The following is a 144,179-nucleotide window of genomic DNA, read 5'->3' as shown; positions in this document are numbered from 1 at the left end:
TACGGTCCTGTGTTTGCATTCAGCAAACATGGCTTCCAGGTGGGACTGTTGGAGTAGCCATTTTTACAGCTTAGACTAAGAAGCGGCTAGAGAATGAAAAACCAGTAACAGGACTCAGTGCTGAATAACTGAAAATTTCAAAAATGTATCACTAGGCCAACTCACCACACGAAATTCCAAAGGCCAGTTATTTCTTCTGTGATGAAGTGCATAAAAACCCCAACCAACCAACCAACCAACCCACCCATCCCCATCCAAAAAAACTACCAGAACCCAATCCAACCCAACTCAACCCAAAACCCTACAAATAACAAAACTGCCAAACAACCAAAGCAAACAACACCTGCCCCAAAACCCCAACAATGTTGTTGGTTTTGTTGTTGTTGTTCTTGCTGCTACTACTATATTATTATCATCATAATTATCATTATCATTGTCAATGTTGTTGGTATTAGTACAACAACCAACAATAGAAACTTGCATCATCGGCCACTGCACATGAAACAGACGGGAAACACACTTTTTAAAGAAGAGCCCCGTGTTCTCTGAGTGTGGGTGTGTACACCCAGTGAATACTGACGGGAGCTACGCGTGCCCACGGTGGGCGAATGAACCCCTGGGTCCGTAGGAAGAGGAGCTCTGCAGGAATCACCCGGGCCGGTGGGAGGTGGCTCTGCAGGATGCACCCGGCGGTCTCCGGTCCCGGGCTGTGCCCGCGGCCCCCACTGGGTGGTGGTAAAACGCTGCAGATGATCGCTCTGCAGTCAGCGAGGCGCGGGTGTCTGCACAAAAAGCAGTTCACGAGCAAAAAACCTTTCAGGCTTTTTCAAATTCTGAAGGATCGGTACGTCTTTACTGCCTGCAGTAATAGCCTTAATCTGCTTATCTCCCTCTTGACTGAAGGACCTTGATGTCTACAATAGCAGTCCACGCTGTACCCAGAGAAAGCCTGGTGGTGGACACTTTCTGGATGCATACACACTGTTCCACAGAATCACAGTATAGCCTGGATTGGAAGCGACCTTAAAGGTCGCCTAGTTCCAAATCCCCTGCCGTGGATAGGCATACCTTCCACTAGACCAGGTTGCTCAGAGCCTCATCGAATCTGACCTTTAATACTTCCAGTGATGGGGCATCCACAACTTCTCTGGGCATCCTGTTCCAGAGCCTGATTACCCTCACAGTCAAGAATTTCTTCCTACTGTCTAGTCTCAACCTCCGGTCTTTCATCCTGAAGCCTTTCCCTGAATGCAGCACTCCAAGTGGGGTCTCATCAGAGCAGAGCAGAGGAGTCCTGCCGGCCGCACTGCTTTGGATACCGCCCAGGATACAATGCGCTTTCTGGGCTGCAGGTGCACATTGCCTCCAACTCCAAGTCCCTGGCGAAGACAGAGAATTGCCTGTGCAAAAGGGATGTCCAGCCATGGAAGGGTATGGCAGCCCTTCCTGTGGCAGGAAACAGCCCTTTTGTTATGCCGAGGGCACTGCTATCCTGCCACTGGAGACAGACACCCCTGGACAGCGTGTGCATGCAGAAACAGTGCAGCATTTGAAATGCTGCCTTGCAGAGGGGTATACGGTCTATCGCCTCTATAGTCAAAGGACTGGATGAAATAACTTGTGGACACATAGTAACAAATTATTTAAATGCACAGTTTTAATCAAACTCTTTAACTTTCAGGCCTGAAAATAGAAACATGAATGAAAGTTTCCTGAATTTTGAGAGAGATAGAAGGAGGATTATCTACACCCAGCTCAAACCACACAAATACCTTCTAACCTGTACTTCACTTGACAAGATGGGAGTTTCCTAGCAATATTAATCAAAACCTTAAGCCTAAAGATGAGCAAAACATACTTCTGCTTTATCCTTCCTTACCTGTTTCCCAAATTTCCTGGATTCCTCATATCTTCCTGAGAATGTGAGCTTTCATACCATGTGTGTAATAAATGCAAACGTTCCTGTGCAAATGTGTCAAACCAAAATAGCACAACAATAGTAGTACTGCCTCTCTGAACATTATCATTTGTCTTAAGAAATAATGTTAAAAGCATGCAACATGTGAATGTACAGACACAGAAGAGAACAGTGAATGTGTGGTCAACATTTACGTTACACATAAATTTTCTTATGAACCACAAAGTACTTGTACTGAATTTTCTGGGAAATGCACTAAGGTTTTTGTGCCTGGAATTTTACTGGTTTAGCTGTAGATGTTCAGAAGGTCACAATTTATTCCCACTTGCAAGTTGTAGTGTAGCTGAACACTGACGGCAAAATTTGTTAGCAGCCTGATTTTTTCCTGTCTTGTAGCTGATAAGTTATTTGCCAAATAAGCACTTTTAAATTACCATATCTATGGATTCAGTTGGGCCCCAAAGCCAGATTTTTTTCTTCCCTTAGTCAAGGTAACACAGTATTGTGAGGTAACAGAAAAGCATGTTTTCTAACAGCTACATCTGTTCAAGAGTGGCCTTCACCTTAAGTAAGAGTACAAGGTCAGTACTGAAACCTACACGATCTAAGTACCAGAAGACTGAAGAAGAACGTAAGAAGGACAATATCTCGGTGTCAGGGCATGCTCTTGGTCCCTGTGACCTAGACCAGATGTTAAAAACTAAGCTTGTAAATATGAAGCTGGTTCTAGACCAAGAGCACTCTCTTCTCCATATGCTCAGATTGTTATTTATATCCCTGGGATAAAACAGCTTGTCCCCCTGTGGTAACTGACACTTCCAGATCAATAGCACAGACTGAACTGTTGCTGTCTGAAAGCAGAGGGGCCTGTGCCGTTAGAGAGGACAGGCCATGTCCTTGTTAACACCTCAGGAAGTGCAATCCCATCTGGCACTGTTTAGCTAAAGCTTTACAGGAAAGAAACTGCCTTCTGGAGTTTGTCCTTTTAAAACAAGACTGAGGAAATACTGAAGACAACTTTGTCTAGCATTTTCAATTTTATCCTCTTGTTGCATAAGGAGAAACTTTCCTTCTTCTAGGCTGTTGAAGAACTAGGACATACCATGCACTTCAGCCTGAAAAAGAGATGAGTGGGGATGCTATTGATAGGGTCTGTATTCTTGTGAGGGATATGAAAGGCAGGTATCTACATCTCTTCTGTCAAAAGAAGATGTGAAACAGAAAGCATAAAGCTAAAACCTCACCAATTTTTTTACCTCTCCCATGAATAAAGCTGTGGAGCTCACAGCCATGAGACAATTTTAATGGGCTTAGGGGAAGAGTACAGAAGTTCATGAAAAACAAAATCATCAAGACCCTTAAATGGAAGGGGAATAAAAAGAACATGTCCTTGAGCCTGAAAACACTGCTGTCTGGGAGAGCATACTGGGAAAGTGCTGCTGCGAGCTGGCTCTTCCTCAGGCAGCACTCTTCAGCTGCTGGTTTCAATGAAACCTTGATCTTTCACACTGAGGTGGTTGTTTTCTTCCTGTGTCATGAGGGAATTTACTTTGGACTGTCTTTGCAGACTTCTCAGTTGCCTCTCTGGCAAATTGTCACGATTATTAATCTTACTATATTCTGTTAACAACTTTCTTGCATTTGTTGTCATTGGTGAAAGGCAGGAATACTTGGTAAGGTTTCTGAAGCTTGAAAGAGTAGGAAAAGAGTGAGACAAAATGGAATGAGCTTCATCAGGCTAGCCTAAGGTGCTGAATAAGATATAGAAGATGGAGTCTCTGTAGCATTCATAATAGTTTAAAAGCTTAGATGCAGTGTATGTCACCCTCAATCATGTCTTTGCGGTATTACTTATTAACAATGATCATAAAAAAGTAATTGGCAAAATTTAAAGCATCATGTTTCTTACTGGTGGAAAAGAACTAGACCTTCTGAGCTCATCTTCTGAGCATTGCAAAATGCTTTTTCTGCCAGTGCTCTGCTGGCAAACTTTGAAGAGGCACAGGCTGGAACTATCAACATCCCACCTGCAAATATTTAACCTACTTGCATTTCTACAAGGATTTTGGGTCAGTTGGGGAAAAAATATACTAAAGAATACCTGTATTTTTCTGCATTTCTTTAATCTTATGATTTTGGAAGCCATTTGTGTATTTTGGATTTTTACCTCAAAACTGTGCTCAGTGGTCACATTGGCCAAAAGTCATATGTCTTCACTGTACCTGTTCTTCATATTTCCTCTACAGTGAAAAGCTGCATGCCTTATAAAAATGTTAAATATACATTTGCTGTTAGCTCTAGAGGCTTGAAGAGAGTTGAGCTGGTCTGACACAATTCTTTAGCTGTCACTGACACAAGATTTTTCTGCACTGATTATATCAGTCCCAGGAGTCAGAACCTCAGTGTAATAGGTCATGGGCTCCTGTAATTTTGCTTTCAGTAACTGATTTATCTACTGATTAAGTGTTCTGCAAGTTTACATGGCTGTGTTACAGAGCAGAGCTCCATTTTCTCTTGTCCTGGTGTTCAGAGGTAAGTGGCTGAAATGCTCTGTCAAGGAACTAGGATGGACTTTCACACTCAAGGTACACGCCAGGTTAGACCAGAGTCTTCTTGATCTTTGTTGTCTTTTACATCTTACATCTTAATGTTTCCTTGTTCTGCTAGGGTTGTTTTACTCTGTGATTGCCACTAAGCCAGCCCTCAACAAATTGAAGGGAAAGGCTGATTCCAAGGAGACTTTTCCAAAGGAAATAAGTCATTTATTGGTTCCCCAAGCATAAGTATTACCTCCGGAGAACTGATCAGCTGGAAGTAGGCTCTTGTGACAATGCTTGTGCTATCTTTCACCTGTATAGGTATGCTGCAGAAATATGGCAAATCATATAGCAGCCTCCATTCCCTCAGATGTGTGAAGGCCTTCATCAGTTGATTAATTAATTAACTTCTTAATCAAGACATTAGTAAACAGATGATGACGTGTGTTGGAGAGTGGACACTTTAATCAGAAATTGTCCACACAAGGAACTGCCTGGCGCAAAGGAGGTAAATTTCTTGCTGCTGTGATAATCACCTCCCACGACTCACAGATGCACTTAAGAATCCTAACTTCCTCCACTACCTCAGCTGTGAGAATGCAGATGCCACTTGAGTGAGAAAGAAAGCAGTTAAATATACAGCTGCAGCATGAAATAATTGCTTCTCCAGTTCTCTTCTCCATACTCCCAGAGGATATTCCAAGAAAGTAGACCAAACCCATTTTTAGCTCAGTCTTGAATTATTGAACATACTATATACCAGGCTATTAACCAAGGGAAAAAGTGGTTAAGAAAAAGACTTGCATGCACAGAAGAACAGGATATTTATTAGAAAAAAACAAAGTATTTTTTTCTTGGGTTTTTTTGTGTGTGTGTATAAAGCAGGTAAATCATCATTTTAAAACTAAAAGCTTTTTCATTCTATGATGATCCAGTTCTCATTATGGGTAGAATAATTATGTAGATGGAAAATGCTGTGAATTTTTTTTTTTTTTTTTTTTTTTTTTTTTTTGGTTAACATCTCTTTATCCCAAGTGGATCTTCCAAAATGTGATGTTAATTCATGCAGTGTATGGCATGCTAACAACCCTAATACCTCTCCCAGTAGAGGTATGTCTGCGGTGCAGATCCGAGGCATGACTGCTGTTCACAGAAGTATCCATCTCACAGGTAAAGCAGTAAAGCTACAACAGAGCAAGTTAAGATGCATCCAGTGAGTGCCCAGGGGTTGAGATGTGTGGTACCATAACTCTGCTGCTAGTGGTCTGCAAAACATTCTGTAAATCCACATCTAGATAAACTGCAAAAACATCTCTGTACATGCTGTCTCTAGTGGTGTTAGTGAGCTACTGATCTTAAATCATACTGGACTAAGAGGAGGGAAAACAGACTGAAACATATGCCCATGAGTGTACTCCATGGCACAACTGGTACCAGTGTACCCACAGCATAGTGCCACACTAACTCACACTCTGGCATCTGCTCTGCTCTTCCTCTTGCCCACTCTGCCTGCTCCATGATTCTTTTGAGAGCCCCAGCGGCGACTCTTCAAGGAGAACGGCAGGAGGCGGTGGGGCACTGGAAGAGAGGTACCTCCACTTGAAGGTAAAGACTGAAACATCGCTTTAAAAGCAATTCAAACACCTTCAATGGACATCTTTCTAAATGGTTACCATTCAGCTAACAGCAGCAAAAAGAGCAATGAAGCAGCAAAGCAGGACCTTAAAAAGCACAGCTATTTCCCACCACTGCTTGCTGTGCTGATCTGCAACCGGGTGAAGATTACTGCCAGCTCAAAATCCAGCCTGACCACCTGGACAATTAATTCACAGTAACTTCCACACCACTTGCAAAAATGCCACATCATGTCAGTGCTGTTGGAACTATGCATATGAGAGGACGAATAAATTATACAGGGCTCTTTGAATGCATCTGTGCAATCAGTGAGGAGAAGTTACATAAGGCTGCTCTTCCTGGTGAAGGGGAAAGTGCCTTTCTTCAGCACAGTTCATCCAGGGACAGGTTCCACATAGAAGACTACTGACAGACTCTCTTAGAAAAGACACAGAAAACAAGGTGACAGTTTTTTCTACAATTCTCAGGAATTTCTCAGAAGAGCCAAATCCTAGACCCTAACGAAAGCTGGAGCAAAACAGCTTTTAGGCCAAGGATCTCAGTAGGCACAGGCAAAGCTTCGAAAGCATTGCAGCTGCAGGTCTCCTGCAGGTTGTGCAGTCCCTAGACCCTTTTGCAAAGAAGAAAGCCTAAAAAATAGACACACATACTTACAGAGCCCCAATCCCATATTTACATAATTTCCACTCTGGCAGGCAATGTCCAGCCCTTTCTGGGAAGCAGGAGTGGTAAGACATGGCTCCTATATCAAGCAATCTTCCCGACAACCATTTTGGTAGAGCTGCCCACAGAGCTTCCCGCATTCACAAATGAAACAAAACTTGTCTAATGGCTTGCAGACACACGAGGGTAACCTTAAAGAGCACCTACAGTTTGAGAGTTTCAGTGACTAGTTCACAGCGCACAGTGTACAGAGCAGTTACTGATACCTCGTGGGTAGTAGCAGAGAGAGACTTTTTTTCCCAATTGCTTTAAGAAGCCATGAACAGATGGACAGAGAACTGGGAGACGTCTCTTGAGACTTCTGCTTAGTATTTGGAGAAGAGGGGGAAGATGCCTCTCTCGGAGATGCCAGTGGGAGCAGTTTTATCTCTAGGTGAAGAAGAGTAGCTAAATAAATTCCTGTGCACACACTGAACTGCAATAACTACCTGCTGTTTATCAGAAAGAAATGCACTGTAAAGCATGCTACCCCAGTGGAAGGCACTTTTCCCCTCACCTCTGCAGTTGATTATGAGTACCAACACAGGGACCTACCATAACTCAGCTACTTCTGATGGCTTGATTTAGGAAATAACTTTGTGTTTCCCAAAGCTAATCTGCAGTAAAAAAGTACTTTCTTCTTGTGTGTGTGTGCATGCATGTGTGTGTGTGTGTAGAATTACACACCTTTTGTGATACCTGTGTGACAAAAGCAATCATGACCCCTAAGTGTTCTGGGTACTAATTATAACTTCCCTACACAAAACCTCTGTGATTGCCACTGCTTTTTCTGATTAAGACCCTTTGTTCTGACCCCATTGTATAGCTGAATGCCTGGTTTAACCTGCTGTAACTCTTCTACTATTTTCTGAATCAAGCTGGCAAGAAACCAGATGTCAATGTTTATTTCCAGTGCTATTTAAAAATAAGAGATTCACTAGAGACATCTCTGCTGCTTGTTTCTTGTTGCAGATGGACTCCAGCCACTGATCAGAAGCCAGCGAAGCAGCAGATGTGGATTGTAAAGAAGTCTGTTCATATTTCATACCTGGGAAGATGCATCTTTCCTTCTATGTGTTTGTAACTTAGAAAGAAAGAGCCAACAACAGCAGTAACAGTAATAAAAATAACCTAGTATGGACAAGAGGCCTATTTAAAAAAAAAAAGTGTTACGTCATCTCTGTACCTCTGTCTCACACTTCTGTTTCTGTCTTGAATTCCTTGGGGTTTTTTTATCTTTGTCTTAGTAGCTTGACAATCATTATCAAAATACAATATCAGAATACAATAAGAAGCTATCTTCAGCAGGAGCAATAAGAATCCTGCCACTACTAGGCATTTTATTGATTGTTTTACAAATTTGTCATTCTCTGGATGGAATGGAGAAACATTTCTGTGTTGCTCCTCTTCATTCTCAGTTTTACTCATTGACCCAGAGGATTCTAATCTGCAGAGCTTTCTGCCCACTGCAGTGCTGACAGACTTAGAATCAGCAGAGTGCTCTCACCACAGTTACTGCTTGCACAGCAAGGGGTTTCTGCTGCTCGCCCTTGAGGAGGCGGCACCCCCCAGGGTAGGCACAAGGCTGAGTACCCAAGGCACAGCTCAGTGTGAAAAAACACAGCTGTCAATGATGAAATACAATTTTGAAGAGGGCGTCCGGAATAACAAGCAACTGTTACAAGCTCTAAGCTTCTGAAAGGGTCAGAGACAAACCAGATCTTTGGATAGTAATTGTAAGCTGTAGCTTACACCCCACCACTCCACAGCAGATATGCTGAGGCTGGACAGCTGCTAGTAGTTAAGCAGGAGCTCTCTTGTCATAAAATTGCAAGGCAGCGTGGCTGAAGCCTGTTGAAAAAGAGATCAGACAAGCATATGAGCAGACAGGTAGATGAGATGAAAAATACTGTCTTGGGTGACTGTCTTCAGAGATAGGAGGATAAGAAAATTCTTTTAATGTACTAGGTTGATGGGACAAATGGGAAACCATATTCTTGTTTACAGATATCAAACCTATTTTATTTTTCCAGTCAATTTAGCAATTCTATCTGTCTCTGTGTTGCTTTTTCAACAGTAATATATTTCTCAAAGCTGCTAACACTGTAAACTGGCTAACAAATTTGCATGAGCCAAGACATCCTCATTAAAACAAGGGGAAGAGATATGTTAGTGAAATTAGTAGCACTGAAGGACTTGAACACATAGCAGGCCTGGTATTTTCTTATGCCTAATCTTCTAGGAAAGTTACAAGACCTTACTGAAGAGATAAACATATGGAAAATTCTGTAAGAGTAACGGAACATGCAAGGAAAGGACAAAGAAAAAGACAAGCGAAGGGGGAACAAAAAGGAAAGGGAAAGGAAAACAATGAAAAGGAGAAAAAAGAATTCCAAGCATGGAATTTATACCTGTGCAGGTAGTAATAAAAGTAGTAATAAAATTAGTATTGCTAAAATATGAAGTAGGTTTGAACTTTCAAAGGAAATTAAATTTTTTTGTCACCAGTCCTATATTTAGAAATATAACAAAAGACATGGTACGTCTCTCTGCAAAGCTGAAGTAAAGATTAAGGTGATTCTATATGTGTTCCAAAATAAAATTAATATATTTTTTAGAAGATTATGATGTTGGACATAGAAACAGAGAATGCAAATAAAAATATGGAAATGAAAGCTATAGCCCAAGTATTAAGATTAGAGTTAATTATGGAGTATTTAATAAATATAATTTTGAAGGTATCTATTATTTATTTACAAAGCATGCTTTTTGTGGTTTATACTATGAAAATAGAAAATAGTATAAATAGTACCTATATTGAAAAAAAAAGGAAAATGCAGATTCAGACACTAGGCTGAAGTTCTATGATGATTAAGGTCACATTTGCACAACAGCAGATCATCTGGTAGAGGAAAGCTGAGCTAGACCAGGGGGAAGGCATGATTCCCATTTCTGTTGAATTAGCTAGCATATGTGACACTGTGTTATGTCACCTACACTGCCTGTAGAAGACAGCTCTGGTGGAGAGACCAATTCAGTGCTTTCCTTTATGTGGATAAGGTTTAGGACCAATCCTTTGAAACTGGATTTACTGTAACATGACCACTGCCTAAAAAAACCATAATATCACAAGTTTAAAAGAGATAATAGTTAAAAACTTGGTTGCAAATGGGACCAAACAAAGGCCAGCTGTACAGCATGCAAATGAAATGAAAACTCAATATCTTTATTTAATAATGTACCTGAATTTTTGTGTTTCTCAAGTGAGTAAAATCTCACCGAGTTCTCTGAGTGAACTTTTAATAAGCTTTTAATATGCTGCCCTTTTAATATACTGCCATATGCAAAATTAGGTGATAATGCAGGGTATTGTACTGAAGGTTATCTACACTCATATGTAACAGGTTTTGCAGCAATGAAAATATAAATGATAATCAGATGATGAGTGTCTGCTTGAGTGAGTTTCTGCTGAAAATCATGATGAATCTACTGAGTTTTTAAAAAGTGTCATCCCTTATACAGTTTATGTCTTTTACTGATGGTATTGTGAAGTTTTTACACACTCTAAACACTTAGTCCTTTGCAGGTCCCACCCGAGCTTTTTGTCCTCACCCTTTCTTAGTACCTACAGGAAGTAAATTTTCTTCCTTAAGGAACAGTAAAATATTTGATAGAGAGAGGGGAACTTACTACAAACTGTATGCCTTTCAGCACAGTTTAGCAGTGCAGTGGTTGCTATAATTTCTCATTTGCACCGCAGTACAAGGAAGTTTTACTTTGTCCCTCTATCACTACCCACAATGCATCATTGGAAGCCCTGGTAGATGGCAATTTATGTACACCTGATTACTTATTAAGTCTGATCTCAGTAAGGTCAAGGCTAATCTGTTCTAACATCCAGACCTTCTGCTTTTGTTTAATATAGCCCACTGAGATTAAAATAGGATTAGAGCTCATCTGATGGGGGGAATAACCTCTCCAGATGAAATCTTCTACTGTTCTTGTAAAAAAATCACAACAGCATCTTGCAATGGCCATGGTTTCTGTATGCCAATACACATAAGACATTTGGTTGTTTTTTTGTTTGTCCCTGTGATGGTTTTGAAACCAGACTTATTATTTCCTGGGGTCAGACCTAATTGTTACTATACACATGGAATACATGATTATGGACATCAGAATGGGCCATTTTCTCACTCATCTCAATGTGTTTTCAGTCCACTAGAACAATAGAACTAAAACAAATTTAAGTGAATTAATGGAAACTGTCAAGAGGTACGTTTAATAAAGTTTAAATTTTCACCTGTTTTATTACCAAGTTTGCATTTCAAATGTTTTTTTTTTACTTTAAACACATGCAAGTGCTATTTGTGCAGAACCAAGATGTATTCATCTTGGTTCAACATCTACATTATATATAAGCATAGAAAAAAGTAGGTCTATGTTATCCAAAAGATATGACTCAAACTTAATTTGTGATGAAGACAAGCATAAGGATTGCCAAAATATTTAAACTAATAATACTTTTTTGTGGGATTTTTCCCCCCTAGTATGTCCAGTAAAGGCATTCTTCTGCAGTATTTTCAATCTTGACACAGTAAATTTTACATTACAGAATAAGGCTTTGATGTGAGCCTAAAAGTACAGTAAAGCAAAAGAAAAAAGACAAAAATTATTCGGTCAGTGTGTTCTCATTATTCAGATCCTAAGAAATGCAAAATAATATAACTGTCATTGATTAGGATTATGTAAAATATCACAGGTAGCACGCAGTGAAAAGATCAGCAGGGAGAGAATTCCAAAAATGTTATTTTTGCACAGACAGGCTGCTTGGCTGCTGTCCTAGATTTCAGCCTGTTCTAGGTGGAGGTCATGCTGTGGCTAAAGTAATTAGCAAGGTCAATCTGACCAGCTCAGTATAAACCTGGAATAACTCTACTGAAGTGTAGAACAAGAACAACTGAGAAGAAAACACAGTATTTTTGTCCTGGTTGCAGTACTACCCATACTAGCAATGATACTAGTAGAATTCAGGATTTTTTGTCTTTGGGATGATCCTTGGCCATTTTACTCCACTGATGCAGGGTATTGTCTCTTGGGTGATGTTACTTCTTAACAGCAGTCTGAGAATCATTCAGCCATCAAGGTTTCATCCTTACTTTCTCTAGCAGTTAAGGTTTGGTCCTGTTTGGGTATTTGAGTGAAGGAAAACCCTCTTAAAAGACAAAAGTGCATGCTAAAGAGTTGTTTGAATTTTAAAAGATTTCTCAGTGGGACCAACAGAAGATATCTTTAATGATATGCATAATTATATTTTCTTAACTGTACAGGATGAGCCCCCATATGCTTTTTATTTCAAGAGACACAGCAGCAATTGAAAGCATCATGTCTCTCACTAAATGAGAATGTGTGACGACATCAGTATCATTCCGCAAGGGTACATACTTTTAATCTGATCAGCAAATTCGTAGTTTATAATGTAAGAGTATACAACTGTGTGAAAACATGAAGATAAAAAGCAGCATTATTGCAGATCTGAAAAATGGAGCTCAGACCGCTACATGATTGTTTATCAAAGTCTTTCTTGCCAGACACTCTTCAACTCATCTTCCTGTTGTCTGTGTTTCTCATGTAGGAATAAGTTTGATTTCTTAATTATGAAGCCAGAAGAGCACATGAGCATTGAACCTGCATGTGTGTGTAAGGAAAATAATATTTTAAGAGCCAAAGCAGTAATCACCTCTATAATCAGGAGCTGAAGATGCATTCTGTGTTGTACATTGCCTCTGAAATTATTTCTTAAGCAATCTTTCTCGGTTGCTTCCTGTATGCTAGGGAAAACAATGCAGTTTTGTTTGCTAGGCAGAAAACATGAACTTCCCACTCTTCTAATTCAGGTCTTTTTAAATTTCGTACTCACAGAAGGAAGAATTTATTTTGTAAAAGCAAGAATTGCCATGCAGATCATGTTGCATAATTACAACTAAAGTGAAAGTCTCATCCGCAACTCTGTTTTCAATAAAAAAAGTTAAAATTTGTCCGTGTGTCAGAGGTTCAGGTCAAGCCAGTACCAAAAATACTTACATTGCATATCAGGAAAAATTTGGTCCCTTTACAAAACCTGGGTATTGCTGACTGGGAATCACATTATTATTCTAACACCTCAGAAAAAACTTTTTTGGAAAACAGGTCACAGACCACTATGTGATTGTTTACCAAAATTTTTCTTGCCTGATGATGTCTGACAGTGGAATGTTGTATAATAGTCATCAGTTTAAATAATTGCTGGGAAAGTAGATTTCATAATTGACAGACCCTGCTGAAACTGGTTCCAAAAGTTGGTGGAAAGTCATACAGGAATAATAAATCAGCCAGCTTAAATGGCATTTGATGTGAGAGTTTGAAGGTAGTTAGCACTGTTGAATGGCAAGACAACACCACTAAATCACAGTTTGCCACCACAGAGGTTTTTGGTAACATCAATTTGAAAATGGGAATATGTTGATAAACTGAGGTCTGGAATCTGACAATTAGAAGAATTATTATGAAATGGGCAAAGCTGCACCCAAGAAAACACAACTATTTGAAATTATGGGGGCTGCCACATGTTTATAAATTTGTGGTGGAATTTAACTATTGGAAATCATAGGAGTGTCATATAGACTTACTGAAAGAATAGCTAATACCTTTTTCTTCAGAAGAAAGAAGGAGAAGAAATGAGCTGTAGCACCTGGGAGATCCAAATTTGGCAACACTCACATCAACATAACTCAGGATATCAACTGTTGTAGGAAAAGACTAAATTACTACCTCCTGAAAGTCCCAGCTACAGGATGAGATACTTAAGAGACCAAATACAAAGAGTTAGAAAGCTTAATTGTATTTGACAGTGCGTATTATAAAATGTTAAAGTAGCAATATGCTTTGGAAAAAATGGGTATGCTATTGGAGCTGAAGCTTTAGGAAAATTTGGAAATCTCATGGAGGTGTGCTGTAGTGGTTGAACTACTGCACAGAAAAGCGTGCATTCTTCCAGAGCTTTGGGACCTGCAACAATCTGGTTGCTGGTGGTTGCAAACATGCAGCCCTCCTCTGGGAATTCACAGCAGCCCGAGGAATGCTGAGAGCTGGTTCCCTCTGCCTTTGGTGGTTTCCAACATACTGTGCTGCACCCATGGGCCAGGACATCTGTGAGGAGCAACAGGGAAGCAGGGCTGGTCCCTGCCTGATGCCTCCCCTCTGCAGAACCTGTGCCTGCAGACAGCTCTTACCTGCCCATGGATCCTCAGGACTGCCCCAGAAGCAGTCCCAATACCAGCTGTGCAACACCACTTGGCAGCTCAGGCTAATCTTCTATGGGACATTTCCTTCGTACATCTCCATTTCATTGTTCATATACACATTCGTAGAGCATGTGGTACTGCGTGAAAGCAGAAGCACCCTGGTCCTCACCTCTCTCCCTGCAGCCCCTTTCTCAAATTTGTGCCTTTTACTCCCCCCTGAAACTCATGGCACATGTGTTCTGCTTATTTGTGGGAAATGTAAGTTTCTGGAGAGCAGAGAGATACTATTTGGCTCTAAGGTATGTTAATTTATTAAGAGAAAGCATTAATTTCTGTTCCAAGTAAAGTTTCAGCAAATTAACTTTATAGAATCTGAGTTTAGTATGCCTACATATGAAGAGTGTATCATGTCTGCATATTCAATTTTGGCTTTTAAAATGTATTAGTCAGCAGTTCAACAAAATGACTGACAGAATGTAACTGATGAGAAAACAAATCCAATAAATAATTACACTTCCAGTTTCTGTTGCCAGCAAAATCCTTTGTTTCGAAGCAGCCAAATTTTTCCCTCTCACTCCCCCAGAATAAAACATCAAGCTGGGATAAAACTGAGTAACAACTAGATTGGCAGGAGTTAAGCACCACCCTGGCCGTTCAGGTAAATCCCCCAACTGATTCATCCATTTTGAAATCTTGGACTAGCTAGGCCACAGATTAAATAAAACAAAACGTAGTTCCCAGGCCCTTTAGAAGGGACAGAAATTACTCACAGATGGAACAACTTTGCAGAAGTAGATTTGGCTCTTACAGTTTGCAGGCAAGCCCACACAAGCCACAGAATGGAGCTAGTTCCGCTCTGAAGGCACCTAAACAACAAATCCTTTATTTACATTATAAACTCTTACACTGACCCCAGTGACTTTCAACCCTGTGTGTGTCCATTCCAAGCTTACTTCCCACATGCAAAATGTCCCTCCAGCAAGGTGCAGTCCCTGCCACACTGTGTTTTTGCCTGTCCCAAACCTTTTCACATTGGTTCATCTGTAATTGGGTACAATAAAGCAAACAGCCCGTATGCAAAGGATAAGATTTGAAATAGTAAATTTCCGTGGAAACCATGAAGCATCAATGGTCATGCTAGCAAAGGCCACACAGACCTCTCATACACATGTAGGGCATCTACAAGTAATGACAGACCCAGCCCTTTGTTCCTGAACACCACTGTTGGTGCTGCTTGACCCTACAAGTTCTTACTACACATGAGGTATGAGAAAGTCCCCTTAAAGGACAAAAAGAAAAAATTGTCCCCAAAAAGTGGATTAGCAATTTGGCCTTCTTTTTGCCAGGAGGACTTTCCAATCTTTCACTTGAGCACACACAAAATCTCAGCACACAGCACACCCTTTTCCCCAAATCACGCAAAATTGCCATGTAACATGTTCACATTGTCATTTAACAAATTCACTATTCTTCCAAGAAGGTCTGACAATAAACTAATTGCTGAAAAAAAAATCATACTAGCATAGGCTGGCCTGCTGTGTTCAGTAGATGCATGGAAATCAGCTACACTCTTCTGAAATAGCTGATTATCACCACACTGATTTCCAGGCCTGTTCTTCCTAAAGAAATGGCAGAAGTGTGCATTACAAAAGGTGGGAAAACTTCAGTAAAGAGCTACAGCTTTTATCTCAAGACATCCTGCAGTAGATCTGAACATGTTCTTTCAGGTTTTAGGTTGTTTTTCTCTTGCTCTATGCCAGCAAGATGACTCGAAAAATCTTAGGTCAGCAAGGGGTGTCAATAATTTGCTCTACATGTTTAGGGAGGGAGGACAAGTTTAATGGATTGTCATTACCCGGGCTCTGCCGGAGCAGTTCCCAGGTGCATGGAGAGTACTCCAATGTGCCACTTCCCTTTCTTGCCTCCCAGTTGCCCTACAGGCACAGTATGCAGAAGCAGACTTTTTATCCTTTTAAAAGTGAAGAGAATGCCCTTAGCACTAAGCATTTGTGTCTCAAGCTGTCTGTACAGCCCATACTGAGGAAAGCTGCTGTATCAAATCCTAAGCCAGAGCCTGTGTGCAAAAAGTTGCCAGTTGGTTTGTGAGGAGTACCATTTCTCTTAATTAGTTGAAAACCTTGCCCGTGTAGCATCAGCTGCATTACCATCACTGACAAAAAGTCTGTAAAGTCACTCTCCTTTTACCCACTCTGGAGTAGTTCACCTTAGATCAGCAACAGCATTGATTAGACCCACTTTCATTTTCTCAGAACATTTACAAGTTTAGCTAAACTGATGGATCTACTGCTGTTATCATCCAATGTTGAGCTTATAACTGTTCACTTACCTGCTGAAACATTGAGTCAGACTTCCACGCCACAAGAATATTTTTAGTTTACTTTCTTTAGCTGGTGCTGAGAAATACAAATCTGGAGCACCAAGATTAAAAGGGAGCCAACGTGCATTTTACACTGCACTTACAATACTTGGTTTAATTTTAACTGTGTGTGCTAGTGTTAGGTCTTCTTTGACCTGGGGCATGGTGCATACTATTTACTGTTAAATGACAAGAGATTATAAAAAGGCTACTCTTTCCCAGTGATTAGAGAAATCGGTAAAGATCTTTACTCATTCTTGACATGAAAATGGAGCTAAATTGAATAAATTTTGCACTTATATGTTAATTTAATGTCTTTTAAACACAGGCAAGGAGACAAACCAAGATACCACAAGCCAGTGAACGTCAGTGAGAGAATCCAAAACTACCTGAAAGCAGTAGTAAAACAAGTTTGGAGCAGCACCTTCCCAGATCTTTTGGTGGCAAATACTTATCACTGGAGATTACATTCAAGGTAGAACTGGCCATTTGGTACTTGGAGGGAGACTTCTGGGTACTGCAGGAACTGATGCTGGTGGTCCAGCTGCAGAGAGTTGCAAAAGTCAACATCTCTTAAATCCGACATAGAGCAGATGTTCTTAGAACTAAAGATCACATATATGGGGAAAAAAATCCCCAACAAACACAGATCAAGTAATTGCATCTGTCTTCTTAAATTGTTCTTAATGTAATGAACATATTACAGTGACCTTTAGAATGTCTAATGGGTGATGCATTTAAGCTTTTTGAATATTTCAGCCACCTACAAATTATGTTTCACTTGTTTATTTCTACCTTAGCCTGTGCACTGAACTGCATCATAATCAAGATGGATTAAAAAATAACCCGACCACTACATATGGATAGTTCCAGATCTTGTGTTTGTATTTTATCTTAAATCTCAACCATACAAATAATTCTCAGCTGTTTCTCTTGAACTACTATTTGGTCTGCTTGTTATTCTAATTCTTAAAAATCAAAAAGATCACTGCTCTTTATTTGTGATCAAAATAATTCTACAGAATACAGGTTTGTAAGCTTCAGAAATTCGAATACATTTTGGGGTGTATTTCTGTAAAAAGCTCTTAATGAATGCAGGAAGATTACACACACTTGAATTACTTAACTCACGACAGAGAGTCTTCCAGTTAAAACAAAAAAAGTGTGTCTTGTCTTCTGAAAGCTTCTTAAATCATCAGTTTATTTTGGTTCCAACTTCTATTTTATACTCTGGTTCCAGATCCCATTGTCAGTTTGAGAAGTCTGGTTTTTTTCTTTTCATTGGGCTAATTTTTTAGTGCTGCTTTAAATTACTCTTTCACCTTACTCTAAAATTCAACATAGCACAACTCAGTGCTTTGACCACTACCAAACACAAAGTCCAGTATGTCAGCTGTTCTTTCAAAGATTTTGTTCCTATTGCAACCACTGTGAATTTTGAAATTCTGCTGATAGATGGAGTCTCTTGTCTACTGACCTGGGCATGTTTTAGTCCATGATATAAGCACTTTCAGTGCACGTGTGCAGGACTCTTTAACTGAGCAAGGCTAATTGGTACTACGCACGCAAGGACCTAGCAATATAAGAGGGAAATGACTCATGAACTTCCTTTCTTTTCACTGGCAGTGTCAAGGTGTTAGCATTGACTTCAGTCATAAAAAGATTTTCTTATCTCTTTCATTTTGCCTCCTCTGTACACCACCTCTGTGCATAGTTGAGCACAGTTCACAAATTCTCACTGTTTCAAACCTCACTATTTGAGGACAATTTTTGCTTCATATTTATTTCCCTGAAATAAATCCAAAAGAGTGTAAGAATTTACCTGAAAACTAGATTACTGCAGAAATGAAGACAAATAACTTGTAATTCACTGAGTGCAAGGATTATGAGAACATAAGGATAGAGAAATGGTAGAAAAAGCTAATTGCTGTGTGATGGTATAGCAACAAAGACAATTTAGTTTGTGAGAAGAGCATGATCAGTGGGAGACATTCCTTTCCAGCTCTTTCTGGACAATGTCCTAGTCACAGATAAATTGTGTAAGAAACCAAGAGCTGTAACTCAAGTTTGACCTCTGCCCCTGAGGCACTCCTCAGTACTACAAGTCACTGGGAGCAGAGGCCTTCAAGCTGAGGCTTCAAGCAATGTGACATGTGGAACTGCTGGGCAATTAGCAAGGATGCTGGAGTTCATCTACCAAACCAGCAACTGCTCCTAACTCTACTGACTTGCCAGCTTGCAGGTGTTCTTATAAATGGGGCTGGAAGGCCACAGATTGTAGTGAAAGAAACATTCTTGTTGATTTCAGGGAAGATCTGTGGGGTTACATCAGATATGAAAAGCTTCAGAGGAGCAACTTATGCCATCTGAAAGAGAATACAATGTGAAAGGTAAAGACATGTTGCTCCATACTGATAGGTTTTTTGGAACTACCCTGTAAGTAAAAATAATGATCTGTGTATAACATACCCAGATTTTTTAGCGGATTTCAACAATGATATTCCACAGAGTATTTTCTTCTGTCATAGCACTAAATGTTAGACTGTTGTAGCTCTGCTCTGATATGGTCCTCTCAAGCCCAGATGAAGAGAAGGAAGATTTTTACTTTCATTTAATTAGACTGTCCTTTAAGGAGACTGGCATGTTATAATGACAACATTTACAATTGCCTTATGTCTAATTAATATTTTAAATATTACATTAGAAAAACATGTTATTTAGTGTTCTGCAAACATGGCCAATAAAGCTTTTGTGTTCAAAGTTATATTCAGTTTATATTTTCCTATCACATTATTCACTAGCAGGAACTGGAATTTAAAAAATGCAGTTAGCTTTAGCCTCCTTAATAAAGTTGTTCATGGTGCTGATTGTAACTATGCAGTACACAGGTACAGACCCCAGATTTCTCATCTTATTTATTTCTAAAAACAAACAAATAAAATAGACAAAGTTTTAAAAAACCCTCAAAAGCTCTCAAAGCCTTTAAAATAAATTAATTACAAAACATAAGTTTTCATTACAACTGATCATGATATATAATAATAGTACCAAGACTGTTTCAAAAGGCATGTGTTAGTAAGTAATATTTGACCCACTGCAAGATAAACAGAAATGTCAGATGGTCCTTGAGGTTTAATAGTAAGCAAATACTTACAATTGAAGGTAAAGTACACCCTTTGCATCTTTTACAGCTAAATCCCACAGCCAGGGTAGTTGATGGTATGACAGCAAACTATAATAGTTTCACAGTGATACTGGTCTACATGCCATTTTAGCTTGTGGTTTTGACTTTAGTGAAGAATGTGTACCATTGTGTATATGTTCATGTTTTGTTTCCCAATATATGGAGTGCCAATAACTAACATTCCTATCTGAAGGCACTCATAGGATTTACTCATCACTGAGAATTCTAGTTACTGAATATTAAGTTTAGGTGTCCCCTTTAATGAGGGCTACTGGAAACTTGTTATGGTAGTTAATTTAAAGAAGTCTGATTAATTTTGCTCAATATATTCCTCAAGAATGTATTACTCAGGTGATGTAAACAGGTTTTGCTCTATAAACACTATGGTTTATATGCAATGTGTTTGCTTATTATTACTAACAACTAAATTATTCAACATACTTTAATTATAAAGACCATATCCATGTTGTTCCTGTTTTGTCTGGGATAGAGTTATGTATAAGGACTAAGGGCTATCTTCTGCATTTGTGTTGGAAACAGTGTTGATGACACAGGGATGCTTTCATTACTGCTAAGCAGGGCTTACACAGTGTCAGGGCCATTTCTGCTCCTCACAGCACCCTGCCAGGGAGTGCGCTGGGGATGCACAAGGAGCTGGGAGAGGACACAGCCAAGACAACTGACCCCAGCTGACCAAAGGGATATTCCAGTCCATATAGCATCATGCTCAGGATATAGATCTGGGGGAAGGAGAAGGAAGGGCTCCTCACCCACAGCTACAGTCCCTTCAGGAGCAAACCTGCTCCAGCAAAGCCTTACCCATGGCTGTAGTCCCTCATGGGGCATACCTGCTCTGCCATGGGCTTCTCCCTTGCTACACACACTGAGGTGCTCCAGCAGGACCTCATGCATGCTTCAAGGTGTTCTTGCTGCAGCATGGATTTATGCCTGGGCCACAGCCCTCTCAGAGGTGTACCTGCAGTGGTACAAGCATAACATGGCCACAGATACTTCAAGATGTACATACTCTGGCACAGGCATATCCATGGCCACAGACACTTTGGGGTGCCATGCTCATTCCTGTGTATACTTATTCACAGGTTACAGTGCCTTTCAGTTGATTTCACAGTGGAGTTCCAGCCTGCCCAGTAGTGCAGCACAGAATCAGCAGTGATGCCCTGGCCATCTGCCAGCCCAAACGCATCACCACGGCTGTTATCAGAATGTTCCCGGGCCAGCAGAATAACATGATCAGCAGCACAGCCCTATGGCAAGCAGTGAAAGTGAAAAGCAGTCACTAACGAGCACTAGACTCTAATATACAGCTGGGCAAGTGAGCCCCATGGCAAGCACAGGAGCCTGTTGATTAATAGCTAAGCAGCATAATTGCTATAAATTCAATCTAGCACATCCCAATCAAACATTATCTTGCACCCTTTGAGAGTCATGTTGGGTGACAAAAAAGACTGTTGTGGTTTAACCCCAGCCATCAACTAGGCCCCACACAGCTACTGGCTCACTACCACACATCAGGGTAGCGGGAAGAATCGGAATGATAAAAGTGAGAAAACTCGTTTGCAATAACGATGATTTAAAAAGTGAAGCAGAAGATGCACACGCAAGCAAAGCAAAACAAGGAATTCAATCATCATTTCCCATGGGTAGGAAAGAGCTCGTCCATCTCCAAGAAAGCAGGCCTCCATCATATGTGGTGGTGGCTTGGGAAAACAAAGACAATCACTAAGAGCATTTCTTGTTCCTTCTTCCTAGCTCTATATGCCGAGCATGACACTATATGATCTGGGATATCTCTTGGGTCAATTGGGTTCAGCTGTCTGGCTGTTTTCCCTTTCAGCTCCTTGTGCACCCTCAGCCGTCTTGCTGGTGGGGTGGGGTGAGGAACAATAAAGGCTGTGTAATAAAACCAGTAATAAAGCATCCTTGACTGAACAACACTGTTCCCATCACAAATCCAAAATATAACCCCACAGTGGCTGCTACAAAGAAAATTAACTGTATCTCAGCTGAAACCAGAACCAGTGTTTTAATTTAACTCTATGTTGTCACCTTTTCCATCCTATTTCACTTGTTACAAATTGCAAAGTGTGAAATAATTTTGATATTTCAAATGTCACCTGTTCCCAACTGCAATTAGCATTTAAAAGCTTAACATCCATTTTCATTCAAATATGCCGCCTCTGTAGTCATGGTAACCTCCTCATCAGCTTTATCTTCCAGCTTTAGAAGGTACTGCTGGGGTACTTAGACATGTTTTTATTTAGGGTTTTTCATTTGACTCCCTCCTCCTTCCCTCTCAAGCACAAAAACCACCTCTGTGCTTGCTTTTACCAAGTTGAAGGTTTACAACAGCAAGGAAATAGATAAAATGAAAATACTGTTTAAAAAAAAGAAAAGGTTTTACTTCTTAGAGCTTCCTGAAAACAGGAATTGGTGACGAAGAGTGGCTTACGAATTCAGATGACTCCTCACATATGATGCAGTAAACTACAGATAAGGTATTCAAAACTACATATTCAGCATAAATATAAATAAATATAAATAAAAATGAAAACCTAGTCTATATACAAATATGTGTGTGTAGAATCCAAATACTTAGCAGAGGTGCCCTCTCTCCTCTCTTTAAAGGACAAATATTGAACCAGCTGTGAGGCAAATATTGTTTCATTCAAATAATTTAATTATTCTGTATATAACCAGGATATACTCTGGTGTTTAAGTTTGGGGGGGGGGGGAGGGGATTTCTTTTATTGTTATTATCCTTCTTTACCCATTTAACAGTGCTGATTTATTTTTCTCCTAATTATTAGGCAGCATTTATATGAGAATGGGTCACCTGATTCCAAATACTTAAGTCATTGGTAAAGATACCCATCTGTGAGCCACATAATTTTTGTTACAGATATTATTGTCCCTGGCTTGCAACACATATTTATTGTTGGGAGAAAAATCATTGCAAGCACAGAGAAACAGATGGATATTAGAATTCAGATACATGGACTTTTGGGTAGTAAATAATATAACGATAGGGAATATAACAGCATAATTATAGTGTATTTTCTACATATTCTCCCTGTGGTCATTTGTAAAAGTCACCTGCTTCCACTTTTAATTTAGAAATTGATAGAAATTGGGGTACTACGCACATATCTCCGCCTGCCTCTGGGCCATATGTGAAGCTGTGAAACCATTTTAGGTATTTTTTCAAGTGGCCACTTCTCACAGACTGCAAGCCAACAATTCAGCAGTCACAAGATACTGTATAAGCATGCCTACCCTTAATCCCTGTCACCACTCTATAGGAGGCACACGTTGATTGTTTGAGATGTAGCTACTTCATTTAAGACTTGCATACATAGATACAGAAGTAAATCCTTATTTTAATTAATTCTTATCTATGTGGGGTCTCTAGAAGCACAGTTAAAAGCAATCTTCACTTGTCTCCTTGCATCATCTTGAGGCTGAACAAACCAAGTTGTAATAGTCAACAGGCCCCCTCTGTCAACTGTCAGCCACTAATGACCACCTCCCAATATGTAACATGAAATAAATGTACACTGCACATGCAGACTCTGGCCTTAAAGAGCACTTTGTGTGTGCGTGACTCAGCTATGGCTCTCACTAGAAACTATTGAAATTTTGGAAATATCTTTGTAACCTCTCACGTCTCTTTCATGGCCACATAGTTTCTAAGATGCCCGCTGTACTTTGGTGTATCTGGTTTTGCCATCTCCTAAGCCTTTAGAACTTACAGGTTTCCCATCAATGCCAAGGGCAACCCAAACAGCCCAGAGTTCAAAATGAAGAAGGTAGAAAAAGGAAATTGTAAAAGGTTATTCTTTACCCCAAAGAGACTGAGAGTTCACATCTTACAGTAGGGTTTTTCAGGATGTGCAAAGGATCTCACTGAAAGCAGAGAAGTGTCACTGAGCTGTTCACCAAACTCTTCCCAGATCTCAGCCTCTGTCCTACCCAACCCATCTGAATATCCTTGCTCTTGTCTGGGCTCTGCATTTTTCAAGGACTTCCACATGAAGTTCTTCTGTGACTGCCCCGAACCCATCAGGGTCTTTCTGGGCTGTTGGCCCGCCTACACTGGATTACTTTGGTTTATCCATGGATTACCATGAAGGTTTTTCTAACAATGGCATAGAGGAGGAGTGCAACTGGTATTTCAAAAGAGCATCACCTGCGTACTCTAATTGATCTCCAGCACATGTCACAGGAAATTAGCTAGGGCAGAGCTGCGTTGTAACTGTTTCAATGTACGTGAATTTTGAAGCAATTACTTAATGAAGCTCAGCTTATTGGGGAAATACTAATGTTAAAAGCAGAAGATCAGAATAGTAGGGGACTCTTCTGGCTAAGCAATTCTCACGTTTTCTTGTGTGTTCAGTGCACCTTTATTGTTCTCTGTGGCAACTTTGAAATGTAGTTTGAAGAAATTTCTGTTCAGAAGAAATTAATCATGATGAGTAACTTAATCGTGGATATATCATCTTCTCTAAAATCAAAACCAAAATGAAAGGTCCTTTTCTTTCATTTCCCGATTTCCCTTCATTTGGCATAAAGGATATTTTGATCAGGAGGCCTCACCTTTTTAAAATAACCCCACTCTTTGAGGCTTATTACCTTTGCTAGGAAGCGCTGGATTTTACCTCGCTGAAACAGCGCCAGCTAACCCAGGACGAAGGGGAAAAGAAAAAATATTAAATTCCTTGCCCCCGTCGCTTGGCCGGTGACCCAAGTCCCGTGGGAGCGCGGCGGGCGGGGGCGGGGCCCTGTCTGCCCCGCCTTTGCGGGGCGGATCCCGCTGCCACCGCCCGCCGCAGTCGGTGCCGCGCGGGGCTGAGCAGGGGCCGCCGTCCCTGTCCCCATCCCGCTCGCTCCCGCGCCCCTGCCGAGCGTCCGCGGGCCGGCGCGCAGCGCAGCGCAGCTCCGGGTGAGCGCCGGCGGCGTGCGGGCGGGGGTTGGGCTGCGGCGGTGCGGGGACTCCCATCCGCAGATTCCCGCCCCCATGGGCGGTACTGGCTGCCGAGGGGGGACCGGTGCCCCGAGCCCCCGGCCGGTGCCTCCGCGGCTCTCCGCGCTTGGGGCTGGACCCGCTCCCCTTTCGGAGGTGGAAAAAGTTTGTGCGGCGTGGGGCGCAGCGCGGCGGAGCGGTGCGAACTTGGGCTGAGTTAGGCGAGGCTCTGCGGCATCTCCGCGGGGGGACGGGGAAGAAGGCGGGGCGGCGGGGGACTGCGCTGCGCTCCATCGAGGTCTGGGGTCCTCCGTGTCGGGAGCGGTCTGGCTGGGCTCTGCCGTGCGAGTGCCAGGGCAGGGGACAGCACGAGCGCTTCTCCTGTATCCCGTTCGCGTAATGGTCAAGGGAGCGCGGACACCGGCCCGTCGCCGCCGGCTGCGCACGGCAGCGGTGGTGTCGTTCCGGTGTATTTCCTGCTAAATGTTTTTGTGGCTGTCCGTCGGGTATTAACTCAGAGGTGGAAAATAAATATCTCTGCTGTGGTACTGTATCTTGCGGATGAAGTATGCCTCTATGACATCTTAGTATGGAAACTGTTTGAAAAAAATCAGGAGAAACTGCGAATGACTTAATAACTTCTCGGGAAATAACTGCATGTAATAATAATGATTACATTTTAAATATTATTAACAGGTGTATTCCTGTATTTGAGAATACAAAATCAATTATTCTGCTGAGTAATAGATTGTTCAGAATTCAGCAATCGCTACAAATGACTTGAATAAGAGATGTAACAAAGTATTTTAGGGCAGTAACAGTAATGATCATTAGTAGACTAATGATCAATTTTATTGACAAAGTATCTTTCGTTTCATATAAAATGCAGCTTACTGTGCAAGACACATAGGTAACGACCTTCTGCATTACAGATATTCTTCAAATTCCTTAACCAAAGTAACCTGTTATTATCTAGAGGTTTTTTCCTGTGTTAGAAGTGCTGTTAGTCAAGAACGCTCATCTCTGGCATACATGAATAGTCATTCTTGCATAATTCCTTACCATTTCGTTTGTTTTAGGATCAAGTGTTGTGTAAATATAAACTATTTTCTTAAGTATCTGTAAGAGGAACATTTTTAAAAGGTACCACATAGGTACTAAGAAGAACAGGTATTCTTAGTAATATCCTTATAATAACTTATTGCTTAATGCATGTCATAAAACAAAATGAGGGACGGCTGAAAATTTTTGTCTTGGCTCATCCAAGATAGTGTCCTAGGTGTGATCAGAAGCAAGCCAAGTTCTCCTTGTAAAACGGAGTTGATTCTACAGAGGAGCTAAAGAAACTCCCATTTCAATCCTGTTCCAGCAGCAGAGTGTTCCGCTTACACATCAATGACTGTTGCTCTGTGCACGCATAACATTTCAATTAATGCTGCCTCAGCTGTCTAAAGGTCTGATGAGATGCTTGTTAGCACTTTGATTGCTTTTTCTGACACTATTGTTCCTGCATTTGGGATTTGGACATTACATGTTCATAGTGGAAAGTAATTACAGAAGGTAATAATCTTTGGTGTATCCATTAAAATAATAGTTTCTTCATTTTTGTACAACATCTGGAGAGAGCTTTTACCTTCCACTAGGATTTTTTTTTTTTGTCAGCAACTGAGGAGAGCAGTGGCTCAGAGGCATATGAGAGGCATAAAATGATTATTGGTAAATCGTTATCCACAGGGTTACTGCTTAAACAAACATATAATTGCTGTGTCTGGTGGGATGTGACATGGCTTTATGTTACATATTCTGCTTCAAATTTTAAATGTAACTGAGTCTGTAAAATGCATTTATAAGTCTCTAATCACTTCCTATTTCACTAATATCAATAATATGTTTGTCCTTTTAAGACGAATGAAGAAAATACATCCTGCGAAGAGTAAAAGTACTTAGTTCTGGGAAGACTCTTAAAGCACTTCTAACTTCAAAGCTGGAGAAAATTATGAAGAAACAGTCCATCTGACTCCCTCAGCATCTCACACAGAACACAAAATGGCTCTTCAGAAAAAAACTGTTGCTGGTGTCTTGGCAGAGTGGTGTTTGGAGGAACCGCTGTTTGGTTGCAGGCGGCACCAGAATGTTAGGAAAAAACTGAGACTGATACGAGTTGTAGGGCTCCTTGTCAGTGTAGTGGCCATTAGTACTTTCTCACTTTCAATGAGTGCCTTTTTCAAGATGGAACCACATAGCATAGCACTGGTCCACAGCCTAGATAGCCAAAAGCTGGTGCATGGGCACCAAAGAACTCTCTTGGATTTCACAGAACAGAATGAAAATGGCACTCCAGATCCACATGCTTCAATGAAATATGAAGCTGGGCACGACAATCAAACAGATGATCATGCGAAGGGAGAGTACCCCGAGGACCTTTTCTCTCTTGAGGAGAGAAGACAGGGAGCAGTGATCCTCCATATAATTGGAATGATTTACATGTTTATAGCCTTAGCCATAGTCTGTGATGAGTTCTTTGTTCCTTCCTTGACTGTCATCACTGAAAAACTGGCCATTTCTGATGATGTGGCAGGGGCAACCTTCATGGCTGCTGGTGGGTCAGCCCCAGAACTCTTCACTTCTTTGATAGGAGTGTTTATATCCCACAGCAACGTTGGCATTGGAACAATAGTGGGATCTGCCGTGTTCAATATCCTATTTGTTATTGGAATGTGTGCTTTATTTTCTAAAGAGATCTTGAACCTTACTTGGTGGCCACTCTTTCGAGATATGTCCTTTTACATCATTGACTTGATCTTGCTAATCATATTTTTTCTGGATAACTTCATAATGTGGTGGGAAAGCGTAACGCTCCTGACAGCATATTTTTCCTATGTGACTTTCATGAAGTTCAATGTTCAAGTAGAAGAATTGGTGAAGAAATTTTTAAACAGGAACAAGGTTGAGAAGGTAACAACAGATGCTGAAGGAAAGGTTGGTCAATTTTTAGTTGAATTACATGTAATAATGTCCCTGTAAGTGCTGAGTCCTTCTATAGCATAAGGATTCTAATATAGTACAGTAACCAATATAGAAAAGTTCCATGTTTTGCTCAAATGTCTTTTTGTTTAACCAAACTGATATTACTGAAAATGAAAGAAACAAGCAGCCTTCTAGTAAATCAATAGCTTTTAACTCCAGAATGATCCTGATCACATAGAAAGCAAGAAAGAAAATGCAGCAAAAAGATATAAACCTTTACTCAGCATTTTGGCACATTGATGAGGTCTGAGCAATAGCTGCTATTTTTTCCCTAAGCCTTTGGATTAAGCAGTAACAATATCTGGGGAGGATCTTGTGAAAAAATTTGGCTTTTTAAAGACTTTTAATGCACATTTTTCCCCAGAGAAAGTACAAATAATTCAGAACAGTATACAAAGTTGTCTTTATACCTATATGTTTGTCATCTACTGATGCTGATAATGCAACATGAACTTCCTATTGTAATTAGTGGCAATTACATGAAAAAAACCTCTTGAAAACAGGGACCACAATGGCAAAAGTCACAGGTTCTCTGTTTAAGAAGGATATGCTATTTGCAACTATGCAAACTAATTTTTGTTCACAAGTAGATAATGAAATTTATGCACAGAGGGCTTGGTAGGTCTTCAGCAATTACAATAATCTTTTAAACAGCTTTCTTCTTAAAGCAAGCAATATTTAAGGGACCTACGAAGTTGAGCTGATAAATACTTATGCATGTAGCAGTGTGTTGGCTGGAATATCTGGTTTTGTATGACATGGGGTATATTCATCTGATAAGGTTTTATTATACAGTAATTATTCAAATTATCAGGGACCTAGCTGCTCACTGTTTAGTTTCTTTTGTTTAGCAGTGGTATATGAAGTGGTTCAGAAGACACACAATCCACCAATATAAGTGCACAGGCACATAAACAGGAGGAGAGAGACATACCAGATCTGGATATTTTAAAAGTCATAACAGATACATTCAGTTTTAGGGCAAGCCACAAGCCACCAAAATTAAAACTCAAAAAATTCTCATTTTTTTCTTTTGGTCTCTAGCCACGTTTAACAGCTGTACACTTACTTGTACTTACTTTCCTTTCTGTACTTTTCTTTTTCCAAAACAGCATGCTCATCTTCATCTTTCTCAAAATGCATAATTCGGATTTTGTAAGTAAATGAAAGGAAAGATCAACACCAACAAAATACTTGCCCTCATTAGCAAAGGGCTTCTTTAACTCCATTAGTTGCTTTCTAAATAATGTGAGATTTCACAGTGTATTATAAGTTCTTTGACAGTTTGTGCTAAAAATATGTAATGTTAGAAAGACTGTGGTATATGAAGCAACCTTAATTTGTCCAAAACTGGACAGAAAATATAAATCTGTAACTGGTAAGAAGCAGTTGTCAATATGAAAAGCAACTGGCTTGTGCTGTCCAGGCTACACCATGAGGGAGAATATCTGTATATCAAAGTGTCCAATTACTTTCAGCTGGACAGAAGAATAAATCATTTGCAAGCCATATTGAACATTATTTATATTTTAAGTACTCTAGATGGACTTGATTTTGAAAGGATACCTTTAGGACCACTCATTTATTGTTTAACATTTTAATTACTGAGCATTTGTTTATAATACAGGTACACAGATTTCAGATGGGGGTGAAAAAAATCAGAAATTGGCTACTTTTCCTAAAACCACAAGCTTTGCATCATATATTTCATGAAAATATTTTTCCTGAATTAACTTGAATTTAATTAAAGTGACAAAATAATGTATTCAGAAATCATTGAGGGGTGAAGAAAGACGCTCTAATTTTGTTGCAATTTAGCTAATACGTATTTTCTGCTTCCTGGGGAAAATAGCTTCTGAAGGTGTCAGACCATGTTTTTCCTCTGTGAGCCATGCTGTAAAGACATATTTTTGAGTATTCCACTGACACTTTGAAATGATAAGTCATTATGAATTATTTTATTCTTAGGTTGAACAGCATTAAGCAGGATGAATGAACTGATTTTTTTATAGCAAGGATATCACGGATTATGTTTGTTGGATAAAGTCTTACTGAAGTTCTCTGTTAACTTATTGGCTATTATTAGGTAATTGGTTTTCTTGCTTTTTAAATAAAAAAAAAAAGAAAAAAGAAAAACTGTTACGTGTAGTCCTACGCCTGATAGAGTTGCCTAGGACTTTCAGCTTGAAGTTATGTCTACAGCAAAGGATAAAATGTTTTTATAGTCTGAGGTCTGGTGCCCAGTAGTGAATGCAATGCACATGGGTGTTTATTTCCTAAACACTGAGGGTTATAAGTATCACAGAAGTGATAGTCTTGGCATTTGGTGGCAAAGAATATTTCATTTCTACAGTGTTAGCTGTTAGCCTAGATTGCTTCCACTCACCAAGAGTGTGTATGTACAATCGTATGTATCAAATTAGTATACTAAACACAGAATTTGCAACCTCAGTTGTTTCTGATGGAAACTTTTTCACTCTCTTTTTCCCCTTTAAGGCAGAGAATTGCTTGGCAGCTATCTGGAATTGGGTGTGTTAAAGTGTCTTGAAATATTTTAATTTCAGGAGAGTAGAGAAAATTCTCTTTCCTCTAACCAAAACTCCCTATGCCTATCTGATGTTGATTTTGCTGCTGCCAAACTGGCAAGTATTCTGCTAAAAAAACTTGTGCATCGTATTTAAGACTATTGTAATCTGAAAGCAGCTCAACAAATTTGAGAAGTCTAAATAAGGCATCGTAAAGCTGGATAGTTGAAGGGTTAGGTGGCTTATTAGCAAACGAGTACCAAAGTAAAAAGCTGATCAGATGAGAAAGCTCTTGAGATACTAAAATGTGGTTTAATGTTAGTTTCAGTACTTTTATTCTCAGTTGTCTTGAGAGGTTGAAGAAGGTTTTACTTTCTCAAGGGCAGTATTTCCCATGAGAAAAGGGTTTAGATATGAACTTGTTTTTCTGTCTAGCTTTCATTTGCTGTAGGTGTATTCATCAGGTTGCTGGAATACATGTGTATCTCTGTAGATGCCTTTTAGATTCCTATCCCCATTAAAGCACATTTTTTTGTACTAGAAAACTGTGACTATTTCAACTTCTGATCTTATTTTTTTTAGTGTGTTGGCTATTTGTACAAATGTGAATGCAGACAGAGTACTCTATACGAATTTCATTGTGCTCACTGTTTTCTTTCACAAGCTTTCAAACATACACAGTCTGGATTATTGAAGTGTCCAGGTTGAGAAAATCTGCTAACTTTAATTTTCGGAACAATTTTGTGACACTGATGAGAACAGACTACAAGCTTTTTGCATTTAGAGTTCATAGGGTTCATTGGTAACGTTCTGTTTCAACTGTGGATAGTTCTGTGCCTCTTGTCACCCCCAAGGAAGCCTGATGGCAGTCTGATACTGATGAACTCCAGAGATCACTGTGAAAAGGATGAAAAAAAAAAGGAGGATAGATGTAAAAGCAAGACAGCAAAGACATGAAAAGACAAGATAAAAGCCAGATGGCTCAGTTCTACAGTGTAGGATGGTATATGGGATATGCAGATCAAGATGGGTCCCTAACAAGTGACACTGAGCCCTGCGAGCTGCCCTGAACAGGCCCTGCAGTAGTAAGTGCCATCCCACTGCTGGATATCCCCAGAATCCCTTCCAACCTATCTTACTCTGTGGCATGATTTTTAGGTTTTATTTAGCTATCCTGCAAAGAACAGATGATTTTTAGGACTGAGGTGGAGATTTTTAGGTTTTATGTAGCTATCCTGCAAAGAGCAGATGATTTTTAGGACTGAGGTGGAGACTTTGGTATTAATTTGGCGTCTTCCTCAGCTGAATGAAGGTATTTAAAAATGTAAGCCTGAAATTGAGTATAATAGGAAGAGGAAAATAGAAAAAGCTGATGCACAAAGTTCTTAGAAATGAGACTTTTTTTTCACTTTCTGCTAAGATTTCAGTCTATTCTTCATAGTCTGTGTTGGTGAAGATATGTTGAATGTATTAAGTCACGTTAAAACATCACGTGAAACTAGTTTTTAAGTACTTTTTTTCTTTAGTGTCGCATGGAGATCATTGCAGGAATGCTTGAATCTGATCGTTCAGTAAATAATTCAAAACAGTTCTGTTTGGCAACTAGGAGAACAGAATGTGGGTGGCACAGGGATATTGTGCAATGACATCTGTTTCACTGACAGTACCATTTTAGATAAATAGCTTATGGTATATACAAGACAGTTGCAGTTTTTCTACATTTACAGAGAACTGCATTTGGAAAATGAGCTATTTTTACCAACACGGCATAGCTATTATTTTCTTGCCAATTTTGTTGCCTTAAGAAACTTGAATAGCTTGCGTGTGGTATTTTAAGATCCACATTGATATCAAGTGTTGCCACGGTGTATTTAATTGAAGTATTTGCATCCTAAAGGAAATTAACAGTATTTTAGGTACTTCTCTGCTTTGTGGCTGTATTAGCACTGCACATGCACATTCACTGTTGTAATGTCTGATCTAATACGTGTTCAAGGTAAAACACAAATTACCTGCATGTGTACAGGAAAAACTGAAACTCCAGAATAGATCTTTTTCAGGGCTTCTTAATTTTGAATCCACAGACCCAGTAAATATAGCTCTATCTATAAAATAACCTTTCTTTTCTTGCTACCAAGAAAAGATATTATTTTGGTAGTTTTCATAGTTCATAATGTTTTACAGTTCTTACGAAGATTTGACTTTTATTCTACAGACGTTTCTCAGTTGGTCTGCTTCTGCAAGCATGTATGTGAATACAGAGCTATGAGTATGTGGATCTTGAGTATCTATCTCAGCAAGATAGCTGCATTGTTTAAAGTAGGTGTTTGAAATATAAGCCTTAGCACTGACATTGAACCATCTTTTGTTTAGATAAATGTTTGGTTTTGTGTTGTTTTATCTGATTTTATTCTCTCAAAAACTTTCAGTTACTTCTGTGTTAATTTAATGTTTCTCCAGTAGCAGTAACTGTGAGTTAATTTGCCTTGAGTTTTTAGCATTGTTGTTTCAATTTGGGACTATTAACTGACATAACCAAAGGCTGATACTTTATATATGGAACCATTAGTACAGTGAAATTGATACTATTCTCAGTTTCTTTTAGTACTTCTCAGTAATTTATTGACTACAAAGCTATGATTATAGTTTTCACCACTGGAGTCCCTTGGTTTCTTATTTATATACTCTGGTAACAAGCAAAAAATGACAGCATGCAAACATAGTGTAGATTAAATGCTCTTAAATCATGGCCATCCACTAAGATGAAGCCCCTGTTAATTATGATGGGAAAAGGAAGTCTACAACTGTCCCACCATTAATTAATAGCAAGGGGACAAAATATCCATCAATACCTTTAAAAATAAAAAATTAAAAAGAAGTCAAATGATACATCTTAGGGGCTGAACAATACCAGCTGTGTTGGCAAATGTTCACCATGCTGTATTTCAGCAGAACTCCAGACATGGTTAAATTTGTTGTACAAGAAGCTGTACAAAGAGAGGAAAGTCTGGGGATTTTATAAATGTTTTTCCTTCTGTCATCTCAGTTTTTGGTACTTTGGTCCAGATCCTGCACAGAATGTGAGAGCTACGGGAGACTGTAGGTGGAATTTCAAGACCCAAATCAGTATACCAGACCTCAAAATACCTGCCAGCTTTGGGGTGCTCAATCTCTGAAGGAGCTTTACTTTAAAACAGAAAAGAGGTTCAGAAATCATTTTTTTGCTTACAGGAAAGCAAAATGGCAGAAATGGCAGACCCAGCTGCAGCAGTGTGGTACTGCTTTTCAATCCAGCCCATATTCCTCTGCCTTTTCCCCCAAGATCTCCAGATTTACCTCTCAGATAAATATTTAACAAAATCTAAGGGCTTTTTACAACATCTTCAAATTTTGGGGATAAGAGTGCTCAACTGTTATGAAATTACACACAAATATCTGCCAAATTACATACATTCACTGCCCATTTTAAGTTGGTGCCACACTCGTCATGTAAAAGTTTTGAGCAGCAAGGCACAGCTGACTCCCCTACTTTCCTGGTCTTGTTTTTAAAAACAGTAGTGACCACTCCACAACAGACATTTTAAAGTGTGGGGGTGTGATGTGGGTAATGGAAGCTGCCCTAGGGCAGTGCTTGTTGCAGTGTCGGGGGTGCAACATTTAGAGTGTGTGATGCCCTGAGCGCTGCTGACTTCAGGGTGACCTTGGCCTTTCTGAGTGGTGACACTCCCCAGGCAGCCAGCACTACACTGCCAGGGCCACAGGCCAAAAAATTAGGTTTGATGAAGTGCTTCTTTCCTGCTAATGATCTGGGGTTTTGTTGGTTTTATTAGCAGGAGTCAGTTTTCCGCTGCCAGCTGTAGAGATGAGAAAACAGGCTCTATTGTGTCTTTTCTCCTCTGATTTTTTCCTTCAAGAATTCATGGATTTTGCTTTTGTAGCTGTGGAAAAAGGTTATAACCAATTTGAATTTTTTACTGTGTAATGGATAGCGTGTTCACACCAAAGAAAGTCCTACAACAAAAACGATATAGAAATGGAGGTCAGGAAAATTCTTAAAAATAAGGTATGTGCCCATGCTTCTCTTGAAAAGATTTATGTGGGATGAATGCGTATTAAAAGTGTTTTACACATGGTGTATAGAACAGATGGGAAGATGTATTGGAGATGAGTGTAAATGAACAGCTGTAAAACCTGTAACTCTTCAGACATTCTATGTAGCAGCCTCTGTTACTGCTTATAAAATAAACTTCAATATAAACAATAAGACTTCCTTATTTCTCCCCAGACACGTACCAAGTTTAGTCTAACCTGCAAGCAGTGGCTAGTGTGATGTTAGTAACTCTGTAGAGTAAATGTTGTTTCCTTCACCTTAACCTAGATCAGCCAGGTTCTGTTGTTTTTCAGCCAGCTTTTATTTAAACATCACTTTTTATTGTTTAACTTAATTGCTGCTTCCATTAATCTGTGCAGCAGTAAGTGTGCTATTGGCACAAACTAGAGATTCAAATTATTTCTTGGCACTGACAAGTTTTTTAGAACCTACAATGACAAGATAGACCAAATACTAGGTAATTGTAATAAATTTATCATGCACAGACATGCATCATGAGATATAGGTGGCTTAGAAAAAGAAAGGGGACTGGTTTTGTGGTTTGTTTTTTTTTTTTTTTTCTTTCAATTCAAAACCATTCATTAAGTACTCCTGAAAATCACTATCTTCCATTATCAGTACAAACCAAATACCTTAATAATACTTAGCTGTGCATTTCAAAATGCTGGAGATTTGGTCTCTCAAGTAGAATGCCTTATAGAATGGTCCTGACATGGTATTGTTCTGAGACAGGCACATATTTTTTAACAATTATTAATTTTCCTAGCCAAGTAATGAGATGATAATCTGGTCTTCCCTAGACTAGGTGCTTAGATAACTGTATGAAATCACAGTTTCTTTCCACAGTAACTCATCATGGGAGAAAGATAAATTCCATTCACAGTATCTGATAAGAAGAATATGATTTGTCATGTATACAATTGTATGTACAGTTAGCATACCATCCTCACCCAAGCTGATCATTGAGTTGCTGATTATTTATTAAACATAGATGTCCAAGAAGTAATTTAAAGAAGTAGCTTACTTCCCTGTATGATCTTGCAATATATCTTTGCTAGTATCAGTCAATGATATATCTGGTAGAAGACAGCACCTTTTTCTATTATAGGACCTAAGTCAAAACAGTACTGCTGATGCTCTGTTTTGCTTCTGGGGAAAATAGTCAGATCAGATGGTTTGTGTTTAGTTTGGTTTTGTCATAAATTTGTGTGTTTGAAATTCTTGCAATTGTATTGTTAGAGTGCAGGTCAGTGTCACAGGCAAGCTGAAAATCCTAAGTTAGAGCAGCCTTAGGGCATACTTTTGGCAAGCAAATTACATCTGACAGAAAATACATTGTAGTACATTACCACATATTTCGTTGTTTTGCAGGCAATGGCTGTATCTTGAGCAAATACAGTAGTTATTTGCTGTCACTGGTGGTTTGTTCATTTACCTGTCTTCTGATCTGAAAAAAGGAAATGGAAAGAACTGTGTTGGAAAAACAGCCACTGCCTTGCTGGTAATAGAAGTGGGCCTCAGGGCAGGGGAGAGCAATGAGAATTCAGTGTGTTGATCATGTATTTGTTTTTACAGCAGGTGGAGGGTTCAGAGCTCATGTTGTCTCTGAAGTGGCTTTATCTAGCAGTGTAACTACAGCCCGGCCTTAACCACTCACTCACTTGGTGTGATTTAACTGTCCCTGACAGGTACAATTTCATCAGGGCAGCTCAAAGAACAATTACTGCTAAGTTACTGTGTTTTGCACTATTCCGTTACCATTCCATTGTCATCCATATTGTGATTTACATGAACAGCCATAAATAGCTGTGCTGTTGGATGACTTCCTTTAAGGTGAGTGTGCAAAAACAGGCTTAAAGGTGTGTCTGTGCAATGATATTAAAACTGCTAGGAAGTCCTACACTTAAGAGAATAGATTGGTGCAAAATGTTTTCCTGTATGAGGAAGAATAATGATAGCAGGGAATTTGTACTACAAACTATGTTGACAAATTAATCAGAATTTTTCCTCAGGAATTAATCCTGCTTTATCACCTCTTAACTGCTTAATGCCGTGAGTCTACTCTGAAGTCAGCAGTAATACCAGTGACATTTATTGCATAACCAAGTAGTGTAAACTCTTCACCCTCTCACATTGCTGTAAAACAGCTCTAGCTGATAGAGATCACTAAGCAAAAGGCATGTCTGCTGTCACAGCCTGTGTTTGGTGACCTTCAGGGCATCATTTGAGACCTGTCTAGTTATGTAGACTTTTGCCCAAGGGAGAAGACTGAAGTTTGCAGGGTTTGTAACATTAGAGGATAGCACCACTTTTGCGATTAATCAGATGTTAATTTTGTTGGGGTTTTTTTTAATTTGTGATGCAAGCTTTTATCAAACTACTAATTGAAGTCCTTCTATTGCTACCAGGCACAATCAGAAAGTTATCATTTAACTAAAATTCAGGGCAATCAAATATTTGAGTGGAAAACTCCCAAATTTTGGAACTCCAAGAATTTCTTTGTCCAGGAGTAGTTAGAAATAATTCATATTATTAGTTACTTACGGATTTTTAAAGTCAACTGAAATAATTTGAAAGTGTCATGCTGTCTTACAGCTAATTTTGTTTCCACATACTTTTATTTAAATATTCCTATTTTCTGCTTTATTCTTAATATTAATTGTATCTATTTACTACACTTTCTTTTCATTTAGAATGTTTCTGGGTAGAAGCATATTCTGTTTGAGGTCTTCGTCTTGGCTGGATTTTTAAATGCTGCAGTAATATAAATACTATTAAATACTCTGCAAAATTTGAATTAAGAAGTGGTTAGTGTTCCCTCTCTATATTGCAAACCATGGAAAGCTGTTAAGTTCTGAATGAGTTTTTTGGAAGGAGACACAGCAATGCTAGAAGTCACAGACAGAATATCTGAGTCTTCTTTCAAAACCAGTGACAAAATTCCTTTAAAATTTACTCAGAGAATGATCCTGGGACTAGACTGCACAGGAATATTGCCATTGCTTTTTTGTGTTCCATTTCTGAAATAAAATCACTACTTGCTGCCACTCCGAATCGTACTCTGCGCATTATGATGAAGTGATTTTGTAACCTTTTGATTGTCTCGTTGTCAGTGTGTACCGGAACCATTTCCCGTTGGTGTGTGCATGTGTGTAGGCACACCTGTGTGTGTGCGTGTGTGCATTCTGTCGGTCTGAAAGGTGCTGTGTGCGCCACGCAAGAGGTGAATGAGAAACGGGACAGTTCTCTAGGATGGTCATTTGCGTGCTTCCTGCACCATTTCACCTCTCTTCTACCTAGTAAAACCCTTTTCCATAAGACTCACTCAAATAGTTAAAGTTTTTGATCAGCACATTCCTCATAGGATTTTTCCAGATTAGTTATTCGGAGAAAAATGTCTGTGTTTTCTTCTTAAGTATGGACTCCTTCCAAGCAACAAACAAGTCATTCTGCCCGAGGCCGAGGACATGATGTATTGAGCTACTGACATATTTTACTGTACCTAATGTATCACATTAGTGATTCCCTATCCTGTACCTCTACAGAGATAGAAACAGGAAACTGTGCAGTAAGCTGGGGTGAGAATTTATTACTTTCTTCACTTAAAATTTCCTATTAAGTGTAAGTGCTTTTAAGCAAAGGAATAGAAATGTTCCCACACCCATTCCCTAATGATCTTACAATACATTAGTGCATACATTTGCAAATATATTAGAAATTATTTGAAAATATTAATATTGAAAACCAGTATTTTCAGATATATTAGTATTGAAATTACTTACTGAATTATTTGGATAACTTCCTGTGTCCATTTTTTACTTGCAAACAACACAGTAAGGCTATTTAGAATGTAATATAGTGTATATATATTTATCATTAAAAAAAAGCATGCAGCCTCTTCTTTTTAGGGCCATGGGAAATGAATTTTGATTTATGATCTTGTACATAGACGTGTGAAGAAGTACAGACTCTGATCTTCAAATAACATCAACAGGCTTAGTAACAGGCTGGACTGAATTGCAAACTCATGCCTTAGCTTTGGATTTAAGGGTCAATATGTGGCTCTCTCTTTTATTTAATTGTCTTAGAAACCTGTGGCTTTCAAGCCATGTAGAACATTGTACAGTGTGCTGTAGGAAAGTTTTATTTCTACTTGCTTGACTGGATTGCTGTATGCAAGAAAAAAGAAAGGTCAACATACTGATGGCAAAATGGTCTTGAGGAAAAGCAAGAAGATGGTGGCATCTGAGAAAAAGGTGGTCAGGCTTGGTGGAAAGACACCAGACAGCGTACATGAGACTCTCATTTTGCATCATGATGTTTTTGAAGCATCTTGGTAAGAATATCCTCTTTGACAAAGTTTTAAATGTCAGTAAATTTTCTGCTTAAGAATTCTTTCCATCATTAACACTGATGTCCTTCCTTAAAATATTAGGAGGAATAGTAGGGGAAAAAGTCAAATAGAACTAGAATAAACCCTATATGTGCAGATTTTTGTAATTTCAATAATTATTTTGTTTTCTTCTTTTGTGAGGGAAAGGACTAAACTGAATAAAAGGTAGCTTTGAAGTTGATGTCAAGTTTTCCTGTTGATTTTGATGAAAGTGAAATTAAGCCCAAAAGTCAGGACATGGTGAATTATGATCTTGCTGCTTCTCTGATCTCTGTGTGCCACTGTATGATTCTAAGCCTCTGAGCTGCTCTCCTTCCATATTAAATCACCCCTAGCAAACAAGAAAGCAATTTCTTCTGGGCTTGTAGCAAGCAGAACAGGCTTTACCAGCTTTCGGTGCCCTTGGACTCAAACTGAAAAAGGGCACTCGGTGTTTCACAGCATAATCTGCCCTGTCATGTGATTAGTTTTTGGATTATTGATAAACATCAAAGCAATTATTGTGTGGGGGCATCATACAGTCTTTTCCAGACCACTACTAGAAACCACTGCTGCTTTCATCTTTTTTAAGGGGTCTATCTCTTGAGGGCAATTGTGGGCATGGAAAAAGTCAGTTAATTCCTTTCTGAAATGTAGGAAAATCTGTTAGCTATTTTGTTAATTAAGTACAGATACAGGAACATTTTTGTGAGTGATAAAGTGAAAGAAAACTTTTCTCTGTGAATAACCTGCTCTTCCTATGGAAAAGTACTCTGCAAAAATACAAAGACTAATTTTCAGATTTAGTTTATCTACATTCAAAATTACCAATGAGAAGCTCAAGATGTAGACAGTTGCAGAACCCAGCTCTTGGCCCCAGATTCACCTGGCTTAGCTGTGCTGCCTGACCTATGAATATAGCCTCCTCAGTTTACTTCTGTAATCACTACAGAGAAATGGGCATTTTTATAAGGTCATAGATTCACTGAGGTTGGAAAAAACACTTCAGATTACTGAGTCCAGCTGTTAACCTAACATTGTCAGCTCCACCACTAAACCATGTCCCTAAGCACCACATCTACACAGCTTTCAAATATCTCCAGGGATGATGGAGACTTTCCTGGGCATTCTGTTCCAATGTCTGACCACCTGTTCAGTGAAGAAATTTTTCTTAGTACCATGGTGCAACTTGAGGCCATTTCCTATTGGCCTATCCCTTGTTATTTGGGAGAATAGAATGACCCCCATCTGGCTACACCCTTGTTTCAGGCTGTTGGAGTGAGCGTAAGGTCATCCTTGAGCCTCTTTTTCTCCAGGCTGAGCACCCCCAACTGCCTCAGCTGCTCCTCACAGGACTTGTGCTCAAGACCCTTCCCCAGCTCTGTTGCCCTCCTCTGGACATGCTCCAGCACCTCAGTGTCTGTCCCATAGTGAGTGACGGGCCCAAAACTGAACACAGGATTTGAGGTGCGGCCTTGTAAGTGCAGAGTACAGAGGGATGGTCACTGCCCTGGTCCTGCTGGCCACACTATTGCAGATCCAGGCCAGGATGCCACTGGCCTTCCTGGCCATCTGGGCACAGCTGGCTCATGTTTGACTATCTGTGAATCAATACTCCACCAATAGGATCTTTATTGTAAGGCTTAATCCTCTCCTGACCTGGAACTGGGCAAAAATCTGGGCTATCACCTGCAGCAATAGGTTGATAAACCTGAAAATCTGTCTCCTGTGCTTTTATTGCAATACCATGAATAATTACCACAGTGCTGCCTTTTCTGAGACCTGGAATTACATCAGGTTGTGTGAGGGTGATAGCCTGATGTCATTTAGCACAAGGTCACCTTTGAAACAGAGGTAATTCAAAGTTGCTGGTTTTCTATGCCACCAAGCAAAATAAAATGCTTATTTAAGTGTTAATCTAGTCTGTGAACATTTAATTTGCTCCTTTTCTGTTCAGGTCAGTATGTAGATACTACATATGATTCCAAATAGGTACTTGAGGCAAATAAGCTATTAAGTGAGTCTTACTGTTATTTATAGAAAAGTTATTGGCACTGCAGCCACAGACACTGTTAATGTACATGATTCGTAGCAGATTTTTCTGGATTATCTTTTTTATAAAATGAGGCATAATTTTAACTTTCAGAGAATTACAATATTGGTTAACTACTTAATCCATTTTTTAATTGATCAAATTTCTAACCTTCCATGTAGATGTCTGAACATTTACAACAAATTAATTAAATTGCATAGAGCTCCTAAAATAACAGGGAAACCCTTGTTAGGATTCAGCAACTTCAGCTTCCAATGGAAAAAGGAGTGGTTAATTATGAAAATTCAGATTACATTGTTCTTGCTCCATCTGCTTTTAACTGTTTTTGGATGTTTGTTCTTCACAATTAAATGGTAATTGTTATTTTCAAATATTTCACAATTTAGTGAGGGAACAGAGCCTGCTGTAAGGAGATGTGTACATACAGTCCTTAACAAAAGGAAATCAGTTTGCAGTCCTGGCTCTTTCAGGCATGTTTGTTGAATTTCAGCAAGTAATTTATTTCACAATGTCTCAGATCTCCTCAGAGTTGTAAAATCCTATGCCTGCCTTACTCATTTGTGAAAAAGAACCCAAACCCTGAATGTTCTTGGATGTCATTCCATTGAAATATCAAAAATCAGTGTGTGAAAAAGAACCCAAACCCTGAATGTTCTTGGATGTCATTCCATTGAAATATCAAAAATCAGTGTTACAACATCTGTGTGAAGCAAGAAGACAGATGGCATTTCACTCATGACATGTAAAGCATCATCTCTTTCTTCCTGTTGCAGTGGTTCTGACCGTCACCTTTTTTTGACATCATGAATGAATCATCAAAGTATCGATTATCCTGTTAGATCAGTATAAGGGTAAAAGGATAAGGCATAAGTGCAGGAAATTGGTATTGAGAAATGGGTATTTTTTAAAAGACAAAATCCCTTCCATTACAATAAGGATTTGATGCCACACTTCATTATTGTGTCTGTTACTTCATGTTAACCTCTGATTTTGTACCATGCATATCAGTGTCCATTTGCCATGGAAAACCTAAAATTTACTGTCTTCCCTTTGCCGACCACCCCTTTGAGACATGAGTACCTTCTTTCTAAGTGTAGAGGATGGGGTGTGGAGGATTGGCCAATGGCAAGCCTCAGTCCCTGTTCCTTTACCTCTTCTAGAGCCAATGCTGGTTGCAGTTTTGTTCACCAAGCTTCTTACAGCAAGGGAAGAATAAATAAAACCATCAGGTTCTGGTCAAGGAGCCATTACTTACCTGATTTCCTAATATGTTGGGATTTCTGTTCTAATGTGTCAGCTTTGTCAGGTGCTGTCAGGGACTGACATTGTTGCATCACTGTTTCCCAAAGTGTGGGCCAAGAAATGCTTTCTGACAGCCTGTGAAAGACCACAAAGCAAAGTGCATCTTGACATCAAGAGCAGAAGGATCTGTTCTTTCAGCTCCAGATGTCAACCAGGGATTGGGCACTGCAGAGTGCTGAACAGCTGCATGGGACTGGCTTTCTGTTCACAGTAGATGGATATCAGCATTGTTGGTTTTAATGAATTTTGGATGGATTCAAAGTGCTAGAAGGACTTCATGTAATTGCAGCATATTCTGTGCAGAAAGTGCTGACCGTTAGATGTTGTTTGGCATCAAACGCTGCCGAAAAGGGAAGCAGGATTTTCTAACTCATAATGATGTCCTGTACCTTTCCGACTTTTTGTATTGGAGAGGGGCTATACTGCTCAATATTAACCCCTCTGGCAAGGAGAACTTAGATAGAAATACAGTTTTTCTAGGCTTGAACTGTTATTATAGTGTGCAGTGGTCCTGATATGAGAAGCTTACTTAAGTTCGTGAAAATATGTGGGATGAATATGAGCTCAGTGTCAAGCAGAACTGCTAATTTCTATGATCAGAAACAACTGTGGAATGTATCTGTGTTTATGAATTTTACTTTTGATAAAATGCAGCCCCATTTCCTGTGAAAAATGCTGCTGCCTTTTTCAGTTTACTTCCAAAATATGGTGCTGCTGTATTGTCTGCTGGGTGAATTTATTCCTTGTAACATGCATGAAAGCTTAAAAATGAATACAGGAGAAATGTTTCTTGTGTGATTGAACTATGTGTGGGGACTCTGGCAGGGCTCCCCCAGGCCTGTGGTGACTGTTCTGTTGCTTTTGGTTAGTTCCACTGGGGTACTGAATATCCAGGGAAACATGGACTCCCCTAACTGGAATATAGGAGAAAAATTTTTGTTCAGATCACCAGTAAGATTAGATACAGCACTGAAAAGCTAGGCTCCTTATCAGCAGAAATAGTCATGCTTCTGGTGTTAGCCAGTGTTTTTCTTCAGCAAGGTTGCTAGCCAGTGCAGCATGTATGCCAATAATACACTTGTTGTGAAGTAAACTCCTTTCATTAATTCTGCTATCACATAAATCTCATTCAAGATTATGAAAAGGTAACTGCATTTTGTCAGAAAAATTTCAGTCAACCATGTGTGGGTCAGGACTTCTTGTAACAGTTGGCCATTTCCATCCAAAGTTCATGACCCATTTTTTTTCCTGTTTCACCACTTATGAGTTTGTTGAAATGTAAGATACAGTTAACAAAAAAAAAAAGTGTAGAATGGGATATGTGAAAGCAAAATAGTAATTTACTGAGTCTATTTCTTTGTCCTGTGAGTCAGGAAGGAACCGTTAGGCAGCTTGTGTAAGCCTTCTACAAAGCTGTATCTGAACAAAGCTAAAAAACACCTACAGCATTGAAGCATTAGCAAGTCTAAATTACTATTCTAAATTACTCTTCTAACAAGCTATAGAACTAATCATGACACACATATCAGGCGATAGCAAATTAGTAGCCACAGAAACGAGCAGTGGTTTGCTGTTGTAAAATACACATATCGAGAGTTCAGAGCATTTTGTTCGTGTTGTGGCAATTACGAGTGTTAAGGTTAATATTTCTGCTCACACTGTTAAAAGATGAGCTGAGGACAATCAAGAGAGGTTCAAATGTCAGCTTTCATTGTGTGCAGTATTTTTCTGATAGGTGTGCAGATGCATTTTAATTGGGTCCAAGATGCACCTTGGATATGCTGGCTGGCTGTTAGTACAATAGAGAAAAGTGTGTACTAAAAGTATGCCTAGGGCTTTTAATCTCTGTGTAATGACAGCAGAGGGCTTCTGCTTACCAAGGAGGAAAAACCAGCATAGGCAAATGTGTGTGTGCGTTCCTGCTGTGATGTGTTCCCATTACATGCTAGTCCTTGAGCAGAGAAATACATAAATAACAGAACAGTCCGTACCTTTCCTCTTTTTATGTCTGTATTTAAATCTGCCAAAGAACATCTGGTTCTCAGAGGACAGTTTCTCTGGAAGAACTTGTTAAGGCTGCAGAGATTAAAACAGAGATGATACTCATCACACTGCCCCAAATAAATGTAATGCTACAGTAATAATAACACCACTTCTTCCACAATTAAAAACTTTTTGTGTATATTAAGAGAGTGAAATCAGGATGACAATGTGTAATAGTGCCATCTGGTGACCTTCTTTCGGATTGTGCAGTGAAAATATGTGATTCAGCATAAGACATTCCACTTAGAAATACAACAAGCCTTTAGGTTTAATTTCTTAGATTCAAATTCCTTTGAAATTCAGAGTTATCAAGAGAGGATATTTTATCAGCCCATTAGAGATAGATGAGGGTATGCTGTTTAAGCATGTGTATAAAAAATTGGGGTGTTTGTTTCTCTAGTGATACGGATATTGAAAAAATACAATTTTTACATATCCTGATAGGCATATGTGTCTTCTTGCTTCAGCTGAGAACGGTGCTGCCCATTCAGTTTGATGAGGAATTCATATTATTATTTTAATGCACTGTTTCTTCAGCAAGTCAAATGACACCTCTTTACAGCCCAGCCTTGCTGTTGCTGATTAGAGCTGATCTGTCACGGCATTTGTCGTAGGGCTCAATCTCCGGTGGGAGCAGCAGATTCTCCACACTGCTGCAAGCCGTGGCTCTCAGTCTCTTGCTTGATCCTGAGCTCATAGGGCTGAAGATCCTGTTCAATTTCTCAGCTGCAAAGAGCCACAATAAAACAAAAATACAGCCTCCTAGCTTTGCAGATGGATCGCCTGGAGATCTCTGTACCCCTGCTGGGCCTACTCAGAGACAAGACAAGAAACCTGATAATGCGTCTTGCTCAGCAGCAGTTGGAAAATGAAAGATCATCTTAAACTTCTTCCTAAATATGTTTCTCGTTTTCTCCACCTCCTTGTTTCTGAAGCAGGGCAGAGGTAAAGGAGACATGGTTGAGACTTAAGTAAAAGACAACTAGTGCATGTACACTGTTATTATTATAAAATATGATATCACATATCCTGCTCCGTAATTTCAGTCACTTGTAATAGGAAATGCCCTTCACCTGTCTGTACAGATAATTAGTTATCCATGCTTTAGGCCAGAAAGCAGTGGGTCCCATCACAGATCAGTCATCAGGTGTATCATGTGCAGCAAAAAGTTCATGGAAAGACCTAGATGTATGTGGAATGATTTTCAGTACGTTACCAATGTTGCAAGTATAAACAGAAATTCGCAAATAATAAGAATTTTTAACAGGCAAGACTGTACTCACAAATACTATGATTTTATTTAATGGCAGCAGTAAAAAAAAGTACTGCAAGGCCCATACCACCAAAAGTATTTTGTCCTTCAAGTCCTTAAATTCTGGAAGTCAGATGCCTTTGTTAAATTTTGTAAGCTTGAAAGGCAAGAGGAATGCAAGTTCAGTTTTAAACTTTCTTTTGTTATTGAAGGAGTTTGATTGAATATATTGCCCTTCGAGCACAGAGAGTGTAAGCAAGCTTATTGAAATAAACAGCTTTCATTAAAGTATCTCTAATGAGGTTCTGCATTTAGAATCACACCGGGGTTGAGGCTTACCTGCCTCTGGAGATTGTCCAGACTCAGCCCACCTGAAGCAGCTCAGCTACTGCAGGTCATGTCAGGGCCATACCTGGTGGATGTAGGTACCTCAAAGAAGAGAGGATCCACACTGCCCCTAGGAAATCTGTACCCCTGTTTGACCACCCTTGTAGTTCAAAACCATTTTCTTCCAAAGGTTAAGAAGATATTTCTTGTATTTCAGTCTGTGCCATTGCTCCCTGTCCTTTCCCTGGGCACTACTGAGAGGGGTCTGGCCACTACACACCCTCCTGTCAGGTGTTTAGTAACCTGTGAATGTTCACTGTCCCTGAATCTGCTCTGCTCCTGACTGAGCAGCCACAGCTCTCTCAGCCTCTCTTCCTGTGACATGGTCTGGTCTGCCTACTACCTTGAACATCTGGAATTCTTTCCTCTGGGCAAGTTCAAGAGTTTGGCCTCTTCCCTGAGACTGAAAACTGTCAGTATTTTAAGGAGTTATTTTCATGTCTGGGTATTAATTTTTCCTGGGTTTTCTGAGACCACCATTAATGTTATACAGAACACCCTCACATTTGTTTCATATTTTAAATTAAAAGGAAGCAAGAAATGAGATTACACTGAGTCACATACACTGCAGCTAAGTAGCTAATCATGTATCAGAAATAATTCTTTTTGGTAACCTCCAAGTCAGTTTTTAGCCAGGGCAACGTGTGTTTGCGTATTATATATTAAGTCTTGTAGATGCTCTTGTCCCAGATCAATGTTTTAGATTTTGCAGAATAAATTAATTCCAATGTATTTCAGCTTAAACTGTTTGGAAGGGGCTAATGTGCTCTGCATAGCATGAGGTTTGGGGGAATGATATGAGGAGTTACTTTAATGTTGATCTGGACTTCTTGCTGCCTATTTAGGGTATCTTAGCAAAAGCATCAAAAGATGGGTATATGGAGAGGAGATAAAAGAACTCATTAACTGATGTCCATGAAGAACATGATATAAGCCAAAGGAGAACAGGTTCTCTCTGGTGCAGATGGAATGTGAATGAGTAGGGAATGGGGTACTTTTCTTACAGGGCCACCAAGTAAAAGATGTTTGTTGAAAATGCTTGAGATATGATACTTTTTATAATAGCACAAACCTATTCCTGAAGGTCACTTTGGCTGTCTTGCTCAGGACAGCCTCATGGCTGTCTCTTGGTGGAGAAACTCTGAGTAATGCAGAGCTGCCAGGAGAGACTGAGTTGAGATTGAGAGACTGATATTTTGAACAAAAAACCAAGGTGCCCTAAAGCACTACTAATGCCAAGTTCTAGAACAGCCAGTTTACATTACAGAAATCCTTTTATATCTCTGATATCTGCTGGTGCATGAACCCGGTATGAGATATCCTTGCAATTATGATGAAACAAGTTTAACTGAGACCAAACCTGCTTTTATTTTTTGTGTGATTATATTTTAAACCAGTCAGCCTAATGGCAGCATTTCTGAAATTTTGCCTGTTTTAATTATAGACTCATTTTTCTAAAGACTCTTGTCACAAGAGGGAAGTTTTTGGGAAGTTTTGGTAGCCCTGTCTTACCAGGGCAGGTACATTGTTCGTCAGCGTAGGAGCTTTTTGATCTGACAAGAGAAACATGAAGCTATACTGTTATCTGTTTTCAGGTAGGTACTTGCTTTTTGCAGTGGACAAATGTAGTTTTGGCGTCTTGGTTTTCTTGTTGTTTGATTCGTATTAAATCTCTTGTGAAAAGCACATAAAATTATGTTATTAAAAATGAGTTATTCCAACGAAACATACAGAAATGCAGTTTTAGTGATAATAAAGTATGAAGCACGTGCAAAATACTTATATGAAATGGCAACAGTTAACCTTTTGCTTGCAGAATCATACCTTGGTACCTGGCCATCAATAGGAGAAAACAGATGAAACCATGATGTGACTGTGTTCTAGAGATTACTTTAAGCAGGTTTTTTACCCACTCACAAGTCTTGTAGAAAAATGTACCAATCTCTGATGAACTTTTCTTCAGGCACAACATAAAAAAGAACTAAATTAGTTGTTTGATTACTTTAGACTGTCGTCATGGGCTGTCAACACTAACTGGTCACAGTGGAAACCAAACGCCTTCTCTGTGAGCAATCTCTGAAATATTAACTAGGACTAACTCAGTGGGTCTGCTTTCCATAGAACTGACATCTCATTGAAAACTTGGACTTCCAAGCAACTCTAAACAGCATTAAAATTCAGTGGTCTTCCCCCTCCCCCCCCCCCCAAATTGTTGGTTGAAATTACTAGTAACAGAGCTTGTTCCTGAGAAGCTGATATTTTTCTCACGACATGAAAATAAGTTCATTATCACCTTTATTTTATCAACTGTTTCTTCCTCAACACATTTATCCCCTGTGCCTCATAGACTAAAATAAAAACCCCCACCATTATATTTACTTACAGTTACAGCAGCATGGAAGGCAATAAAAATAGACAGAAAGCCACATCTGCTTGTTTTCATGTACACCAAGATGAGATTTATCTAGCATAAGACTTCTCCAGTATGGGTATTATGATCTGGCTCTCCTTGTAGTCTACAAGTAGAAGTAAATCTGCAGTGTATGTCTAAGACAAAAATTCCTGTGTTGCACTCAGGAAGTGTTTTTTCATTTTGTGATGTAAAAGTCCATCAGAGTTATATTACTACATTTAAACTAATGGACCCTATCTTAGTCACCTGAACAAAGTTTGTCTTTAAATTATATACTCTCTGCAAGGAATGAAACATCAATCAATTTTAGGGCTGACTTCAGTTCATTAAATCGCCCTAGTATCAACTGATTTCCTTCCAGTTACTGGAACATGTCTGACAGTCCCTAAATGTGAAGATCCTTTTGAAAGAGACAAATAATCAAGTAGGTATGTGAGACATGAGGTGAGGTCCAGTGGGGTGCTGCGCCTTTTTAAGGTTCACCTTATTCCCAAGGAAGACTCTTCAGATATGGCTACACAAAAAGTCCTCAGAAGAGTGATCAAGGTTGCTAATACGGGATTGACCTGTGTCTGGGATCCTTTTAGCTAGCAACCATGATGGGCAGGAAGGACACGGTTTTCTGCCTAATGTGTGGCAGGTATTAGGATCACATTGCCATGAAGCCTTAAATCAGACCAAATTTCATTTATGGCAAGAAAGTGGTGAGTACCATCAGTATCTAAATCCCAGAGTCACAAAGATTTCAAGGATTCACAAAGATTTACCAACCCCTTTGCTCCCCAACAGAAAGCACATCACCACATCAGGGGAAGTAGAAAGGATTATAACAATTGAATAGTAATGAGTGACTGCCAAATGCAAATTGTAAATTATCAAAAGGTGGAAGAGGGAGTAGAAAAATCAGCTGGCAGATGTTGTAGCATTGTATATCTTCCGTACACTTATGATAGAAAAATATCCTAAATCTTTGTAAAAATAGAACTAGTTTACCGAAGAGTTAAACAAGATGAATATCAGCTGTCAAGCAAAAGGGTTAATTTCAGTTTTCAATGAGTTATTTAGGAATGGGCAGGAACAGGCAGTGGCTGTTGTGACCTTGGCTGAAATAGACACACACAATTGTTTACTTGTTTCAGGTTTTTCTACTCCCAGCGTTATGCTTATGTCGTAAACATGGAAGTATTTATCAGAAATCCTCTGTAGATACACCAGTGCTTAAACCTCCGTAGGTATGACAGCCCACTCTATGAGCACTAGGATGTGATGAGAACAGTGAAAGCTGTGGTTTGCTTATGTGTCTCACCAGTATTCAGTGCACTGTGGTGGTTTCTGCTGTCTGCAGGAGCTTGCCGTGGCACAGTAGTGTTCTTTGCATTCAGTAATACAGGGGCCATTTTAAAGCAGTTGCCTTGCTCAAATATAATAAAATTTAATTTTTTTCTAGCAGGAAGATTTCTCTGTGTAGGAATCCTCAATGAATTAGAGCTAACTAGGCATGCCGCATAAATTATGGTGGGACTAAGTAGGGCTCTGTGGGGCTGTTACTCAACAAGAGTGGCAGAAATGTATCTGTTCCACCACGCGCTGTTGTAATTCTGTGAAGCAGGAACACCATTTGTGACAAGACACACTTTTTGTCTCTAAGACCAACCTTCTCTGGTAGCTTGTACAGCCAGTGGCAGGGAGCCTCATGCTAATGTGCAGTCACTCAGTTAAACTTGATGCAAATGGGTGTATTGTTGTAAAAGCCTGCCCAAAAGGAGCTGTGCATCTGAGGATGCTTTGACATTTTATCTTTATGTCTCACTATAAAATAAAGGCGATGGATGAGGGTAATGGTGAACTAAGACTATATGATACTTGACTGAATATGTTATGGGGAAAACTAATTCTTGGACAAGACCTAAGTACTGCTGGATCTTTCGTTTATTTCTTCTTTCATGGAAATGTGCAAAATATCTGGGAAGTACGTTCTTACAAATATAAATAGGTATTTGGTTGTTCTCTGGGTAGAAGATAATCTTTCTGTCCATACAGGTAGAGAGTGGTGTTTCATCCTGTATGCAGAAAATGGTATGAAAACACAGACATTCAAAGGAATACTACCTTCCATTTGTGACCCCTTCTAGACTTAATCTTTATAGGTTCTTACAGGAGGTTATTAAGATTTGTGTATGATAGTGAGGCATAGAGTGAAGAGAATATAAAGGTGAAGACAACTTTATTGTAAAGGTCCATAAGGAGTCCTCATCTCTTGGTTCAGGAAAGGAGTCATCAGACCCTACATCATCTTACTCTGTGCAAAAATCTGTGGACACTGGTGAATAATGGGTAATTAATTTTAAGGAAGCTAGCCAGCAAGGATAATCCCTCTGTCATATTTAAAGCTTAGAAAGCCTAGTAATTACTTCAAGTGAGTATCTACATGGCAGCTAGAAATTCAAAGCTTAATTGCTTTATTAACCAGCAGGTATCCACATACCTATCAGGTTAACCTGTGCTGGTTAAAAAAACACGGAAGGGAGGGAAAAAAACATTTCACAGAATGTTCAGTTCTGAATAGTGGGTCCTGGTGATTCAAAGCAAAGCTGTCTTTTAACATGCCTTTGTCTTTCTGTAGAAACATCATTTATTCCAGCCATCTAGCAGGAAGCAGAAATACTTTATTTAGTATCACTCTAATCTCTTCCTACTTTAGGCACTGCTCCACACCTTACATAGACTTAGCATTCAGCAGCACTGTTATGTAAACTGAATTATACACCACTTTGTTGAGTGGAGCTCAGTAAAAGAGCTTGCAGCCACAGTTCCTGGTACCTGAACTAGGACAGCATTCTGTAGGTTTAGCTTGGGATGGAATTGTTGACACTATTAGGAGTGGTTACTTGTTTTTTAATTAAGGTCTGGTTTTGGGAGCATTGTTAATTGGGAAGGGTGATTCTTCAACAAAGTCAAACAGCTGTTGGGTAACTATGGAGTCTCTCAATAGAAACAATGAAGTTTTTAATTATTAAATTGCTGCATTGCAGTATCTGTCATCTCATTTAGATGTTGTGCTGATTCTAAGTATCACATAAGCCAACAACAGCACTATGATTCCTTATATTCATGAGTTGATTTTTCTGAAAGCTTTAATACTATTTTGTCACTCGTAGGTGAGTGGTGTTAGAAGAGTGAATTTCTGAATTATAGTGAATACTGTTAAAAGAGTTATTTATGTAAATGTGTCTGCACCCCATCATTTTTGAATTATTCATTTTCATGGTCCTGGATTGCTCTGTTTGTGGACAAGGGAGAGGCAGAGGAGGCGGACAACCAGTGAAGTGAACACAAGGTCAGGGAGGCTGTTTTTTTCTGGGGACCTCAGCAGCAGTGGCAGTGGTAGTTGCATGGTGCCTGTAAACTCTGGATTGCTGCACCACAGTGCTTCTGGGTGCTTCTGTAATGTGGGCAGCAGTTGCTCTTTGGCAGGCAGGAGCTTTCTCAGAACAAGTGCTGACATTCAGGAGCCAGCCATAAGCTGGGGCACAGCAGTAGAAAGGTGCATCTTCCTGCCACTGGGGGTGAGGTACCAAAACTTTCCTCTCTGTCACCACACTGACCATGTCCTAGTGTCTGTCCCAGTAGGTTCCCTGCTGATGGACATGGGCTGAGTGGGACTTCATTTTGATGCACTTGTTTCATGCACTGAATGCAAAGCCAGTGGGCCTCAGTTAGGAATTTGGTTCCAGTTTTCTGGAATTCTAAGATCCTCCACTCTTGTAAGACCCCACCTGGAGTATTGTGTCCAGCTCTGGAGTCCTCAGCACAGGGAGGACATGGACCTGTTGGAGAGAGTCCAGAGGAAGCCACCAGGATGCTCGGAGGGCTGGAGCACCTCTTCCCTGAGGAAAGGCTGAGAGAGTTGTGATTGTTCATTCTGGAGAAGAGAAGGCTACAGGAAGGAGCTGTAGCCTGCCAGTACCTGAAGGGAGCTTGTAAGAAAAATGGGAAGAGACTTTTTATCAGGGCCTGTTGCAATAGAACAAGGGGTAATGGTTTTAAACTAAAAGATGGTAGATTTGGATTAGATATTAGAAAGTTTTTTTACAATGAGGGTGGTGAAAGCCTTGAACAGGATGCCCAGAGAAATTGTGGATGCCCCATATGGAAACATTCAGGGCCAGGTTGGATGGGGCTCTGAGCAACACAGCATAGTGGAAGATGTCCCTGCTGGTTGCAGGAGCATTCAACTCGATGACCTTCTAAAGGTCCCTTACAACCCAGACGGTCTGATAGTTTTAAGATATGTTCACAGGCCTGAAGAATTTTGGAGCTGTCCACAGGTCTGTGTAGTCTCAGGTATGCTTTTGGTCAGTGTGTATTGGAATACAGCTCGTTTGCTGTGCTCTGCTAAGCAAGAAATATTGACATGATGGTAAGGGAAGATGTGGAAGGAGAGGTTATTGAGGGTGACATTACTTTCAGGAACTGATAAGCCTGCAGAGGAAGAGCTAAACAGATTTTTTTCTCTTTTTCATTCCTTATTCATTTAAAATAGGATGGTTAAATCAGGCCTAAAATAGCTCACCATGGCATTTTCTGCTACTATGCTACTGGCAAGATAATTTAAATGAATACTTCTGTTCCAAGAAAAGAAGATGACATGTTTAACTCCTGAAGTTCTTGGCTCACTTGTGGGCAATGTTTTAACTGAGGATTTTCCAAATTCTGCAAAGAATTACTGGTATGCATCTTTATGAGTAATTTCTATATGTCCAAAGTATAAACAGAACTCTTTGTAAGATGTGAAAAAAAAAATTCTATGCTTATATTGCATTTTTTGTTACAATTTATCTGATTTTATGATGTCTATTTTATTTCCTGGGTCTTTTAAGTTTTCACTTATACTTCATGAACTCAAAATTGCAAGTGAAAACTTTCCAGTTATATAATGTTACTGTTTGAATGCTCACTTCCTATATAGAGGATATTGTAGATGCTAAGTAAAATTATTTCAAGGTAAAATCATTTTGCCATAATAAGACACAATGCTTCATTTGATTTTCTAATTTATATTCATTGCCTGTAGTAGATTTATGCAAGTAATAACTGGGTGCTCCTATTGAAGTATTTGCCATAAAATATTCTTCTGTTAGTAAGATTGCAATCTATTTTATTAGCTAATAGGCTGCAATAATACAGTTGGTTAGAGTTTGACTGCTTTTATAAATGACATGCTCAATTAAATATTTTAATATCATTATATTAAACTGATTCTAAGTTAGTCAGCTGTTGTGGAAGTATTTCATTTTTGAAGATGAATTTATTAATTTTTTTAATTGTTTTTGGGATCTATTGGCAATGGGATTTGTTGAAAAATAATTAAAATTCAAAAGATGACTTTAAAATGGCAATACAGCAGACCCACAATAATCCACATGTTTTTAATTCACACAAAAATTGTCAGTGTCTCCCCTGTTCTCGGGAAAAGAGGGGAAAGACTTTCTCAGGAAAACTTCACATCAGGTTTCTGTAGCCAAGATTACTAAACCATTGCTTTTTACAGTGTCTGTTTCATACAGCTAGTGCATTCTGATGTGTTACCATAAATAATTGCCGAACAGCGTGTAGTTCTTGTGCCAGTGCTCTTTGTGGCACCACAGTGCACCTGTGGAGGTGCTGAGCTACAGTTCCCTATATAGCTCCCCGTTACCAGCTCTGATGTTGCACTGCTTTATTTATTCTTCTAGAAAAGTGAAATCCCATTTTTGCCAGCAACTGAAATAATTTTTGAGTATCCACATGAAAGGGTCTCTCCCCTTTCTGCTCACTTTTTTAGCCCCCAGGCATTGCAGAAAAACTGTAGAATCACAGAATGGTTTGGACTGGAAGGGACCTTAAAGATCATGGTGTTCCAACTCTTCTGCCATCGGCAGGGCTGCCACTCACTTAGGTTGCTCAGGGCCCCATCCAGCCTGGCCTTGGACACCTCCAGGATGGGGCATCCACAGTTGCTCTGGGCAACCTGTTCCAGTGTCTCACAGCCCTGTTCATAAAAAATTTCTTCCTAACATGTTGTCAAAATCTCTCCTTTTTTAGTTTAAAACCATTGCCCCATGTCCTATTGCTCTCTGCCTGTGTGAAAAGTCCCTCTCCCTCTTTTTAATGAAATTTATAAGTTTATAAGATATTGATGCTATTCATGTTAAAACAACAGGAGGAGAAATGTTTTCCAATGTGACTATGTTGTGTCTGTGCAGTATCAGATAATGCTTGGAAATGGTATTTTATCTTACTTCATGCATTCTTCAACTCAGGTGCAATAATGTGCTGCAGGTTTTCATTAGCACATTTTATATTCCTTTTTTAAAATAACACTAATGAATAATTTGTTCCAGTGATGCAACATTCTAGGGGTTAATAACATTAGGAGATTGCTACATGTGACACTGTGTCAGCAAAATGTCTCTGCTTGATCCCATGGGAGGTCCTAGGGAAGGGCACAGAGCAGGCATCATCAGAAAGCTGTTGCACAATGGCTAATTTAAGTTGTGTTGGAAGCTCATTGTAAAAGTCATGAAATATAAATCAGGGTCTCTCACCAGACCTTGAAAAAGAAAAATAGGCATTCTAAACCATTATTTTTCTAAAGAAGCATTCATGGGACGTAATTTCTGATGTGGTGATTTAATTCCTTCTCCTTGCTCTAGAGACTTAATTATTCACTGCTACAAGCTATTCCAAATGTTTTTTCCGTATCTGTAATAGCTTTAATACATGTTTTTTTGAGTTTTGAAAGATTAAAGCAAAGGTCACAGTTTCCTTGAAGTCCCTGTCTCTGTTTTAGCCAAAAATCTACTTACTACCATGCCAAATTATCACATTGCAATACTCTTGCTGGCAAAAGAATATAAAGGCAGAAGCAGTGAAAGAAGTAGATTGGCTATGCATTTTTCCCAGGACTGTAATATGTAATAAAATAATAAAATAGGTAAATTTTAAACAGATATTTATCTGCTATTCTTGCTTGAAGTAATTTCCAGTCAAAGATTAAAAAGAAATTAATTATGCACTGAAATAACTCCATAGGAATGCTGCGAAGAAGTAAGTAGATGCCCTCATCAAAAAGCTTTTTTGCTTTTTTACAGAAACTCCCTCTTCTAAAAACTGACAAAAAATGGGAAAAAAAGGGATAGACACTGCTACACAGTGAGCTGCAGGGATCAAACTTTTGCGCCCTTCTGAAGAGGGAAAGTGGAGGGGGGGAGGGAGGAAAATTTTACTCATAGTTAACGTTTTTCATGATAAAACTTAACCCTTTTTTTTTTTTGCCTGAGAGATAAGACCTAACAGAACAGTCTCTGAAGAACTGGACTGGGACAGAAGAACATTTGGCCAGTGGAGAAAGGAATATTCTCTTCTGGAATTTTATATCACATGTGCAGTTTTTCCCAAAGATTCATCTGCTTGAGCTTTCGTTAATCCCATTTCTAAAGGTTTAAAATTCTGCCTTATCAGAAGTTTTAGGGAAAAGTGAATGAAGGTTTTTCTTGGGGGTGGCAGCAAGGGGGGGGGAGGCAGCAGAGATAGGAAGGTTTCTGGGTCAGTTTCCCTCCCTGTCTACTTCTTAAATCATTTGCACCCATGGATTAGACTGCAAAGTGTTTGTGACAGAGTTTAAAGTATCTGCTGTGCAAGGCAAAATGGCACAATGGCTTTTAAGGTGTCTTCAGCCACCCAGGCTCCTTAAGGAGCCTGAGCTTTTGTAGTTTTAAATGTCACCTGGTTTCCACAGTTTTATGCCTGCCAGACCCCAGTGGTATGACTCAGAACAGTGCACAGAATGCTTGCTTTGAAATAAGAAATCAAGGTTGGGGGTGGTGGTGGGATTTTTAAATGGAAAAAAAAAAAATAGAGAAATGGTGACATTTTCATCTTTTAGCACTGTTTTAAGGTACATTTTCTCAGCACCACTTGGACTTAAACCTAAGCACCTTATATTCAGTTAAGCATTAGATGCTTGCACACTTTAGCATTAGTGGTTTTGATATTTCATAAAATTAGCTAAAACTAACTCATTAGAATTAAGTGGGGGTTTATGAACTGGGTTTTTTTGGCTTTGCTAACTCTTCTTATAACCATAGATAGTGCGCCACTGTGTGTATATTATGCCAGGAATAACGAGTTGCTACATTAGATTTTCATCTGAAGGGTTACCTAAATATTCTCATGTTCAAATAAGAGTATCCAAGGCAGTGCCCTCTCCTGTTGTACAATGTTTTATTTTTTATTTGTGTTTGAACGTCATTATTTCATACGAAAGCATAGCATATCAGTATGGTCACTTTGCAGTCGAATTAATAATTGCATTCTTCTCAAGTGTCATAGGAACTAAATTTCTTTATAAAACCCAAATTAAATAATCTGGTTTTATATTGAAGCATTCGAGTAGTATTTATTTGGACTTCCTGTCATAATTTTTAGTTCAGCCACGTGGGTTTATTTTACAAAATATACTACGTGGATTTCACATTTGAACACAATAATTTAACGTATATTGTCAAAATAAAAATTTTTAAGTAAATCATATTTCTATTTTATTTTTGGTTGTGACTTTTTAATATTTTATCAATATGGCTAAGTATTTTGGTGGGCATATGTTGTGATAAATTAAATATACTACAGCATTTAAACACTCAATTTAACCAACCACATGATTTTCAAGGAAATTGTTGCTGTTGCAACATATATACATATGTACTGCCCTTAATTTTAAGTGCTATTATAACACAGTAAAGATGGCCTTTTACAGTTGCTAGGAGGGAAGGATTTAAAAGGCAGTATGAATATAGTCCCCTGCTGAGTCCTTGAAACAGTCACTATGTTCCATGGCTTAAGCACAAAATATCCCATCTTGGTAGATGTGAAATTATATATAATCTCAAATTAACTCTGATTGTCACTTCACATCAAATTCTAGTTTGCTTACAGTAATTCTGACTATAGTAAAAACCTGCAGATGTTTTTGTTTCAGAATTTTCATTTAGTGTACACAGAGAAAGCAATTATATGAACCTTCTTGCTCTTCCATCACAAAAATAAGCAGATTTCTCAAAGTGACACATGAGCATCACTGAGATGCAAAGATGTGCTCACTTTCTGTCACTGAGATTTATTTTTGTAGGTGACTACAAAGCTTTCTAAAATATCCTTTCTGTCCAGAGTACCTTCCTGGGAAATAATTTACCCCAGTTTTTCAATCTTCTCTTCCCCATTACCATGTTTTAAGTGGGGAACAGTGGCAAGATGCCATCCTACTGGGAGTGTGCAGAAGTCTAACAACTGTTGAAGTGATGAATCACCAGTGAATTGTACTGACTAGAAGACAATTCACAAAAAAATAGATTTTGCTTATTAAGATAAAATTCTGTAATAATAATAATAACAAGAAAAAGAACAACAACAATAACTACCACCAAATCGAAACCACAAATTCTGCTTCATTCAAAATGTAGTGTTTTGGGGGTTGGAGGGGAGTGTGTACTTAGGTGTTTTGAATTTGCTGCTATGAATATCAGCTGTTAAAATTAAGGAGAATTCTGTTACTTACGTATCACCAAGTGGATGAAATGCTCTTTTTATAAATCCTAGTAAAATTCAAATCTCCTCCTGGTTTGTCATCAGGTTATGCTGCAAGTATTCATTGCAGAATCAGACAACATAGCACTGGTGTGGACTTCTTTGTCCTGGCACTTGTAATCAGAGGCAATTATGTATGCTATCCTTTGCATACACTTGTCAAAGTCGCAAGAAAAAGGCATATTCAAGTGTGGGTGCTCAGAATTTAACTGTTTCCACATGTCAAACCCCTTCTTATTTCAAGACTAATTTCTATGACCAGCTTATAACCTCTTTTTCTGTCCTTGTTTCACTGATAAATTTTGTAAATGCCTTTGTGTTCCTGTTCTCCCATTTTTCCTATATAGAGAAATCACGCTTTGAGGTCTCCTCTTTTCTCCTGTTTGCTGGTGTGTACTTCCCAGCATGTGTCCTAGTCAGAACCCGTATTTCCTCTTGGCATATGACTAGAGCTGTTCACCATCTTGCAGTTGAGCCTTTGTCAGTGCCTTTCTGAAGGGCTGCCAGTCTCTACTGGTAACACTTTTACTGGCACATCCTAGCATTTAGCTTTTCCACAGTGAAAATGTACGTAGCTCATCATCATCCTATGACAGAATATGACCTTCCTTCTTTTCTGCAACGGTTCCTTGCGACGGTTATGTTGCTACTTAATGAACTGTGATTCCCTAGGTTTTGATCAGTTCTGCTTAACTGAGGTAATGTGATGCCTTAGGTTTTAACTTTCATATTTGTCAAATCCTGTACTGCCTACTGTGTAACTCTGAAGTTTCTTGTAGCCTGTTAGCTGCTGTTCTCTCATGCCAGGTAGACATAACAAAGCCTCTCCAGGCCTGTTCTCCAAGGACACTCAGACTGTCCTAGGCCCAAAAAGTATAAACCAAAAGCCTCTAAACGGAGGGGGCAAGCTTGGGGAAGCTACATCATTAACTGAAGCTTTAATTGGAGAATTAGCCCTGATATGCAAATGAACCAAACTTATAAAAGTGTGAAGAACTCGTGACCTATTGTCCACATTGGGGTCCATCTTGGCAGTAGCCTCTGGACTCCCCAGGGTGTACCTTTGAAGGCCCTTCAAATAAATACCTACCTTTATTCCCTTACTCCTGTCTAGATGCTGTTTTTTAGGTGGCCACTACAGGCATCAATGGAATGTCTTTCTATAAAACATGTCATTCTATAAACAGAATGTCTGTCTATAAAACACCTTTCTCTACATGGACATAATTGTAGACAGCTATCCAAAAAATGTAATGTTATTTACTTATCAGTGTAATTTCAGTGATTTTCACTGTTCACTTACTGTAGGTGAGTTCTGAAACGAGATGGCAATCCTTATTTAAACAGCAAGCTTCTGAAGCCAATGAAGTTCTTTTATGCACCAAAACATCATTAGAAATCATGCTAAAATATATAATTTTGTTGAATTTTAACAATGTTTTTAAAAAAACAAGAATACTGCGTTCACAGATTTGATTAGAATCAGGTTTGGCTTCATCAGTACTGAAGGGCATAAAAATGCTTAGGCAGTGAGACAGGAGCAATATCGTTTGATTTGCAGCTTTCTGCCCCAGTAACTGTCTAAGGACAGACAGCATGAACAGATTTTTTTTTCATTTTCTTCTCATAGGTGATGTTGCTGCTGTGTATTTTGTAACCAACATGTATTTTTAATAAGGTTGTAAATTAGGTCCTGTGAAATTATCAAAAGCTTTACAAATAATAAAAAAAGTCAAACTCATCTCCTAACTCATACGCTCACTTTTTCAGTGTCACAAAACAATTCAAGTGAAAACCAGTAATATCTGAGTATAACTGAGTGTTTCAAGGCAACATTCAGTCTCCTTCTTTGACCTTTTCCTGTCTGTTGGGGAACATCTGCACTGTTTTCATCAAGCAAGGACAGACTTCAGTCAGTGCTGTCAGCCTTATCTCACAGCAAGAGCCATATTATAGCACATGCAGGGAAGGACATGGACTGATTTCCAGTGTATCATTAGTACAAAGAACTTATCAGTCAAATAACTGATACTTCCAAATGGGCTATTTGAACTTCAGCATTCTTCATGAAGCCCAACAAACCAGAAGACGATAAAAGACAGTTTTATCAGAAAAAAGCTGTAACATGGTTTTGGGAGAATGAATAAAAGATGTACTCAAACAAAACAAACCAAAACAAAAATTAAGAACCTTCAATTTTTGAGTTTTTTTATCTTGAAATCAGTAGTCAAGCCAAAGAAACACTCAGACAAGGAAGATGCACTGTGCATACACCTGTGAATATAGTAATTTGCACAGAGCAAGACATAGCTGTGACAATCCACATACATTTTAGTAATTGAAAAGTATATATATAAACTTCTGGAAAATGTGAAAAGAATGTTTTACACATTTACTTCACCACTCTGCTGATGATTCTGCTTACATTGATTTGGTCTTTCTTATAACAGGTTGCCATGCTGGTACATGCTTACTGATGGGCTGACCTATGTTACAGTATCAAAAGGAATGTTTATTTTGCAAATTTCCTAACATCAAAAGTAAATAATTCTGAAAATATTTCTAAGATGCTTTGAATCTCTTCTTTAAATTTATGTATGCATTACAACAATAAAAAGTGTTCTGAGCATCACACGGAAATAGCTCTTCAAATGTTTGTTTTTATCACTAACCAAAAAACATTGCCCAAGATGCATGGAATTTAACTAGAAGCAGATGGAATTAGAAATATCAATTAACAAGGGACTAGTGAAGATGCTGGATGATTATACCAAATATTTAGCTCATTCTTTGAATTTTTTGCGTGTGATTGGCAAAGCACTTTGCAAAAGGTCCACGTTATTATCTTAAATTTGCAGATGGGGAAGCAAACAGCAATACAGTACATCAAAGGGGGTAGCCCTTTGGTGTCAGTAAGTAGTGCTTATTTGTAGAAATTCAAAACTCTGTAGTTTGTTTAAATGTGCGGCAGTGGTGCAACCCTCTCTAGAAGGAAAATCATCACAGAGAAGACAATTTTATCTCTTGGCAGGTTGCTCTTGTTCTTGTAATATTTTCTGTGGCTAATCCAAAAGCTGCATATTCACTGAGGACCTGCTTCACAAAGGTTCTTAAACACACATTTTAGTGGGATCAAAGATACACTTAATAAGATATTCAGTTTCAAAACAGGATGCTGGGTTTCCAGCATTTGGAGCAAGCATTTTGCAGGGCTGCAGAGCCTGCACAGGGGAAACAGAATTTGCCAGTTATAGGTAGATGGCAGATTTAGTTTTAGGTTCAACAAACATTGTATGACCTCCATGTTTTATTGTGTTCTGCTAGATATATCACAAGAAGCACTTGTAAATATCTCTGTTCTCTTTTCTCCTCCACCTCTGCTAGGACTGCTAAGGTCATCCAAGTCTTACCTGTCTTAATAAGCAATAAAGCTCTCAATAAACCAGGATCCTGCTACTTTAGGTCACCATTGTCCTTGCAAGACTAGAAAAAGTGCTAGAGAATATTTTTAAACCTTCCATTTATTGGCAAATGAACAGCTTAGATCAGCTCCTGCCTTAGAGGAATATAACCATATTGCCTCACATAGTAATGCTCATCATCGAATCAATACTATTTTTTATTTTGTATTTTAAGGAATTAAATAAATCCATATACAAATTCTACATAAGTGCCTGCTTAGGTACTTTCAAACTGTGACATGACATGCTTATAAAGGTGGAGAAGGGATAGGACATACAAGATTCAGCAGTACTAACTGGTGCTGTGTAGGTCTGTACCAGCATTTAAACCAAGAATTTATCTGCAGTATAAAGAATGTAATTCTATTTTCTGTCTAGAAACAGGAAAATGAGATCTAAATCTAGGTCAAGCAGTTGACACCTTCCTTGTTGGGTTTCACATTTCTTTCTAGCTCTTCCTTATTGTGCATAATTGAGACCCTTTACCTGCCCAAAATGAAGGAAATGCTAAAATGCAAAACTGCAAAGTACTGGTATGAAGTACTGTTGCTGCACTCCTTGCAGCTTCTTTAGGGCTTTGTCTGACCACTCCCCCAGCTGACAAATCTGTGACTTTCCCTTCACTTGTAAACAGCTCTTACCAAAATGTATAGACTGGCAGGTGAGTACCCCCTTTGTAAAGAAAATGTTAGTAAGATATAGTGTACTAAGCCAAATTCTGTAACTATCATGTGGGAAATCTGAGGCTGCTTTACTGAGGTGAATGGAGTTCCTCTGGTGCACAGTTGTCTGACATCTAAGTAAACTTGTGAATTAACATTGTTTAAATAAAAATATGGGTGTATTGAGGGGAAGAGACCTTTCTTATTACGGAGCTGGCATTCGGATCCCTTATGTCACAGCAGACCAGAAATCTAGATACATAAGGCTGTAAGAAATGGATATTCTCACACTGTGTGGGAATAAATTTTGTCTTTAGAAAGTATGTGAATGAGTTTTGAGGCTTTTAAGAGAAAAGTGCTGTAGTACCCACAGACCTGTGCTAGCACACGCAGGAAGTGTCCAGGGATAAATGTATTCTTGTTCTAGTAGAAGAAATGAATGCGAGGTCTTGTTTCCTCCCTTCTCCCAGGTAAAGTTATGCCCCAGCTCTGTCCCAGCAAATCACAGGGAGGAAAGAGATGTCACAAATTTGTCTGGTCAAATACCAGATCCTGATTATCCTTTCCATTTGCATAAAGGACAGCACAGTTGATCTAAGCTGACTCTAAAGCACCTCTGGTAAGAGTGATTTGGATAGCCTAAGGATCTTATATTTAAATGCGACTTAAGTCCACTACTAATTTTATTCCATTTGAAGGAAACATATTTGTGCAAAATTACTTAGAACTTATCTAAGTTGTCCAGCAAAGCAAAATCCACATACAGATGGAAGTGAGATTTCATCATTGTTTCTGTGGTTCCTTCGAAGGACTGTAGAAACAGTTTGCAGTTTTCTTCACTAACCCTGCTATTACCCTTCAGTGCTCATCATCTGTGTGGGAGAAGCAGCAGATCAATGTTTGCCCCAAATCCACAGAGGACTACCCTTGTTCTCACTTCAGTGGTTTATAGTCAACTGCAGTAAAGGAGCCTTAACAAAATTTCTTCTGTGCTGGTCTAATCTGGTGATCTACACAGACATTCATTTTACTTAGATGTAGGACAGGACACAACAAGGAGAATTATGTGACTCCTGCCTTTGGCTGTGTGTATCTGTACCAGGGATGCTATGAGAATCAGTACACAGCAAGGAAAGAAGACTCATTAATCACAGTGTGGACGTGGGCTTCCACTGAGATTTGGCTTAGTCTTCCTGGGTCTTATATAAAAGTCTTTTAATAATAAAATATTGGAAGGAGAAATTCATGTTATCCAGAAAGATTCAGTATGACGAATGCTGTAAAATAGATGCAGAGTACTTCACAAGCCACTTGACGGATGTGCAAAATGCAGGTGAAACACAGCAGCCATGTGGCAACATACTTACAACAGTGTAGGGCAATGTAAATAAAAATAAAGAAAACTGTCACACTCTGCAATAAATATTTAATATAGACCAAATAGCCCTGGTTTTCCCAAGAGGTTTCTTAGTCTCTCCCTGTCTCAAATTATTGTGTTGTTTTACAGTGAACTGTTGCTGTCTTTCAGAGAGAAATAAAGGGATTTTCTGTGATAGACAGAGAGAACTAAAGGTGTTAAAATCAGTAGAAGTTTAACACTTCAGGAGCAGGCTTAGTGGTTTTCAGTCCACTCTTTCAAAAATGCTTCGTAAAATAAACGCAATCATTACATTACTTACATAAGGCTTAAAATAAACTAAAAAATTACTGAAATTTCAATGCTACAATCTTTCCTCCTGCAAGCTCTCTGACTGAACAAATCAAAGGTTTTGTGTTGGGATATGGATACTTTATTTTAGCTTGCACTGTAAAAATATTTTTTATTAGTTTCATGTCATTGAGACCAAACCTGGAATATCTAAATCTGAAAAAAACATTAAAACCATCTAATTGTATACTTAACAAGTGTTATAATATATTCTCTAGAAATCCAAACTCACCACACTCACTTTTTCTGAACACTGCTCAAACATGCAGATGGTGAGCACTATTTAGTGACAATAAAAATGATAAATATGGTGAAGGGATTATTTTTGTGTCCACTCAGTTCATCGTCCAAACAAAGTGTCTGAACTACTAGTCTTTGTCATCTAAGACTTTCTGACACATACCGTCATTTGATGTGCTGTGTTGTTACAGTATCAGCTGGCATGAAAAAAGTGAAGAAGAAAAATAATAAAATCAGTACTACTTGAGAAGATCAACCCTGGCCTGTTGTTGGAGTCAGGCAAAAGATGACTTCACTGCAGGTTCTGTTTATTGCTGCAGTTCCCGTGTCTAATATAGTAGTTACATTTTACCATGGAAACAGACTCATCTTTTTATTTCCAATCATAATCAGTATGGTATTGTTCAGTTGGCTTATCTGTAAAGCCTTTCTAATTGTTATTTTTGGATTACAATTGCACATGGTCCTGGAAGTTAAACTTTCGCAGTGCTGGGAAAGGAAAGGCAGTTAAAATTAAAGAAAATGTAAAGAAATAGTTTGCCAAATTGGGGACTTTGCAATTAAGTGAGAAACAGTACATAATTTTACTGAATTACTTCATTTTAACCACATTTACTAGAAGGACAAAAGAATGGCATTTCTGTGACTCTGGAATAATAAAGCTTTGGAGATGAGAAATACCAACCGTATTTCTGCCATGAATGCTGCAGAAATTAATGAGTGGCATTGCAGTGATGAATACATTACCATTCTTCCTGTCATTTGATTATGATTATTTTGAGATATGTGCATGAAGTCTCATGTCTGAGAATACGATTTCACATTTATAAAACCAGTACTGTAAACCATTTTCATTCAGAGGCATGAAAGCTAGGTTTTCAACATAAATTAATAGACTGCCATTGAGGGCAGCAAATGTGCACCTATTTTCTTATGGCAGAAAAGCTAGGATTATTACTTGTGATGTTAGCACATGACACTCAATAAAAAAATTTAAGAAATATGTTCTAAGCTATCTATACCTGTGATTGGCCCTACTCGATGTACCAAAAGAAGACAAAGGCTAAGGACATCAGCACTTCACTGAGTTAAAACAAAATAGCTAGATTGCAAAATGGCAACCTCCAAAGAATGCTAGCTAAAAAGTTCATTTTAATTTAGTTTTGTTGAACTTGCCTGTTATGATGAGCACAGAAATTTATCTGTAAGCAGGTTCTGAATGAAAGTGAGAAGAATAAAAAGGAAACAAATGCTTGTGGAGAACATCCAGAAAAGAGTGTGGAGCAGTAGTTACAAATAGTAAATGGAGCAGAGATGACCAAGGGAATATGTGTCTGATGCATTTTGCAGCAGGTGAAATAGTGCAAGCAAGTAAAAATATAAATAGAGTAAAGGAACCAGTGTATGTTATCCTTTGTCTTAATGAATGAAAAATCCTTTTAACAGAGAAGACATTTTTGAATATTTAAAGCATGGCACTATATGTTGTAAGAGCAGGAGAAGTTTCTTTTCTAACAGAAGCTGAAACACAGAAAATTGTCATAGAGAATGATTTCTTCAGCCTTCATTATATCACTAAGGAGGCATCATGCTGAGCATTTAGACTGGAGACAGATCAAAATGCAGATGCTTTATTTGGTTACCTTAATAGCTTAATAGGCTTTATGGATTATTAGTCTCACAAGCCTTTTTGAGCTTATAAAATCCTAATGTATTTGCTATTAGAAATGATGAGCTCAGTCCCGAAAACTCTTACTTGTATGAGCTCCTTGGTGTGCTGCCTGATCTTTAAGGGTCTGCAATACCACTGTTCTGTGCTTACAAAAATATTGTAGAAGACAGGAAGTGCAAGAAATTCCCAAGGGGAGCCAGTTAGCCTCTAAAACTACCTTGTTCCACTCCACTCAGTCCCTTCCTAAGGGTTTTTGCTCCATTTGCGCTCATGCTAACCAAAAAGCAAATGGATTTATGTAGAAGATGTTAATCAAAACCGTATTTATTTAAAAACTGTGGGTTTGGGTGGCACTGATGAGGAAGAGGAGTCATCACGTAGAGCAGGAGTGTCAGGCTACAAAGTCTGTTCAACTGCATTTTAATTCAGAAATCTATCTCCTCACAAATCTACTCCACAGTACATCTCCCCTAGTTTGCCATGGTTTTTCCAGGGATAAAGTTACACTGCTGTTATCCCCTAAACTGCTGGGTGACCATCCATTTGTGTATTCTAGCCTTGCTTTTTGTTTTGCTTTATGATGCTGATTTTTTTATACTAGACCAAGTCTCCTTGACCTTGAAGTTAATTAAGTCCCTTTATATTGTCATCCTTGGTTCAAAATTGATGCTGATGGGAGTTTAGCCATATGACTACATTTCTGGCTAGAGCTACTACAGCAATAGCCTTAAAACATCTTGGAGTGGAGTTACTTGAAAAGGTGTAATGAAGCATTAGTTATGAAAACTAGTTATGAAACTTGATGATTCTTCAGTGTTCAGGGCTCTCCAGTTGACAGGCTGCTTTTTTTGTTTAACAGTGACAACTGTTTGATATTTTTATAGGTTTTTTTCTAGATGTTTCTCTCATTCAGTGGTATAGTTCAGGGAGGAGAGAATGACCAAGCACTGCTGCAAGACTTTCTGAGTCAAGTAGCATAAATGTGTACATTTTAGAGTGAACCGACAGGGGTCATAATTGCATCTCTCCATGACACTTACTCAAAACAAATTCAGCAGACAAATTCACTGCCAGCAGAGTAGTTCTGTCGATCTTCTGTGGAGAAATGAGATTTGCACTGCATGGCATTTCCCACCCAGGTATTTAAAGTTCTGTCAGATATTTCTGGCCACAGCAAAGGTCATATGTAACTTTTAGTCCTAAGATCAGTGACAGACCTAGCAGAAAAGCTGGCAGTTTTACAGAAAAATGCAAGACAAGACAGTGAATACATTAGTGCTATAAAACTTAGTAATGAAAAAGAAAAAGAAAGAAAGAAATAAGATTGATTCAGAAAGTGTTGAGGGGAAAAAAATAACACAATGAAGTGGTCCTTCTTCTGAGAGTATCAGACTGAAGACCAGAACAGAACCAGACTGAGAATCCTGAATCAAAACTTTTTCTGCAGGACATTCTGAAACCTTTTTCATTAAGCATGTGGACTGGGATTATTTCTGTTTAAGACCCTAACATTGTAATTATCTTTAAAGTACTTTAAAAAGGCATAGGAAGAGTTAATTTTTTTGTTCATGTGCAAGAGTGAGTCCCCTACTACTGAAAGCTGAAGTTTCCCTTAGAAAAACCTAAGAAGCTAAGAAAAAGCAGCTATGAAGCCATAACCTTTTCAAGAACCCTTGGTCTTGGTGCAGTCATGGCTGAAAAGTTTTGCTCATACCTTGGGGGAGATAAATACAAAAGTATGGGATATAATGTATAAAAAGAGGGTTTGCTTCTCAGTGTATACTAGACTAGCTCTTGCATAGTGCCACACCACCATGTTCAGCCCTTTAATGCAGAAATGAAACTTGCTTGCTTTAACTTGTTTAATCCTAGTAAGTGGCTTATGCCAATCTACATTTACAAGGTTGTCCTCACAAGGATAAAGCAGCAAAAATAGCATTTTATAAATGAAACTGAGATTCATCTTCATGGTTTCTAAAATCAGAAGAATTGGTAGGTATTAGACACTGAGCATAACTTTTGAGTAAGCAATAAATAAGGAGTATTTAGAGGAGATAAATTACCTAGAAGATTAAATACTTTTTTTTCACCAGGAAAAAGCAGTTCATAAAATTTAGATCACAGTGCAAGATTTCTCTTCAACTAATGAAAGAAGGAAACAAATTAATTAAGAAAATCTAACGTATTTTTTTCTACAAAAGTCAGGCATGCAGACATCACAATAAACTGTGAGATCTTAGGTGGCAAAAACAAAGTGCAGAAATTATTCTAGTTCTCCTTTCTGTACAGGGCTACACATTCTGAGAGACAAAATGCCTGAAGTAATTAAACAAATTAGTTCTCCAATTACCTGTTGGAAGAACTACGTGAAAAATGATAATAAAAGACTTTCTGCAAAGGCTTTAAATCTCTGTATTTCAATTAAATAGCAAGCAGGGTATGATTATAGAAAATTCATAGCTGGGTGATGCCAGTGAAAAAAAACTTCTTTCTTAATGCATTTTATGTAAGTAGAATCCACATTGCCACATCAGATTTTTACAACTCTGTGTGTAACATCTTTTTTGCAGAACTTGTCATGAAAGTGATTAGGTTTTGTTTGTTTGGAGCATTTCTACTTCTAATTCTGTTGGTGTTCTGATACACTTAATTGTCTTTAGCTACAAGATATGCACGGTCTTTCTTACTAGGTTTTCAAAGTACCTTCATATGAAGGCCCCTTTATTGGGTGTTCTTTCATGGTTCTGGAAGGCATAATCATCTTGTGCCACAAATGTTTCCAAGATCACTGTGGTTTTCATAGGAAAAGATGCAATCACAGATCTCAGGATTAGTCTTCTTTGGGAAGTCATGGTTGGACAGATTTAGTCAACAGGTCTACATTTCTCTGAAAGATCTCTGTGTTTCTGAGAGATAAATTGCATAAATCAGTGCCTTCCCCCCAAAAAATCAGTGGTTAAAATTCAACCTGCCTCGGGTCTGTGACTGCTTCTAGGGCAGAAAAGAAACACTTTATAGACAGAAAATATAGGCAGTCATTTGATCTTTTATTTAATAAGAAGGTAGGTAAGAGAAAAGCACCTGTGGGTAGCATGGTTTCTTCAGGCTCACAAAAATTGGTACTTTCTGTGTTTTGGCAGCATTTTTGTCTATTTTAGTTTTCCATCTCTTGCCTTGTTTTCATCCAAGATACCATGCCTTTTTCTGTGGCGTAAACCAAAGAATGAGCTTTTCTGTATTAATACAATTGCAAATGAAGCTGGTATAGCAGTGTTAGCCAATTTATTTCCATCAGTGGAATTAATATATGTAGCTTCTCCACAGAACTGATAAGAATCTGGAGAGCACTTCTTCCAAAGAGTGTACAAAAACGTCGATTCTATGTTGGCTTTTAGGTCCAAAGTCTTTGTTGAAATGACCAGTCCATTCCCGTGCAAATCTGTATTTTGTCATTCTCTAGCTGTGCCCAAAAGATTGCTAGGGATTGGAAATGCTGTGATAGATTCTGTTAGTACCACAAAATCTGCAATCACCCAAGTCGATTCCCCAGTCCTTTTTCACAGATGGCACTACTAATCCAGCAGACGGGAGCAGCTCTTCTTTATACCCAACCTGAACAAGCCGTCAGCTAGAAATGAGACACGAAAGGGTTGGAATCCTGTTATAGTTCCTGCTTTGCTATCCATTAATGAGCTCAGAGAGTAGTTTATAATGTTGTCCTTACTTGCCTGTGACTCTGACTGCGGTGGAGGTCAGGAGTGAAAGCAGAGAGTGGTGTGGCACGTGGCTGAGCCACAGCGTGACTGCTTGGTGGTGTGTGAAGCTGCCCTGGATGCTGCTGTTGGGAGTGGCCAGGCATTCCTTTATCTGGGAGAAACAGTGGCACAACTCACCATAATTTGCTATAGCATTAGGGAAGGAATTTTAATAGCGTATTGTTTTTTTAAACAGCTGTTGCTGTGCGAGCTGACTAGCATAGGTAGGATATGAAGTGACTTAAATGCTGTTTGCAGAAATATTCAGGCAATTGGTCCTTTTGGAACAGTTGAACTCTCCAGATCATCAGTGCAGTTTGATCTAGCTTGTCAGGGTAAGTAACTGGATCTTGAGCCCACAGTTTTCTCAGCTCTCAGTGTTGTGTGTCAGACACCTGTGACTTTAAACTACACCAAAGTCTCAAAATTTTTGCATCTGGCTGTTTGTTGGGAGAGGCTCCAGGCTGAGGTGACAAAATGCCAACAATCTGCAGGGCGGAGCTAGAGCCTGACTGTATGAGTTCAAAAGCCCTTGTCAGGAAAGATCTGGGAAAAAGTGTGAAATAGGAGCACATCATAGGGATAAACTTTATTATGACCATAATAAAACCATCATTTGCATTGCAAAATGTGTTTTTTTATTTTCACTGTATTTTTGCTTTATATCTACATCATGAGATGGACACCTTCTTTCAGCATGCTGTGGAATAAGTATCACCTCTTTTCCTGCATGAACAACCAGATCCTGCTCTCAGTTAATTTAGTTTTATGCTAATCCCATGACATTAATTCAAAGTGGTGTGAAATCAGACTTTGAGCCAGTTTTTTGTTGTTGTTGTTTTAATCTATTGGACATATGCCAGTGTCCCCTGTACTTGTTATTTTTTTATTAAGATTATGATTTTACCTGTTCTTCTTAATTTTTGTCACGTAATTGCTAAATCTCTGTGAACCAGAATGCAAAGGTTTTGCTAATTTAGATTTAACTAGAATATTGAAAAACATGATTGGTTTGAGAGGCGATTTCTGTGGTTGTATGTAGGAAAGTTCAGTTTGCACACAAAACACTGTTGGCAGGAATTGAACAGTGACAGTTCTAATGATTCTGTCCCTTTCAATAAGCAAGGTTTTGAACCAAAATATTAAAAAATATTTTTATGTAATAAGCACACTTCATATATCACCATTGACATCCACAGAACAACTGCAGAAATCTATTTATGAAGCATATTAAAAATGTGCATACACAGAGATGCTGACTGTAAAATTGCCAGTAAAGCAAACAGGAGGCGGACAGACTTCAGGAGTTCTAATCTGTGTTTGTCCTCATTCTGTCCACACACTGTTTCACAAATGGAAAGGTGACTCTACAAGATACAGATACATTTATTTCTTTGACTCTTTTCATCAGCATTACAAGCACAACAGCTGGTTGATGTAAAAGACCATGTCTAGAACCCCACATAATAAAAAGTAACTTAAATTCATAAAGTCCTGATTGGATACTCACAAACTCCCACATGAAAGAACCATGTTTGCTAACCATTTAGCTTGAAACAAACTGCAGTTATCCAAATTTCAGGTGAATATTTTGAAAAGAATCATGCGTGCATTGTTTACTGAAGTTTTTACATGCTTGCAGAATGATTGCAAAATCACATTGAACTAGAAACATGTAGAGTCATAGCAATGGGAATTTTCCAATTTATGGATTACTTCTGAGAGATTAAGACTGCAAAACATATTGTGATTTCTGTTCTATCTTAAGTGAAAGTTTTCTTTTTATCACTCAGTTAATTGTATTAAAATGTTATCTTAGGGAACTAGATTGTTTCCTCCTGGAGCAACCAAATTCTTGAAGATACAGCAGTATGTATACTACCTGGAAACATTTATTTTGAGATGTTAAAGCCAAAAACATGCTAACCTGGAATGTAGCCACAGGAACTGGAGTTTGACTATTAAATAATCAGCAAATGTATATACTAAGGCTCAGAAAATATTTTTACGTGTCATAATGGAATTCATACCCAGTGTATTTCATTAAGAGGGCCCAGCTTTGCTGTGCAAGTTCAGCTCTTAGTTCCAAATCCCCTCTGTCTTGGGTAACTTCACTCAATGCAAGGATGTAGTTTTTGTTAAAAATTCTCCCCAATTCTTCCATTTTGTCTACCTTTTACACTGAAGAAAGACTATTTGGGCTGGGTAGTATTGAAAGAACTGAAAGCCTTCTTGTTGGTAAGTGCAGATAGTTATGACCATACTTCTTACTGAAAGCAGATAGCTGAAACAGTGGGAGCATCCCTCTCAGATACAGAGATGTGCCAGTCCCTGAAACAGAAGTGTTCTTGGTGGACCAGATTCCAGTGGGTATTGTGTGATGTGCCTGCCAATGAGATGGTAGGAAAATAAAGGCAGCAGGAAAGTCTAAGATACAATGAAAGAAGCACAGATGTCAGAGACTGAAAATAGTTCATGCCTCAAACACTGATATAAAGTTTTGCTCATTATAAAGAAGCTACAGCCAAAGAAGCTTCCCTGAAGAGTGGGACTTTGAACTGACAGTCAAACTGCTGATTAGATAAAGGGAAGCCCATTGTTCAATCATCCCGGGCTGAGTTTGGGGTGGGGGGGGAGAGCACAGCTCACAGAAGCCAGGTTTACACAGACTCCCCCAGCCGAGGGGGGAGGAGGAGGTTTTGGGTGCATGGTGCAGCCTCTGGTGAGAGGCAGTGAGCACCCATCCTCCAGCTACACAAACCGGCCCAGCTGTGGAACCCCCAACCCCACAGGCCACATCCACGGGACATTCCCGTGAGAGGCTCGGCCCCACAGGGCTGCACATGGTGCAACAGACCCAGAGTCTGCTGTGAGAGACTGACCCCACCCCCGGGGGACATGGCCGGACACTGCTACCTGGCTCGAGGGTATAGAAACCCATTGGATTCTAAGCTTTTTGGGGGCACCTTCACCACCAAGAAGACCAGCTGGAGAGGATCATCGAGGCACCAGTGGGACCCACGGAGGGGTGATATTCTTTTTATTCTGTCTCTGTCACTCTTCATCCCCCCGCCTATTTTCTATTTCTTTCTTTCTCCTTTTCTCTTTCTCTCACATTTACTATACAGTGAAACCCATATTATTGTCACTGGCATGTGGTCTCATTTGCACCTTAATTCGGGCAGAGGCATTTCCAAAGAACCTTAAAACTGGATCATAACAACAGGTTCTGGGGGAAAAATCATGAGAGGAAAAGACCTCATAACTGTCTATAACTTCCTCTCAAGAGGAAGCAGAGGGGGAGGAACTGATCTCTTCTCTGTGGTGGCCAGTAACAGGACCCGAGGGAATGGCCTGAAGGTGTGTCAGGGGACATTTAGGTTGGATATTCAGAAAAGTTTCTTCACCCAGAGGGTGGTTGGACAGGTGAACAGGCTCCCCAGGGCTGTGGTCACAGCACCAGCCTGACAGAGTTCAAAAAGTGTTTGGATGCTGCTCTCGGGCACACGGTGTGGCTCTTGGGGATGGTGCTGTTCAGGGACAAGAGCTGGGCTTGATGATTCTTGTGGGTGCCTTCCAACTCAGCATATTCTGTGATTCTGTGATTTTATGACAGACGCAGACTGTGCATTTGGGGAGTAACTGATGGCTAAAAGGATGCTTACAGCTGGGCTAATGGCATGGTCTTGTGCTTGTGACTTCTGCAGTGCTTAGAGATATCAGACTTTAATTTTAATTGTAGTGGAATGGAATTAGATAAAAGATGGATGGAGTTACTGTGAGTTTCTCTTCTCTTGCTAATTGAAGGACCTTGCAGATTGTGATTTTGGCTGGTGTCTATAATAACATTTCTCAGCAAAAGTCGCAGAGAAATTTCATGTTTTGCAGTGAAGCTCACCTGGCAGCTTACAGGTGAAGAAATGCTTTTGTCATAGGCTGTAAATGGGAAAAATAGGTGAAACACTGATGAGAACCTGAGGTAGGACCCGTAGCTGCTTAGGCTGCCACCCTCACTACTTCACCATGAACTCTCTCTTGCTTTCCTGTAGATACGGTTTCCTGTGACATCCATGTATGTCCTCCCTCACTCCAGCACATCTGCTTTCCCCAATCCCTTACTCTCTTTGATCACAAGGGGAATTACCGTTGGAGCTGTATGTTTAGCTTAAATAGTAATTAGGAAGCTGTTCTGGGAGGACCAGATTTTGCAGGGAAGAGCAGCAAGAGCCACTGCTTCTTCATGGACAGTGGTTTCCCTGCAGGCATCTGGGTCATAGTTGTAGGGACAAATCGGCAGTATGAAAGGCAATGTGAAATAGCAGACTGATGAAGAAAGGTGAGCGCAGAGATTGTCTGTCTATCCTTGTCTATGCCATGAAGGACACAATTGCTCTAATGATCCAGACACTGAGAGGGAAAATGGGGGAGGTCTGAGTTAAGGTTTTAATGTTATAACCCTGCCTTTAGGAAGAACTGTGTCATTTTGGTCTTTTTGTCTCTTCACAGAAGAGAAGAGATCAGAAGAGATCTTTCTGATCTCTTGTCTCCAAAGGAGTTTAAAGTAATCTGGCACGTGCATACTGCAGATTGTCCAGAACACATCTGGTGGTCTCTAGAATCGCAGCACACAGGGATGCTCTTGCTTTCAGAGCCACAAATCGTAGATCCCTTTCATCTTAGTACCAAGCAGAACATTGTAGAAAAATAGTTAAAAGGCAGGAGTGATCAGAGAAAGACAGAAGCAAATGTCATCCTCTTTTTCTCCTCCTAATTTGAAAAAAACTATTTTATTTTACGGTTGTAGATGAAATTTGGAAATCTGACTTGCTTTTCTGTCCACAGCTCCATTCAGGCACACTCACGGTACAGTGCTGGTTTCTTATCTGCAGGTTCTGCTGTAAAATTTCTTCTCTATTTGTTCATAAAAGATTGTCTCCCTACCATTTCTTACCTCTGCACCAGGTATAAGACAGACCCTTAGCTGGCATTTCCATGTTTCATTTTATAAGAAGGACCTAAGAGGCAGCGATAGAAAAACTGAAAAGGGTTATCTGAAGGATGAATATAGAGGCAGATGGTATTCAATGTCAGTTAGAAGAACAGTGAGCCTGAAATACTGTTGGGTCAAATAGGCAAAATTAAGATATTTTCTTTAAATAGTACTTTGTCTTGGACATGATTTCTAGTTTCACATTGTAAAACTGAGAACATGTAATCCAGTTAGTGGGTGAACAAAAAAATTAAACCATCATATTTTAATTTGTTTTCTTCTTACAATGTTGAAGAATCAGTCTAACATCCTATGGGATGTAAAAAGCACAAGTGTTCTGTGTGCTTTGATTACATGAATTCTCATATAATTTTGTAAACCCATAGGTTCAGACTTGTTACAGATATAAATAGTCCAAAAATATAAAAAGTCTTAGATGTTTGTTAGCTAACAAAACATTGTAAGAGGTACATTTTGATCCTTTACCTATAGCTATTGGAGATGCTGGTCTCAAGATTTGCTTTGTAGCATGCTCCCAGGGATGACAATTTTATGTTTTGAAACATTATTTGAAACATTTGTACCTCATACTACTGTATTGGTGATGCTTTCCTTTAGCCCCGCTTGCTTTTTTTTTTTTTTTTTTTTTTTAATATGTGAGTGAGACCATTTAAAATGTTACTACTGTTTCATGGAAAGGGTAGTCCCACAGGATAGTCAAGGCTTTCCCTTTGATCAGTGTTCTACATTCTATTCTGACTGGGGGAGACATCCTCTTTAGGCAATACTCAGCTAGCTTTCTCAGTATCATTCATTATTTTATATGCCCCTCACGTATTTGTTTATATTCTTCTGGCGGTGTCTATCCTGGGAGCTAGATCAGGCCTTCCTACCAGCTGACAATAAAGTCAGCAGAGTAACAAAGAAGTCACCTGGAGGGGAAAGGCAGCCATGAAGTAAGATGAGAGAAGTGAACAGATCTTGGTGGAAGAGGGAGATGACAAGGGCAGCTGAGGATGTGCTGATTCAGCATTTCCACCCTATGGGCTGTGAAGGCTCATTTCTTCTCTGCAACTGGAGCTGTCCTTCAGGATCTCCAGGGTGCTGGAGGTGGGAAGGCAGTGAAAGTGCAGCCTTTTTGCCCTTGTGATGAATCCTCTGCAGTATACAGCCAACTGACTGCAGTGAAATTTATTCAGGAGCTGCAAATCAGCATAGCAACAGCTGCAGTTGAGATGTGTGAAACGTCTTCCCCTCTGGGAATTATGGTGACCTCTTCTAAGGCAAACTCTGAAACCTCCATAATCTGTAGCAGATCCTTTGTGTATTTAGGCAAGCAGATGTACCAGGAAATACTTTTTTTGCTGGCTTCTTACTAAGTCACTCATGTTTGATTGAGTTGTAAGAAATTAAGAGCAAGCGTCTCCTGTCAGCAGTCTCTATGGTGTAGTTGCAGTTCAGATTAAAGCCTTCCTAGTCCCCTCCTTACAATTTGCTTCTTCTTTCGTGGGTATTTTACTTCCAAAATTTCTTAAGTTTCGAGAACTTATACTTGGAACACTTACTAATGCTTTTTCATGTGACGTTGATGAAGTAGCAGCATATAAAAGACCTTAAATCCACGTATTTTAAAGTTAGCCGCATAAATCCTTAGTGAAGTACTTAAACTGTCACTTGTGAACGCCTGTTTTGTGCATGTATATCTTACAACTACTAAGTATCTAGGTTTCAATTTTTTATTTATATATATATATTTTTTTTTTTTTAAGTATTCTTTTGCCCTCCTGAAAGTTACATAGACATACAGAGCTATGGTGCTAAATTATATGACTCAAAAAATAGCAAGAGGTGACTTCACTGGTAAGTCTTGAAGTGAGGATTAGAGGGACAACTTAAAACCGCATAATTACTTTTGACACTAAGGTGATTAAAAACTCCTGAAGTCTTTAAGCTTGAGCTATTACATTGCCACCCTAAGCCAAAGATACCTGACTTTAAGCAAGTTCAGAGAAGGTAAGAGACATGGGGCAGACTCTTCCTTACACATGTTGAATAACTAAATACCATATAGCTGGTTATACAGGCTGACTAGAAGAGCCTTATTTCATACAGTGGGATGCACAGATATCTGGAATTAAATAAGTTGACCTATCTTTAGCATGTGATTTAGCAGCTGATGGCTTACACTATCTATTTGTCACTGCTCAAATCAGCTAGGATGCATCTCTTCTGAACATTTATGAGGATTCACTATGTGTATGCACATTGGGTAATTGTATGAATAGACTGGCATAAAAGAGACAACTGATCTGAATTAACAAAGCCATTTTGCTTTTTCTAGAGCTACAGCTTTCACACTAGGTGTCTGTAAACAAGCAGTTAGAAATGGAGCCAGATATTCCATTTTGGTGGTCCAGCTTAATGTCTTTGGATGTTCAACCTCTAATTTAATAAATTCTTCATTTTGATGAGTAAAGCAATTTTACAACCTCAATTTCATTTTGTATATGGTTGTTTTGAATCATATTTACTTTCTTCAGCAATACAGAAATCTGCTTTGTTAGGTAAAACTCTCTGTTTTATTTTACTTTTAAGAAAGGGGAAAAGAAGAAAGAAGGCAAAGTGAAAGAGAACTTTAGTGTATTTTTCTAAAGTGTGCTTACTAAAGCTTTTTCTTCCTCTGTTTTAAATAAGATCCAAGGTGTTACGCTGTGTTAGTTCACAGTCTAGATTCAGATACTGACATCTAAGCAGTAATATAGAAGTTGAAATCCGTACCATCAGTTTAATATAGCTTAAATACAGAAGTATTCCCTTACTTACAGCCTTTCTACAGAAATAATCTAGAGAGTGGGGTAGTGAGGTACATTTCTTTCAGTTATAAGGTGGTACTGGCCCCACTGCAGCACCTGACACAGGTTCTGCAGGTGGTGATGGTCAACTTTTTATTTCCATGGATACTAGAATTTTAGTTTAAGTATATTGAGACCACTAGGATTTGATCTTTCCAACCATCAAGTAGGCAAAAGTTTGGCCTGTTTTGGAATATTCACAGAAAGGAGCTCTAAAGGATTCTAATTTGGTAAAATTCAAAGATGTATCTATTAAGAGAACAAGATAAAATAATACCTTCATTTTTTGGTTTCTTTACTAAGCTCATTAGGCCTATTTCTGAAATCTGCCTAGCTGAACTTGTTGCTTGGATTTTAGTTAAGTCTTAACCTGACTTACCATATAATTTCAAACAAATGCAGAACAGTTCTATTCCAAGGGCCTTGCTAGCATTCCTTAGGATACTGGTTTTTAGAAATTAACGGAACTGTCTTAGGTTAACTGGATTGACTTCAGTGGCTGCCTTTGAAATCTATCTCATTTTTCTGCAGTTCAGTCTAACAAAAAACCCTACAGACCTTAAGTGGAAGATTAGAGAATCCTAAAAAAATGCTCCAAGAAAATTTACCATCTGTAATTTGTCTGAGGACTGACAAGTGATGACTCAACTGCCAGCTGTAAAGTTGTAGTGTCCAGATGCCACTTTTTAAAACTGGCATAAGAGGGAGAAGCAGAAGTCCTGCACTAGAAAGCATCTTGAGACAATTATGCAAATTCCTGTCTGGGCTCATATAATACAGTAATTGGAGACACCATATTGCTTTCAGCACCACACTGCCCACCAACAAACATCATGAAATGCCATTATTCCCATAAAAGCTGATTGATTGATTGATTGATCGATTGATTTTTAACAGCTTTTCCTTACTATATTTGGAAAATATTTATTAAGCAGAAAAGAGATGTGAACCCACACTGCAGAAAGGGTGTTGAAATCCCATTATGTTTTTACCTGCTCTTGTTCGACACTCCGCTTTTCTCATGTTAGGAGAAGAGAATGGGCAGTCCAGTTCACTGTTTCTGGCTATTGAACCTTTAACACGGAAGCTTCAACTAGAGCAACAACTGCTCAAGCTGCAGACAGTTTTGTTACGAGGCATCCCCCCAACAGGGATATTCTGTGTCAAATACCTAGAGGTTTTTATAAATTCTGCTCCTCCTTTGGCTGTCATGATGGCCTTTATGTCAAAGGAAAGCATTGGGAGACTCACCAGTTACTTAGTGAGCTGTCAACTCTTGCATGAATTACTCAGAACCCTGTTTTTCAACAACGTATGTTCTCAAACAAGGCAAAGAAGTTGTCCTGTCCAATCACTGATGGACTTAGGGCATTGAGGAAAAGAGATGTGTGAAAAGGATACCAGAGACCATTTCTCCATAGCAAGTAGGCATTTTTTATGTATTCTTCCTGAAATAAAATGTTTTAAGACTTTTTAGCTCATCTGAAGCAAGCTTGAATGCATGATCATCGATACGGGCAGGAGGATGAACAAATTCTTATTGCCTGCCGTGTGGTACAGGGGAGCCAACAAATACCCCATTGAATTCTCTAAAAAAAATTAGGGATCTGTCTAATGATTAATCATTTTATAATTCTGATAAAAACATTATAATGGATTGTGCCCCAAATACTTTTGAATAAGAAGGTATGCTAGAATGTGGTTTTTTTTCACTTTGCAGAATCATAATAAATTCATGGTTTTAAAGAAATTATAGCATAAAATTGCAAAAGGTAATTTTTACTAGTAAAGCCTTCAGAAATATATGTACTGTATAAGACATGGAACCTTCATCTCTTTCTGATCCTGAGGGAACTAACATGCAACAGTTGCCATGATGTAAAAACAAACCTGTCTTTACAGAAAACGTGTATTTTCTTTAAAAAATCGTTGTTGAGTGTGTCCACAAATGAAGTATTTGCTCCCACTGCAAAAAGCACCACAAAATGGACCAGTTTTAAGTGTTGTCCCAAATTAAAAGACTGCATAAAATGCCTACATACTAAATGTTCCTGCAAGGGAAAATGATACTTTAAGATACTTTCCCATGCAGTGTATGATACCAAAATTAAATAGCAAAGACCATGAAAATGCAAAACTTGCCGTGAACAATAGGAAAATAGTTTAATTTTCCATCCTGGTGTGGACAAAATGCCATCAAATACTGTAAACAGCAACACAACTGAATTTTCCACTGCCGTAGTTTAAAACACTATTTTAAGCTGGTTTTATTGTTACTCCAGGATATAATCCAGGAATTATAAGTATTTAATATCACCAAAATGTCAAACAATTGTTTACATTCCTGATTTTGAAATTGTCCTGAATGTTTCTGCTATAAAATAACTACACTGGCAAGTCAAACTCAGAAACAATTACATGGCTAATCATGTGTGGAAAAAATGATTTAAAAAATCTATTTCATGGTGTATACCCCAGTTTGTATTGGCAAATAATTGAATTATTTCTCACTTTTGTTTCCTTAATGTATATGGAAAATGTGTTTCATTATTCTTTCTCTTTATTATATATGTAATTATAGCATATAATTTAACTAGTACAAGATAATTATCTTGTACTAGTTAAATTATATGGTACAAATTATCAACTAGTTGTTTTTATACATTCATTCAGCTTCATCCCATTCCCTTTCAAATAAATGAGAAGTGTCTCCTTCAACATGAAATTCTGAAAGGTGATAGTCTTCAGACCTTTGTCAGGTAGAAAGTACAATTTACTCAGTTTCGTCAATTATATGTTCTCATATCTTTCAATATTAAAAATAAAAAATAGATTTCCTATCTTCAGAAAATCAAAGTTCCGAATAGTGATTTTTTTTTTTTTAACTTTCATTAAAGTTCCAGGTCTGCACGTTCATCCGAGTACCACAGACTTTACTTCTGTAACTATAGCCACTGATCCTTAGGACTCAACTATCCTAAACTGCTTTTTCCTGAGACAATAAAAGCTTTTCCCAGCTTGTCCTTTTTTCTTTCCTGAAAATTTTGCTGTGAGATGGATTTTTTTTTTCCATGAAGGTCCCTTGAAATACTAATACATAAATTGTGGATTTGCTCATTTGTATCTGAAAGACATATGAATATTTATAATATATAACCATATATGCATACACTTCAGACCAGCATTTTCTAAGATGCATCTACTTTTTAAATGACATTTTAGAACGCAGATTTTGTATTTTCTTTTTGTTTCCTTTTCTTTTTACTCCTTTAAAGGTTCTTTTTGTGGTAGTTTTCCTTGATAGAGCATAGAACTTTTTTTTCTATTGTTTTCTCACACAAGGGCAGATTTATTTTAGAGGTGACAGGTAGTTCCTTTATCAGAACAAAGATGTTTTTGTTGTGTGATTATCTTTACTTTGAGTCAAAATTCACAACTGTAGCAGTACTTTTTTAACAAGGAGTTTCGTTCCGGTTATTCTTGTATTTTTTACGGAACATAAAGAATTTGCTCTGTCATCAGTGTTTGGTCATAGCTGGTTGCCTTCCACTTAACCTTCAAGGTTAATTAACCCAAAAGGCATGTCCAAAAAATTACTGTTGATGTGTGTCCAAAAATGGGTTTCACTGAATGGAGAGACTGATCCATGGAACAGTTGTAATGTAATTTGTTTACTGTGTATCAGATATCACTAAGGAAGAGTCCTTGAGATGGAGAAAATAGTTTAAGACCCATTCCGAGTCTCATTTTCCTTCATGACAGGGTGGTGTGTGCCATGCTGCTTGCCCTTAATCAGAGCTGCCAGTTTGGGCTAAATTGTAATTTGCAGGGAGTGGTTAAACTGAAACGAGGTTTTTCATTTCCTTGCCTCATCTCTTCCTGCAAAATACCAAGGTTACTCCTTTTTAGGCTTTTTGTGGAACAGTTGGTCAATCCTGAGTTTCTTGTTGCCTTTAGTCTTCTATCCTCATTCTCTCAAACTGGTTGATGTACAGGGAGTTTGCCTCCCTGGGTAATTTGCATGAAGTGAACATTGTGATGTGCAGCCCAGCTGCTGTGCCAGGCCCTGAAATGGCAACAGTTCCTGTCCAAGAAACTGACAAGAGCAAAAGACGCTTGCACACTGCACTGTGAATTTACTCTGATTTACTTGATCGGTAGGATGCTTTGAGTGGTTCAAAGATCTATCACAACAGAATTCATAGGATCAGATGTGTGATGTTCTACTGCCTTTCCATTCCCTGTGTGCTCCATCTGACACTTCTTTTTGTTCTTTTTCCCATTCATGCAGTCACCTAATGCTGGAGACAAGGATGACCAAATGTTGACGGTAGGCAGCAATGACACATCTGAGCATTTGTTTCTCAGGAGGGTGGTGAGGCAAGCCTTGCGTTGGTTTAGCATGCATCAACATTCTTCTAAATTGCTGGGATTTCTTTCTCCTCCTATACCGTAATAGAGTTTAAATAATTTTTTTCCAACGATAAAGCAGTGAACTGATTGTCTTTATTGGTTTCAATAATTTCTCGTTTTGTATATGTCTGACGCCAAAGGTTAATCCATGTATTATAGCCAAGTATTATTTTCTTCAGTGTTGGTTTTTTCCCTCTAATTGGATTTCAGGGTCTTACTAGTCAGTAGTCTGTTGGCTCTCACTATCCTTTTTATTGAAACAAACAAACAGCCACAAAACAGTCTTACTCTATGAGATATATACAATGCATCGATTATTGTACTAGACAATTGCATGGGGAACAGAACCTCAGAGTATGTTTTATATTTCATTAAAAGCATGCAAAAGGTGCTTGTGCACTAGATCCATTGCTGTAGATGTCTGTACTGCCTTACCACACTCAATGTCTTTTTGCCATGAGACTTTAATGGATTGAACCAAAGCGAGGAGCATGTTTCACTCTGATGAGTGCCATTAAAAAAGAGTATTGTCTGTGCTTTTTCTCCATAGTTTTGATCGTATGCATGTTTACAGTGTACCAAAGTAGTAAAAATTATAACTTACTTCAGGGATTCAAACAAAAGGTTCTACAAAAAACCAAAATTATTAATTCTTCCTGATGCTAGTATGAGGTTTTAATTTTCTTAACACTTTATGAGTTTTCAGAAAGAAGGATTCTTTTTTCCCTGTTTTTTTCTTGAGTCCTGGGAGACTAATGGCTGTTCTGATGATCTGTGCCCTCCAGAGAAATTGTCTATGCTTATGGCAATGGTGGATACTGTCCGTAGTTTAATATAGTCTGCTGTAGGTGATGGTTCAAAATATTTAATTGTGCAGTGAGATGTGAGATTAATTCATACTGTTTCAGACATCTTTCCAGACAAAAGACAAAAACCCCTAAATTCCTCACCATATTTTTTACCCTAGACCAAGCCACGTCTCCAGCGGGGAGGAAGCTCTGCATCTCTCCACAACAGTCTAATGAGGAACAGCATCTTCCAGCTCATGATTCACACACTTGATCCACTTGCTGAAGGTACGCCTATTAATTTGTTTTTTTTACTTTCCTGATGCAAAAGCAAACAAAATCTTTATTTTTCCTTTCTCCACTTGAAACTGTTTTTTGCAGTTCTCTTGCTTTCATCAGTCTTCTCTGAATGTGTCTGGGTTTTCTGAGAGAGTTCTTCACTTTTACAGTGATACACATACTCCCACCAAGACTTTCAACTTAGGAAGTGTGTTCCTTGCAGTGAAACTAGAACTGATCATTTGGTTGATGCATATTGTAACTACTGATTCTCCTCTCTTCTGGCTTCAGCAGCAATGTAAAAGTTACAAAAACTCTATCATCCTGTACTTTCATAAAGATTTTTTTTTTGTTTTCCTCCCTGGTTTTGATTATATTTTTTAAAAATGTCAAAATGGTGGATAATTTGTCATGTGGACTGTAGAAAAGAATGAGATTCTGTTGATTTGGCTTCAGGTGGTTTAACACTGACATTAATAAAAATGCAGTAAGCATACCTCTGTGTTACATGTATGTAAATCGTTCACTTGCTTTATCCGTGTGGTGTGATTTCGCTTTGTGATTGTGGGGTGATCTGACTCTCATATTCTAGTAGAAGAACAACAAAAATTCAGGGCCTTGTGTTATTTGGTGTCTGTGTGTCTGTAGGACTTCTCTTGCTGCAGTAATAGAAGTCTTGAGAAATAGCACTTGGGAAGGAATAGGGAAGGACTAAAGAGACCTAAAATATCACTGACAGACCTTTCAAACTTCAGTGACCAAAAGCTATATATAGCACTTCACATGAGCATACATGACAGATTGAAGACTACAAGAAAGCTAGAATTGTTGACTGGAGTGCAATTTGAACCTAGTGGAAATTGAGAATAAGATCATCTCTCAGGTATTTTTCCACTGCTCAAGCTTATTTCACTTGTTTCCCATACATAGCTTGTTCAGTGTTCAGACCTGTCTACTTTTCTGCTGTAGTAGGCTTGCACTGTGTAGTGTGATCCAGAGGCTTTCCCCTTCATGACAGTGAAGGGCAACAGGGGTTTAAAATCTGAAATTCATGTTGGGAGAGATAAAAGCCCTACGCTTCTGAAAAATAGGTATTAGTTATAATTAAGTTTGTCAAGTAACTCAATCCTGGTTTTCATTATGTCAGTAAAATGATTGAGATCAATGTGGATCGATAGAGATGTTTGCAATGCATAAATATTATTTGAAGTAATCCAGTAACATTTTCTTCAGGATTTCTTTGCACATAGTACTTCACTGTTTACAGATTTTTACCTTTGCAAAGTCTTACATTTGTCCTAGAAGTAATAGTATTTTAAAAAATGGGAATATAAATATGTTGTGGCCTTCAAGTAAGTGCAAGACAGTAGCCATTTCATTATCTGGACATTTCATTAAAAATAACAGACTGAGTTAAAATTTGCAAAGGGGAAAAAGAATCACATACATTTACAGTAAACACTGTGTTTTAATGCAAAACTTCCGTGAAGAAATGGCCAAAAAACTGCTGGAAAATAGCCTATGTATATGCAGATATTTACGTTGTTATATATAATGAAGCCAGTATTTCAAACTTTTGCTGACTTTACAGAATTCAAATTTTAGTTCATGAGAGCATGAAAGTGCAATTCATTCAATAATTTGTTTTTGCACATGGAGCTCTGGTTTTAGCTTTTTATAAATAGACCTATGGCTGTAGGAAAAATTTGAAAAAAATGCATCCATGTTTCTGTCACACATTATTAACCTTTTCTGAGGCACCACTTCATTTGTACACAGACTTGGCTTTCAAGATCTTTTGCACTGCAGGCAGTTTGGAGGGCAAACATGAGGAGTATTGGATATCTTCACTGAACACTCATGTTGTTTCCTGAGATTTTAAGCTTTTAAGTGTCCATATTCATTATTCTGTATTCAGCTTGTTCTGTAAACTTCTGTGAAAGAAAAGATGTTTTAGTTTGATGTAAATACTGTGGCTGGTTGAGGTAGGTAATACTAGTTAATAAATTTGGATGTCATTATATTTCAATCTTTCATTCATTTAAAAAGCGCGTGTGAAAATGGATGTGGGTACCTACTATATACAGTATTATTTATCCATTTGGATCTGTATGAATTTTACCTACCAAATTCTCACCATGTTTTTGTGTTTTGATCTACATGTTCATAATGACATTGAAGAACCAAATTGGTGCATTATCTTTATTTTAAGAGACTTTTGCCATGCTAGCTAAGTAATTTTTTAAGCTGATAGCATTTAATTGTTACAAATAGAAAGGAATTTATTAAAAGTGTCTGAGAAATGCAGTCCTTTGCTCTATAAACCCATCATTTGAGGAGATGTAAAGATGTAAAGGATTACCTGTTGCCTTCTCTGGCCTATGTGGCTCTCTCCACTTTACACACCCTTTCCTCTACCAAAAAAACCTCAACAGTTTTGAGTTTTGTGTAAGCAAAGAAAATTAGCTCTCTTGCACTCATATAATGAATGACCATGGACCTGGTGCATGACCTGTGAGGCTAAAGGGTTTCTTCCAAATCCTTTGATGCAAGTGTGGATCAGACTCAAAGGAATAGCAGAAAGATGTTCTGAGCGTTTTTCAGTCTTATTTTAGCCAGCTTAAATTTCCTCATTATTTCTGCCAGATGATGGCTTAGATCATTAGGTCAAAAACATTGCATCATTTGCTGAATTTGTTGGATTTGCAGAAACAGTTTATTAAAGCATTTAAAAGTGCCACTCTCAAAGGAAAAAATTTGAAAGGTGTCTGTCAAAGCTAACATGTACACAGGAACTCTGGCACCTCCTGCACTTGGGCATACTCCTGACATCTTCCACCTCCTTCTCCTCACATTTCCTTTTCCTGCATTTCTCTAGCATTTACTTCTTTGCCTTTCTCATATTGGGTCTCACTCGCCTGTACTCACCTTCTTTCAGCCTTCTCTGATAGGATGGCTTCCTCAGAACCTCCCATCTTTCTGGACTGCTGGGTCCATGAGTCAAATCACTTTCCAATCAGACACCAGCAACACTGCAGCTGTCACAGCCAAGTGTACTGTGTTTTCAGTGGCTGGAAAAGCATGGATCAAGTCTGGGAGTTCTGCTTGATTCTTGAGAGCTTCTAGATCAAATATTGCCTTTAGAAGTTACATTTTTAATTTTTGCACTGCGGCTGGGAGATCCAGCTTTTCTTTCTCTTTAAGTCAATAAAAAATTTCACAGTTACATTCCCTTGAATAATTGCAAGGGAAATGGGGGCATCAGAAGACACACTGCACTGTCATTTGGAGTGTGGGTTTTGCAAGGCTGACAGAGAAGAAGTCCCATCTGCATCCTCATGGTAGCAAAAGCAGTGTAGAGTGTATAAACAGGCCGTGTGACTATTGAAGATCAGCTTGACCTACACACCATTGTTACTGCATTAACATTCAATGTATTTATAGAAAACCAGCACATCAAAGTTACTTCTGAATAATTCATTTGTGAAGTCAGAACCAACCTCTACAGCAATTGAAAGCATCTTAAAAATGCACTTGATTGCAAGCAGGGTAACATGAAATGAGAGAGTAAGATTTACTTTCCACAAGATGTAGATAAACAGAGCAGTCCCAATATACTATTACACCCTTGTGAACCTGTCTTTCCTTTTCCCTTTTCACACAAATGTAGTTTTTCATGGCTTGTGCTTGGCTTATGAAAGCCAGCTTGCAAACTCTCCAGAACCAGTAGGCTTGCAAGGTGTTCAGCCCACCTCTGACAGATGAGTAATATCTGAGATCAGTGGGAGCTGCTGGATATTTGGCGCTTTGCACTCAGGCAAGTGTGCAGTCATGCTGTGGATTTAACAGTCTAGACAATGAAGGCTTCTCCCCTTCAAATCTTTGTCTCAGCATAAAGCTTCTAAGAAGATAAGAGTTCAGCCACTCTATGAGGTGAATGTGTAGGATATTTGTTAATGGGATGTGAACTTTACATTACAGCTGAAAGCTCATCATTCATTAAAAATATAAATATCTATATGATACTAGGTTTTTGTTTGCCTTTTTCTTACTACAGAAATAATGACCTTGATACAGATCATTTCCTGAGGATTAAGATTAATGACTGCCTGTGCATCAGGCTATCATCAACTCTCAGCCAGTCATTAATCCCCAGGAAATCCTATGCCGTATTTGCTTCTGCTTAAGTGCTAGTCTGGCAATCCAGCCGAGTAGTCAGCTGGTCTGTTCATAACAACATTACCCGTATGAATAAGGATGGCATCATCTGACCTGCTGTGTTGGTCAGGCCCCAATCCAAAATCCAAGCAATTTGAACATAAATCATGAAAATCATTGATCATTTGTAGCTGTTTCCTTCTGAGTCCTGTACCTCAGATACCTTTGTCCTAGTTTTGAAAGGGATCTTCCTGGGTTATGAAAGTGTAGGTTTTACAAAGATCTCTTTACATTTTTTGACACAAGATGGCTGTTGTTGTGCAGTGGGAGCAGGACAAAAATAAGATGGTAAGTATTTTTTATGAAAGTGTCTGCCATGAATAGTAATCCTACCTTCTCCCTATAAACTGTAGGTTGCTCTAAAGATGATTCCTTCAGGAGTGTGGAGGGAGCGTTTTCTCTCTGGAGGCTTCTACAGGTACTCTGTTGAACAGGGAATATGCCAGCAGTGAAGGGAGGATTTAGAGCACCAGTGCAATCTGAGGCTACTTTGTTTTTCTTGCACAGCTTTATCAGGTACAGGCAGAATGAGATCTTTTCATTATCATAGCACCCCTTTTCTGCCTGCTGATAAGGTGCCACAAGCCAGCAAAACATCTCCCACAAGTGAAGATTTAGCTGGTTGCTGACTTCCTTGCTCCTGTGTGACAAGGCTATAACTCATATGCAAATGCCATCCTCTGCATGAAAATGAGTGTGATATAAATCTCTGTCATGGCCTAGTCCCCAGTGAGATGTAGGTATCTTTGGCAATTTTCTCCTATTCCCATCTCGAGTCCTATTTCCAAAATGGAAAACTACAGGATGTACTTCTGCAGAAAATGAATTGTTTATCTTATATGCTGTACTTTTTTTTAAGATATAAATATGGTGCATGTTATTGGTGAGAAAAGTAACCTTCTGTTACATAAAGTTGAGCTTACAATTCTGTCACTTCCTTCACTGAACATGGAAAAATACAGTAATGTCACTGTTCTGACAAAAAGAAATGAAATCTGCATTCATACTTCTCAGGAAAATAAAGAAGAATGTGTTCCTCAGAGTTTTTGACATAGTAGTGAATTATTTATAATTGCTTGCTAGATGCTGTTCTGTTCCTAGGTACTGGTCTTAAGAATTTTCCAACTTTTCCATTCACCTCAAATTGTTCTGCTTCATTTGCTGCTGCTACTTGGGTACTTTTCTTAGATATCATGGAAACTGTCAGCTCACCCCAAAGACAGCTGACAGAGGTTCGATAGCCTTTGCCTGCACCATCACTCAGCAGGCTCCCAACTTTGGTCTCATTTTGCAAAAAAACTTATGTTCTTACTCTTCCCATGGCCTAGGCGAGCTGCACCATCATGTCTGTGCTCACTGCCATTGGTGCCGTTGGAAACCTTGTTTGCCTGAAGCTGTTTATTTGCTATATCCTCAGAGAAGTAAGGCCAGGCAGCTCAGCTTACACCAACTCATGGGCAATGCTCAGCTCTTGCATTGCTGAAGTAACTTGAGCACTTCCACTTTCCTCAACTCCAGAGCGTGGATCTCAGAAGTCTTTTTCAACCTTAACAATACTTTGATTCTGTGGTGCTGCAGGACTTGAGTGCACTTCCTAGCACCACACCAGAGAAGAAAGAAGTATATCTTCAGTGCTATATAAGCACAAAAGTATTTTATTTAACATGAAGAAATATGCAAATCTAGACAAAATTAATAAAAGTAATTATGTATGTTATTAACTACCTCTGCTTTAAATCTGTCATCATTCTTGAGCATCCTTTAGGCATTCTCCTAGGCTTGCAAAGAAGCTGAGCATCCTTCTTCTTGCACCCTTGTTCTTACCCAGCTTGGCCTTGGTTCCTCTTCTGGCCCATCAAGAAAAAGCAGTTCTCTGAGCACAGTGCTTAGACCATTTTGGCTCTCCTCTCTGCTGAAGACTGAAATGTTTGCAAGGGATTTCTGCCAGAGAGGATGGGGCCTCCTTGCCAGGCTCGCATACATACTAGTAGCTGTTAATTATAGTATAGTGTCTTCTCTTTAACTCCTTCCCATGGTATTTCAGTCTGATATGATGATGGGAAACAAATAAAAAGGACAATTAGGCTAACCTTCAAACTGTGGTGTCAAGTCAGGCAGATACTCATACTCTCTTCATGCATCTAGCTTTCACAAAATTGATGTGGTTTTCTTCATGTAGATTGAAAGGGACTTCTTGCATTACAGAATCCAGCTAGTCCAGTCCCCTGCTCAAGTACGATCAACTCTAGCAGGTTGATTACGACAGCTTCCAGTCATGAACAAATGGAGACTCCACAGTCTTTTTGGGAGACCCATTTCAGTGTTTGCCCATCATCCCAATAGGTGGTTTTTTTGTGTCTGGATGAATTTTCTGGTTTTGAGTTTGTGTGCATTGGCTCTTCCCCTGTCAGTGGGCACTTCTGAGGCAAGTGTTACTCCCTTTTGTTCCTTCTTTCCTCCAGGCTGAACAGTCCTAGCTCTCTCAGGCTCTCCTCTTATGAGAGATGCTCCAGTGCCCTCATGATCTTTGTGGCCCAGTGCTGGACTTGTTCTGGTATGTCTACAACTGTCCTGTACTGGTGAGGCCAGGACTAGTCCCAGCACCCAGATGTGTCTCATGAGCTCTGGTGGAAGGACAGTATCATGTCCTTGACCTGGTGGCAGTGCTTTCTGTAGTGGAGCACCCTAAGGGTGCTGTTGGTCACCTTTGCTGCAGTGGCACTTTTCTAGCTTTCAGTGGTATGACTCTCCGCACAGTCATTAGCAAGAAGAAAGCATTTTCCTGGGGGAGGTTTCAAACAGCCAAATGAGATAGGTGAAGCAATGAGACACATCATTCTCCAGCAAGGTCTTCTTTCACTTTCCTCTATGTTTCGACTACAGTAGAGACCACCAAAATTGTGTTCCTAATTTAGATATCTGAGGTTCCATGATAATGTAGATGAGATGAGTATATTAAAAGTATCTTGGACATCAAACATCCCACACTGCCAGAGTCAGCAACAGTGTAGATAGAGTAGAAACCTATATGGGTTATACACAGCTAAAAGCAGGCCTATTTAAATAGGCAGGGACAGTATTTTAGATAGCTCATTTAATATCTGTCAGAAAGAGAGAGAGGGAGAGAGAGAGAGAAATTATAGAGCAGTTCCCCCAGTACTACTTAGGACATCAAAACCAAGAATGGATAGCAGTTGTATTTACAAACTTCCATGTAATACTCAGAAGATATGAATGTCACTGTAACAGCTGTGGAACCTTAGCTGTCTATAAAAATTTCTGATTTTGGCATAGAGAAAAACAGTGTCTTGGGCTAGTGAAGAGAATTCTATTATGAGGTTTTGGTTCAGCAGATTTTTTTATATGTCAATCATAAATATATGTTGACAATGAAAGAAACAGACTTTTGAAGTCTGAATTATTTTACTGAGTGGATCATTTTAGCTTACATACAGGAACCAATTCATTCTTGTCATACTTTGGGCATGTTGGTCTTGCTTTTTCTAGATGAACAGAGGCTGCACTTCCATGACTATAGGGTGAGTGGGCTTGCAACTTTTATCCTACCCACAGATATTAAAAATTGGCTATGTTTTTGTTACACATAACTTTGTGGGCAAAGAAGGCCTTGCAGATTTCTCTCAGAATGGGCAGTTCGATGGGAAAATGTTGTTATGATGCTCTCCAGCTGTGTAGCAGTAAGTGTCAGATCTGCTTATCTTCAGAGGTTCCCAAAATTCAGAGAGAAGGCACAACTCATTGTTGCATTAGGTTCCTTGAGATTTCTAGTTACATAAAATTGAAGCATAGGTCTCCCTTTAAAATCAGTATTGATCTTTGTGGTTGGAAAAATTTAAATACTAGACGTTTTCTGATGCCTTTTTAATTTAGTTTTGAATCTGAAATCTAATCCTTGTGGTTGTTTTGTTGTCAGTTTTCACAACAATTTATTTCTGCATGCCGTGTTTTGTTGTTTTAACTATAACCTATTCAAGCTGTTCACTGCAGGCAGAATTCTTGTTTCTCTTCTCCATAATATTTTCCAGTGATGCCCTGTTCTTGAGATAGCATATTCTTCTTGGGATTCCCTGCAGAGAATGCAAGGAAGACATGAATATTTAAACACAAGCATGATCTCAGCGCAGGGTACAGCTGTCCTATGTATTTACATGCGTAATGGCTTTAGCTTCATTATAAGTTTCTTCCTAACTCGAAGTTCCTTTGTTAAAAACATGAACAACAAAGAATGTAAACAATTTATAGACCTGTACAGGCCAGGGAGTAGTAGTGGCTGTGAGGGGCTTTCCATTGAAGCTGAAAATGGGAGGTTTCCTTTAGTGCAGTTTGCACATGACAGATGACTTCATCCTCCACAGACTGGTTGGATTTTATGACTGGCTAGTGAAAGGAGGGCATGCTGTCCTTCTGTTATTCTCTTAGGATATGCTGGAAAGTAAAGCAGCTGAAATTTATTCATTGGAGTTGCAGATTTCCAGTACTCTACAGTGCTTGGCCCAACAGACACTCGAGGAAATCCTGATCCCACAAGAATCAGTGGTTGAACTCCCAACATCATCAGCATGATGAGGTTTTCACTTCTACACCTTGGAATTCCTATTTCCATGAATATTTGAAAATTGTTTGAAGGTAAATACCGTCTTTAAAGGAACTGTGTTTGATCCAGGCTGAGTCAATTCTGTTGTATTGGTTGTCTTTGGTGTTAGTACATTCTAGAGAATGTTTGGCTCTTCTTCAAGAGTTTGATGGCAGATGGCACAAAGGTATCTTAAGAGTGAAGAGGAAACAAAGCTCTCATGAACAAACAATTTCATGCTTTAATTTAAGAAAAATAAAATCACCTAAAAATATCAAAATCTGGGCCTGACATACAATAGTAATTTAATTTACTTTCTGCTCCATTGCATATGTCATTGATCATCCCCTTAAAAATATCTGCTCTTCAGCCCATACTGTTAAAACCCTGACAAATTTCCTTTTGTCACCACAAGAAGATTTGTTAGATGATAAGGACTGAAAACACTGCATTTTCACTCTTAATTTTAGATGTTGCACTAAGAGCAAAGTAATAGGTAGATTTAGCTTTTGGATGTTATCATTATCTTAAGCTGCCCAGAACTCTACTGATATAATTGTATAAATTTTTAGTTATATTTCTATTCACAGTCCAAGATAAAATTGCAATAAACCAATTACGTAAGAGCGGACTACTCTAAAAAAATTATTTTCAGGGCATAACCACCTAGAGTAAAAAACAGGGCAAGGACACATGAGGAGAGAGAACAGGAATAGAAGGCTTGCAATTTAAAGAGAAGATGAAAGGTGATCGCATGTGTTATTAGAGCTCAGATATTCAGTAGTAAATAATTTAGTTACTCCCAATGCACTGCCCAACAGCCAAGTACCTGAAAGACTTCATTTATATTATTTTGTTGATTTGTTTAGGAGTGTTAAAAAAGCAGTACTCGTAGTAATATAAGCAAAAAACATACAATTCTGAAATTCAATGTAATTTTTTTACTGTATTAGTTAGATCCAAAAGGGGTCTTTTTGTATTTTCCACAGAAACAGCTCAGTGGCAAAGCCTCCATTTTTGAAGAACTGGCAGCTGGAAGGCCCACAAGTAAAAATGTAGGGTACAACATCTGATTACCCAGTTGTAGTAGGAGAATAAGTATTTTGCTTTTTAAAAGAATATTTGTTTTCTCTCCTCTGCATTCTGCAATGATATGACATACAAACTCCCACAGCAGTGGCAGTCTATCCCAGATTTGATATAATTACTCAGAAAGAAAGTTAAGAGGTTTCTGAAGCTCATAAATGGTAGGAGTCAGAATAAGATGAGATTCACGGGAAAAAAAAATCAATTCTTCCTTTTTAAAATTCCCAGTTCCTGAAAGCCTTCAGTTAGTGGGATTTTTGTGTATTTTGCCTCAAATAGTGTATGTACAAAGGCATTATCTTTTATTAAAGATCCGTTAGAGGTTAGGACTCTAATTTTAAACCTGTAATGTTAATCTTCACTAGATCTTTCACAAGTTCTTAGCATCAAGAGATCTTTGTTCCTAATCTAACATCATTGCTGAAACCAAATCAAATTTTGATTCTAATTTAGTTTGGATTGTCACTACAACTTATCTAGAACAGCTCTTAAAGTGGCTTCCTTTTTCTGTTTATGGATGAGACTCTGATCATCTTACTGAATTTTCTCAGGACCATGACATCTAGAAGAAAAAACAGTAAAGACATCCTTGTCCTCCTTGATGTTATGAATTCCTCCAACTCCTTTGGCCAGTTTTTTGGCCTTCTTTTTAAAAAATGCAAATAAAAAAAGGACATCCTGTTAAGCTTGATGGAAATAATAACTGTAAATCAGAGGTCTTATCAAAAAGATGGGAAGGGGAAGAGTGGGTTTCCAAAATAATGTCTTGATTACCAGGAATTTGCTAACTTTCAGAATTATGTGTACAACGCCTCACACAGAAATTCTCCTCTGTCTCCAATACTCAGGCTTTATAAGTTTAGAATTTTTCATAATTATTCACTTACTTTTAATTTGAAGTTCTTTTTTACATGCATGTTCTCAATTTAATTACCAGTTTTGAGCCCTTACTTTCTCATTTCACATCTCTCCTATGTTTTGCGTATTCAACCTTTCAGTATTTTGAATTTATGAGTATGAAAACTCAGGAAAAATATGTGCTTTCCATCTGCTTGTTCCAGAATGCCTCAAAATTTCTTTTAAGCCAAGCTCCCACTGATACAGGTAAAGGATTGAGCCTTGACACCTTCATGACTGTAGAAGTCAAACAAAAGGAGCATCTAATAAATCCAATGGTGGAATGGAATTGTTCTAAAAATTACAGGATTGCCATCGGTAATTTCTCTTTAGCAGTTTTGTGTTAAATAATAGATATATCAACCTTGAAGCTTTTAATTAACTTGGAGGAGTGTGACATGAATTCTCATACAAATACATTTTTTATACAAAGTGAAAGTCTCATGCTTGTTGGAGAAATCCACAATTAGTTTCTTTCATTTGAGAGTCTGACTTTACATTTTTCATGAAGGGATACATACCTTTAGTAATGCAGGTTGCTGTCTCTAAAATAGCTGTATGGCTTATGAGTGGTTTGAAAAACTCTGAGACAGGCTCATTTCTGACCTTACTAGGGACAGCTGCAGTCTGTATCTGAGATCTTAGTCCCAGGAGAGAAATACTGGCTCTGCTTTTCTTCTATGGCAGCCTGGGGCTATACATTTAAAAGACAGAAATGCGTACTTCATCACAGACAGTATGTACAATACTTAGTGTAAAATAAACTGAGTTATTAGCTATCTTATTTAGTAGAATCATGGAATAGTTTGGTTGGAATGGACTTTTAAAGATCATCTAGTACAACCTCCCTGCAGTGAGCAGGGACATCTTCAACCAGATCAGGTTGCTCAGAGCCCTGTCCATCCTGACCTTGAATGTGTCCAGGCATGGGGCATTTACCACCTCTCTCTGAGCAACCTGGGCCATTGTTTCAACATCCTCCATATAAAAAATATCTTCCTTATGTCTAGTGTGAGTCTACTTTCTTTCTACCATAGCAAGTCCTACTAAAAATTTTGTCTCCATCTTTTTTGCAGTTCTCCTTTAAATAACAGGCTGCTTTTTGGTCTTCTCAGAGCCTTTTCTTCTATAGGCTGAACAACCCAAATGTTCTGTCTTCATCGGAGAGGTACTCCATCTCTCTGATCAACTTGGTGGCCTCCTCTGGACTCTCTCCAACAGGTCCATGTCCCCCTGTGCTGGGGACCCCAGGGCTGGATGCAGCACTGCAGGTGGGGTCTCACCAGAGCAGAGAGGAGGGGCAGAATCCCCTCCCTGGCCCTGCTGCCCACGCTGCTTTGGATGCAGCCCAGGACACATTTGGCTTTCTGGGCTGTAAGTGCTCATTGCTGGGTCATGTGCAGCCTCTCATCCCCCAGCACCCCCAAGTCCTTCTCAGCAGGGCTGCTCCTGATCTGTCCATCCCCCACCCTGTGTTGACACCAGAGATTGCCCCAACCTGGGTGCAGCGCCTTGCACTTGATCTTGTTAAACCTCATGAAATTCCCATTCCCATTTGTTCAGGTCCCTCTGAATGACATCCTGTCTTTCGGATGTGGCAACTACATCACTTAGCTTGGTGTTGTCTTCAAACTTTCTGAGGATGCACTTGCTCTCCCCTGTCTACACAGTTGATGAAGATATTAACTAAGACTGATCTCAGAGGGACACCACTCATCACCACATCTATCAGTGGTCAACTCTGAGCTGTTGACCACTACTCTCTGGATGCAACCATCCAGTCAATTTCTTATCCACTGAACAGATCGATCTCTCTCCAATTCAGAGAGAGGGAGGGAGCATGATGAGATCTTACGGAAGTCCAGATGAATGACATCTGTAACTCTTCCCGTTTACAGATGTAGTCACTCCATCATAGAAGGTCACGAAGTTGTTCAGGCAGGACTTTCTCTTGGTGAAGTCATGCTGGGTGTCTTGAATGTCATTTGAAATCACAAATAATGTAGCCCATTAACTAACAACATTTTTCTTTCTGTTTGCTTTGATGTGGTGTGACACCTACAAACACAGTAGAGAGCAGTACGTAGTAAGACAAATCTTGCTGTAATCCTTCAGGAATGTCAGACAGGATTACCAGGAACCTTCTGTTCTCTTCTGGTGTAAAAATATGCAGAAGGGAACAAATTAATTCAGTGACTCCGTAGCTGTTGGGGATCAGCTGTTAAGCTGCATCTCTGCACCCTCTTTGTTTCATGCGACCAGCAGGGATGCAGGTATTGGCTGTCATCCAGTCTGTCTGCTATGACCTCACCATGGGAATTGCATAGCCTGTTCACAAAAATGGAATTGTCAAATTTTAATTGTGCTGGATTTGGGGATAATTTTTCAAGTATCCTTTTCAATTCCATTGCAAACAAATTTATTTCTGAAGCTGTTAAATTTTTCCAATACAATATTTTTTCCAAAAAGTACTTAATTTTCTGTTTACTTACAGTCATATGGAACAGAATGTGTCTTAGTATAAAGGAGAACTCAGAAACAAAGAGTGTTTAGTCCAAATTTCACAGCAGAAGCCAGTACAATATATTGGAGGCCGACTGTATAGAGGCAGATCTGTCATGCTGCCAAGCAGCACTGTTCTAATCTCGAAAACCTCAAAAATAATTCATGTGAATACATGCAGCTGATGTTTTCTGAGATCATGGTTGTGCGTTGCAGTCAGTGGGCTGATGATTGTATAAAATGTTCCACTCTGGGTATAGGACTATAAGCTTTGGAGAACATAATCGCACCAACAAGATTAGTTTTCCTGGAAATAATTTTGCTAACTGCAAGAATTAACCTAGTTTAATCCTTGGTGTGTTGAATTGCTGAAGTGCCCAGAACATGATTATCATCAGCATCATGCACTGTCATGCATCACCTTGTTTCTCTTCTTGTTTGGTCTCTATAAGGTCAGATTGACCCTTTTTTTCTTTCCTGTTTGGCTTTTATTTCTTGCTTCAGACAGGAAGCAAATAGATTTAAATAGGTTTACCAGTGTGTGAAATGTCCTGCCTTTCTCTGACCCTTTTAATTTCTTTTTGAGATTCAGAATTCACAGTTGTTGGTTTCCTCTGAAATCTCTTCTGCTTCATCTGCTAAGTCATGCTATTCTGTTAATTCTGAAGTTTGTTGCTGTGGTGCAATGTTCTTCTCACCTTCATTTATGCAGCTCCTGTCTGGCAACATGTTGCTCTCCATGTGCCTCCATTTCCTTATTTACTCTTAGACTCCTTTTGGCAGACTCCTTCTGGCATTTGTGTTCCTGTCCTGTTCTCAATCTCCAGTGAGTGCCTCAACTCAGGTTCTAGCAAAGAAGACCTCAGGCACATGAAGGCTGAGATCAGTGAGAATAAGTATAAGCAAAGGTGCTGCCCATAGAATCAGCAAATACTGAGCCCTAATTAAACAGGGCAAGTTCCAAATGCTGTATGTAGGGAAGTCCATATTGAAGTTACTGGGAGCTCTTTCCAGGTAAGGAAATTAAATCTTTAGAACATAAAAAAAAGATGGTAGGGCTAAAATCAGGATGGTAGCTTCGTATATGTACTAGCAGCTACAAAGATTTTGTTGCAAGACTAATGTTCTCAGGAATATTTTTACGAAACAGTATATACATTTCTATATTGCTGTAAAACAATATATTAAATTTTGTCTTTAAATTACAGGTTTCTTTGCTTTAAGAGAGACTTAATGTTCTATTCTATTGGGCATACTTATGGGAAAGTAAGACACTGCATTATACAAACAAAAGTATATGAATATTTGTAAGTTTTTTGAACATATGCCTATGAAAAATCATTGTAATCCAATCATCCTTACTAAAAAAGGAAAGATAATATCCTGTGTTTTTTAGTTACATGGCATAAGGCCTTCTCTGTCTCTGCAAATGATGTAAGATGCCTTTTTAGAAAAAAAAGAAAAAAAGCCCTGATATCTCAAAGTGTCAGATTTGCTATCATCACAGTATTTTACAGTTAATGAGTAATAGCCAGGCCTCTACTGAAACTCACCTTTGTGAAAAATTGTTGAAAAATCATGGTGCATCAGCAAAAACCAAAATAATTGAATATCACTTGTACATTCAATTCCTTAAGCTGTTTCATAAATATGTAGAGAGAATTTTGCAAAGAGCATCACTAAACTGTTAAGTATCCATTTTTTAATGTTTACACTTTGTCAAAGGCTGGATGCTTAGAAACTCAGTTGTAAAACTACATAAAAATGATGAGTGAAGTAATCCACAAATTCCTCAGCCAGATTATTTACAAAGTCCTCATTGAGCTTAATTTTTCATTGTCCTGTTTTGTGGGCTTACATTAATTATTGTATTTATACATACAATAACATATATGCCAAATTTTAAGAAAAAGCACTTCAAGAAAAGGAGTGTAAAGCCACGTCGGGAGTAAAAAGGTGATTTCATGCAAGATTGTATGACACAGAAACAAATAATAACAGCCCTAAAGACCTGGAGACCTCTGCATTCCATTCTTTTTTCTGCCCTGATAGAATATAGTAATGCAATATATTCAGGTAAATTTGATTATTTAATTAATTTAGGTCTCATATCACCTGATGAACCAAGTAACTTTTTTCTGATTTCACAAGTGACAAGAGAGTGGTTAAGTAACCCCTCTAAAGTGAGTCAACATCAGCACTGGTATCAAAACAGTGTTTGGGAGACAGCATTATGAACAGTTCCTGAAATTATATGTTTAGAAACTTTTTTATTTGGATACAGTAGTATTTGAATGTCTGACCTGGAGAACAGTAAAAGAGCTTAGTTTACAAGACTACTGCTGTTTAGGTACTCTCAAGGTTTATTATGTTTCCCCAAGTGTAAAGGCACCAAATCAGCAAGAAGCTTGAAAAGGCTAAAATTTAGATTTCAGTGCTTCTCCTACATCTCACTTTAGCAAGTTTAACACTTTAGCTAAAGTCCATGACTTGTGAAATTTTGGGGAGAAAGCAGTGTCATTTCTGTAATCTGTGTTTCATTGTCCTGCAAAATGTTTTGCATAATCACTGTTTCAGTTTATGAAGCACATGCAAAAACATGTACATTTCTTGAGTATCTGTTGGTTCCTTATCTCTGTGTCTTTTACTGTGATGTTATAGAGCTTGGATCATATGGAAACCTAAAATATTATGACACAATGACTGAAGAAGGTAAGAAATATTTTAGAATTGTTTGTATCAGCTTTTTTTGAAGCCCTTTGAGCCCTTTATGCGCTTACATTTTCCTTTGTTTTTCTTGGTCCTATTTTCATTTTCTCCATTTTTGAATAACTCCTTTTTGCATGTCTTTATTGATGGCTCAGTCAGTTATGACTCTTTTTTCAAGTTCTTGTTTTCAGCATTTCAGTTCTGCTATTTCAGATAAGGAAATATAATGGGATGCTTTTAGCAAAGAACATATATGCAAAACCATACTTGCAAATTATATGGCACAGTATAGGATAGATTGTGGATGCTTATTTGATGCCATGTTTTACCACGAATTCAAGAAGAGGAATTAATTTATGGATTTTCAAATCACTCAGAACAATTGCTAAGTGACTTCAGTTTACTGTATTATTGAAAAGTAATGAATAACCTTTAAAAACTAGGCGTGTTTATTCCTGGAGTATTAATTGTATGCTTGATTGCAATGCAAAAAATTTGCAGTTTGAAATCCTTGTTCTAGCAATACAAGAAGGAAGTAATTAGGGCCTGAATCAGGGCTCAGTGAAATCTCAGGAAATTTTTCTGCTGATTCAAAAGCATTGCAGTTCTATCATACTAATTCAGGAAAGCAGTTAACTGTGTAATAAATTTCTAACACATGCTTCTAGTCCCAGTGCAGTCAGTGTTTCTACAATTTGGAATTATCCCTGAACTGAGACCCGGTTGTCTGTAGGATCAAGGCCTCTTGTCCAGCTCTCTGATTATAATGCCAGACAGATGTTTTCATTATGTTTAGAAATTAGCGGCATGTTTGGGGATGGGGAAAATCTTGATGCTTCTAGAAAACTTAGGCACCCATTCCTACTTGCTTTTAATCTTGGGAATTTAAGGCAAATACCTTAACTCTCTGTTTTTAAAAACACAGTTGCTTTCTAGTGTCAGGTAATCTTGAAGACCCTGAGAGAATCTTCATTACATGACTTACTTATGGTCATTCCTCAGGGTGGATGGGAAGTGATAGTGTCTATTTCCCTCTTTCTGTATGTGCTGCTGATACACCAATATAACCATCTGGTCCTGGGGCTGGCTATGGGAGATGGTTCCATAAACCTTGGCGCCAGGTGTAGGAGGATGCTGTTTTCATCTGTAGCAGGCCTGAGCTTGTAGAATGGTTCTGCCTCACTGCCTCCATTACCCAGATTACGCATCTGGTTCACAGGGGTGACACTTACAAAGAAAAGATGTCTGAAAGCAGATTTTAACGGACAAACAGTGGTGTCTATGTTGTTTAAATTCACCTTTCAAGAATCTGTAAGGAGCCATTAACCTGGGCCACTCAGATACGGCTACCAGAGGTAAAGCTTTTGCAGTACATCTTACATGAGTCTTCATTACGGTCAAGATACAAAGGTAATTTCTCATTGTAGCCTTAAACTTGGGTATGTTAAGGTTTTTATTTTTTATGGTGAAGTATTAAATCTACTATTTCAAAAGTAGCCTTCTGAAACACATAAATACTCTATTGACAACTAATGTAGTCATTTGTAGGGAAATACCTGTTGCAGTATGATACATACATATATATGTATATTATTCCTGTGCCTATGCAGAAGTAATGCTGTTAATATTCAATGTCATCTCAGAATGCACTTCTCATGAATAAATAACTCAGGACCATACTGCAGCAACAGGAAAAATCCAGTAGCAGAAATAAAAAGGAAGCTCTCTGTTTTTAGAAACACTGACAAGAGTCTATGATGCAGTTTACCTTCTCAGATACAACTATCATCATCATTTTCACTTGTCTTTCACAAAGCAAGTAATGAGTAGTGTGTCCCAGAAGTTGTATTTTGATCAAAGTGTACTATATTTTCAGCTTTCTGTTTGGATTTTCAGAAGTTTAATTGCTATCACTCTGCATCACACTCACTTGCATTACCCATTTTCTTCTTTGTCTTCATTTTTTTGTCTGAGGTTTTTGTACCTTTTGCACAACAGCTTAGTCACAGGAACACATAAATCCACTCACAAATCCATTGATTTTTTTTTTTCTGATAAAGTACATCCTTATGTCCAGACCCTCAAGCCTAGAGTGGAGATAGGCAGTATTCTTTCAGTCCTCCAGTGAAGAAACTCAAGTGCATTTATTTTTCTTGCTTCATCAGAACAATCAGGGATGAGAATTAATGGTTAAGCTATAATACACAATCAGATTCAGAATAATGGCCAGAGAGCCACTGTGCTCCATGTATTGGAAACTGATTTCTGTTGTTTTGATTGTTCCCCTTTGGTCTGAAAGTGACTTTAAATTAATTTTAGATTAATCAGGCCCAACCTATGGAGTAAACATGCCCTGTGAGACGAGACCCTCACAGTAATCTTGTGCTCCACCAATAGCCTACAACACAACAAAATTGCATGTGTTCTCATTTGATACTTCTGCATGATGTTAAAGGAGAAGGCATGTAAGGTAGATTTCTGGAACTGCTTAGTAGTGACTCACTAGTTCTGTTCCACAGCAGGCCATCAGCAGAATTAGTAAGTACAGTTCAGAGTGCTCAACAGCCACAGATTTGACATGTTCAGATTCATGAAAGCTTGGCTATAGCTACACAGATGCAGTAATTTTCCTTTGATCACAGACTGAAAATTAAGCAAGTGGTAGAGTCTTGAATTTTTTAAATGAGTGAATTCCTGAGGAACTGTTTTTGTATCAAATGAGAGATTTTTCTGACCTAGGGAGCCTGTAGTCTGCAATTTAGTTTGTAGTTAAAGGACTGGCTTTTTAATATATCCTTTATCAGGAGGAGAATCTCTGCCAACTGATGCCAGCTGGAGTTCCTCATACAGATCAAAGCATATCTACATTATGCAATACTGATTTGTTTCTATCTATTCAAATAAAACCAATTTAGTTTTAAGCTACCTGCTTTGGTAATCATCTGGCCTTGATCACCTCTTCCTTCTACCTCATTCTTTGCAAACTAAAATGAGCTGCAAAATCCATTGGAGTGTACTGAACCTAGATTAACTGAGAATTTTCTATAGCGATCTGTCCTATTTTAGGTCCATGGAATCATGCATTCTCATTTACCTAAACTCTCATTATACCATTTGCTGTGAAAATTTCTGTTACATAGTCAAACCATAGTACATGGGACTGTTACAGAGGAAACATAGGCACCTACCTTGTAGAAATAAGAACAGTAACATAAGATTTCTATGCTTTATTTTAGTGAGCCCACTTAAGGATAAGAAAAAAGACTTGAGAGAAGATCTGTGCCTAAGATTGACCTTAGTGGCTTTCTGAAAATTGGAATTACTTAGATACATCTTCATGTGGTCCTTTTTCCTGGTGGCTCTGTGCTTCCCTTTCAGTGAACTAGTTTTTATTTGGTTTAAGGAAGAAAAATGGCAGAGAAAGGGAGGGAGGGAGGGAGGGAGGGGGCATTGCTCTGCTGTCTTTTTACGTCTCACTATGTTTTTACTTCTCACTGTCTTCATGCAGGCTTTTGTCAGTTTCATGTTTTTGATAGTTAATAATGTCTTTTAATAATTTCCTTGCACTTTTGCTACCTACATTGAGTGAATCTAATGGAAGGTAATGATATAAAACAGTGTAAACTGAACCATGCGTCTACTGAGAAATAAAACAAAACAACTTTCCATTTCAAATGTTGATTTTAACTTCCATGACAGTGACTTGTAACTCTGAAACAGTCTCCTGAATGGAATGGTGTAACTTAAAATTGTTAAAAGTCAGTGTTAGAAAGTCTTTCTAAAGATGGTGGGAGGTTTTTGTAAATGTGAAAAAAATAGAGGATACATTCAATTAAGCTAATCTAAACCAGTGTGAATCTCTGTGAAGACATTTTCTTTTCAGTTGAATAACAGCCATGTTTCTCTGTTAAGAAAACCTACACAGTTTCACAGAATCTCAAATAAAATACTAGAATAACCTTAAATTCTTCATAATTTTAATTAACCTCTAAAACTGAATATTTAATTGAAGGGTCCTACACCATCTTGGAGTAGGTGGAGACATGGGGCTCCACAGATATTTTTCAGAAAATGTCTCAGCTGCATCATTTTCATTGCTTGCATAAAATGGGTTTGTATATATGTGGCACCACAAGCTGAATTCTCAAACATGTAAAGCTGAGTTGGAGCCTGAAAGCCAGCACAACCCTTTAGCAAACTGAAATTATATCAGGCACCTTTTAATATCTACATATTCTTATGGAGAAGCATTTTTAAATGGCCCTACTCTTTCAAAAGAAGTTAGGAACTGCCATGGCTCAGCATTTTGGGTTAAAATATTTGGAGATATGATTTGCATTTTTTCTGGTTTTTTCTCTTTTATCTGCTATCCTAAAAAATTTCTGTTCTTTCTCTCACTCTCTCTTTCTTTAAGTCTTTGGTACTTCTTCCCTTCTAACTGCAATCTCTGTCTCTTATCCTGTGCAGTGAAATAATGAGATGCCAGGTTATTTATGCTTGTGTTTCATGCTTAAATGCTATTCTACAGGCGTTTTACTCTGGGTGCCAAAAAAAGATAATATTTGCAAAATATTGTGAATTGCTAATTTTGATTTTTTTTTTTATTTTTTTTATTTATTTATTTTATTTTATTTTATTTTATTTTTTGGAACATGATGTGTTTGTGAAAAGATGGGGACTGCAGAAAGGGCAGTACTGCTTATTAAATATTTGTGGTATTCCAAGTGGTTTGCTGTTGAGAAATTAGTTCCACTTCCCAGCAAATGATAGCTGCTAGTCCCTGTGAACTGCTCATATGCTTCTTCACATACAGAAGTGTGGGTACCGGGGTTTTAAGGAGGGATAAGAGGATTTCTTTCCTAACTAATGATTTATCCTTTTGTGGTTGGAATTTCTCCAAGATTTTAGCTCGGAAGTGATTGTTATCCAAATAACTGAATTAATTAATTTTTTTTTCATTTACTTTTCACTGTTAATCTTTTATATAATTCCATTGAAATGTCTTTTGGTCTTAAGCCTGTGCTGGTTTTGCTGCAGGGACGACAACAACAGTTTTCAGTGAAATTTTTTTAATGGAGATGAAGAATTAAAAGAGCTACAGGCCCTGTATCGTAGTAGTATTCTTAATTAGAGGTGTACTGTACAATAGACACCAGTTAAACTTTAAAAAAACATTTTAGAAGACTAGAAGTGCAACAGCAATCAGGATAACAATAAAGGCAGATACATCAACTTTTTGCACAACATAGGCTGTCATTATGTGTCCAAGGAGTCTTTACATAGAAATATCAATCAAGGCAGAGAAAGGATTCATTTCACTTCATATTTGACATCTTTGACATTGCCTAGTTTGAACATATCATTTGGACACAGTGGTCAATAAAGAGTGACAGAACCCTGGACCTCTGGAGAATGTGTTGCCCTAGAGAGAGTGTAGAGGTTGAATTCATGGGACACAAAAATTACAACCTGGCAGGTTTAGAAGAAAATTTACCTTTAAGAATCTGATATGAAAATCATATATTCTGGAGATTTCTTCTTCCCCTTCTGAATCACAGAATATGCTGAGTTGAAAGGTACCCACAAGGATCATCAAGTCCAACTCCTGGCCCTGCACAAGATATCTCTAAGAGTCACATGCCTGAGAGCATTGTCCAAACACTTTTTGAACTCTTGTCAGGCTGGTGCTGTGACCACTGCCCTGGGAAGCTGTTCCAGTGCTCAGCCACCCTTGGGGTGAAAAACCTTTTCCTGATATCCAACCTAAACCTCCTCTCACACAGCTTCAGGCCATTCCCTCGGGTCCTTTCACTGGTCACCACAGAGAAGAGATCAGTGCCTGCCCCTCCTCTTCTTGTCACGAGGAAGTTGTTGACTGCAATGAGGGCTCCCTTCAGTCTCCTCCAGGCTGGACAGACCAAGGGACCTCAGCCTGTCCTCATATGGCTTCCCCTCAAGGCCCTTCACCATCCTCATTAACCTCCTTTGGACACTTTCTAACAGTTTAATGTCTTTCTCATATTGCAGTGCCCAAAACTGCCCCCAGTGCTCGAGGTGAGGCCACCCCAGTGCAGAGCAGAGCGGGACAGTCCCCTCCCTTGCCCGGCTGGCAATGCTGTGCCTGATGCACCCCAGGACAGGGCTGGCCCTCCTGGCTGCCAGGGCACTGCTGACTCATGTTCAACTTGCCTCTGACCAGGACCCCCAGGTCCCTTTCCATGGCGCTGCTTTCCAGCATCTCATTCCCAGTCTGTCCATACATCCAGGGTTGCCCCATCCCTGGTGCAGATTCCAGCACTTTCCCTTGTTGAACTTCACATGGTTGGTGATTGCCCAGACCCCTGATTTGTTGAGGTCTCTCTGCAGGCCCTCCCTGCCCTCAAGGGAGCCAACAGCTCCTCCCAGTTTTGTATCATCTGTGAACTTGCTCAGTATCCCTTCCAGTCCTGCATCCAAGTCATTTATGAAGACGTTGAAGAGCACAGGGCTGAGGATGGAGCCCTGTGGAACCCCACCAGTGAGAGGTCTCCAGTCTGATGTCACCCCATTCACTATAACCCTTTGTGCCTGACCCGTGAGCCAGTTGCTCGCCCGTCACGTGATGTGTTTATCCAGCTGTGGGTTGGATGTTACCTTGTCATAAAAGGAAATCAGGTTTGATAAGGAGGACTTTCCCCTCATGCCATGCTGGCTGTGAGCAGTGACTGTGTTGTCTCTCAGGTGTTTTTCAGTAACTCCCAGAATAATCTTCTTGATAATTTTCCAGGCACTGAAGTGAGTAGAAATCAAAGACACATAGATGAGTCCAAAGTGACAAAACTAACCACACTCACTGTAATGCAATATATGTGTTAATATGAAATTCTGTTCTACTGTACTACTAATTGAGAACTGAAACTGTGTTTGTTTATGATATCTTTATTAGTCTGTATTCATCTTCTGCTTCAGCTGAAATCTTACACCAGCACATTTATAGGTGGGACTTTACTGACTTCTTCCGAAGAAAAATCATAGCTTTTGGTTTCAATTTCCTGGTCTATTCATTGTTGATTTCTCAAAAAAAAATTTGCATTTTTATTTCCACAAAAAAAAGAAAAAAAAAAAAATCCCACCCTGTATATGGGAACATGAGATAGTGTTTACTAGCATATTTGCTGTTTGACGAGGAATTGAAATGGATTATCAGCACTGTTCTATGGAGCCTAAGCTATGGCAAAGAAACTTTGCATCTCAAAATAGCTGCATTGTAATAATGACAATGTTTTCTTTTAGGAAAGTTCAAGGAAAGGGCCTCAATTCTGCATAATATTGCCAAAAAGAAGTGCCAGGTAGAAGACAGTGAAAGGCAGAATGGAGCTGCTAATCATGGTGAGTGCAGCATTACAGATTTATCACCTGTTCCTGGAAGTCTCTTTCACTGTTTTATTTTGTTCGAAAATTGTTAATCATTACTTTCTCCTACATCATTTATGCTATTTTAGTAAAAATACTCTGATTCTCTGTACCGAAGAGTATGAAATTTATGGATGGGACAGGAGTTGAATGCAAGAATAGAAGGCCTTCTGGCTGGTTGAAAAGAAAAAGAAAAGCTGATTTTGGTTATGTGTTGAAGTGACAGAGAGGCAAAACTTACTTGCGGTACATATGGGAAAATTTAATCAATTTATTTAAATGTTCTAGTAGAATATGCATTTTATATGGTACCACCCTTGTCACAAAAAGCATCACCTTCATATTTAAGATTTGATTTGTCTGTATGCTATTTGCTTGGAGTCATTTAGGCCCATCTATGCTAACTGTGCAAAATTAACTTACTAGGGTTTGCCATTAAGGCAAGAATTTGTATTTCAGTTCCAAAGTTCCTATGCTGAGAGAAAAATCTCTACCGTGACCTGTTTTCTCTACTTTACCTCATCATATTATCTGCATTAGAAAATCAGATACAAATGTGTCCAGTAAAATCTGCATCATTTTATTACTTGACACTTTTTCTGACCTTGTGTTATGTTTAGATATTATTTGCTTCCAAAATCAGGCAGTTGGTTGGGGCAGTCTGTTAATAAACCATAATGCTGACTGCAGGGTTAAGAGACAACACGCATATACTGAAATAATTACGGATAGTCTGGCACTCCGCTGTGGCTGTGATCTCAGATTTTTAATTTAGAAGAATCTCAGGATAGCAGTAATGTAACTAGACAGCTGTATTTACTTCTGTGCACAAGAGCATACCATAAGGCATGTTGAACTTGAGTAAGGCATTTCATATTGCTATTTCCCATTACTTTATATTGTCCGCGGGATTTGGGGCCATTGACAACATTTATGTCCTACATACTTATAGAGGTAATTACCACTTAGAGAATTCCAAGACAGTCAAAGTAAGAATAAATTCTAATAAATTTGGCATCAGAAACCAAAGGCCTAACTTTATCGCTTTAATTCCGTGGGAGTTTAGTACAAGGACTACAGGATTCTGGTTTGAAGATCATCCTCTATTACTGGATATTATTACACCATCTGTTTACTCTTTCCCCACATTTGTGCATGGGAGACAGCAGGATTACAGCTTGGAAGGAACTTTACTTATTGTAAGGGTTAGTGTGTTACAAAACTTAAATCACTGAAAATATCCCCCCACCTGTAAATGCAACGTTGCATTCTGTAATGTCAGGGGTGAGTGCTGTATGTCACTTTTTACCTGAAGTATTAGGCTCAGTGCGTTTAGCATAAACAAAGTGCACTGAACTTAGTGAGTGCAATGAACTTAAATATTTCTCCAAATGCTAGCTCACTGCTTGTAAGATTTTCATTGAAAATGTGTACTAGGCAAATATTCTCTCTCTAACACAGGTGTTGGTTCAACTTCAGTATTTGATAATTTGCTCAGACTGTATATATGACAGCTATTTCACTAGTATATTTGTTATTTAATATTCTGATCTGTCGTTTTCCCACTCTTATCTATGGATGATGCCACAGAGAAAGGTGCGAAAGTGGAAGTTGCAGTAACACCACCAAGTGATTCAGGACCAGTGCAGAATGGAATCGCCCATAATGTTGAAGAGGTTAGTGACTTTTTTTATTCTTCTTTTTATTCTCCTATTAGTAAATGTGTTGCATGTTTGATTGTGCTTTTCACTGAAAGTAAGCATCTTAATAGAAAGAAGCTGACAGTATGAACTGTCTGCATAATATTTAGATTTCATTTAGAACTGAATCCAGTGTACAGTTTGCCATCTATAAAAGCTCTTCCCTTCTACGCCTGCCCTTCAGTGTAAGGTAAGATGGGAGTCTGGAATCTGTTCTTTTAGGAAATGTATTTTTACTCTACAGATAAGATGTTTGCAGCCCTAAATATAGCTAATAGAAATTGCTTGTCACATTGCACAAAACCTGTTCTCTTAAGAGAACCTGTCATGACGTGCATCATGGAATAGTCAAAATTAATTATGAAAGAGGACCTGTACAAAAACAACTGCATCCTGCCTTCTGTTATCTTGCTTCATAAGATTTTTTTCCCACTGAGATGGTTCAGTGAAAACAATGAAGAAAAAGCAATCACATATCACAGCAGTGTCCACATGCTGTCAATTTACATTGTAATAAAACATTTCCTAGGCTTGTTCAGAAATCAGCACGGTCAAGGAGCTTTATTATTTGAGATAATGGTTTCAGTTTCAAGCAACTGCAGGGAAGGAAGGGAAAACTATTGCAAGAGTACATTACTCAGCAAAGCTTTCCTTTCATCTCCCTTTAGATGTTTTAAATTTGCAGTGATGCAGGCTTCGGAACTTTTATTTCAGCAAGTATTAGGAAATGCTGAACAATTACTCTCATGTATTAGATGTGGGATACAGTATTTATCCTTATTCAAATGGCACAATAGAGCAAAGCAGGGAGTTTTGTAACTGGTGGAGGAGTGAGTCTGCAGATTTAGCTCCATCAATCTGAGTGAAAAGATTTCAGGTATCTGCTGTCAAAATAAAAACTAGCAGTCTCCTAACTGTGTTTTGAAATGGCCCACGCTGGATTCCTCTCCAGTGGCCTTTCCAATTTTGTCTTCTTCCGTTGGTAACCTGGCAGCTCTCTTAGGCTGCTTGAGTATTGATATGCTGAAATGTATTTTGTAAGTTAAAAGTGCATAGTGGAATTTTTGAGAAGTTGTAATACAAATAGTCTACTCATCTATGGAAAAAATAAATAGGCTTCCGTAACATTTAGGACCCTTCACTCTCAGGATCTCTGGCAACTCTGTAGTGTGCCAGAGCCTTTCCTCAGTGTATTGCCTGGCTTTTTGTGCATAGCTTCCTTAAACACCTTCCCAAACTGTAGTATCGCTCTGAAGCTAACACTGGGCTTTTCAGTTTCCTTCTGCTCTGTGTATTGACTTTGTGGACACTAATAGGATTACTCTTAATTTATAGAAGACAACAAAATTTATAGGCTACAACAGAAGCCCACACACATCGTTTCTGTGACTCTTTTCACTGATGAATATTAGAATTTGAAGAAGGGGAATAGGTCATTGCCCTCCTCCTTCTATTTAGTTTTTCCAAACTTGACCTACAAATGCTCTTGAATTTTGATCTTTTTGTAATGAAGTGTTCTCCATTGTATACTGATACCATTTGCTTCTGTTTCTAAGTAGAATTCAATCAAGTAGCTTGAAAGTTTGATTATTTTTCCTTACTCTAATGCAGAAGGAAGTAGTGTCAGAATTTGGAAAGATAGTATAAAATTGCTTCTCTCCAGTTTTCGACTTGCATAGTCTAAAGATACAGTTTTGTGATCCGTAAGTGCTGTTTAGAAAAATCTCTTTAAAAAATTAACTATTAGTGCCTCCATATTGTGGTAGTGATAATTTAGAACTGAGAAAATTAGAAGCTATCAGTCTGGATGAACAAAGCTTCAAATATGCCTTTGGGGGAAAAAATGTTGTCCTAAAAACTGTGGGCTATGAAATGGATATACTCATATAGCAGGTCATCCTGGAACATGTTTGCAGTGATGATACAGAAGACCCACATAGGGATCTAATTCTTTCTCCCCCGTTGTCAATTTCTACTATGGTCTTCATGCCTTTCCCTCTTGCAAAACAAGCATAGTCACCTTTGTGGGTTTTTGTTTTACTTTTCACTGATGCTGATTATAGTGTCTGGTTCTAAATCCCTTGACACAAGCATTTTAGAATATCAGTCTCTGTATTTGAGTTAGAATTGTCTGAAAATAAGTACATTAAATATTCTATGTTCCTCTATGTACATAAATCCATTTTACTTATAAATCCCCTATTATTTTAAAGTTACAATGTTGAGAAAAAGACCCTTGTGAAAAGATGGTCTCAGGCTAAGACTGCAAGCAAAGGACAAAAAACCAGCTTTCATATTGTATTTTAATTTTCATATTTTGTAAAATAATTCTTTTTAAAAACATGATACTCCCAATTGCCATGATTTAGTTTTCCATATACCTCTCCTGGTTTCTTTAGGGGCTTTTTAGGAACATCTTTATATTTTCCTTCTTTTTCAAGAAAGAAGGAAAGGCTTACACAGAGCTGAAACACCACACAAGACAGATTCGAGGACACTGTCAAGTTAATGACTTCTGCAAGATGTCATGATTGGTGTATTTCACCTAATTTACTTTTTTGGTTTTTGTTTTTAATTTCTTTGTTTCTCTCTTCCAAACTCCACTGTCTTGCTTTTCCCTTTTGCCTAGGACCTTAACTCCATTTTTCTTACTCCACTGTCCTCCAGGGAAAGTCAGCTGTTCTCTTTGTAGCTCAAGCCCTTCTTCAACAAGAAAAACTCTTTCCTGATGCTGCTTGCAGAAATTCAAAAAGGCTGTCCAGAAAATGTACCCAGCAACCCAATCATTTGTGCCAGAGAGTAAGACTCCTATCACCCCACTTACCTATAAGCAGAAGCCGATATCCTACACTTTGATAAAATTGGGATCTTCAGCTAAGGACAGATGGCTGTGGTCTCCTTCCCGTTCCTTAGCCAGCACAGGAGGGAACAATACCTCCTCCCACCATACCATCTGTAAGACATTACTGCTTTATTTGAAGTCAGAAATTGCCTTCTTTTTTGCTGGATATTGCATCTTCCTTGGGGATTTTGTTCTACTTACAGCATTCTGTCTCTTAACCTTTAGCAGGTTGCCACAGAGGAGAAGACTGTTATATAAAACTTCATAGAGTGGTACCAAGCATGCGTAAGAAAATGAAACAAGACTAAAAGGACACTTACTATCTCATTAAATGTTTTGTAAAGTGCCCTTCAAGAGTGTGATCCTTCTGAGAAGTCCAGTTCCACCCCCTGCCACCTTCTTAACTAGCATTTGGTAGTTGTTTTAACCTGTGGCTTACCTGAAAATAGTTTCCAATCTGAAGATAATACCTTTTCCTCCGACCTACACCCACACGCACACATGCACACACATACTCATGTACACACGTACACATGCACACAGTTCTTCCTGTTTCCGTGGAAACCCCGCTGGAAAGTGTTTACATGCCAATCATGACTGAGATAACTTTTCCATGAAAGTATAAGGCAATTTTTATGCCACAGGAGAATGGTGCAAAGGCTTCATTGTTTGCATGGGATGTAATCCACTTACCTGAGCAGCAATCTGCTAAAGCATGTTTTGCCTTCCCCACTGAAGAGCAGCAGCACCCTGTGCTGCATTTCAGGACAGAGCCCTGATGGGGACGTATTTCCCCTGCCCTGGAGTAATGATTCCATTTGCATCAAATCAGCATGGTGTGAATGTGAGTAGCATTGCATTCTCTGTCTCAGGGTCGTAATATGGGCTATGTTAAACATTACTATTTCATAGAGAGAGAGGGTCGAGAAGATTAGAGCAACCTTCGTTGTAAGACCGTGATACATTCCAGCATCCCTGGTATTTGTTTGATTCATCATAAAAAAATTATTTTCCAGAGCCCAAATATTTTTTCAGTTGCCACACTTGGCCTAAAGTAAATGTCTGCATCTTGTTTGCTCTTCGCAACTTAAAGAGAAGGTGCTGCTATCAAAAGGGGTTGATTTTTATTTTCACAATGCTACTCAGTCACCTAGTCCACACTTTTTGCTGCGGTATACCAGTTTGACTTACTTGAAAATTAGGACTGTGAAAAACGGCACGAAGACAAAGGCTTATTCTTCAGAAGTATCTCCATGATACCATAGCTGCTATATCTCCTGGTGAGCTGACTGCAGTTTAGTGTGTTACATTCTGAGAATTTATTTTCAAATTCCCCGAAGAATGCTGACAACATAGCATAAAAAACTAGCATGTAAGCTCTGGGAGCTGTGATTTTACTTATTTGTGCAAGTGCCCAAGAGGACACAAGCAGCAATAGCAGAATCTGGACTAAACACCTGCCTGACCTTACTCCTTCCCACAGGGTCCACTCAAAAGGTAGCTCTTTTCAGTGAGTTGAAAGTGCAGCAAGGATTAGCACAAATTAACTGTCCTAGGAAGAGTATCTGCATATACAGAATGCATTCTGAAAGCTCAGGGATTTAGTATTACTGACTGCTTGACTTTTACTCAAGATTTTGTGAGGAAAGATGTTGCTTTCTATCTTTAGTCACCCCATAGAAATTGCATACTCTTGTACTAGCTTACTATCTCACCTTGTTTTGCCTTTTTTTTTTTAATGAGATCTAAGAGAAGACAAATGAGTGATTTAGCTTACAGAGAAGAAACAGAAGGCAGAGACTTGAGGCTGTTCTTAGTAGGGCTCCAATTGCCTATACTCTCTGCCTTTCTAGTGAAAGAGATTAGTGTGAGATGTGCCCTCTAAAGAAAAAAATAAACCTCAGTTTTTAAAATCACTATATACCTCTGGGACAGAGAACACTTGAGATCATGATCACATAAGTTAGTTTTTCGTGACTTACTCATTGTGAAAAGTTAGGTTGTACACAGCTCATTTCCAAAATAAAACCCTCACAAACAAACAAAAACCCACCCTGAAACAAAAAAAGACCTGAGCAGTCTTTTTAAGCAAGGAAAGAAATTACCTCTTTAAAAGTGGTGCAATATCTGTACTGCAGCATAAGCAAATTGAACTGCATATAATTCCTGTCTTCAGTTTCCTTTCTTCTGGAGCCCTCATGCTAATTCTTTATTGATTAAGTATCAGCAGCCAAAATGCACAAGAAATGTACAAGCATGAGAATTCATCTCATAGCTCTTCATCTTAGGTGGACTAACAGATTAATCCTCAGAATATGATATTTATAGTTCATACGTTATAGCTATTATACAGTACAGATTAGTTGGTAAACAGTGGCAGCTTCAGTATTTCTGAAGTGCTCAGAAGTTTGAGGTGGTTCTTTGTACTTGTTTTCCATTTTCTCCTAATGTGAGGAAGAAAAGTATTAAATTCTGTTCAGTGTTGTGCCAAAAAAAGCAACTGTTTTTCCTAATATAATATGAGTGTAAGCCTCTATAGAGACAGTGATTTTGTGATGTTTGCCAGAAGGAGTGACTGCCTTGTGACTTTGGCAGATGGAGTTTGCTATAAGCTGTTGTTTATAAACAATATAATTGTGGATGAAATGTCACTGTATATTTGTATTGTTTATACAATGTAAAATACACCATAATTTCCTCTGTTTGGAAAAATTTTACTGAGAAAATTGGATAGATTTAGATTAGATACTAGGAAGAAATTGTTAGGGTGGTGAGATACTGGAACAGGTTACCCAGAGTGTTCAAGGCCAGGCTGGGTGGGGCTTTGAGCAACATGCTCTAGTGGAAGGTGTCCCTGCCCATGTCAGGGAGTTGGAACTTGATGATCTTTAAGGTCCCTTCCAATCCAAACCATCCCATGTTTCTAAAACAATCCTGAGCAAACCAGTAAGCGCTTTCTTACCTGGGATTACAGATAAATATTTGATAGATGTTCTTGCATAAAGAACTGTGAAATATGGAGCATCCATAATTTTTGTACCACTTTAATTGTTTGTAATGATTTAAATAAAAGAATAGTTGAAGTAGCAAGAACAGAGTTTAGAATGTATGTAGATGGGTTTAAAAGAATATTTATTACAGATGTATGAAAGAGAACACCAAGCGAAATAACACTTCTAATCTCATTTCTTAAGATGCATTTTCCTAATAGAGGATTAATTTCCTAATCATCAATAATAATAATAATAACAATAACAATAAAATACATGCTAGGGTACCACAATTATCCCATCTAGGCATTAGTATACATTTGATATTCAGCACTGCAGATGTCTCTGTAAGGAAAAGACAGTCTCAAATCTCAGCAAGAAAAAATGAGGATCCAGTGCATAAAAAGTAAAAGGAATTATGACAGCTGGTAAGAATTTCACAGAAACACAGTAATGACTATTATATGTGAAGATCTAATGCAGCTACATCTAAATCTTTCATGACTGGTTAGGGGATGAGGGGCACAAGTATGTCATTCTGTATTCTTCCAGTAGTAGGACATGATGAGGGAAGAAACAGGAAAACTCAGAAGGTCAATAACTGGCTCCAAGAGTGGTGTCACCAGCAGAGTTTTTGGGATTTTTATCATGGATTGGCTTAAACAAGACTGGACCTGCTGATGACAGGCAGGGTACACCTCAAAGGGGCAAAAGGATCAGAGTTAGCAGGGCTCATTGAAAGAGCCTTAAACTAGATTTGAAAGAGGAAAGGGATGAAACCAGGCATGCTAGAGATAAGCCTAGGAGTGGCACATCAATGTCTGAGGAACAGTGTGCTAGTGAGGCCCTTCAGTCTATGCCATGGTGTGCTGAGTACACCAGAGCACATTTGAAATGTCCCTGTACTAATTCACACAGCACCTTCACCATCTCAGTGGAGGCAGTGGATCAAGATCCATATACAGCTGCAAAGAGCTAAGCATCATCAATCCATCAGAAACAACAGAAGCACCTGAGAACAGACACATAGTAATTAAGGCTCCTCCCCCCCCAGAAATGTGACAGGACTGATAGCCCAACTAAAGTGCATCTACACCAATGCACGCAGTGTGCGCAACAAACAAGAGGAGCTGGAAGCCATTGAGCAGATGGAAAACTATGATGTAATTCCAGTAACATAAACATAGTGGGATTACTTACACAACCGGAGTGATGCAATAGATGGCTATAAACTCTTCAGAAGGGATAGGCAAGGAAGGAGAGGTGGTGTGGTAGCGCTGTATGTTACGGAGTGTTTGACTTTCTAGAGCTTGATGATGGTGATAAAAGGGTTGAGTACTTACGGGTAAGACCAGGATCGATATCCTGGTGGGAGTCTAATATAGACCATCCAATTAGTTCAAAGAGGAAGACAAAAATATACCATAAGCAGCTGGAGGAAGTTTTACTAGTGCTGGACCTTTTTCTTCTGGAACACTTCAGTGTACCAGATACCTGCTGGAAATACAACAGAGCAGAAAGGGAACAGTCCAGGAGGTTTCTGAACTGTGTGAAACATGCCTTGATACTTTTGACACAGTGGGTGAGGGAACCAGCCAGGAAAGGTGCCCAGCTGGACCTGCTGCTTGTGAACAGAGGATTAGTGGGAGATGTGGTGGTCAGAGGCCATCTTGGGCACAGAGACAACGAAAGCAGAGCTTTCTATTCTCAGAGCTGTAAGGAGGGTGGTCAGCAGAACTGCCAGAACTGGTGCCTGGGACCTCCAGGGGGCAGACTTTGGCCTGTTTACAGGACTGGTGAATAGAGTTCCTTGGAGGTGGTCCCAAGGGGACAAAGAAGTGCAAGAAGGCTGAACATTCTTCAAGAAACAAATCTTAGAGGTGCAGGAGAAGGCTGTCCCCATGTGCTGAAAGAAGAGCTGTCTGGGAAGAAGACTGGCCTGGCTGAACAGAGCTTTGGCTGAACTCAGGAGGAAAAGGAGAGTTTATGACCTTTGGAAGAAGGGACAGGCAGCTCAGGAGGACTACAGGGATATTGTGAGGTTATGCAGGGTGAAAATTTGATGGGCCAAAGTCCATCTAGAATTTAATTTGGCTTCTGCAGTTAAAAACAATGAAAAGTGTTTCTAGAAATGAAAGGTGTTCTAGAAAGACATGAGCAACAGAAGGAGGGCTAAGGACAATCTCCATCCTTTCTTGGATACAGTGGGAAATGTTGTGACAAGGAATAAGGAAGAACCTGAGGTATGGAATGCCTTTCTTGCCTCATTCTTTAACATCAAGATTGGCTGTCATCAGGGTCAGTCAGACCCCTGGGCTGGAAGACAGGGATTGAGAGCAGAACGAAGCCCCCATAATCCAAGGGGAAATGGTCATTGACTTGCTACTCAAGGGTACTGAAGGTGCTGATGGAAGTGCTCACAAGCCACTTTGCATCATTTACCCACAATCCTGGCTAACTGGGGATGTCCCAGTTGACTGGAGTTGGCAAATGTGATGCTCAGGTATGGGAAGGGTGGGAAGGAGGATCCAGAGAGCCACAGGGCCTGTCAGTCTGACCTCGGTGCCAGGGATGGTCATGAAGCAGATCACCCTGAGTGCCATCACACAGCATGTGCAGGACATCAAGGGGATTGGTCCCCATCAGCCAAGGTTTGTCAAAGGCAGGTCCTGCTTGACCAACCTGATCTCCTCCTATGACAAATTGACTCACTTAGTAAATGAGGGAAAGGCTGTGGATGTTGTCTACCTGTACCTCAGTAAAGCATTTAACACCATTTCCCACATAATTCCTATGGAGATACTGGCTTTCCATGGTGTGGATGGGTAGACCAGGTGTGGATGGTTCACTGGGTAAAAAACTGAGTGGATGGCCGGGCCCAGAGAGTGGTGGTGAATGGAGGTAAATCCAGCTGTCAGTCTCTGGTGATGTTCTCTAGGGCTTTGTACTGGGGCCAATCCTGCTTAATGTCTTTATTGGTAATTTGCATGAGGGGATCAAGTACACTCTCCTCAGTCAGTTTTCAGATGTCACAAAGTTGGGTTGGAGTGTTGATCTTCTGGAAGGTAGGAAGGCTCTTCGGAGTGGTCTGGACAGGCTGGATCCATAGTCTGAGACCAGTGCTGTGAGGTTCAGTAAAGCCAAATGCTGGGGCCTGCCCTTGCGTCACAACAACCCCATGCAACAGTGCTGCAAAGCTGGGGAAGAGTGGTTGAAAAGCTTCATGGTGGGAAAGGACCTGGGGGTCATTTAGTCTAGATGACCTCCAGAGGTCCCTTCCAACCCCAACTATTCTATGATTCTGTGATTCTGTGCTGGCCAACAGCAGCTAAACACGAGCCAGCTGTGCCCAGGTGGCCAAGAGATCCAGTGACATCCTGGCTCGTATTAGCAATAGTGTGGCCAGCAGGACCAGGACAGTGACTGTACCCCGTACCCCTGGCACTGGTGAGGCCACATCTCAAATCTTGTGCTCCCCTTTGGGGCCCAAGAAAGACACTACAAGAAAGACACTGAATTGCTGGAGCGTGTCCAAAAAAGGACAGTGGAGCTGGTGATGGGTCTGGAGCACAAATCCTGTGGGAAACAGCTGAGGGAGGTGGGTTTTTCAGCCTGGAGAAAAGGAAGCTCAGGGGAGACCTTATTGCTCTCTACAACTGCCTGAAAGGAGGGTGTAGCCAGGTAGGGGTCAGCCTCTTGTCCCAAGTAGCAAGTGACAGGACAAGAGGAAATGGCCTCAAGTTGTGTCAGAGAAGGTTTAGATCAGATATTACAAAAATTCCTTCACGGAAAGGGTTATCAAGCCTCGGATCAGTTATCAAGCAGGAAAGTGGTTGTGTGACCATCCATGGAAGTATTTAGAATATGTGTAGGTATGGTGCTTGCAGACATGGTTTAGTGATGGAGTGTTAGGTTTTTGGTTGGACTTGATGATCTAAAGTCTTTTCCAGCCTAAATATTGCTATGATTTTATGAATTTATGGAAGATGAAAAAATATGCCATATTTGAATACTTAGTCTCTGAATGCTCATGTCTGACCATTGTAAGGTACTGGGGTAAACTGGCCTTTATTCTGACTTAATACAGCAGTTTTCCTCTAACAGATTATCATCAGAGTACATCACATCAGGTAATGCAGCTTTCCCATATGTCCAGTCCAGTGTTGTTAATTAGCTACAGAGTCATAGCAGGGAATGAGTTTTGGAGTGTAGATGTGTAGGTAGTAGCACTTAAGCTGCCCTAAAGAAATGGAGATCTTTGCACAGTGCTGGCAGGCATGTCATAAAGTGAGCAGACTATTCTTCACTTCTGTTGGAGCATGTAGGGGTCAAGGCAGATACCGTAAGATATCTAAAATGGTACCATCATATGTGTTTAGGCAGTTGAATTCCTGGGTGTGTATCATGTTATAATTACATTTTCTTCTTTGCGTTGCAGAATATAATCATACTGAACATTGCAAGTACAGAGTTTTCATCATACAGACCAAAATAAATCAAAACTAGAGTTTCAGGATTAGTTTCTACAAACTGTGATAGTGCATATTCAGTATGTACATTCCTGGAGCCACAGACAGTGCAATCTCTCCATGAATCTGTGCTGAGTCATTTTCTGTCACTGCTGCTTAGTCCACAGTGTGACACTCACATTTGTGTGGTTTTAGAGCTGCCGTGATTATTTCCCATTCATTTCTTCAACTTCAGTGGATAATTTAGTATTGCTTTGAAATTTGTGGAAGCTAGATCTACAAATACTTTGAACTTCATTATTCCCACTGATTTTTGGAAAGTCAGCATTGAAAATCAGATGCCAAATCCAGTTTGCAAAATATGAAATGAATATCTAATCTGTGACATCTGTAATGTACCCTGGAGTTAAACTAGCAAGAAGTGTTTTGCCTGCACTGTGAGCTTGTGTTTGGCCTTATATTTTGGCCTCATTGGTGTCTTGGGGAAAGGGATGATATAGGACAACTGGAAGGTGAAAAGATCTCACACAGATAGATCAAGGTTTCTCGGGAGACATCTGGCAATCTCCAAAAGCAATTCTTTGTGGTTCTTTGCTACAGCCACTCATGTTGCCTCTGTGCTCATGCACACCCAGAGGTGTTTGACACAGACATGAAAATAGAACAAGGCCCAGTGTTAAACTACAGTGTGTTCTGGAACAGTATTGCATGAACCAACATAGGCATTACTGTCTAGATATTTTTAAGACTCATGTGCAAACTCAGACTAATGTAAAGTTTTTTTGTGATTAAATGTAGTTGTTAATCATGGCTAATCTCTAAAGATGGCAATTCAGGAAATACCATGCCACTCAGTGCTGTTTATGCAGCAGTCACTTACAAAGCTTTATTCCAGCTGAGTTGGCTGATTGAATTACACAGAGGCCATTCAGAAAGAGTTACCTAGGCAACCCTTCAACTGGTCCTTTTGTGCTCAGATTTAATCTCAGTCATCATATTTCAAAGCTGAGCCTCCATCTCAGGTTGATTTTCCCACCCCAACAGCATCTACCGGAATGAAAAAGGAATGGATTTGGCTTTGGGAAGTAGCCTCACAAACTTCTCCAGCACAGTTTCCCTAAAGTCAGGCTTCAATAGATTTGCAGCAATGAAGCATAGTATGTTCAACTTCAGTGAAGAGCTGAAAGCTACAGCCAAAAGCTAGCCTCTTAAGCTGCTCAGGAGCCTCTGAAGTATTGTGTTGAGTGCTACAAACTGTGCCAAAATATTTCTTAAATTTTTTTAATGATTATAACCAGTGACCTGTTCACTTTACTGTTGTCTTACAGTCTTGCAACTTGGGAGTTTCACAAAGTATATAGGTTAATAAAATATTGTCCTCTGTTGGCATCAACGCATAACTCAAAAGTAGCTGCAACTTGTCAATGTGTCAAGAGGTAAATAGGAATTTGCTTCCAGTCCATCGGTGTCAGGTGATACCTTTATACTGAAAGATCCCAAGCTAAGAGCTGAGCTTGCTTCTGTAGGTACTGATCAGTTCAGGTAGTTGGACAATTCAGGAGTACACAACAGTGGAATAATCAAGACCAGTTCTTCAAAATTAGCAGTAGGTAGAAAATGTTATTAACAGTATAATCATATAGTGACATTTCATCAATAACACTTTTGCTTAGAAAAAAACAACTGGTGTGGTCATTTAAATGATTGCTTCATATAGCATTGTCATAAGGTTTATGTAAGCAGTCTTAATACAGGGCAATAACTGAAAAGAAACCTATTATAAATCTATAGGGGGAATAACATGCATATTGTGGAGATGTCTCAATCATTATCTTTTTTTCAAAAATAAAACCCAAGAACACTACGTGAAGAAGTCATCATTATCACTTGTTCTCAAACAGTTTTCACCAGCTGCTCTTTTTCAGACCTTTTTAGCTTTCAGTGAGCTCTCTAGAAATCTTTCCAGCTTTAACAGGGTTTGCATTACACACATCTGTGTGAAAGTATTGTTCAGGCCATTTTTTCAGTTGACTGGTTCTGCAATTTATGTGCAGTTCTGGAGATATCACCTACCTATGTTAACAGTTTTAAAGTTATTTTGATACATGCATGCAAAAGGCTGAGTCATGCCTGCTATACTTGCTCCATTTTGTTAGCAGAAGCAGTCTAAGGAAAGAGAAGTGTGTGGCAGCCAAATGTTTTCTGTCATGGGAGAGGGTTCCTATACACCTACTCTATAATAGGGATGACAGGTGGGCAGCTTACACATAAATGGAGACTATAGACCAATGAGAAAATCAGCGGAACAAATTGGAGAGGACTGGCTTTAGTTTTAGGACCAAGTTGTTAAGAACACTGCTGTGTTGTGACTGGTCTAAACACAAGAGTCTTTGGGGAGAGACAAAGAGAAGCCCTTTCGTCATGTGGACAGCCCAACAGCAGTGTTACGGCCCAGAGAGGCTGGGCCATATCCATCCTTGTTGGTTTCACAGCTTGAGTGGGCAGAGCCCTGAGCAGCCCAGTCTGACACCAGCATCTTAGCACTAGTCTGACCCATAGGAGCTTAGCATCCCCACAGATGCCTGAATTGCCATATGTCCCTGCGAAGAAGACAATACATACACATATATACGCATATATATTTAATAGTAACTTTTTTATTTCCTCGCAAAAGCTTAAGAAATAAGATATACATATACATCTATATGCATGCATAAAGATGCACTTCTGTGTGTGTGTGGGTGTGCGCACATGTGCACAGGCACATATACACACACGTTCTCTCTCTCTTGTCTGTGTGGCCAGGCTTGATGCAGCCCAGACAGGTCTTAACCCCTGACTAGACTAGCCCACAACCGCAGGGGGAGCCACGGGAACACTTGTCAGAGACACCCTGTGCATCCCAAGGGACCAGCCACGTTGTCAACAAATGGACATCCTCAGGAAGCCTGTGCTGTAGGGATACCTCACAGTCCGGCCAAAGTCTTTTTTGGTGTGTCCTAGCTAATGTTGTTAGGTAGGTGGGCTGTTAATGCAATGTTTTTAGGCGCCATAGTTCTCACTGAAACACAACACCTTCCTTGAATTCCTTTTGAAAGAATCCCTAACTTTATTCATCCACTGTGATAATCTGTTCACTGGAGCTTTTCTTACAGAATGAAGAGGATGAGGAGGAACAGCCTCTCAGCCTGGCCTGGCCTGAAACCCGACGCAAGCAGGCCACCTATCTTTTAGTGTTACCCATTGTTTTTCCACTGTGGGCTACCCTGCCAGATGTCAGAAAACCTGTAAGTAACTGTTGTTGTATGTCAGTGTGTTCTGAACAAAAGGGTGGCTCTCTAGTTAAATGCCAAAAAAGAATAGCAGCAGATTCATGTAAAAACAGAGCTATTGGGTTTTTTTAATGGTTTCTTCTTTGAAGAAGAGGTCGCAACATCAGTATTCAAATCTGCAAATGGCAAATGGGTGTTTATGAGTAACTGGTTGGTAATAGCTCTATACAGGTTGTATTTGATTTGATTTGTATATTGAATCTGTATTCACTAATACTTTATGACAGAAAGTGAAAGGTCTGAAAACTTCTTTGGGGCCTTCACATTTGTATTTCTGAATCTCTACTGAATGTCTCATGAGTGCTGAGTAAGTCTGTCTGTCTGCAGTGCCCTAAAGGGTATGACTGGAAGGATTTTAGACTGTCTAGATTCTCCCTGCAGTTCAAACATAATGATATGCATTTCTTTTAAATTTATGTTCTATTAGACCTTTCTGTTCTACCCATAATCTCGTAATTTTCATACTAGGATGAGATCTGTAAGTCCCTTCATGTATAAATACTTGCCAGTTTTGTCCCAAACACAGCCTGAAGTAATGTAAGACTGGTGAGTTACCAAGGCTTACCACTTTCATACTCACATATACAAATAGACCTGACTGGGAAGGCTCATGGAAAGTAGAATAGAGAGAGTCAAGAGCTGAAAAAAAAATTTTAGTAGTGTTTTAGTCTCTTTTCCTTTCTGGATGAAAAATGGGTTTAAAACTACTGCAAAGAGGCATGCACAGCATGTAAGTTTATAAATCAGCACCCTGAATTCTGTTTTCCTCCTCACACACAGAGAAAAACCTTCCCATCCCACACGCTGCAAAACTGCAATTCAGTGCAAGAAAGAAGCTAAAATAAGATCTCTGATTTGGTTTTGGATAAAGGTTTCCAAAGGCTATAAAGTGACGTTTTCCCTTCCCGTGTTTAAGCTTTCTTTTTCTTAAAGATTTCAGAAAACTCTGGTAATCACTTTTGTTTCATAACACACAGAGCATACTTCATGAATTTCAAGGTTGTTTATTTCTGAATTTATGCCTTCCTTTCATCATTCAAAACCATCCTTATAATTTTTTTCATAACTTGATCTAAAATGAGAGAGAAATATGTATGGGCATTATTTTGAATTTTTAAAATCTGCAGTTAGTATAAGTAGACCTGTAGCTTTATCCAATATTCTGTACTGTACAAATGCGAACAGTTTTGTAAATTATAGTTTTGGAGAGTGAATTGAAAAGTTGCCTGCAACTGTGTGATGCATGTGATTATTAACACTAGTACCATTCACAACAGAACTCCATGCTGACATCCGGCATCTAAAATACCCTGCACAAAAGATAAACACGGTTGTATGTGCCAGATAGGCAAGTGAACAACAGGGTTTTAAAACTTCGTTCACTGAAAGGAGTAGTTTTTTATACAGAAAAAAACCAATGTCGTTTGTAATTACATGTAGATTAACAGAAGAGGTAATGGGCTGTATTGATGTGACAAGCTGCTTACTTTGACCATTACTGTCAAAGAATTAACCAGATGGTTGCATAAACTATCTAACATATTAAATATGCTTCATTAATGTATCTTCAAAATATTCTCACTTATTTCTGTGTGCCATCCCCGCTAATCCCTTCCTAACAAAAATGAAGCCTGATATCACAGCTCAGCATGTGCATCAGAAAACAATTTTCAATGAAATCTCTGAGGTAAAAGTTAAAGCAAACCCAAAACAATACTTAACTAGATTTTTTAGGTAGGCCGCTATCAGGGACTTGATTTTCAAGTGTGGTAATTTTAGTCAGAAACCCAAATTCTGCATCAGAATTCTCAAACTAGCATGTGCATATATAAAATGAATGCTTGTGTGCTATATACTGATTTGAAAGACCATATGGAGCCTTTGGTATCCTCTGTGGGTGTCCACTTTTCAATAAGTTCTTCTTTTCATCTAGAGTCTTTTTTCTAAAGTATATTTTATCTCCACGCAAAGGAGATGGTTTGCCTGCAGTTATTTGTACTATTCCAAGATATATTTAGCTCCATGAAGCCCAGAAGCTCTAGAAAAATTATTTCGTAGACAAGGTCTCTGGTACTAAAGTTAGCAAAATCCTGCTGCCTTATTATGCTCTGCTGCACACATATACAGATTTTTATATACTTAGAGTAGATTATGCATTAGTTCAGCTATCTGTCAGCTGATTGACTGGCTGAGATGTTTTAATGTGTTTAGTGCCTTAATAACACCTGCTCACATTAAGCCAGTATATATTAAAATCCTTACTATAACGTGATAATGTTGTTGGCATATTCCAGAGGTAGGTGTGCCCTTGAGTTTTTGCTCAGGTGTTTTGAACAATAATGGGTATTTTTCCTGTACTAATGGCTTATTTCCCCAGTGGCTCTGTAAAGGTCACATACGTAACTGCCCACCTCCAGCAGTAACAGATAATGAAAGATTGAAAGAAAAGTTACGTGACCAAGGTGCCCTGGTAGGTCAGGAACAGATGTTGAACACCTCTTTTGTTACAACCTTACTCCACTGTCCATCCCCTTACATTACAGGCCAGAAAAATGGCTCTTAGGCCTCTGCCTTCACTGGACCGATATTGGGGGAGTTCTTCCTTTTATCTCTGCAAATTCCCATTACAAATGAAGAGCTACAACTTCCATGAACTCTTGTTGCCATTCAGAGATGTACTGTTACCAAGGGGACAAGGACAACATGTTCCTGTACAGATCCAGTTAGAGGAGCAGGTTCTGAGTAATCAGAGTTAAGCACTGTTAAGTGTGAAAGAAAGATCAAACTTTGCAATGCAGATACATTTATGAACGAGACAAACATATGAATCATTCAGGTTAAAGATGTTGGTAATAATACTGGCTAAAATTGAAAGTTACCTTCCAAATTATTCACCACACACTACGTTTCAGGATCAAGCTCTTAGAAGAAAAGCCTTCATACCTGGATTGTTTTTGCTGCTTATAGTCCTGTTTTTCAGACACTGGCATGAAATAAATATATAGAAATATACCAAGAAAAACAGCCTTAAGGTTTCTGATAGGCAGGAACCAGTACCAAACCATCTAATCTACGGTGGAACTACAAAATCCTTTTGCTTTTGTTAAAAGAAGATAACATATGAACTGAAGGAGCCATGGCTTCTCTCATTTGTGTGTTACTAGGACCACAGAAGAGCCAAGTGGTAATAAACTAGGCACTCTGTCTTCATGAGGCAACCACCACAACAACTACCAAAAAAAGATGGGGAGAAGTATTCCTGTCTCCTGTCTCTGACTAATTCTTCTAGGAAAATGTTTAGAATTGGCAGCTCTCTGTTTTTCAAAGAGCTGGGGAGTAGAAACGACATAAATCTCAAAAGAATGCTGTCACTAGTTACAAAACAAGCATGATTATTATTATACTCTGGAATAAAATCCAGCATACAAAAAAAAATCAGCATTCTTGTTATGGCTTTTTAAATTTTTCATCTATATGCAAATTATGTAGCAGCATCTATGGAGTCCATTTTTTATTTCATCACCTGTAAAACGTACAAGCTTTAAATTTTGCCCTTTCTGAATTTAAATGTTCCCCATTTTAAAATAGGTGATTTAAGTGTTAAGCCTATTAAAGTATCTTAGACTGCTGCTTATCAGTTAATTTTAGTGGGAGAGGATTAGCTAAGACAGGCGAGGAGTACACATGCTGCAAAGTTACTGACTCGTAATTCTTAGCCATCCAAATTGCATGGGTGTCTGACTCAGATAGGCAGTGTCTCCTTGTTTTGCAAGAACCATTTGGTGTATATAAGCTCACCATCAGAGAGCTGTTACTGGCCAGCACTGCTCTGGTTGTATTAGTTTTGCTTCAGCCAGTGTATGCTTAAATCTTGAGTATTGTGCAGTGATCATTCAAACAGCATTGCTGCAAGGTGCTCTGTGCAGATTTTGTGATCAGGTGCAACAAGTTTATCACTTCATCGTCTCATTAACCATGTGTCTTGCCAAAAAATCCCAGCTTTTACAAGGAAGATGAAAAATGTTGAAAGTTGGAAAAGTTGACTACTAAGAATGGTGGAAAAAAAGTGCTAGCTGCTTAGTTTTAGAAGAGGAAATTGCTGTTTAGATTCATTTATTTCCACCAGTCTTAATTCTGCTCCCACTGGTGTCAGATCACTATAACAGCCATCTATATGTTTCTTTCAAATTGTGTTCCTTTTCAGATTAAGGTCTTCTCTCACCCAATGTATATAAAATTTTGATTTTAAACTTAAAAGTCCATCTGAGTAGGTTTAAATATCATAAGCTCATTATCATATTTTCTGCTTTGATAGAAATTTAGAACTCTGTTTTGAAGAAGTAAATCTGAAATGAGTTGAGGAGCAATTAAGAAATAGATCAACCAAAGTACCCTGAGTACTTCTAAAAACTATGCATATGACACTAATGGAATTTATATGAAAAGGATGTTTCCAGGTGGCATTGTTTATTTTAAGGGTAATCCATTTAAAACACCTACTGGACTGCTTCTTTTACTCCAACAGAAGTTCGGTTATCCATATTATGAGGGAGTTTAGAATCATAAATTCATAGAATGGTTTGGGTTGGAAGGAACCTTGGAGATCATCTAGTTCCAAATCCCATGAGATGGGCAGGGGCGCCATCTACTAGGCCAGGTTGCTTAGAGGCCCATCCAACCTGGCCTTGAACACTTCCCGGAATGGGGCATCCACAACTCCTGTGGGCAACCTGTTCCAGTGTCTCACCACCCTCATACTAAAGACTTCTTCCTAATACCAATCTAAACCTACTCTCTTTCAGTCCTCTTGTCCTGTCAGTGCATGCTCTTGTAAACAGTCTCTCTCCATCTTTCTTGTAGGCTCCTTTCGAGTACTGAAAGGCTACAATTAGGTCACCCCAAAGCCTTCTCCGGGCTGAGCAATCCCAATTCTCTCAGCCTTTCCTCACAGAAGAGGTGTTCCATCCCTCTAGTAGTGTTGTTAAATCTGTACCATTTTTAATGTGTATTCCTGTGTATATTCAGTTGTGAAATGGTATAGGTCATGTTAATCAATGTCAGTACATGCTCAGTTTTCAGCCGGACATTTGGCATTATGCAAAGTGCACGCAGGGAGTGAAAAGTGCTCCATTAGCACAGCCTGCAGCTGCACCTGCTGCTGGAGCAGATATGGACCTTCTGTTTGTCCCATGCTGTAGATGTGTGTGCACAATTGCCATTGCTGACTTTACCCTTTTTACATCAGTTAATGTCCTGAACTCACTGCAGTTACATCAGCAGAAAATCTACAGTCTCATTGAGCTACAGACTAGCCTCATTGTTTTCAGGTACAGCTGGCAAAAAACAGTGACATTCCTGCTTGACCAGCTCTAATGGCCAGCCCAATACACTGATCATCTCTTGATCTACAGCCACCCTGTGGTTTCATGCTCATCAGTTCCTAAATGAGAAACTGTTCCATATAAATGCCTGTTGAGTTTGTTACATAAGAAAAGCTGTCTGTGCAGCTCTGTAAACTCCCTAAAAAAGAAGTGTTTATTATGGCTTGAAGAACTTAATCAGAACAAATGGTATTTTCTCTCCAAAAGTCACATTCAGGGAAAGCCCTGCAATCCTGTCTACTCCCACATCATCTAGAAATGATCCACAGTCTTGTGAGCCTCCTGGTGCAGCCGGGGCATGACCTCCAATGAAAGGGGGCACAAAAACTCTGGAGTGGAAGTGGATTTAGTGAGGACTGAACAAGAGGAAGTAGTGCAGGGCTGAGCTGCAGCTGAAACAGGCATTCAGACTGGTATAACTTATTTCCACAGGCAGTTCTACTGGTTATTCATGAAAATTTGTAGGACTCTGCTAGTCACATGTCAGAAATCATCTGGGTAAGATCTGCGTTCAGAAGGTCAATGATCATAAAGAAAGACTGGTAGAATTCATTCATAGGAAAAGTTTAATTTTAAATACTGATTTAGGTAGTGTTTGCCTGGTGCAGTACTGCAGTTTTGTTTCCTTCCTTTAGTAGTTAACTTGACCTCTTTTTTTACATAGATTCAGTTAGTCAGTAGGAAATATGGAAAATGCAAAAGACTGGAAAGAACAGAAACCAAAATAAATCATTAATCTGCACAGAACCCATTCATTGGCTGCAAGAACACTATCTGTTAAAAATCTGACACTAGTAAGGGAGACTGTGAAAATGAAAATTAAGTTACTTCGGTATTATATACAGTTTTTAATTCATTGAAGGCCCTGACAGTATGTTTTGCATGTTTTTATAACAAATTTCTCTACAAAATGAAGCATGAAAAATATGTGCTTAACATATCTTCTATTGAGAAAGTGAGTAGTTTTCACAAGACTAAATGCCTGTGGTGTTTTAAACTTAGTTCGATGGACAAGTTGCTAAACAAATGAAAAAACTGGTACTGCCTCTGCAATTTACATGTTTAAAGGAAGAGCAAGCACGGGAAGTTCTTTCTGTTCCTGTTTCCCCCCCACTTGGGGTGGCGAAGGTTGGGGGCCCCTGGGTCCCATCCCGAAGCAGACCCGAGGCCTCCCCCCAGCACGGTGACGCGGGGCCGAGCCGCCAGGGAAAGCCATCCCGGCTCCACAGGCAGCCGTGGCCAGCAACAGTGTTGAGCAACAGCGCAGCCGGAACCTTGAGGCATGGCTTCTGGGCCCGGCAGGCCCCTTCCACGCAACCAGTGTGGCTCACGTCGAACCAAGTAAAAACATCATGCAGGTGGCAATGAGAGACATGCTGAATTTTCCCCAGTGCGGAGGCCGGACAAGAGACAAGATCAACTTCTTAGCCACAACTTAACAGGGACCAGATTTCTTCCAGGTCAGAGAGAAAGGAAAAGTGAGATCATGTGAGACGAACCCAACATGGAGGCACCAGGGTCAGTAAAGGAAGGGAAGGAGAGCAGGCGCTCGCAGTGCCGGAGCTGAAAATTCCCCTTGCAAGCTGTGGTGAAGACTAATACAGCAATTTGTTTTCCCTATAATTCATAAGATGAGGTACATGTGGGGATGTAGAAATCCACGTGTAGTTCATGAAAAATACTCATGCCAGAATATATAGATGCGGTAAAAGACTTCTAGAGATTAAAGAAGAGAGCCTTTACTTTCAGGCTGGAATAGCTCATCCTTAAAAGACTAAACCCCATGTTATTTATGACCCATGATAGCAGTGGGGAAAGATGGCAAGATTCGTGGGAGGGATATTTTTTTCCACTGCAGCAGATTCCGGGCGGACTGTTGTTTGCAAAAGTTGGAACCACGCTAGAGAAGTTCGCAGAGAACTGTCTCCTGTGGGAAGGATCCCATGGCACAGCAGAAGAAACTCCTTTCCTTAAACATAAAGAAAGACTCTAAGAAATGAAACACTGATCAAGCCCCACATTTGTTTCCATTGTGTGGGTTGGTGGAAAGAGGGTGGTACTGGAAGAGAAAGGTGTTCTGGGAGTTTGCTTTAATTTCTTATTATTTTGTTAGTAATAAATCTTCTTCATACTATAACTGTTTAAGTGTGGACCTGTTTTGCCTTGAAGTTTTTCCATTTTCCTCAATAATCCTCATTTCACCTTGTTTTATTCATGGTGTTTGGCACCTAACCAGCGTCAAACCACAACAATGCCGTAATATATTTTAGGTGTGCATGTTTTTAGCTCTGCCATACGGCAATCTTTGTTATACTGACTGTGAAATTTGTTGCAAAAACTTACTAATGTAGGAAGGAAAGATATAGGCACCTGTTGAAGCAGTTTGAAAACATTCATTCTGAATAAGCATGAAATTATTGATAAATTTAGAAGTCAAACCACTAGTGAGTTAAACCCGTATGCAAACTGCATCATAAAAAATTATGATAAAAATGACAACCCAAAATTTGCCATTCATCGTACAAATTCTTAAGAGGTCTTATTTTATGACTGAAGCAATTGGAAGAATGAGGCATAGGTAAGTATATACCAATGTCAGGGCATCCATTTCTTACCTTTCTTGACATGTATTTTGATCATCTGATGATGATCAGAACAGTTGCTCAGAACAGGCCATCAGAAAAAATGAGAAGCCACTCTCATATTGAGAAGCAATTAAGAGTATGGCATGTCACCCTTCAATACAGGTTTTCACAGTTTCTCCTTGTTTCTGTTTCAGACATCAAGAAAATTTTTTCCTATCACGTTTTTTGGCTCTATCAGCTGGATTGCATTCTTTTCCTACTTGATGGTCTGGTGGGCACACCAGGTAAGGAGGTGATACTGGTACAAAATAAAAGCCCTGCATTATGTTTTGCACTGTAAAAGATCGTTTAGAATCAGAGTCCATCTAGCTCATGCTGGGTGCTACTTTATTTTGGCAGCTGTAGCCATGGATGAAGTAAATCAATACTCACTAAATGGAAAATAGTTCAGAGTGGTGGTTGACCTGACCACAGGACTTAATCATTCTTAAAACATCACAACCATCAGCAACTGCCTGTCAATACCTTATGCTTCTATTTGACTGTCTTACCTCTCTCCTGATACATCAGGAAGTCTGTGGAAACTAGTATTTATCAGATCTCACCTGGTACTCTCCAAGCTAGTGGCAAGTCCAGGGCAGCTGAAAACATTTCTTCACTACAGGACACTTCTTTCTGGTTTTGTTTACCTTTCATTTACCTCAACCCTTCCAGGTTGGAGAGACCATTGGTATTACTGAAGAAATCATGGGACTGACTATTCTAGCTGCTGGCACATCCATTCCTGACCTTATTACCAGTGTTATTGTAGCACGCAAAGGTCTGGGGGACATGGCCGTATCCAGTTCCGTTGGAAGCAACATATTTGACATCACAGTGGGGTAAGTTCTACACCAAAAAAATAGTGTCTATTTTAAACAAGTCTTTTGTTCTTAGCACATTGGTGTGGTATTGCCCACAAGCAGCAATCTTTAAAAAGGAGAGTAATGCAAATATGCAGCAGATGTTACTGTGGCAAGTGCTGTGAAGTTTATACATACCTGCATGAAGAAATGGTGTAAATTTGTTGCCTAATTCCTGCTTTTATATATTACAGAAAGGCCTAGGCAAGTGAATTGCACTTTAAAATTGTGCAAGAGCATTGTTCCGAAAAGGAATTTCAAAGCTTTTTATGCTTTTATGAGGTTGCTGTTTGCTTTCTGCTACCACTCATTATGCTTATACTAGAGCTTTCTTTATAAATGATGATCAGGAACAATTCATTGAAGTATTCAACATTTGCTGTAATAACAACAGAAAGTCATTGTCTTGTGTAACTCATTTAGGCTGCTGTTGACATGTGATTAATTTTTTTTTCTATACCTGGCAAATCCCAAATTACAAACCAATTCTCTGTTAACAAAAAGGACCCTTTCGATAGCTCTGACAATGTGAATCTACATGAGATTGTGCAGAAGTTTACTATTTACACTTCACTGCTTCATGGCAGCTCTAGGGTAATGATTTGTGGCATGATGTTGTAATTCAAATCCTTTTTTGATCTTTTGAGGTCAAGGTAGATCAGGTTCAGAAACAGTGTAATCTATGCCTCAGCATTTCAAAAATGTGCAGGAAACACACAGATAAATTCTTTGTTCCCACATTCCCATCTTCAACACAGGGTGGAGATACTGAGAATCATGTATATACTTTCAATTTCTCCATCTTTGGTTGATTCTTGCTGTCACACACAAACAGAAGAACATGTCTAGTCATAGTCACAGTGCCAAACAGCCTGGTTGTAGAGGAGATCCTGGTTTTCACAGCTGAAAAATACCAGCAACTGCACAAAGGTGTAAAAAGGCTACAGAAGTTAGAATGGATAGTAAATACCTTCTTATCTGTTAGCTAATGCCAGTACCTTTAGATATGGTAGGAAAACTTGGCCACTTTTCTGTTAATTCAGAAGCATGAAGTCTTTGAAATACCTATATGCAACAAACCTGTAAAATATATGAAAACCACATCCTCCAACTTGGAATACAGAGGGTGCATTACAAAATTCTTTCTCTTTGCAGTGCTTTCTTACTTTTTAAAAAATGTTTAGTGTTCCTGCCAGTGGAAATGGTTTTGTCCTGCACCAGTCTGCTATGTTTACAGCAGAAATGGCACAGCTGAGCTGTAGACTGGTGTAGTAGTACAGCAGCTGTAATAAATTATTCTCTCCTGAACTGCTTATTGAAAGTTTTAATGTTGTGAGCTTCTGACAACTCACTTCATGCTTTCTAAGCCTGCTAAGCTCCAATCAGTGTCTTAAATATTTATTTCAGCTTGACAACTTGCAGAGGGATATTGTCTCCTTCTGTGGCATGAGAAATGAGAAATGCAATGACAGCAAACACAGAAATATAAATTAAACTGAAGTTCAGTTGAAGTTCACAGTTTTAACAGAGGCTTATACAGTAAGTGGGGACAAAGATATTTAAGGGCCAAATTTTGCAGGCAGTGCCTTGCAGAGTGCTGGTTCTTCATGGCAAGGACATGTTTTTATGCAACCTACCCTCCTGTCAGGCAGGCTCTTGTAAAGAGTGCAAATAGCTTCTTCTGCAGATGGTGTGAAATCTAGAAACAAATGAAAGGGATTTTCCTCTTCACAGACAGAATGCCAGGTGATTTGCCAGCCAAGGGAAATATAATTCCCCAGTATAATTGGTGGAAGAGTGGGGGGCAAAAATCCCATGTATTCTCCCCAAGAACCATGAGAAAGCTTACAATTTATATTTATGCAAATATTAGAAGAGTTGAAACTCTTCCTGCCTCACTTTATGCAGGAAGCCTTTGGCTGTGTTTTGAATTGTCTCCAGAAAACTCCTAGTGCTCCCTTCTGGACTTCCACAATGTTTTAAATTAATTTTTCTGTTTCTTAACAGCCTTCCTCTTCCATGGCTCCTGTATGCTGTGGTTAACAGCTTCACCCCAGTGACAGTCAGCAGCAATGGCCTGTTCTGTGCAATTGTCCTCCTCTTCATCATGCTGCTCTTTGTCATCCTATCCATTGCTTCCTGCAAGTGGAGGATGAATAAAATCCTGGGTTTCCTCATGTTTGGGCTTTATTTTGTGTTCCTGATTGTCAGTGTCCTCCTGGAGGACAAAGTGATCCAGTGTCCTGTCTCCATCTAGTGGAAAGTGCTGTTTCTTGACAAAAGAAAAAGAAAAATCGAAACAAAACCTATATTAAAGAAAAGATAAATATGTCAAAACGAAACAGAAAAAAAACCAAAACACAATGGAAAGCTTCAGTGGGAATAACCCATGGATCTGTAAATTTCCTCTTCCTCAATTTTAAAAGAGTGAAAGAAAGAAAAGGATACAAAAGGTCCATCTCAGAGCTGAAGAACGACTGCTGTGGACAGTGCAGTTACGCATGAAGGGCTGAGTCCAGGTGCACCGAGGGTTTCTTTGCTGCAGAACATCCTCGCTGCTCAGTAATGGACACACTACGTACGCATGGCAACAGCGAAAGTTACTGCTTCTCCTCTGCCTACGGTACACACCCGCAGACTTCTCATTCTCTGTAGTAGTATACACAGACACACAGTGTGCTCAGTTCTTAAAGCTCTCCTCTTCTAAGGGGAATGCTGATACTAACTTTGTGGAGGCACCACCCCCCACACACCCTGGTCCAGGATTTTTCCAATAGCCTGCTGAAACTCCTGAGTGGAAAGCATACATGAAGCAATGAGTCACAAACAGGGAAGAGCTTGTACGTCTCTTCGTGTAAGTGGATTTGTATGATATGATTTCAGCAAAGCCAGGGAATTCATCAGTGTTTTGATCATCTGCATCACAGGTCTGTAAAGGCAATCAGCAGGATGTTAACGGTGGTTTTTTACATCTTGCAAAACCCTTCAGGTTCCAGAAACTCTGTCTCTGGCACTGAAGGAGCCATGATGCCTGACCGTTTTGTAACTGGCGCAGATTTTCATTGCATTCTCATGCAAAGACCAGAATGGGGATAATCTTTCTTCTCTAATAGCAACGCAGCATGCAGTGACATCATACAGCTATGTGAACACACTATTTTTTCTAAAGCAGCAATATCAACAGTACCAACGGCTTTCAGATGCTGTTATGATTATGAGTTTGCCTTTTCATGCCAGAATAAAAAGGCTAATTTGCTTATGCATAGTATTTCATACAGAATATAGAAGTAGTTATAAAGTGGCAGCCTAATTGCTAAGTGAATATATATTTTACAGGCTTTCACTATTACTTGGAGTGTAAGGACCTTCACAGCTACATATAGTTATTGCTGGAAGAGATCCCCAGCTGTTGTATAAAGCTGGGGCAGTTCACATTTGCTATTATAAATCTTGAAACTAGGTAGGAGAAATGCAATTTAAATACAGTGGAGCTGCAGGAAACTTACATGAAAATTCTTCAGTATTGCTGGAAGTGTACATGTCTAAAGAAACTCAGGAAGGAGTGAAAATGCAACATCCATTTTCTGAGATACTGACAGAAGGAGAAGGTCCAAACCTTGAGCAAAAAAAAAAGCCAAGAAGGGAGAAAGCAATTAATGTTCATCTTTCTGTAGTTTAGACTGGAATGAATGTTAAGAAATTATTTCAGATAATCATCATTTGTTTGTTCAAGTCTTTTGTGCAATGAAGAGTTCATGAAGTTTCAGTGCATTTCTGTGACCTGTTTCAGCATTGTTTCATAAGTGTACTGTGCTCACAGTGGCAATGCCATGCTCACATCTGTGTAACAGAAGGCTCAGCACATTTTGTCTTGTCTGTTTTTCTCTGCTTCATGCTGTTTGTTTCTCACTCATCCCCTTTGTCCTTTACTGTTATTCCTGTTATATATGTTCGTATGTAATGGTGTATGGTTAGAAAGTTAAGGACTTGACAGAAAACAGTGGTAGAGAAAACAGTACAAAATTCATATTAGGAATATTAATATCATGTGATATCATGAAGAAAAACGTGAGATATTAATGAAATAAAGGAAGGATACTAGGAGTTGCAATGTCTGCTACTCATATATTGTCCTAAGGTAGTAAGTCCTAGCTACATGCAGAATCAGTATTTGACCTTAACCATACCACAAGCAACATCTCTTACTTCTTAATGCTTTTTAGAGTGAGCTTCTCACACTGTGAGCAAAAACTTGTTATTGTATTCAAGATCCTTCACTGGTTCAGAGTCCTTACCTGTCTTAATGGTAGTGCTGCCTGCCCACCTCTTTAACATTTGTTCCTACGGGTGTACACTGGAAAGGTAGGTGGATAGACATAACTGCGATGCCCTCTACTGACAGGAACAGCAACCTAAAGCAAAATCTATAACCCAAATTCTGACCTCCACTGAAACTTGTGTCCCAAAATACAGAGCTGACTCCACAGTACAGTCTATTCCAGAGGAGTCACCAAATGCTTTTGTTTCTGATGACAGTGATCAAAACAGGCAAGCCTTCCCCAAGTAAGCAGAATCAGAGGAGTGATCTAAAGGAATGGCTGTGTATGTGGGCACTTAAAAAATACTGCAGTGCCCAGATTCACTGCTCTGACATTTCAAATCAAGAAACCAGACCAGAGTCCAATCTCTGTTCAGTACAATTTTTTTTTTTTTTTTAACTTCATGCCACCATGGTGTAACAACTCCTACACTGGAAAAGAAAAACTCCTATCTGACCTTCAGAGCTCTAAGAGCACTCTGGTGCACTCTGCAAAGTGAGGGCATCAGCAGCAGAGACTGCTGCCACACTGAGGGCAGGTAGGCAGTAGAGAGTAACTGGCATCGACAGCTTATAGGCAGACCTTTATGTATACCATTAAATACTAGTATCCTGTAATGGCATTTCTATCCTGTTTTAAAATGTATCTCATTTCTTTCCCATGTCTTTTTGTCCCTATCACATATTTATCTTGGAAGATATTAAAAATAGCTTTTTCTCCTCCAGAAGAAGGCACATCATGGCTCCCACTGCTTTGCATCTGTAGGGCAGACCATTTTTCAAATGGCTGAATAACTGTGCCAGTGGTATCTCAGATCCAGAGGTAGCAGGACAGATTTCAGTTGTGTGGTGCTTTCTGTGGAGGCTGTCTGTGAACAATGTTTATACTTGCCAAGGCAGCTTTCTGCTGCTGGGGTAAACTGTTCGTGGACATTTGGATGCTGGTGTGCTCTTTGATTACAAGACAACAGCTCTGCTGGCTGGTAGAGGAGTAGGATGGAGGGAGAAGCTTAGTCCCTTGTCCTGTGCAGAAGGAATTCAATCTTAAACTGGAATGCTGAGAGAACAGCCAAAAGCTGCTCCAACCCAGTGACTGGATGTCAGTGAGTTGTCCAGGCTCAATGCTGCCAGAAATGCACACACTTGCTACAACATTCCTATTTTACAATGACAGCAAATTTCCCAGCATAAAGTGTTTCTCATGGTTCATAATTACTTCAGTGTGGGATCATGAACTCTTCTCAACATTTCACACCTAGAAGCCAAAGTTTAGTTTCTATTTTCTTCAGTCAAAGTTCTGAATGGCTTCACTAGGGATCTGGTCCTTCACACTGCCCAAATTCTACAGCGAGCTGGTTGGTGTTGAAGCCTCTTCCACCTGCCTGTATGCCTGTGCTCACTTACTCAGTTGTACTGGTGTCTGCATAATCCTTACAAAGTGCAAATGAAAAATTTGCATTATGATAAAGATCCTGTTCTAGCTTAGCACTTTCAGGACACCAGCTTGGCAACACAGTAAGTACGATAAGAATGCAGTTTCAGATTAAATAACCAACTCTCTGTGGCACCATCATCTCTGAACAGAACCAATGTTGAACACAATTTTTGGAAGGGATTTCCGGTAGCAGTGGAATAGGATCATGGTTCAGAATGTAGCCAGTTTTAAAGGTTTTCTGCACTAACTTCATTGAAAATAAATATGAGAATGGGCCCCATTGGTAAAAAATACTACTGGAGTTCTACAACTATTCTCTGTTTTCCCTCTGCAGAAGCCACCCTGGTCACAATCTGGTAAAAGCTATAAAAGTGTGATTAAAAGTGTGGTGTGACGATTCTCTCCTTAAGAACTACATGTAGACATGGAAAGATCTTTCAGCAAAGCTCTATGTATTTTAAATTAACTATTTTACTGAAAGCTAGTGCTTTCTTATAGTGCAGACAGGCTCTTGTGTCTGTATGCTTCTGCTTATGTATCCAGTTGCTGTGGCTGACTGCATAAACTTCATGAAGCATAAAGCACGGTGGGTGACAAGCAATCTTATCTAGCTGTCATTTGTTTGTAATGACAATGAACCTACCATATAATTTCCACATATACTACTCTGAAGTAGTTTATGGTCACTGTCACTCATGGTACTGTTGTGTGTGGATATGAAGGTCCACAAAGTGGTAAGTTAAACATGTAGTTAATCCAAGTACTGTGAAAAAATAGATACTTAGGAATATTATTAATGTTTGGGTGTTTTTTAAGGGATTATTTCTCTGGTTGTCTTTTACTTCATTACATATTTTTCAAAAAAGGGGATATACAATGATTTTTAATTATTAGTCTTTCAGCAGTAATTCCTTAAAATAGCATCTTGTGGTCCATATAACTTATGTTCTGAGTCAAGTGTGAGTCTGTATCAGATGGTTTTATTTATTTATAACAAGGAAATAATCCCTTCTCTAAGAACTGGCCCAATGAAATGTAGAAGAGTTCTGCCATTAACCTGGACAAGATAGAGACTTTTCTCTTAGGTTCCTGTGTTTCATAAATGCAGTTACATAACAAACCTATTTGTCCTGGAAGCTATGTACAAAGAGATAAATTACATTCACTTGTATTCTTGGAAACAATTTTACCTCTTGTAAATAACAATGACACAACTAACTGAGAAAGAGGCACGGTTTGAGCAGGCGATTCTTTTTATTATTATAGTTAAAGAATTAGCAAAATTCTTCATAGGAAAAATAGGAAAAATACTTGCAGAAAGTGATTTTGAGGTTATCAAATGGGATAGTTTGCACTCAAAAGTGTGGAGAAGAATACTGCTCCAGTCCTGCAACAGCCATGGGTTTCATTTGTGGTTGATGTTAAAATTATCCTTCTTGGGTCTGTTGCCATCAGTTACAGGAATATCGGTATTGAGATACCCGTCATTTCCATTGGAACTGGGATGAGTCACTTCCAAATTGAAGTTCTGCAATACAGTGCACCCATCAAATACAGAAGTCACATACAGCTCACAGCCCTGTAGTTCAGGCAGGCCATCCTGTAGGTCTGCAGTGTCTTGCTAGGTGTCAGTGTGCAGCATCCCAGGGCTTGTCTGCCTGGATGGGTGCAGATAGTTTGAGCGTTCCCCTGCCCGTGCTCTGCCTGACCAACTGCAAGCTGTGTCTTCTCCAGAAGTCATGTCGTCACATTAGCATGGCACTGAGCCCATGCCCCAGCCAGCCAGGCGTAGGTCAGCCCCAGACTAGAAGCCATGTAATCCCTCGGAGTGTGGATAGGCCAGACACAGAATTGGCCGTATCGTTCCTACATGAGCCATAAGTGAAACAGCCCAGGACAAGACTGAGTCATTCAAGATTGGTAAATGAACTGTACATTCATGTAGATTTATTGTAAATTCACCCCTCATCAAATACAAAACCAATCCCAACAATGAAATTTGTACGCGTTTTTAAAGATCGTGCACTTTACTATTTTTTTTTATTTTTATTTTATGTCACATAGTTGTCTTAATGCAAAAAGAAGCCATAAAAAACCCAGAAGACTAGTATGGGGTTTCTAAATAAGGGGATCATTAATTTTAAAGTAAAAAATCAATTCCATGTCTCTGTTTAAGGTATAATGTAAAATACTGACAAATAAATGTACAGTAAAGCAGGATCTGGTTTTGCCTTAGTGATGCTGTCAGTAAGTCAGGGGGAGTTTGCTCCTCATACTCTTGATTTTTCCTGTGGGGCTGTACAAAGTGCTGCACACTACCTTTGCAGCAGGGACTCAATCCTGCTACCCTTGTTCACCCCAGGAGAAGGAATACGATGCTCGCAGAGTCAGGCCCAATGAAGCAATTAAATCATTCTGCTACTCTGATGTTTTCTCCCACTGAGATCACAGTAAAGGAAGCTCCTTATGTTTTAGTAAGTTTATAAGAAATGAGTTGCTTCTCCAGAAAGTTTCCAGGGTCAGGTTATCCAGTAGAAATCAATAATTCATTTTAATCCCTTATAATAATTAAGTAATGCCAAAGGATTTCACTTGTGTTCATTTCCATTATCAAGATCTCTGTTGCAGTTTTAATCTTGAAGTCCTGACTCTGGGGAGTTGACTTACATAAATTAAAATTATTTCTGTCACTTAAGATGGCAAGATCAGGACATGGTATTGTCATGTGAAAATAGTAGTGTGTTATAACTGACAATCAGATGCTATTTTTGTAATAAAGCTTTTTTAGCATGTTTGTTTCACTTTGTAGTTTTCATACTCTTATCATCTCTCAGTTTCAACCTATTGTAAGAAAAATCTGAAGTCCCCCATCTGTACTCATTTCAAACTTTAAAAGTAAAAATACATTGCCATGTATTTTATATTTTGCAAGTCCAGGCAACCCCCTGAAAATTGCAGTTTTTCTCCTGTGTTTAAGTGTATGGATCATTATTCACTAGATGAAACTCTTGTATCTCTAAATCAGCATTTTCTCTGTGAATATAAGTTTGTATATAGTATGAAAGTTACCTTTATTTGTACATGGGCTCTTGGAAATAATCCCTTCTATCAAGGTCCTACTTCACTGTATCTACAGAATGTTTCACTGTGGCGTGTACACTTTCTCACCTTACCATATTAACACAGAGTTCTTCATACAAATCACTTTATGTAATTGAGTTGTCTAAGTGTGAATAACAATAACAACAATAAATACTAATAAAAAGAGAGTGTGTCAATTTGCTTAGTATCTTTTGTCTTAATGGTCTTGGGTTTGCTGTTACTCTGAAAATAGTATTCTAACTACTTTCTCCGGGTTCAGAGATGATCTGCAGTGCTGCTTGTCATTATCAGTGTTCAAGCTGCACTGCTTGCCTCTTGTCATATCCCAGTGGTACCTTCTGTGTATACAGAGAGTAAGGAAATTGCGTGTCTTTCAGTGAGCTTAAAATTTTGTTAGACAAGGATTTTTCTTCTACAGCCCAATGTGAGTTCAAACTACCTGGAGTTGTGTATGTCTGGAGCCGTGTCGTTCCATTCAGGATCAAGTTCCCTTATGTTTCTTTACTGATACATTTGATCACAAGATGTTTTAATTCGCATTCTTTACTTTGACACCTTGTTTAATCACCAGGCTGCACAGTCTGTTGTCCTTACCAGCTAGGCTTTTTCTTTTTTTTTTTAAGTCTGTCCTTGGGTGAATGATGTATTTAAATAAAAGAATGATCTTCAACAAATGACAGCAAAAGAAAGTCAATAATACTAAAATTTGCCCACAATCAACCCAACTTTACATCTTCACAAATTACAAAAAGTGGACATTATTACTTAATATTTCTCCCATAGTAGCCCCAAGAAGTCATCCTCCACAGTGAAGTAAGGTGGTTTTTGTGAGGCATAGTGCGAACGCTGAAGGTGGGAGCTCAGGAGAGAGATTTTTCATTCATCTTTAACCATACTAGAGCCTTAAAATTTCAGATTGGAAACAAAAGAAATTTGCAGATAGCCTAGCAGTTGAGAATCGTGATTGTCCTGAGACATTCATGCCTGCCAAACAACAAAAAACAAGGTCAAACACATCCTACAAAAAACAGAGCTGGTGTAGGCTCCAAGTCACAAAGGCACATGTGGGATGTTTTCAAATATAGATTGGAAATAGAGAATTTGTAAAAACACATTTAGTCTTTATCTGAGAAGTGAACATGCATACGTACACACAGAAGTGTTCATAGCTTTGCTCTATGGGTGTGTGTTTTCTTACCCTACTGCTTGCTAACATTTGATCCCTTCCTCAACTTCAGCGACCTTTGTACAGGATTTTAAGTCCTTCAGTACCACAGCAGACCTTGGTGGTATATGACTGGGGCGAGCAGGGAGAAAAGAAAAACATACTATATATCCACCGCAATCCTGCCTGGGGGAATGAAGGCAAGTTGCCTTGCCAAGTGTCCACAGTACTTCACTGCCTTATCTGTAGTGCTGAAAAAATGGTTCACTGTTACTTTTTTCCTTTACAAATAGTTGCATTTGGATTGTTTATTGACAAGGAGAAAAGCAATGTGCATGTTAAAGATGAGTTAAAACTTTCCTTCCCTGGAAAGACTTCAGAATTTCCCTTTTAAACAAAGAGTTCCTTTTCCGTCAACACATATCTCAGAGAAATAAATGTTTGTGCCAGAAACTTTCAAAGAGTACAGAGAGCTAGACTACAGATTTGAGCCCTGAAGAGATGTTTTGTCATCCCTTCATCTCTTATTTATGCAAATTTTCACATCACAGTTTGCACATCATATATATGTTGTGGATAAGGGAGGATTTTTTCACAGGATAATGAGGTACTAGCAATTAGTTGTAAATCTACAGTATTGCTTCTGAGGCATCAAACCCAAACTGAACCATTTCTTATTAGCTAAATATGAGGATAGGCAGAGAAGTTACCAGCATCCTGTAAGTTTAAAGCACACCAAATAGGATGTTTGAGCAACAGTTTTACAGTGAATGAAACTCTGAATGAACAAGAAGTGTCCCTCAAACCTTTGGGTTGCTTCCAAACACTTACCGCCTGTCCACCAGCAATGGCGAGTAAATACCAGCCATCAGCTACAACTTTCCACTAACTGCTGATAAAAATGTGTGAAACTGCATGTGCTGGTTCTGCTGTACTGGAGGATTGCCTGTAGTGGGGCTGTGTCAGAGCTGAAGAGCAGGTATTACTGTATCCCGCAGCCGTAGGGAGGAGAAGAGAGAAGATCCAACAGGCAGGAATTGTGCAGCAAGATTGATTTATTTAATTATTTTACAAACTCTTTTATAGACTTTTTTCTTCATAGTCTAATTGGACAAAGGATCAGCCACCCCCTGGGTGGATTGGCTAGAAATCCTAAACATCCATCAAAATATTTTTCTACTGTACTGTAAACATAGTTCTACAAGGTTGCAGGTGTTCATAGTTCATAGAACTTCTGCTAATCTCTTCATGAGAGAGAAAAGTATCCCATGGGCTTAGAAAGAAGCAAGAGAAATTCTTGCTAGCAGCAATATTATATCCACAATTCCCCCTTTTTGTTTTATAAGAGAACAAATCTACTAGGTATTAATCTTAAATAGAAATTTACATCAGTTATTAATTCTAGATATGTCCTTAAGGCTTTAACAATCTGACTCCATTACAAGAAATTTAAAGTTCAGTCTCTGCTTGTGGAAGGACCATCCCAGTCTCTGCTTGTGGAAGGACCATCCGCCTGATGGTTGACATCCTGGTCATCATTTGGAGGTTCCCTGTTCTGCCTCTGATCCCGTAGGTCAGTATTACAGCTGGTGATGGGTCAGCGGCTCTGACCCAGGAAGAGGTGACCGGCCTGGGGAGATGGTCCCGAAAGGAGTCGCCTTCCCGAGGCCGGGTGTCTTCCCTCAGCTGCTGGCAGGAGAGCCCTTGCAGAGGCTGTCAGCTCTTTAGTGATTATCAGCTCGTGATTCCAGCTCAGCTCTGCAGGGCAGCCTCCAGGCCAAGCCAGACCAGAGAGAGAGACGAGAGGTTCGTGTGGCTGGTTCCGCACAAAGGTAGCTTTATTGTGGGTCCCCTCCGGCCAAGGGGAAAGCCAGGGACGAGAACTCTCTCTCTGCACAGGGGCAGAGGGCTAGCTTTTATAGGGATACAGGGGATGGGTGAAAGCCAGTGGGTTACAAAGGATCTGCACAGAGTCTCCTAAAGGATTGTGGGTCTGTCTTTTCTCGCCATGACCAAAGAAGTGGTTGCCTTTCCAGGAAGTCCTGCTGGGCGATTGCAAAATCTCTTAGCAGAGATCCCTCCAGGGCAGGGGCTGGGAATATCCCACAACTCCCCCTTCTGTATTTATTAAAAAGGCATTCCCAGCAGCCTTTCTGCACCAACATAGGAGGCAAGAGAACATAAGTAACACAGTAATAATTACAATGAATACCCACAAAGCTCCCGTAATCAAAGATGCAATCCATCCTGTTATTCCCCATCATCCAAAAAGGTCATTGACCTGGTCTAGGCTCTTATCTACTTTTACGTCATCGAGGTAGCAGTGAGGACAGCATCAACGTAGATACATTTCATCTTTGGGGAGGGATGGGGCTTCTGAGAGGGAATATAAGTGAGATCTGTTAGCTTCGTGGTGAGAGGGGAAGTTTTGGGGTTTAGGGAGGTTTGACAAGGGTTGAGGGAAAGGGATATTTTGGGGTAACAAGGGGTGATAACATATAAACTTAGGATCAGTTTTTCAGGCTGTGTCTGGCCTACGGCTTGACTTTTGCCATAGCTTCTTGTTCAGCTTTCTGTTTCGTCTGCTGCCGTGTGGTGGGATGATCTTTTTCCTGGTTGGTGGGCATCTGGCAACGTTTTTGTCTCCATGCAGAGCTGGTCTGGTTTTGGAGAGGTCCTGTATTTGACTCAGGAGAGTTCTTGTTGGTGTTTGTGGAAGCAGTGTTTGTAGGGCCTAAGTATGGTTTTATACTTTTTCCTGGGAACCACTTCGGGCCAGATGGTAGCTGGACACAGGCGTAGCCTCTCCCCCAGGTAATCAATTGGAAAGGCCCAGAGACCTGGTGTGATTCAGGGTCCTTCACCAGCACTGGTGGCTTCTCCGTGAGCTTAGCTTGAGTTGAATTTGAGAAGTGGCGGAGTACTGGGGGGTCAGGCTCTGATGAGGTACCATTTAGGAAGCTAATGACATAGAGAGCCTTACAGAGTCTTTCAACAGGAGACAAGATTTCTGTTTCTCTCCGTTGCTGGTTGAGGACTCTTTTGAGGGTTTGGTGGGTCCTTTCTACGATGAATTGTCCTGTGGGATTGCTAGGTATGCCTGTCTTGTGTTTTATCCCCCACTGGCTGAAGAAATCTTTTCACTTACGAGAGGTGTAGGCAGGCAGGCCCATTATCTGTTTTGATTTCTTCAGGGACTCCCAGGGTGGGAAGGCAAGGAGAAAATGCTTGATGATGTGGATGGCATTTTCTCCTGCATGGGCTGATGCAAACACTGCCCCAGAAAATGTGTCAACTGACACGTGCACATATTTGGATCTCCCAAAGGATGGGAAGTGGGTTACATTGGTTTGCCATAACTGGCAGCTGTTCAGACCACAGGGGTTGACTCCAGTGCCCATAGATGGTATTTGGTAGTTCCGGCGGTTCGGGCATGTTGCAGCGATAGCTTTTGCTTGATCTTTTGAAAGCTTGAACATTCTGACAAGGGCAGGAATGTTTTGGTGAAAAAATGCATGTGACAACTTTGCCTGGGCAAAGATGTCAGGGATGTTTGCAGTCTCTGCTGGCATGGCCAGTGCATCTGCTCTCCTGTTCCCTTCGGCAATGGGACCAGGGAGGTCAGTGTGTGACCTCACATGCATAATGTAGTAAGGCTGTTTTCTGTGGGAGATTAAGTGAATTAATGTAGAAACCAATTGGTACAATCTTTGGTTGGAGACCTCCTTTAGAAAAGCATGTTCAGCCCTCATAGCTATGCCAGCAACATAAGCCGAATCTGTGACCAAATTAAAAGGTTCATCTTTAAACTTCTCAAAGGCTCTGACAACAGCTGCTAACTCAGCAATCTGTGGAGATCCCTCTACTATTTGGATATCAGAGTCTCATTTTTGGGTATTGGGTTGCCTCCATGTCATGACAGATGGATGGGACGAGCCAGACCCCTCAGTAAAGACAGTCAGAGCTTTGAGAGGTTTTCTACTTTGGATTGATTTTGGAATCAATTTAAAAGCT

General features: G+C 39.2%; 1 protein-coding gene across 2 annotated transcripts; it reads left to right on the top strand.

Annotated features, from left to right (window-relative positions):
• Nucleotides 1-26,663: 26,663 nt before the first annotated feature.
• SLC24A2 (solute carrier family 24 member 2) lies at nucleotides 26,664-132,402 on the top strand (the record flags this gene model as incomplete). Of its 2 annotated transcripts, XM_082301161.1 has the most annotated exons (10): nucleotides 26,664-27,596; nucleotides 81,358-81,396; nucleotides 82,447-82,555; nucleotides 98,505-98,555; nucleotides 105,825-105,920; nucleotides 107,535-107,620; nucleotides 121,101-121,232; nucleotides 129,438-129,527; nucleotides 129,958-130,124; nucleotides 132,153-132,402. In XM_082301161.1, 10 exons carry the CDS (start codon nucleotides 26,664-26,666, stop codon nucleotides 132,400-132,402), a joined length of 1,953 nt encoding a protein of 650 aa, XP_082157287.1. The 2 variants fall into 2 exon arrangements, with proteins under 2 accessions (XP_082157287.1, XP_082157288.1); XM_082301162.1 differs by lacking the exon at nucleotides 98,505-98,555.
• Between the last annotated feature and the right edge of the window lie 11,777 nt (nucleotides 132,403-144,179).

The sequence above is a fragment of the Coloeus monedula genome (assembly GCF_965178545.1).
Source record: "Coloeus monedula genome assembly, chromosome: Z".
Lineage (NCBI taxonomy): Eukaryota > Metazoa > Chordata > Aves > Passeriformes > Corvidae > Coloeus > Coloeus monedula.
Note: the sequence above shows the minus strand (reverse complement) of the source record. Positions and strands in the feature narration are given on the sequence as shown.